Source organism: Podarcis muralis, chromosome 15 (genome assembly GCF_964188315.1).
Source record: "Podarcis muralis chromosome 15, rPodMur119.hap1.1, whole genome shotgun sequence".
Classification (NCBI taxonomy): Eukaryota; Metazoa; Chordata; class Lepidosauria; order Squamata; family Lacertidae; genus Podarcis; species Podarcis muralis.
Window position 1 is genome coordinate 4,726,033 of NC_135669.1, and position 144,179 is coordinate 4,870,211.

Sequence of the window (144,179 nt, forward strand, 5' to 3'; positions counted from 1 at the left end):
GCATATATTAAAAGTAGGAGAATAGATAACAGTATCTCTCTATCTGAAAAAGGAATGTTATTTCGGGCCTCCCCATCTCTTCAGCTACTGCTCCCATGTCTTCTGAATCAGAGTGAGATGTCTTTCCCAGAAGCTTCCCAACTCTTAGATTTTGAGATTGTTGTCTGTTGTGCTTTTTAAAATGTGTCCAGTTCAGTGCATTCTATGAGATGCCATCCATTTCTTCTTTTTTGAAGGGAATTTCACTTCAGACATCCTAAACGAGCTGTTTCGTTAAGCATGAGGAAGAGTGGAGCCATGAAGAAAGGGGGCATTTTCTCAGCTGAGTTTCTTAAGGTTTTCATTCCATCTCTGTTCATATCTCATGTTTTGGCTTTGGGACTAGGGTAAGTACTAGCACATATATTTAGCTTTTATCCGCTTTGGATTTGAAAGTACATTTATATGGGGGAATTTACTCATCAATTGCTTTGGGGTGTTTTAAGGGAAGTGATGCATATAATTTACTATAACTATTTAAATTTATATCTTACCCTTCCTCCCAAAGGAGCCCAGGGTGACAAACACACAAACAATAAAACAAAACGTCTCAGAACAATTCCAATGCAGATGCAAACTGAGTGAATAAACTCTTGGAGATTTGTACACTTTAATTACTTTCAGCAGTTTTGAGGGTAACCCAGTAGAGATCCCATTGTATTTGGAGAAAGAATAAAAATAATTTTACATACCAAGGAGAACCCTGTGAAGCAATACAAGGTGTTCATTTGATCAGCCAGATCAGAAGAGAAGAATGTTATAGAAGTAAACTCAGTGACTGGAAAGCAGGGGGAACCCTGCAGATACTTCACATAACATTCTGTTGTGTGAGTAGCTGCTATCTTTTTGTAAACTGCTTTGAGGTTTTTTTACATTCAAGTGGTGCACAAATTTTATGAAATAAATAAATAACTTAAATCCTGGGAAGAATCAACTATAGATGATAACAATATGCTTTCTTTACAAGATGTGTTCATTCCAGTCTGATGAGTTGTGTGAATTAGTATTAAACTACATTAACGTATTTGTATGATTGGTGGATGTTAGTCTTATTACTTTAGCTGAACAAAACCTTAAGCATAATGAGAATTTCTAATGAAACATACTTTGCTTTGTGCTTCCTTTCAGTATCTACATTGGAAAACGACTGACCACACCTTCAGCTAGCACTTATTGAAAGAAGTGGTGCACAAACCCTGGAAATCCTTGTAATCTGTGAAGGTGTTATTGTCACATTTGTACATCTTGAACTTGAGACAACTTTAAGCATGACCCCTTCCCAGCCTCCACCTTGTTTTTACATATCCAGGTTCCAGTAACTCTTGAAATTCAGTATTGTATTGGAACTCTGTGGAGGTGTCTCAGTAGTCTCTTCCCTTTCCCTAGCCTTCCTCCACATCCTGCAAGACACATCAGAGTTGCCTAACAGAGTTTACAATTGCCTATACGTTGCAAGGGCTTCTTTCAGTGCAAAATGCCACCAGCAAATTATAATTTTATCAGTGATGGTGTTGCCTCCTCTACTACAGCAAGAAATAATCTGCACAGTGCATGCATGATTAAATTGTTGGGTATAAGAACCTCCAGTCTGCAAAAGACTCATAATTAACTGAAGTTGGTTGTAAAAACAAACAAAACCATTGGCAGTTTTGTTCTAAAGTGTATCTTATTTTACAATTCTCTTGCCTAATGTTTTTAGCTTTTGGGAGGCAAAAGCTCACAAAAATCAAAGCAGGATAAAAATTGATTAATCAGCAACTTTTAATACTGAGTAATACTTGTCTTTTCTATGAAGTAGTGAATTAATTTCTGGTAGGAAAAAACCTGTCCAGCATCTAGAAATTGTTTTTTGAAAGAACTGCATTATTTGCATGTGAAGAAGCTTTTAGTATTCCTTAGCATTTTACTTAACAAAAGGTTTCCTTTTAAAAGTAGTTTAACTTGAAGTATTTTTGAAGTATTTAGACTCCATGTAAAAGGAGATTTTACTTGTTTTGGAACCACTTGCAAATTTACAAATAGATGATTGTTTCAGTAGCTACTTGAGGCATACTTCCTGGAAATAGTCTTGCAGTTGTGTAAAACACAATTTATGAAGCTCTGAGCTGTCTTCTGTGGTTGAGTTTCATTACTCCCATTTTCCATGGTTTATTGTTGAATGTCCCTTGGCAATACCTGAAATCCTAAGGTCCTTAGTGATATCTTGTATAGCTAGATGGGAATCTTGCTCGTGGGAACACTCAGCCTTTTCCTCCTTCAGATACACTTTTTTTCCAAAATGTGAAGCTTAGTTCCAAATGGTTTCAACACATGTGGGCAGACAAATGCCCCTAAGTAGATTTGTATTGGATTTTGGAACATGTAGCATGATTCTGAAGGATAGAATGCTTTGTTTTATATCTATATAATATGATATGAATGATGAACTTTAATACTGCATATTTAGGGAACCATTACTAATTTTAAAACTAGTGAAATTCCATTGAAATAGAATGTATTAGATTGACAGCAAAAACGCCCAAAATATAAGTTGGTAAACCTTTGGGAACAGGTACTCTGTTTTTCTCTTGGCATCAGATCTCCAAGCAGGCAGTGTAAGCATGGTGGCCAATGCCAGCAAAAATAGTCATGAAGCAGAGTGAATAAGCATGAAATCCATTTCTAAAGTATATTTGTTTCAGTCTCTGTTTCTGTAACACAACATGCTTATTTTATTTTTATTTTTTACTATTCTGTGGTAACATCTGGGTTTCCCTTTGCCCCCTTAGGCTTTGAATGATAGCACTTGTATTACTTGCAACCGTGTATTTATTTCCTGTGTGGATATGGGGATATTTTTGAAGTGATGAAAACATAGTAAGGAGTTTAAAACAATAACATCAAACTGACAAACCTAGCTAGGGTTAAAATTCTGACAGTACTTTCAACATTGATTATTGTACCCTGTTTTGTAACACAATTGCAACATGGCATAATGTATATTAAATTGGGACCATGTTTGTTTTAAAACAAAATAAAGCTTTGCTCCTTTCCAGATTACATGATAATTAATCTGCAGAACGCTGTGTGATAAATTAGCATATCTATATTTTGGGACTTACTCAAGCAGCTATGAGATTGAAATTGCTGGTGGAGAAATACCATTGATGTTTTAATATCTGATCACTGTTGGGCTGTTGTCATGTAATGATACAAAGCAGTATTTATTGATATGCAACTACAAGCCTGAAAGACCATGACTTTTTGTTGTTCTATGGAATGGACCAGATTATTATTAATTTGAAAAGGGGTAGTAACTATAAAGCTTTGTTAATTTAAATATTGTTAAATAGCTTTATGCCTGTTTACAGTTGGGGGGAACTGCAGGCCTTGTTATTCAAATGATCAGTGAGAAAACCAGGCTTGAAATATTTGTACATAGGATCAAGCAGAAATGCATAAACTCGCACATTAAAGAAAATGCAGTGGGCTGAACTGCAACACTAATAAAACAATACACCTATTTACTGTTCCTTTTTTAAAGTGAAAACTTAAACTTTGGAAATAACTTTTTTAAAAAAAGACACATCACTGAAATAATTGGAGTTAACTGAGCCAAAGTAATGCATTCTTCATATTTAGTTAGCACTTTGTAACATTATTATACAGTTTACAGTACATGTATAAGTTGTAGCTATAAGCATTTTGTGCCATTAAAGCTGTCACAAAACTGAGTTTCTGCTGGTTGCCTTTTATCAATTATTTCCACCCCCCATAAGAATTTTTGGATAACTGATCATTGTGCATGTTGGACGCATTCTTGGGACCATGTTATACTATATATTTTTAGGTGTGCATCCACTTTAGGTACATCTAAACATGTAAAGGATTAATGTGACAAGAACATGACGGTAAACATGTATTATGTAACTATGCTAGGTGATGAGCTGGAATTGGCTCCATCACTTAGAGCATACATGGTTTGCTTGTCCGTATTGTGTGAAACTGCCCCAGTGCGTATTCTGACTTGAGGCATTTTACCATGAACTGTTTGTTTCAGAACAAATACTCTCTTATTGCTTCATTTTATATTCACCTGACAAAGAGCTCCCAGAACTTCTCAAAACCAACTTTCACATGTGGTTGAAGTGACTTTGCATCCTCATTCAAAGTTTTGCTCAGTGCTTAGAGCTTGCATGCCTATCAATTTCAATCCAAAATGTTCACAAAATCCTTTAATTATGCTGATAAAAGCAAAGTGAAATGGTTTCATAGAATCATATAATCATAGAGTTGGAATAGACCACAAGGGCCATCGAGTCCAACCCCCTGCCAAGCAGGAAACAGCATCAGAGCACTCCTGACATATGGTTGTCAAGCCTCTGCTTAAAGACCTCCAAAGAAGGAGACTCCACCACACTCCTTGGCAGCAAATTCCACTGTCGAACAGCTCTTACTGTCAGGAAGTTCTTCCTAATGTTTAGGTGGAATCTTCTTTCTTTTAGTTTGGATCCAAGAACACACACACAAAAATACTGGTAATGTTTAAATCTCCTTTATTTTCCCCTGTGATTATTTCCTCATATATTGACTTGAAAGTGACATTTTTCAGATTTCAGATTATTTTCATCATTGCAATGATTTCCTAAAATTTCATCTAGGAGAAGTATGGAAACTGGACTGATCACTCTGAGACGGAATTAGTGGTGTTGCTAAGGTATGGCAGAATAAAGGTAAAGGTACACCTGACCATTAGGTCCAGTCACGGACGACACTCGGGTTGTGGCTCTCATCTCACTCTATAGGTCAAGGGAGCCGGCGTTTGTCCACAGACAACTTCCGGGTCATGTGGCCAGCATGACTAAGCCTCTTCTGGCGAACCAGAGCAGCGCGCGGAAGCGCCGTTTACCTTCCCGCTGGAGCAGTACCTATTTATCTACTTGCACTTTGATGTGCTTTCGAACTGCTTAGGTGGGCAGGAGCTGGGGTGCAGCAAGTTTCTTTACTTCATTCTGGAAGTGAGTCTGAATTGAATTGTTCCTTCACAGCTTGACAATGTCATTGGCATGAAATCAGGACGCAGATGTTGTGATCAAGACAAAGTTGTTGAACAGATTGTTAGTCCAGGACTCTTCAGACTTCTCTGTAATAAGCATTTCAGCATATCTGAACGCACACATGTGCAAAGTGCATATAATTTCATTTCTATAACTTTGATGGTAGCACAAAGTGTCCTCCTCACCCACCCCCATTTTGGCACTAACTGTTGAGGTCAAAGGTTGTGGGAACATACTTTCCTGCTCATTTTTTATCATAGCAGAATGGGGAGCTTTGGTGTTTCTCTTGAGATCTGGAAGCACCTAAAAAAAAATAGGGTTGTATCCACCTAATTCGTTGCACATGTAGAATGACTTTTACAACAGTGAAGGAACTTGCTCCACACACACACACACACACACCCCTGGTGCTTTTACCACCAAATCTGCTCCAGAATGGAACCACCTGGAGCAGATTTAGGGAGTCCTATGGCTCCCTCGGCCAGTTAAGCGAGATGAGCGCCGCAACCCCGGAGTCATCTGTGACTGGACTTAACTGTCAGGGGTCCTTTACCTTTACCTTTTTACAGTTATCAATGGTTAAAATCACTGTTTGTTCAGGAGAGGAATAATTTATTCTGGTCTGGCTTTACATGATACATGGAGACCTCACTAAGAAATATGCTTGGTATGGAGGAAAGATTGCTCAGTTCAACATGAACATACGAAACTGAGCACTGGAGTCTTTGGCATTATCTTTGTATGAGCAGTGCTTGAGCAGAAACACTTCCCATCACCTGCAATCCTTAACATTAGATACCTAAAACCATGTTACTTCACATGGTTGGAGTTATAATGTTGGCAGTTGCCTAAGATGTTTCCTTGACTCAAATGCAACTGGAGAAGGCACTTGTTCCTCATCTTCAGTATTAATCAGCAGCTTCCAATGTATACCAGTAAACTGCTCGAGGTGTCTCACAAAGCAGTCAGCTAAAGCACAAACCCCTTTCCACAAGTGTAGAAGGAGCTACTATACTGCTGGTGTCCACAGCCCTGTAATTGCTTATATGCTGATTTGCAGGTTTATCTGCTTCCATTTACAAGATCCTGGCACACAGTTCTATGTCCTGCAAGATTAGAGCTAAAAATACACTAACCAGGAAGGTCCCATGAAAAGTGTTCCTAGCATCCTATTAGTTCTTGATTAGTCAGCCATGGGACATGTAAAGGATGCTGAGTAATTTCCTCTTGGACTATCTAACTTCCTTATTGACACCAGAGTGAGTGACGTGAGATGTTAGGTGACACTTTTAATACTACAAAACTAGATTACGATTGGGATTGTGAAAAAGCATATCCTTCCTTTTAGGAGATATTATTTCCAGGCTTTGTAGAGGCAGCTCTTGTTCCTGCAGATTGATGCTGGGGCTCCTTAATTCGTTGCAAGATGCTGCAGCCCATAGAACCCAATTCTGTGAAAGGAAGTAATTATGGCCACTTGTTTTGCTGAACCAAATGTGACTTGCTGGGTTCACTATTTTTGAGAAAGTAAATGCATGAGCTACAGTTCACTTTCTGTATGCGTTTTGTGACAATTTATCAGACGTGGGAAGGATTTGCCTTTTTCTCCGCTTGCAACAACTGATTTTTGTCAGCCTCTTTTATTTCACAGAAAACACAAAATGCTGCAGTGAACACCAATGGCAGCTGCCAGTATTTCCCTTAGATCAGATGTGGGGGGAACCTTTGCCCCCCCCCCCGGATATTTCTTGAACTACAATTCCCATCAGCCTTAGCAAGCATAGCCAATGGCAGGGGTGGTGGTAGTTCTAGTTTAGCAACATCTGGAGGGCTAAAGGTTCCCCACACCTGTGCTAGAATGGAACATTCTGGGAAAATAAAATTACTGTTGCCAACTCTCTCTGTGTATTTTATTGATTGGGGGGGGGCAATCTGTGTATGATATTTATTTCATTTCTATCCCGTTTAATATATAAAAATATTTCTTAGTGTGCAGAAAATGGAAAAACAACAGAAGTTACAAAATTCACAATAAAACCTATAAGGATAACACTATTATTCCAATGCAGCTCCTCACTTTGCCCCCCTGAAGCTCCTAGCGCTCACCCAAAATGCCACCCATCTTGATCTCACCCAGCTCACAGATAACCCCCAAACACTCACAAGCAAAGAAGATTCCCGGAACATGCTGACATCAGCCTAGTCTCTCGCTCTAGGCTTGCTTCGATGGGCAGCCACAAAGGTCAATGGATGGGTGTAGCCAAGTGGAGGGAGGGAGGGGCAGCTGCCCCCCAATCAATAAAAATAAAAATGCATAGCAAATTGAGATTCTGCCCCTTCTCCCCAAACAAATCCTGACTGTGCCCGTGGAGCTGCCCAGAGCTGTCTCCCACTCAGCACTCACCTAGCTGCACTGCATGCACCCAGTTCCAGGCTCAGCTGGTTTGGTGAGTTTCCCAGGGGTGCCAAGGTGGGCAGATAGGACACCCTTCCACTCAGGGCATTCTCGTGGTTTTTGCATGCGTTTCCTCCAAGAGAAACAGAAGCAAATGTAATGAAGGGCTATAAATGGTGGAGCACATACCAGGTTCAATCTCTGGCATATTAAACTAAAGGTAAAGGGGACCCCTGACCATTAGGTCCAGTCGTGGCCGACTCTGGGGTTGCAGCGCTCATCTCGCTTTATTGGCTGAGGGAGCCGGCGTACAGCTTCCGGGTCATGTGGCCAGCATGACTAAGCCGCTTCTGGAGAACCAGAGCAGCGCATGGAAACGCTGTTTACCTTCCCGCCAGAGTGGTTCCTATTTATCTACTTGCACTTTGACGTGCTTTCAAACTGCTAGGTTGGCAGGAGTAGGGACCGAGCAACAGGAGCTCACCCCGTCACAGGGATTCGAACCGCTGACCTTCTGATCGGCAAGTCCTAGGCTCTGTGGTTTAACCCACAGTGCCACCTGTGTCCCTGGCATATTGAGGTAGGGCTGTGGAAAAGACCTGTCTGAAACAACAAAGAGCAGCTGCCAGCCAGTGTTGGCAATACTGTGCTAGAGAGCGCCATGGTCACACTTGGAACATCAAAAGCACCCTTATACCAAAGTTGCTACAAAACATGTGAACTGAAGAATGAAACAAATTAAGAGGTTAAATAATGGAAATAATGCGGGGGAAAGTAATAATGAAAATAATTGAAATCTCTTGCCCGCCTTTTGCAGAGCTCTAATTTTTTTTGCGGGGGGGGGGGGAGATTAGATGTAGGTTGATAAATTACTTCTTGTAAAATAAACTGCTGACATGTTAATTCATAGTTTTATCACCTGCAGCACGGTTCCTAGGTAGGAAGGTTTATAAAATCTGGTTCTCCTTGTTCCAGTGGGTTGGACGAGCAGGAAATGCTCGTCATGCTCCTTTTAATTTCGTGCAATGTGGTAGAGCCTGCCCTTGTGTCCACCAGGATCTTCCGCACAAATGGCTGCTGACATTGGGGGGGGGGGGGTGGGCAGGGAGAGGAAACGGCTTAGGAGAACTGAGAGGTTTCCGCTTCCCTGTGGAATTTCTTGCTGGATTTCCTGGCGTGAGGGTTGGCAGGCACAAAAGCTTTCGCCATTGGGTGGGATTGCAGTGGGCTGACTAGTGATGTCACTCAGGAGGCCTTGCTTGTTCCTGAGCTTTTCCAGGCTGGGATCTGACATCCTTTGATTGAAAGAGACAAGAAGGGCTTGGTGCTGAAAGGTAATCAGCCCCCTTCCCAACGCTAATCTTGCAGAGAACAGGACCACTTCAGAGCTTAAGCCAGAACACAGCAGGAATAAAATGAAGAATGACTGGCTGGGAAACCCAGGGGGGAGATCTGGTTGCAGGATTTCCTGACTTGACAGCACAGCTGCTCCCCACAGAATTTTTCCTTGCAGTTTGTCTCTGGTTTGAACAAAGGTTTCCCCATTGTTCAGGCTATACAACTATGTTCTGCACATTCTCTAGATCCTCATTCCTCTTTGTCTTCCCTGATCAGCCGATACTATCTTGGTCACATGCAGAATATCCCGCCCAAAATGAGGACAAAGATTTGCATAAAATTCACATATGCTAATTTATATTTATATATGCAGATTTAGAAATAATCACTACAATTTAAATAAAAGCATAATGCTATAGAGGGGAAGACTGTGACCAACTGACACATGCGCATGCTAAGTTTGCTGTCCAGGTGCTTTGTTGCTGTTTAGTCATTTAGTCGTGTCCGACTCTTCGTGACCCCATGGACCAGAGCACGCCAGGTGCTAACAATGAAATAAATAATGTCAAATCCAAGGTCTCTGTTCTTCCTTATGGTTCTTTATCTTTAAACTAGACTTGGACCACACAGCCCTTGCAAACAGAGGACTGCCCTCTGAAAGCTCTTGAAATACCAGGCTGCCCTTTGTAAAATAGGACACATAACCATCCTAGTGTGTGGAACTTTATACAGTCAAATAGCACCAGTAACATGCAATAAGGGTTGTTGTTGTTTTTTGCAGAAGTGCCAGAACCCAAAAGCAAACCCCCCTAAAGTGGGGAATCTAAAAGGGGGAGTAGCAACAGCTGAATGAGAACTGCCCCTGTGGTCACATAGAAAAGCAGAAAATGAGTGTCATGGGCAGAGGATGTAAGATGGTGTGGCTGGCTGACTAGCTGGAATGCTGAACAGAAGCACACCATACTGCAACATTTTGTTGCAGAGCCCACTTCTGATTGAATATTTTCAGTTCTGAAAAAATAAATATGCACATTGTAAACTGGCATGTTAGGGAGAAGGGTTCTAATTTAGTTTTCTACATGCCTAGGGCTTTTGGGGATGGGTGAATAATGTAATCACGTGAGCTCCCCCTGCAGTCTGGAATCGTGTGGTTCAATCACAGGTTTACTGTGTCACAGATAATTAGGCCTAAGTCTCAGCACATTCACTAGAACTTAGTTCCCAATAAGTATGTTCAGAACTAGGTTCTAAGGAGTGCTACTTACACACTTGTTTCTAGGCAGCATACTAATGTGGAAATAAATACCCATCAGAACTACTGGATAGCACTGATCCTGGAACTGGGTGTAGTGTAGTTTATCACACTGGAAGTAATCACTCCCAAGCAAAGAGGGATTCTTTTTTTCAAAGGATGATGCAGGGATCCCTAATCTTAAAACAAGGAAATCTCTGGCGATTATTGACAGCATCCTGTGACCTATGGCGAGTGATGAAAACACGGTTGGTATGTCACACATGACTGATATTTAATGTAGGCAGGCAGTGATCCAAAAAACTGTAATGATGGTCTCTGGAGGCCATGCTGTGAAATCAGAATGCTGTGCAGACAAATAATGCATGATTCTAACTGGGGCCTCTCTTAAGAGCTTCCAGAGATTTCAAGCTGCACCACAGTCTGGCATCAGCATTAACATCCTCTCCCAAGGATCAAGTTGCCACAGGGCAGAACTAGCGCCAAATGGCTTAAATGGTAAATTGGTAGATTTTGATTGAACACTAGGAGAGCAATTTGACAATGGAACCAGTTACCAAGAGGGGTGGCAAGTTCTCCTTCACTGGAGATCTTGCCTACCACCTCAAGTGTGTGGTCACCAGTGCTGATGCACAGAGTGCTGGTGACGTCCTGAGCCAAGGTGTTGGCCTTGGTTAGGCTGGTGATAAGGCCAAACTCCCCACAGGCACGGGCAAAATGATTGATGAGTCTCTGTGGAGTTTCCTGGGAGTGTGTTGTCAAGGCTGTGGTTTGTTTAAACTATAGTTAATGAAGAAAGGTCAGGTTCATCATAAACAGTATATAAAATATTGTTTTAAAAAACCCACAGTTCAGATGTTGGGTGGAACCATGGTTTGTTTTAAAGTGAAAATGGAAGCTCTCGGTTTGAAAGAGAGGGAGAGGAGTGGGACACTGCACAAGTTCAAGGCTTGTTGCAGCTCACTTTCATAAAAGGACGCCTTGGTTTCTCATTACACCTCAAGTGGGCCTGTTACTTCAGATGCAACTACAGCGGGACATAGGCAGAAAACTAAGCCAATCAGTAAAGAACTAGAAGGAACACAAGGAGTGGGAAGTGATCAGTTGGTAAGAAGCATGCAAGCTCAGGCAAAAGACTCCAGGTTGCTGTGGAACCAGGGTACCTAACCTGTGACCCTTCAGTTATTATGGGCCTTGTGTTCCCATCAGCCCCAGCCACATGGCTAATGGCCAAGGACAAATGGGAGCTGGAGTCCATGTCTTCTTTTGGGGGGGTCAACATGCCCATCCGGGCAGATTTTTACATTTTAAAGGAAATGTCTGGGTTTGGGGGTTCTTGTGTGCTCAGGCTGCTCTGCACAATGCAGTTGCTGCCAGCCTAAGCTGGAGATAGCTGCATGGTGGCAGACCCGTGCACCTGTGTCTGGACGCCTCTTTTCCTGGCTTGGGCCGGCAGTAGCTCAGGCTGTCCTCTTTTTTGTTCTTCAAGATAAGATATGGCAACCCTACTCAGGAATCAAGAAGACAAGAAATTCAGAAATGTTTCTTATGTATATACAAAAGCACTGTAAACAGGTCAAAACATTAGCAGGATTTTAAATACACTTGTATTGTAACAGAAAGTACAGATAATCTAGAAATATGAAAAATTGGAGAAGTATTGATATGCAGTTGAAAATAGAATTAATAGGACCTATGGGATGGGAGGGAAGTCATGAGATTCAGAGTAATCACAACATGTGGAATTTTTATGGTACTGTATTATGATGTAACACTGTTTTTTCTTTCTTTCTCCTTTTTTTAAAATTATTTTATTTTCATTTTTGAAAATCAATAAAAATCATTTTTAAAAAGATATGGCAACTCTAGGTGGTCAGTTACCTTCCTCACAGGTGGAGCCGTGCAAAGTGATCAAAGCCCCCTGTTGGATCAAAGATGTTTCCTTACTGTAAAGGTTCAAGCCTTAGTAGGTACTAAACAAGTGCTTATAGGGTTGTCATATTTTGAAGGGCAAAAAAGATGACACATAGAATTGTAAAGTTATAAGGGACTCCAAGGGTCATCTAGTCCAACCCGCCACAAACTTCCTTGCGAGGAAGCAGGTCTGCCATCCTCGCCCAAGCGCAACGGCGGGGGGGGGGCGGATTTGCGCCCGTGGGAACTCCAGACCTCCTCGCATTGGCGCGAGGGGGGAATGTAGGGGGGGGCAATTCCCATGACCAACCCCCCCAAAGACCTCCCCTCCAAAGATGAACACCCCAAGATCACCCCCATCACAACTCCCATGACCAACCTCCCCAAAGACGCATCACCCCACAGAACGACTCCCTCCGAGACCCCCCCTCAACGCCTCCCCCCCAGCCCCTCTTAAGTGGGGTGCCTCCTTCCTCTGTCTTTGCCCCCCCCCCCGGCCCATGAGAAACAACCTATGTACCCCAGGATGCAGGAGGAGGGAGGCCCCCTCCCTCTCCCCCTCCCCCTCCAACTTGTGGCTCCCTCCCTTCCAGCAGAGAGGGGAAAGGAGGAGGCACCCTAGAGGTAAGGCAAAATACTTTCACAAGCACTTCCGGATTCCACTCGAAGCAAAGCGGGGCAGGGGGGGCTGGAGAAGGGACGGGAGGGGGGGGAGGCCAAGCGGCGCTCTGAGCAGCAGGCAGCTGGCCGCGCAACAAAGGGGTGTTCGCTTGGGAACCGGAAGCGCCCGCTTGTAGCAACTGTGCTGGCCGCAGGGAGGAAGGTTTAAAAGGAAGGAGGGGAGCGGGAGGAAGACAAAAAAAACCCAACCCCAGACATTTTGTCATATTTTAAAAATCCCCCCCAGACAGAAATTTTCACCATGGAAAAGAGGGCGGGTCTGGGGAAATCCGGGTGCATGGCGACCTTAGCTTTTTGCTTTTTAATAAAAAACCCCTTCCTTATCGAAACCTTTTGAAATAGAAAAAGAATAGATTAAACGGTAGTGATTAGACGTGCATGAAAAACAAGCCTAGCGGTAAGAATGTGCACTTAACTTGGCTGGCAAAAATAATAATAAATATGCCATGTGAGGGAGCAAGCATGAAGAGGGACAGATAATTTTCCAGACAATAATAATTTTAGATAATTTTAGAGAATAGTGGATCATTGGAAGTAAATGACACCCTTGTTTGAAAGGAAATAATAGAGAAGCTGGCTTGAAATTGTGTTCTGCTGGCGATGTTGTTAATCACAGGGTGCTGGAACCGCGGGGTGCTGGTTAAGGCGGCTTCTCTGCTAGAGCCAAGGCAGAGATTAGCCAAATGCGATAGGTTAGAAGGAGGAAAAAGGGAACAAAGTGGACTCCATTTAGCAAAAGCAGTATGTATGAAATTGGCCAACTATACCCTCCAGGGTAATTGATTAATTACTCTCATTGTATTAACTAGCATATTAAGTAAGGTTCAGTGCACTAAAAACTCATTAAGCAAAGGCAACTGAGGACAAGTACAGTGTCCCAATTCAGCTGGTCTTCATGAAGGATGCCAGCAAAGGTGCCTTGGCTGGACGGTCCCAAGTCACCTGGCCTGCACTGCAGTTGGATCTACAAGAAGTGGCCTCCTGTGAGCCATTGTGCTTCTTGTTGAAGTGCCCTGACCCTAACCCAGCTGAAACTAAGGCCCCATTGTTTTGCTGTATTCAGCGCAGGGGAGAATCCTGCCCTGACATCATTAGTGCATTGTTCAAGCCATTAATAAATAACAAGAGGCTGTTTAGTTAGTTGTCCCAATGTCCCTTTGGCTTGGCTGCCTTACTGGCTCGCAGACCCATGGCTTCCACAGCAGATCTTGAGCCAAACGTTCCCCCCCCCCCCATTTTATGTTATGGTGGATTTAAGCAAAATGTTGACACTGAAACCAGCTAATAGAGATTGAAACATATATGTCCCCTGGAAGAAGAATTCTAGCTAAGTGGTAGGACATCTGGTTTGCTTACAGGTCCCATTTTCAACTTCTCCAAGTAAGGCTGGGGATGTCCCAGTCTAAAATGGTGAAGAGCTGCTGCTGATCACTGTATTCTGTCTGAGCTAGATGTATTAAATGTATGTACTGTAAGCAAGATCACTTAAGTAATGCAGATGGAATCGAGAGAGAAAGCTTCTGATCATGCTTTACTGAACAAAAACAGTGTATAATTTGGGGAGAAAGGAACAGAGAGGTCTTGGTTTTCTCACTTCAGGCCTTGTACAGAGCAGAAAGACATTCAACCAGACATACAAATGAAAACTCCTGAACTACTCAGCCAATCAGAGCACATGCTACCTCGGTAAACATCATGCCACCCTGCCTAGTTGCTAAGCAACACCTCTACTCACCCTCTTGGTTAGTTCACTTTAACACTAACAGAATGTACTCTAAAGTTATACACAGAGTGATCTCTGCTGCTGCACTTCCAACAGATATAAGCGTCCAATGTTAGTCATACAGTTCTACAGAATGACATTTCTAGAAACCTTTCAGGGCTGGTGTCAGGTCCTTGTCAGGGGCACACATCCCAGCAGGGTCCCACTGCTGACCCTGAAAACTAGAGAGACCATGAAATTGAAAGGGCAATATCAACAGCGAGGAGGAAGAAATGGAGCTTCTGAGAGTGGGGCTTACCTTGATGACAACTAGCCCAATGCCCCCACCTAAAAACCCAGAGCCAGATGAAATATTAAGAAGGCATCTGGAAGGGACAAAATAGAGATGGAGATTTACCAGATGCAGCTCATAGTAAACTGAGTATTAGAGCATAGATAAGAGGTTTGAACACTTTTGTTTGATGGTTTGATTCCATATACTGTACATATTGTGAGTATTGGGATGTGATGGCCCCATTCTGGGTCACCTATCAGAAGTCTTCTTGTTGTTTCCCACCCAGGACTGCTTGGATGAAATTCAAAGCCAGGCAGGGCATTTCAAATTGACATTAATTACACATAATTAATTTCTAATGCTGGGAGCATAATCCATAATGAATTATGCATGCAAGATCTGTAGCTACTCTTATGTTTGGGAACTGATCCTCTCTCTGTGTATGTGCCTGTGTATTCTCAAGTTAACTCCTAGTTCCTAACCTGCTTTAGAAGCCTGTGATTTGTGCAGAGGGACTGTTGCTTTCTTGTTATTTTTTTTAACTGGGAGGAGGTTGCATCTCAGTCGTAGTGCACCTGCTTTTTAAAAGTTGAAATAGAAGGCACAGCTGCTTTATATGTTAGCCTTCCTTGATAAAATCTGGCATGATCAGAAAGACCAGAATGCAAGTCTACCTTCTTTGCAAGTAGTGGAATGAGGTTGGTTCTTTGTGTCCCTGTGCATAAGTACACAGGAAAAGCCTGGCTTCTGGATCCGGCTAAAGGTCCATCTCATTCGTCATCATGTTCTCTTTGTGGCCAATCAGAAGCCTGCAAGGAGCCTACAAGCTGGACTTGACCATAACTGCACTTTCCACACTTGTGATTCCCAACCACTGACATTCAGAAGTCTACTGCCTCCAACAGTGGAGGTAGAACATAGGCATTGAAGCACAATGGCATAATTTTCAATATTTGCAAGATGAATAAAGAGATATGTGTATGTATATTCTACATTATTTGAAGGCAGAAATTCCTCATAGTGGAGTAAACATGCAAGTGACAGAATCAACCATGTTTCTATGGAAACAGCTCGTGAGTATTCAGTAAATCTTAACTTGCATATCTATTTGGAAGTAAATTCCATTGATTTTGGAGGGGTTGCTTTTAAATAAGAGTGCATAGTGTTTCCTAGAGATTCCTACTGTTCTCACACCAAAGAGAATGTGTTTCTTTTTTCCCCCAAGGAAAGGGAATTATTATCATATAAAGACATACTCCCAATGTGTCGAATTCCGCCTCCCATTTTTTCCAGCCGCACATTATCTGCTTTCCAACTGCACCAAACTTTCCCCAAAACAACTGGTCCTTATTTCCATATTAGCAAAGGAACAGGGTCCTCTAAGGGCAGCACGGTAGCTGTGAGGGTGCAGGATAGTCAGATGGTGCATACAGCTATTCTCCTGAGAAGGGTAGAGCCAAGGGGCTCAGGAGGAGTAGCTGGGGGCAGGCGCTGCTATCACTGCTGGAGGCAGTTGCCCACTTTGCTGAATGCTGAAGCCGCCTCTGGCAGGAGACGCACTCGAGGAGGGGCCCCCACTGTGGGAAACTTGCCTGCAAAACCAGGTGTGGCACAGATGTCAACCCCCATCCTGGTGACATTTTAAGAGGCCTTTCCCTATATCTCAGAGCTGTGCGACGCCTGTCAGGCCTTCTGAACTACTCACATCTGAAAGAGCTTGTTCATTTCTTCACCGAACTGGCTGGTCTGCCTGGGAGGCAAGACCCTTTCGCTACGGAGAAGAAGAGGACAAAAATGAGAGGAAGGCTCAGCTTGACAGATACTGCAAAGGCCTTGGCTTGATGACTGGTTACCAAGGCAACCAGGCTTTCCTTGGAATAATTGCTGGCTACGCAGACAACACCTGCCCCTCCCCCCCCATTTTGTGTAGAAAGCTGCCCTGTTTCATTAGAAGATGCATAATATGCCACATATAAAAATCTCTGCACCACACGTATGCAAGGCTACACGACTGGTCCTCTTAGCAAAGCATTAGGTGGAGGGATCTATTCATATACAGTGGTACCTTTACTTACGTTCACCTCCAGTTATGTATCCTTCAGGATATGTACGCAGCAAACCTGGAAGTATTTTCCCGGGTTTCGCCGCATGCACATGCACAGAAGTGGCACCTCCAGTTGCGAATTCCTCAGGATCTGACCAGAGCTCTGGAACAGATCCTGTTCGCAACTGGAGGTACCACTGTACATTCATGACACCTAGTTCAAGATTGTCCCATAGATCTGGGACGAATGAAAAGAAAATTTCTTTTTTTGTTTTTCTTACTAATGCAAAACATGTATGACAATTTCCTGCCCTATATGAGCCCCGTACAAAAGACCTCAAGTGGCCCACCATCATATCAAAACATAATAAAATGTAAGAAAGTAGAAAATGGTACAGTGGCAAAATTAAACTTGATAGGCTATGTGTGAGGTTCTGAAATTAGAGGGTGGAGTGTCCCTATTTTCCAGGGACAGTTCCGGATTTACAGATGCTGTCAAGGTTTCTGATCTGATCCCGGAATGTCCTGCTTTTCCTTAGGACATCCCTATTTTCAACTGAGAAATTTTGGAGGGTATGGAGTTATCAGACCCCAAGCCATCTGAAGGCAGCCCTGTATAGGGAAGTTTTTTTAATGTTTAATATTTAATTGTGTTATTATAGATGTTGGCAGCTGCCCAGAGTGGCTGGGGCAACCCAGGTTATAAACAGTAAAAAATTTATTATGGAATACAGTAGGATGTTGGAGGCTATGTGGTGTCTTTCTATTTGTGCAACGGGACTTCTGGTTTCTAATTCTTCCTCTCCAGACCCCACAAAGCACCCAAAATCTGTTTCCTTCAGAGCGGACCTAGGTGTTATGAAAGCAGCTGTGGCTGGGTGGGTGGGGGGGGGGAGACGGGACAGGAAGGAGAAGCCCCTTTGCCTCAGAGGATACCCACTTGCACTATGCTGCCTGTCACCCATAGCATACTTACTGCATTAAAATAAAAACCCTTTGACATCTATTTTGCAATTTATTTAGAAGAAAAGGAAATGATAGTAGTAAAACTGCAATTATCTGTGGAGGATTTTGGTCCAAGAGAGGCTATCGAGGACGCCTCTCCCCCCTTCCCAACAACACTTTAAAAAGCTGCCACTATATCTAATATAGGTCTTGGATGAGTATTTCGTTGGACATTCTCTTATAAAGGAATCCCAATTCCTACGGGGTGTCCAAGACGCCTGTGAAAGAACCTTCATCTCAAGGGCAATTTAAAATTTATTGGCTGCATTTACCTGAGAGTAAGCACCCTCGAACATAATGGGGCTTTTCTTAGTAGACATGTCTAGGATTACACACAGTGGCAGTTAGGGTTGTCATGTGTTTTGGGGAACTTCCAGACTGTTTCTATTTTTGGATAGGATTCAATCGCATCCCGGCAAATTCAGACTGTGCAGTTATAGTTGGTTGGGAGGCTTCATGTAACAAGCCCCCTTCCCACAAAGATCAGAATTTTTGAAATAAGGAAAGTAATGGGAAAATGCACTGGGAAATCACTTGCTTTAAGGGTGTCCAAATTCAGACTTCAGAGTAAAGCTCCTCCAAATGTTTCCTTTAAGAAGAAGGGAATTTCATTTCCTCCCAGGCACATTCTGCAGCTATTGCTATAGTAACTTCTTACACTCCTGGGTTCATTATGAATGGCAGTGGGGGAAGCGGCCCCCCCTCCCTGCACAGAAGCTCTATTCACACCCCACTGGCTGAAACATGCTTGGAGGGCTGTTTTTCTTTTTAACCATGGAAAGAACATTGTTTTGTGGCTGGGGGCCTCGCTGTGGGAACTCCCTCCTGGGGGCTCATGCATGTTATCAACAGTTGGAGAAGGAGGAGAAAGGGCAATCTTGGATCCGTTTCTGCAGTACAAGGGATGCCTCAATGCCCTGTGTTCTGTGGAGTTTTACAGGGCTGAAGAAACCAGTTACATAGGACTGATTCTCCTTGACTCTCATTTTAGTGTTTAAAGAGCCTGTTGCCTGCCACCAAAAGAGATGACTTATTATCTGATATTTGTGACTGGGAAATCGCTGTCTTTTGGGGACCCCTTGACAAATTTTGTGGAAAAGCATCCCTACCAATATATGACAAGCACCCACTATTTGTAGTTTCCAGAAACTATTGAAGACAAGCTTCTCTAGCTGGGTGAGGGGAGGTGGAAATTAGGTCTGTGCCTTGGGTATTTATTTGGATTGTTTTAAAGCCATATTTAGTCATTTTAATGAATGATTGTACATTACATTGAAAATATATATGAAAAGGCCTTTAGCTGACTGATCCTTTTTCTGGCTTAGTTTAGTCCAGGTCCAACCCCCAAGCCGTCTGAAGGCAATTCTATATAGGGAAGGGTTTTTTTTTAAAAAAAATGTTTAATGCTTTATTATTTTTGTTTATATGTTGGAAGCTACCCAGAGTGCTGGGGCAACCCAATAAGATGTGTGGGGTATAAGTAGTAAAACTATCGTCATAGAATGGGACGTCCCTATTTTCATCGGAGAAATGTTGGAGGGTATGGGAATCTCAGACCAGTGGGGGAAATGTCTCTTCTCAGCCACAACCCCTCTCAGCAGGACAGAGGCACCTCAGGATGTCAAGCTGGGGCGGAACTGAACATGGTGGCTGTAGGGCTTCAATGCCCAGCAGCTCCTCCTCTGCCTCCTCCTGAAACCACCAATGGTGGGAGGCTGCTTCCACCCACCTTCCCCTCCTTGGCAGCAGCAGCAGCAGGAGGAGGAGGAGCTGGCCACTGGAGCTGTGCTGCGTTTGTTCTGCTCTGCCCTCAGCTCTGAAAAAGAAGAGTTTGGATTTGATATCCTGCTTTACCACTACCCTAAGGAGTCTCAAAGCTGCTAACAATCTCCTTTCCCTTCCTCCCCCACAACAAACACTCTGTGAGGTGAGTGAGGCTGAGAGACTTCAGAGAAGTGTGACTGCCCCAAGGTCACCCAGCAGCTGCAGGTGGAAGAGCGGGGACGCGAACCCAGTTCACCAGATTACGAGTCCACTGCTCTTAACCACTACACCACACTTGCTCTCACTGGCTCTGTGCTCAGCCTCCTCAACATTTGGTGGGTGGTCCCCTGCCAAAAGATATTGAAGGGGCCCCAAACAGCTCAGCCCCCAGGAGCTGGTGTCCCTGCCCCAGGACACACTCCTCACTGGCCCTGCTATGCTTCCTCTTTGCCTGGATAGAGGGTAAAGTGTGCATGAGTGTGTAGAAATGGGCCCACTGTACAAAGGTACAGTGGCCCCTACAAAAGATGCCCCCATAGAAATGTGGCCCTCGATCTGAAAAAGTCTCCCCACCCATATACCAGGCAGTTGTGGAAAGCAATACGGAATTGGAGGTGCAAAGGTATGCTCTCTGCTGTAGCTTCCAGCAGAGCTGAATGCAGTCAATGTGTTCCTTGAAACATTGGTTGAATTAAAGTCACAGCAGCAGCAGAAAGCAGACTGGACTGCAAGTGGATGCAGTCAAATCATTTAAGCATTCTGCTACGTGCAGAAACCCATGTTTTTCATAGTGCCAGGTTGCATCAAAAGCTAGATGTGCTTCAAATGGATTTTTTTAAGAATAAATCGTTGAGCCACGGTGATCATCAGCTAGTTTGCTCCCTGAACTTTTCTTCAAAACTCTTTGATTTTTCATTCTGGTCTTGCTTGGTAGTGAGTACTGTATGGGATTCGGTGGGACAGGATGATAACATTATTTGAAAATTAGCCTTTAAAGTTTTATACAACAGCCTTTTCTTTTGTTTGTGCTGCCATCCTTGGATTTCTCTCTTTGACATTGATGACTTTTTATATGCAAAGGAATTCAGTCCTGCATCTGACCAGATTGCATGTTTACTCATTAGCAGAGCAAATAAGAAAATTGCAGAACATATGTTTGACATTAATCCAACTCATCTGCTTCTGAGACAAAAATGGCAAACAATTTAGTCCTTTTTTCCTCTCACCCCCATCTCTTACTTACAAGCTGTTGGTTGGAAACTATGAAATGTTATACAGTGCTCCTTTTTTAAGATAAAATGGTAGTTGAGATTTCTGAGCTAAAACCCCACCATGTGTTCATTCATTTCCATGTGGAAAAACCTTCTAACCCTGTTAAGAATGAGAAAATTTCTCAATTTCTGGTGTGTATGTGTGTCTTCAGGCCTTTCTATATGGCCCAAAAGATTTTGCATACTGACATTCCTTGAACAACACCAAAGTGAACTGAAGAGCAGTATGCTATTATTTGCTTGGATATCAGAAGGGGCTGCTACTGATTTATTTCCATAGCCACAATATGTGATTTGGGTAGCATAACCACCATAAACCTCATGTAGTCTTTGCCAGCTGCTGAAGCAATTAAGACCCTATAGTTAATTCAGCTACAATGGCAGGCCTTTGCATTGGATAGCTGTAATGTTTGCTCAAATAACCACCTTGGTCAGGCGTGGTCACTATGCAAGGAAAAAGAGGTTCTTTGGATCTTAGTGGATGGAGGTCTGGCAGACCATTAGGAGAAGAAAGCCCTGTTTAGGGAAGTTTTTAATGTTTGAAGTTTTATTCTGTTTTCATTGTTCTGTTGGGAGCTGCCCAGAGTGGCTGGGGGAACGCCCCAGATGGGTGGGGTATAAATAATACAATTATTATTATTATTATTATTTGGCAAGTGTTAGCAAAGAGGCATATTAACATTATAGAATAGAATCTAATAACTAACATAAACTATAAAGCCAATAATAACTAATATGAAATATAAAACTAATAACATAGGCAATAAGCAAAGCAATAACAGAGATATACCGGTAATCACAGAATAGTTTCAGCTGCATGTCTTCCCTAGCCATTGGAGATCCCTGGTGCTTCAGGTGGGCAGACAATTTTTCACTTGGGCTCACAACCTATGTTTACATTACGGACTTCATATCAATATCTCAATGTCTTATCAAACTGCTGTCTCTTATATAGTTTATAGAGGGGGTCCTGTGCCAAGCCGATAGCAGGTGGTTTGTGCTGTAATCATTTCGCCATACTTTGAAGTCGGCACCTGAGTGGGCACAGGGCAAGGTCAGCCTTTGCTTGCCTTCCTTCTTTATCTCTGCAGCTGGTCCAGAGCAAGGTCACTTCCTGCTTTCTAATACGGACAGGTGTTTGATAGCTGGCCAAGCCAGGATGTTGCAGCAGATGTAAATAATAAAAGCTACAGTTACATTGAAAACACGAGCACCACCTACTGGCTGTTTCCCTGGCAACACAATAGCTCAGTTGGCTACAGCGTGGTTCTGATAACACCAAGGTTGCAGGTTCGATCCCCGTATGGGACAGCTGCGTATTCCTGCATTGCAGGGGGTTGGACTAGATGATCCTCAGGGTCCCTTCCACCTCTCCAATTCTATGATTCTATGTTCTTCTTTGGAACTGAAACAAAGATCAATTGCTAAAGTGTCATTTCAGAATCAGCAGAACATCAGTGCGCACCATAAAGCACATTTGAAGAACACTCCCCCCCCCCCCAGGAATGCTGTGAACTGTTGTTTGTTAAGGGTGCTGGAAATTGCAGTTCTGTGAAGGGTAAGCTGCAGTTCCCAGGATTCTTTGGGGAGGGGATTGTGCTTTAAATGCATGTTGTGTACAGAGGCGTACCTGGGGTTGGCGAAACCAGCGCCCATCGTAGGTGTACGACGTAGATGTATGTGGCGATGTGACACTGCTGATGCGGTGAGATAAAACATGGGAGAAGCTTGCCATCCTTCTCACACTGCAGCACAAAGGTGTGTGGTCTTTTTTCACCCCTCCTACACCCCCCCCCCCCGGATGCTTCAAGTACTTTGGTCACGTTAAATATAGTAATTTCCAATGTGGCTATTGTAATAAAGTGATTTTTCTTTGGGTTGCGTATGTGCACAGGCTGATACAGCTCCTTTCCAAGGGTGCAACAGACCCTAGCTATATACACAGCAGCACTGATATTTGCTGCTTGGGGGGAAAACCTGGATAGAATTGATCCAGTCTCTATCACAAGTTTGACTAAAATAAGCATGAATGATACCACTAAATACTTTTATCTGAAAATTATAGTGATAAACATTCCATACAAAGGCCACTGATTCTTTCCCCCTTTTTCAAGCAATGAATTGCTAGTAAATCTTTGTTCTGCTTACAGCCAATGGAATCCTAGAGGGGTGGTACCATCTTTTTATTATTATTATAAAAAAAAACCTTCTTTTCTCCGCTAATAAGATGCAGTTTTGTTCTCAGCACGGCATGCAACTCCTTTAGAGAAGAATGAATGTCAGGCATCTAAGAATGTGTCAGAGAAGCTGGGATTGCTAAAACGGCAGGGCTAATGAGGATTTAACTACTCCTGACACCTTCTTTCTTGGAGCAAGGGGAGACAATAGAGCAAGCTACAGGGTGAACAAAGGGTTTCATCCAACATGGATCCAAGTTAGGCTGCATGCACATATGACTTCTCCCAAAGATTCCTGGGAACTGTGGTTTGTTAAGGGTGCTGTTACTCTGTGAGGGGGAAACTACAGTTGCCAGGATCCTTTGGGGGAAATAAACGTTTTTGTTTAGGCAAGCGTCTCCAGATATGTAGAATGTTGGCATGTGTTTTAATCCAGTTTTTAGGTGATCATTGATGATAAACGTTTTTGAATGTTTTAAATAGTTGCTTTTAACCGATTTGACTGTTAATTTTATTGTTCTATTCTTTTTGTAAACTGCTTTTGGGTATATAAATATTGTAAAATAAATAAATGGTGTGTGCACAGCCTGAGTCATTTCCAGTAGGAAGCTACTTTGTACTGAGTCAGACAGTTTGGTCCATCTAGCTCAGTAGCTCTACAGGATTTCAGACAGGTGTCTCTCCCAGAACTAACCTTGAGATGGAGGGAATGGAGTCCAGGACCTTTCACTTGCAACGTAGGTGCTCTGCTACCCCCAAACTACTGTCCTCTCCTGTTGATTTCAATGGACCTACCCTGAATGGAACTCCATTGGATGCAAGCCATGATATTGGACAAAACAATCCAATGGGATCTGGAGACAGTTGAATTTACCTCTAGGCACTCCCCCCTGAAAACACTGACAGTGAAGTACTGTCGAAAAGGAAAACAGCAAATATTTATTTAATTGTTTGTGGCTTTTTGACCTTTAGCCAAAAAGGCTTACAAAAAATTAATGTCAAGGTGCTCTGTGCCTCTACACTCATGATCTAAAAAGGCATGACACAAAAAAATTGCAATATGTACTGGCAAAAGAGCATTTCGGTTTGCTGGACATCTCCTACACTTTGAGATATAATTTTTTTTACAGTTGGAGACTCTATGCTGGCACAATCTCCCCTTCACCCCTCTTGTGCTTCAGGAACAAGATCACCGGAGGAGTAGCTATAAACAGCCTTGGGAACAGACATTTTCAGGGCCAGCTCAAGACATTTTTGCTGCCTAAGGCAACGGACAACACAGTTCAAAAACTTCAGCTGGTGCAGAAGTCAGTGGCCAAGTTGCTCACTGGGGCAAGACAGTTTGAACACATAACACCAATTCTGGCCCGACTGCACTAGCAAGCAATTAGTTTAAGGGCCCAATCCAAAGTACTGTTTTTGACCTGTTGTTGTTGTTGTTTAGTCGTTTAGTCGTGTCCGACTCTTCGTGACCCCATGGACCAGAGCACGCCAGGCACCCCTGTCTTCCACCGCCTCCCGCAGTTTGGTCAGACTCATGTTTGTAGCTTCGAGGACACTATCCAACCATCTCATCCTCTGTCGTCCCCTTCTCCTTGTGCCCTCCATCTTTCCCAACATCAGGGTCTTTTCCAGGGAGTCTTCTCTTCTCATGAGGTGGCCAAAGTACTGGAGCCTCAACTTCACGATCTGTCCTTCCAGTGACCACTCAGGTCTGATTTCCTTAAGAATGGATGCGTTTGATCTTCTTGCAGTCCATGGGACTCTCAAGAGTCTCCTCCAGCACCATAATTCAAAAGCATCAATTCTTTTTTGACCTATAAAGCCTTAAATGGCTCAGGACCACAATATCTCAAGAACCACCTCTCCCCATATGATCTGTGATCATCATCTGAGGTGCTTCTGCATGAGCACCCTCCACAAAATGTTATAAAAACAAAATTATGAAACGTGAATTCGGGACTTTTAAACAGAGCTTGCATGGCAAACTGTCCGGGATTCTTTAGCCCTGATTTTTGCACTGCGGGGGGTTGGATTAGATGACCCTTGTGGGGGGCGGGTTGCTTCTACTTCTGCAATGATTCTGATTCATTAGAATCCTGCGTCAGATTGCTTGTTCCCATTATTTAATAGATGATGCCTTCTCTTTCCCCTATAATTAAAATTCTTGCAATCACCAGTATATTTGCCATCATAGTTGTCTTTTTAAACTACTGTCCCCTCAGTCTTATTTATTTTTAAAAATATTTCTATACCACTGTTTCAGGGTGGTGTACAGAAATAAGGCATTGTTGAAAATAGAACAAAGCGATCATTACAATCATGGGCCAGCCAAAAAAGCATAAAACAGAGAGGGCTGTCGGCATAAAAGATTATTCAAGAGATGCCTGAACATCCAAAGCAAGGATGCCAAATTGCATCCCCACTCTTCCCAGCAGAATTTTCTCAGTAGACTAGCCATGGGGTGTAATTCCAATATATAACTTGGCATTTCATCAATCTTCTGAATTCATTCTTGTGGGATTATGATTATTATTATTACTTTCATTACTAAAGCGTTTTATATTTTTAAGGAAAAAAATCAGTGACTTACAACCTACGTTAAAACACCCAGTGAAACAATCCAGAACAAAACATTACTGAAGAAAGTCCAATATAAAGTATACTTTCAAAGAAACAGAATTAACCAGAAACTAAAATATTCTCGTAAAGATTTCAAAAGAAAACATTGCAGAGGAGGTCAGCTACAGAATACACATTTGGTGCAGCAAAGATAACAACAACAACAAAATATTATGCATTTTGAAAGAAAACGTTGCTAAAGAGTTGTTGCCAATCAAGGATAGACAGTAGACTGTATTAAAGAGGGCCAATGGTTTGACTTAAACTAAGGCCGTTGCACAGCCTGAGATTTTCAGGAACCCAAGCGGAAAGTGCTTCAGCTGCAATCCAAACCTTCTTTGTGTGTGTGTTGGGTAGCAGTGTCCCACTGCTTGGACCCGCTGCCCTTTGCCCAAGCAGTGACAATTACCCATTGTTCACAATAACGATAATTTCTTTTCAAAAGAGAGAGAGAAAGAAAGAAGCATTCCAGAGGGTACCTGGTGTGGTGCTCCCTGTACCTCCTCCCAGGGCAGGATCCTTGCTAGCCATAGCCCATGGCAAGCCCCCAAATGAGACATTACAGGGACAGTGAGTGTCCGAGTTGTCCTGGGATCTACCAGGTCTTAAGCTGGTTCCGCTGCCATCACTTGATGGCATTGGACCTAACTGTTGCATCAGTTCCAGGCTGGCACAGCAACATGCCGGCCCCTGCAGCTTCTGACCCAGCTGCCATACGCAATGGGGCTGAAGATACAGTGGTGCCTCTGATGGTGGGGTTTCAATTGTCCAGCCCTTGTATTGCTACACCACATGCAGAAACTGCCTTCTTGACCACTGGACCCGCTATTGGTCTCGTCTGCTCAGTCTGCTGGAGCCTGTCTTAACATGCATGGGAAGTCCCTAAGTCACATAGAGTTTGAGACCCTTTGGCTACCCTCACCTAGTTTAGCCAGCCAGTTGAAGCCATTCCCAGAGTGTGGCCGCTGTTGCATGCTGACAGCTTCTAGGAGCCACAGGTGAGAGCTGAGTGCAGGCTGGGAACCAAAGGTGGACAAACTACCCCAGAAGGAGTGCAATGTCTCCACCATCAGAGGTACTACACCTTCCCTAACACCCCAACACCCCAGCTGATATTAAATACTGAGGCAATTAAAAAGATAGCTCCTTTCATCTCTGACCACTGATCATGCTGGCTGGGGCTGATGGGAGTTGGAATCCAACAACATCTGGAGGGCCACAAGTTCTCCAGCCCTGCTCAAGATTCATTGTTGCAAAATTAATACACAATGCATATGTGTGCTGAAGGTGAGGCTGTGGCTCAGAGGTAGGGTATCTGGTTTGCCAGGCTCAATCCCTGACTTCTCCAAGCAGGGCTGAGAGAAGCTTCTGCATGAAATTCTGCAGAACGGCTGCCAGTCAGTGAAAACAGTAATGGTCTGACAATTCTGACCAAGAGTCTGACTTGGTATAAGGCAGTTTCCTATTTTCCTACATATGTGTTTGTAGTGCTTTTACAATCATTCCTGGATCAACTGGTGTGTTATACAAGTCTGTGTGGAAGACACCTACTGAATTTGGCTGTGGCCTGAAGGTATATATGGGGCCAGTATCTTGTTGAAGCTAAGCAGGTCTGTGTCTCACCAGTGATTGGATAGGATACATCTTTGGGACTGCCTTGGATGGGATATATAAGGAACATTTTGGATATGTTCTTCAATTACTGGTACCTCATGCCAATCAGTTCTGTTGTGTATCATCTATTACAGTGGTACCTTGGGTTAAGTACTTAATTCATTCCGGAGGTCCGTTCTTAACCTGAAACTGTTCTTAACCTGAAGCACCACTTTAGCTAATGGGGCCTCCCACTGCCGCCGTGCCGCCAGAGCATGATTTCTGTTCTCATCCTGAAGCAAAGTTCTTAACCCGAGGTACTATTTATGGGTTAGCGGAGTCTGTAACCTGAAGCGTATGTAACCTGAAGCATATGTAACCTGAGGTACCACTGTATTGCAATGGATTGCATTAATAATTACATCAATTGAAGAACTACATGTCAGTTAAATGAATGCATTTTAAAATTACCACAGTTCCAATATAGTTTGGAATATGGCAATAGTTGAGTTCAGCCATTCTGTCATAGCTGAAATCAGAACCTAGATCTTCATAGACTGGGGTTGGGGAAAACCAAATGGGGCCCCCAGGTCTCTCTAGCCCAAGAGGGAAGATTTTGCATCTTGGGAAACCACCACATATATTAGATTAAGTCTGATAAATTGGTCAGACAATGAAATACTTGTGGGTTCCTTTAGAAATTTCAGTACAAAAATAATAAAAAAGCAAGGAGGATAAATTTCAGACAGTGGGGGGGGGGAGACCTACACACACACACACACACACACACACACACACACACACTGTACCGGAGATGTAACTATAGCTGAGGTCACCCACTCCCCTTAACATAAATGCAGCCATTAAGGAAGCACACCAAGGCCATTCAAATAGGCTCATTCAAATGGAGCTGATTTGTTCAGCAATCCAGAATAATTTCTATCAGGAGTGCAACAGTGGTGTCAGAAATGGCTTTTGCTGTTGTTGAAACATTTTGAATGTTGTGACTTTCTATTCTGGATTCAGGGCCACATCAGGTGAGCAGCTTTAGAAGTGTCCCATTTTGACCTTGTCATAAGGACCATCCGTGGAGCTTTTGGATGCATTTCATGTCACACCCCAAGCTTTGTTTCTGGCTGCCTATGAAAATCACGTTGTAAATTGCAGCCAGCGTTGTTATTATTATTGCAGCCTCTTGAACACCCTGCTCTTGAAGGCTCTGGCAATGGCCTGCATTGATTAATTGTTCATCAGCAAGTCTGCTATTAATATTTATAAACCTTAAGTAATGCATAGATTTACTTACCTGATAGACCATATGCTGCCCTTTGTCCTGTCAAGGCACCTGAACAGGAGAGGGGATTGTAGCTCTGTGTCAAATTTCTTAGTATGATCTTGAGAGAGGTGGAGGGAATGGAGGTGGGGCAGAGATTCCCCATGAGGACCTACATCTCGTCTTCCTCATTAGTCCCCAATGCACATCTTGGGTTTTCTACAACCTAAAGCTCAGGGATTATTTCCTTCCTTCAGAAATGTCTTTTTGTTTGTTTGTTTAAAACCATTAGGTTGTGTTATATTTGTCTGCTTATTTTTTACAAAATATTTTGCCCTTCCTTGTGACTTTGACCGATTATGGTTGCAACCCTAAATACACTTTCTAGGGAATAAGTCCCACTGAACACAATGGGTCTTCTGAGTAAGGCTGCATACCATTGCTCTCTTAGAAATCCTGGTGACAAGGAATGTGTGTATGTGTGTGTTTTAAAAAAGACTTGTATTTCCTAAGGGTGAGTATCTATGCTGGGATTGGGGGCAGGAAGTGCACAGATGACTGTAAATTAACATTTAATGCTATGCATCTGAATGAATGAATGAATAATGCATAGCAATAAATGGCTTGGGGAAACTATTTGGACTGGGAATATACTGAATATTGATTAAAAATGATAATATTCCTGAACAGCATTTTGATTTACTTTATTAGACGGGTGTGTCCAAAGCTTGGTCAGATTTGTCTGCATGAGGCTTGTCTTTCTTTTTGGTTTAGAAATGTCTCTGTACTAATCCACTCACATGCACTTGTCATATTTTATTGCAATTGCTCAGTGGGTAATTATTGGAATTGTTTGAAAATTTGAAGGCATTAGTCCATAATGAAAAACCACAAGATAATAATATACTGAAAAATGGCTAACCTTCCTTTGTTTGACAGTGGAATGGTCTCTCTTGGGAGGCTGTGGTCCTTTCCAACTCTACAATTTTATGATTCTATGGCTGAGGCAAAGCTATATTATGTGGATGGCATGAATGTTATGCATAGTCCCTTAAGAAGAAATCTGCTGGATCAGATCAAAGGGATATCTCCAGTCCAACAACCTGTATCCCACAGTGACCATCTTGATGCATCTGGAAGCTCACAAGAAAGTTATGAATGCAAAAGCCCTCCCCCATGGTTTTCTCCCAAGCAAGAGTCATTTAGGGATAAACCGCCCCTAAACCTAGAGGTTCTATTAAGTTATCATAGCTAATAGTCATTGACAGGATGGTTTCATCCATGATTTCATCTAATTCTTTTTCTGTTCTTCTGCTGTTGTGGTGCCCAAGCTTTCTGTGGCAGTTATGGTGTGTGTGTGTGTGTGAATGAATTGTAAATGCTCATATGAGAATGTCAAGGTTTTGTATAATAATAATAATAATAGAATGTACTATTATTTATATGTTAACCATATGAAATTTTAATGGTATAATGTATTTATGTTTTGAAATGTAAGTTGCTTGGACACCTTGGTAACAAGCTAGTAATAAATCTAATAAATTACTATCATTGATATTATTCACGTATTTTCTTACAATATATCCTGTCTTTCATCCATTCTGGAACACGTGGTTCCCAGCCAGTCACTCATCCAGGCCCTGTCCAGATTCAGACGTGCTTAGCTTCAGCAAGCTGGTGGTTTCCTGTGCTTTCAGACCATTCCTATTGTATACCCAAGAAGTTTGCTCTGCTTATCCTTTTAAAGCTTGTTTTAACCTTGCTTTAAAGCGTTTTAACCTTTCTCGTGATTTAACAATGTCAAGTCAAACTCTAATTTCCTTAAATAAATTCTCCTCCCCACCCACCTTACATATATTATTTATTCTCGGGCAATCAGCTAGCTAATGGTTTGAGGTGCCTTCCGATCATACCCTGAAGGTACATCTAAGCCAGTCGACGTCACCTCGTTAATAAAGGGGATGTTTTATTTTCTAAGATCAACATGCCCAGGGCCCAATCTTCTTTCGTGCCTGCTTCGGCGGTGGCTCTGGTTTCCTCACACTAGGAGCAAAGCGGCGTGGTGCTGAACGGACAGCGCCACCGGCGCGAGGCGAATAGAAGAGACCATCTCGCTCAACAAGAAGATCCCGTTGCTCACCAAGGTTGGTACTTTGTAGGTAGAGCTTGAGGCTGGTTCCCTACCCACTAACGGAGGGAATATCGGTTATCCTGAACAGGAGATCAGGAGCAAGGACTTTTCCAAAGTATCCATCGAAAACGCAAACTCCTGCTCAATGATAAGCACACTTTTCCATGCAGGGGTCCTAGGTTCAGTCTCCCCCAGCACCCTCCGGAGTAAAGGGTCTCAGTTACCGAAGACCTTGAAGAGCTGCTGCCAGTCGGAGCAGGACAGGGATGGAGAACCTGTGCCCCTCATGTGGCTGGACCCTAACTCCCATCAACCTCAACCAGCATGACTAATGGTCAGGGATACTGGGAGTTGTAGTTCAACAGCATTTGGAGGGCCACAGATTCCCCATCTATGGAGCAGGCAATACTGTACTGGATTCTTCAATGACCCTCTCCCTTTGCCTTAAGCGCCCCTCCTCCCCTACACCACTTCACCATTCCCACAAGGACCGCAGCCTTGCCAAGGTCAAACCCTTATGGTCTGAATACTGCCTCTGCTTCTTTCCCTCCCCTTGGGGGGGAAAAATCCAGCCTCACCAATGCCAGCTGTCTCTCGCCCCTACCCTCCCATCTCTTTTCAGGCCCCAGGAGAGGAGGGTGAGGAGAGAGAAAGAACACTTCGACTCACATCAGGGGCTCCGCATATCTCTGACTCAGCATCCTCCCCCCACTGCCCAGATCAACCCCCCTCCCCAAATCCCCCCTCTTCTGTATACACGCTTAGCCTTGAAAGCGGAGTGTGTGTGTGAAGAGGAAGAAGCCGGCAGCGTGCTAGCAGGAGACGCGAGGTGGGTGTGGCTGAGAGGAGCAAGCCTTCAGCCTCCCGACGCAGCCCCTCTTGCCAAAGTGGCGTGGTGGACGTTGAACACCTCCCCGCCCCCCCCCCTCACACAGACACACCTTCCAGCTTCCTCCCCGCCACTTGTGGAAGCTGCAGTGCACCCAGGGATCCACTCCCCCTTTCCCACCAGCTGATCCAGTCCATTTGCCAATTTCGTTTGTCACATCACTTCCGGATCAATTCCCAGTTTCTGCTGCAGAGTGAGTGAGGCTTTTTTAAATTTAAAAAAAAAACCCTCTCTCTGCTTTGCCTGTCCCCTCCCCCTTCACATCATCCTCATCGTCATTTGGATGCTGCTGAGAACTTAAGCCCACCCCTCCCGGCTGCACTGCTACTGACAGTCTCCCCCCCCCCCCTCGCCTCCTTCCCTCCCCTGATCGCCTCTCAACTTTGCATCGCCTTCAGCCTTCCAGCTGCTGCCCTCCACCTCGCCCCACCAGCAGCCCGCCCTCCTCTCTATGAAGGCGGCCAGCAGTACAAAGGCTCGGCTTCCCCACCGCCCAGGCGTCCAGCTCTTCCTCGCCTCCGCAAGCCGCTAGCGCCAGCCGCCGCCGCTTCCCCTGCCTCCAGGGCCAGAGCCGGAGCTCCGATCGGGAAGAGCTTTGCCTTTCGCAGCGAGACCCGACCCGGGGAGAGAGCGAGCGAGGGAGCCATGGCCGAGAAGAGGCAGTCGGGCAAGCCCAGCGAGGACGAGGAGGAAGTTCCAGCCTTCTTCAAGAACCTGGGCTCCGGAAGCCCCAAGCCCCGGCAGAAATTCTGTGGCATGTTCTGCCCGGTGGAAGGCTCCTTGGAGAACAAAACCATCGACTTCGATTCCCTCTCGGTAGGACGCGGTTCCTTCTCCTCCTCCTCGGGCGGCAGGATCGTGGCCAAGCAGAAGGACGTGGCCCACCTCGGACCGGATGCTCAGTCCCATTATTCCTGGCAGAGCAGGAAGGGAGGGGAACCATCTGTTGATTTCGGGAGGAAGGTGGAGATCCGGAGATCCACTGGCAAAGAGGCTTTGCAGAACCTGAACGACAAGGTGAGGGGTCTTTTTTGGTGCGGGGAGCGGGGGAGGGATCTGAGACCCAGTTGATCTTGGGCTCGCTTTTTCACCGGGGGCAGACAAAGTAAACGGGGAGGGGATCCGTGCTCAGACTGTCCCCATCGACAGATCGTCAGGGAGGTGATTCTGCTCTTTAGGGTGTGAGTGTGGCACGTGTGAGGCTGCAGCAACCTTCCATCCCAGCCCCGCCACCCGTTTCTTTCAAGCTGGCAGACTTTTTCCTCTTTTTCTGCCTCAGGCATTTTCCGAGCAGTGGTATAATAAGGAAGCCCCACCCATCTGATGCAGGTTCCAAGGCTGTAGGGAGTCAATTGCCAGACAAAGATGCTCACTGGCAAGCAAAACAAAACAAAAGCAAAACGAAACGAAACGAAAACAGCTACATTTGCAGATTGTGTGGACCAGGATCTTCTGCCTGCTTTGGAGCTCTCCCAGACTCAGGTCATTTTGAAGGCTTTGCCTTTAAACAGGGATTGGGAGAGTCAGGGCCAAATTGGTCTCTGTCTGGCCCTTGGAACACTCCCCAAGCCACACCCCTCAGGAGCCATGCTACACACCCTCCTTGGGTGTTTTTGCTTGTTTGGAATGTCCCTTAGAAGTCTGATAATGACTTTTGTTTGCCCTGATGGAGAATGGAGAGGGGTGAGAATAGTGTGTTGAAACTAGTGCATTGTACAAAGGTAACATTAAATTAATTGCTCCACCCTCTGGCCCTGGAAGGCTGCCCAGAACGGAATGTGGTCCATGGACTGGAAAAAAAATCCCCCATCCCTGCTTTAAGAACTTGAGTTGAACTTGAGTTAGTTCAGAGAAAACCTTTCTTTGGGTGCACTTGGAGCAGTCAGTCTGTTAGGTAAATGGGATATTTGCTCCAAATCACAAATTACAGTACTGTTCTAATTCTGAGCCAGTGCTGGTCTGTCTGGTCTGACTACCTGTAGGCCTGGTCCCAAAGGGAAAGTTGTACTTTGGAAGCTGTCATATTGAATCAGACCCCTTATCCAACCTGCTCAGTACTGTCAACACTGACAGGCAGCAGCTCTTCGGGATTTTCAGCAGATGTATTTTCCAACAATGCTTTAATCATTAGCTTTAAAGGCAATGCCTTATTATTATTATAATAGTAGTAGTAGTAGTAGTAGTAGTAGTAGTAATAATAAAATTATTTATACCCCACCCATCTGACTGGGTTTACCCAGCCACTCTGGGCGGCTCCCAACAGAATATTAAAAATACAATAAAACAGCAAACATTAAAAACTTCCCTAAACAGGGCTGCCTTCAGATGTCTTCTAAAAGTCAGGTAGTTGTTTATTTCCTTGACATCTGATGGAAGGGCGTTCCACAGGGTGGGTGCCTCTGCCTGGTTCCCTGTAATCTCACTTCTCGCAGTGAGGGAACCGCCAGAAGGCCCTTGGAGCTGGACCTCAGTGTCTGGGCTGAACAATGGGGGTGGAGACACTCCTTCAGGTATACTGGGCCGAGGCCATTTAGGGCTTTAAAGGTCAGCACCAACACTTTGAATTGAGCTTGGAAATGTACGGGTCACCTTCAAAGGTAGCCCCACATAGAGTGCATTGCAGTAGTCCAAGTGGGAGATAACTAGAGCATGGACCACTCTGGCGAGAGAGTCTGCGGGCAGGTAGGGTCTCAGCCTGCGTACCAGGTGGAGCTGGTAAACAGCTGCCCTGGACCCAGAGTTAACCTGCGCCTCCATGGACAGCTGTGAGTCCAAAATGACTCCCAGGCTGCACACCTGGTCCTTCAGGGTCACAAGTCACCCCATTCAGGACCAGGGAGTCCTCCATACCCACTCGCCCCCTGTCCCCCCTAAACAGTACTTCTGTATTGTCAGGATTCACCCTCAATCTCTTAGTCACCATCCATCCTCCAGCTGCCTCAAGACACTCACATAGGACCTTAACCGCCCTCACTGGTTCTGATTTAAAAGAGAGGTAGAGCTGGGTATCATCTGCATATTGATGGACACCCAGCCCAAACCCCCTGATGATCTCTCCCAGCGGCTTCATATAGATGTTAAAAAGCATGGGGGGGAGGACAGAGACCTGAGTCACCCCACTTGAGAGGTAGGGTAGAATTGGGGAGCAGAAGTACAGGGCCCCCCTCAGCAGAGGCAGCATGGAGGGACTAAGGGCATAGGAGAGCCGACTTACTACATTTTGAAGTGAGTGAAGTACTCACCATAGGAAGATGAGCCACCCAGACCATTTGGCCCAGAGCCTAAAATTTCCTGACTGCATTACTGATTGATGCAGTAATGAAACTCACTCCATGCAAAACAGGCATCTGAGGCTGAGAGACAGCCCTTCCCTTACAAAAACCCAGTTCCCCTGCAGCTGGCCCTAGAGCAAAAGACATTGGACATTGTTCTATTGATTTCAACAGGGAATGAGTGGGTAGCAGTTTCAGTCTGAGGCCCACATACCCCCATGGACAACCCCCAGCGGGCCACATGCTTCAGGTGGGCGTGACCAGAGACAAAAGTGGGTGGAGCAAAGGATGAAATACTTAGCTTTGCACAGTAAGCTACATTCCACCCATGCAAAATATGTCATGTTTCCACACACACATAGTTCTTCATCCAGGCATGCTAGAGTCTTTGACACCAACAGTTAAACACTTAAAGAGTGGGTGGAACAGGACCAATGAGGGGAGTGGCATGGGGAAATGTTGTGGTCCAGCGAGAGTCCTGAGGGCCAGATACAGATGCCCAGAGAGGTACATTTGGCCCCCAGCCCTGAGGATCCCCTCCTGCTATAGGATTTAGGGTTCTTATCTTATACAAGCACATGGCTTGATAGAATAGATTGTGGGATGTGAATGATGGTCTCAATAATGAGAGAGGGGATGTAGAGCCATCTCAGTACCTTAGGTGAAAAAAATCTGTCCACCTTCACTTGCAAACCTTCAAAGGTGTCATACATAAAGACCAGGGAAATATAATATATGATGATGTACAAAAAATGTTGTGTGTTTCTTAGCACCTCTTGGTCAATCCAAGCCCTGAATGGCTGCCTCCATGAGAAAGAAGTGCATCCCCTGCCTAGGTAGGGGAGAAGAAGAGAAGGTGGAGAAAATGGAGAGAAAGATTTCTCCTCTACAATAACACTCAGGGGTATCCAGTAGATCTGGGACATAGAAAAAGGAGGAGTCATTTCACACAATGTACAAGTAACTTCCAGAATTCATTCCCGTAAGACATGGGGATGACCACTTGCTAGGATCTCTTTAAAAGTGGATTAGGCAAACTTAAAGATGAACTATTTATATCAACAATTATTAGTCAAGACAGTGATGTAGAACCTCAATGACCAGAGGCAGTGTATCTCCAACAGTTGCTGGGAAGAAGATCTCTGTTAGCTCAGCCAATAAACAACCATCCTGTCCAGAATCCCAATTCTCACAGTGGCCAACTAGATTTCTATGGGAAGCCTGAAAGCAGAACATGAGCACAACAGCACTGTCCCAATTTGTGATTTACAATAACTGGCGTTCAGCCTCCATATCCTAACTGGAGGCTCCCATGAAGAATCTGGCTGGCTTCTGTGGGAAGTAGGATGGACCTTTGGTCCTATCTGGCAAGGGTCGCTGGTTATGGTTTGAGCAAGCCATTTTTAAGGGGCTCCCAAAATGGGGTGGGGAGGGGGTGGGAATTAATAACTCCTTATTTAATAATCACTCAACTGTCAGAAAAACTGCCTATTGCAAGTAGAGGCAGCCAAGGCATATGTTGACCACTATGTTTATCCCTTTTTCTGTACCATTTCATTTTCTTTTTATGGCAACGGTTATAAAAAGAAGCAGGTCTTTCCTTTTTGCAAACACATATTTGAGGCACAGTTCTGGCTGGCTGTGAACAGTTGCTTTCTAAGAGCAATATATAAGCAACTTCAAACAAGCTTCTCCGGGATGTCAGCCAAGGGATACTGCCACACTCTGCATTTTCCTTTGCCATTAAAGAGCTCACGTTTGCAGCTTTGAAGATCAGAAGCAGCTAAGTCTACCCAGCAACTAACAGACTTTCTGTTTCAAAGCAGAAAGTGGCTTTTTGTGTACTTCTGCTTGCACAGCAGCTACAATCTCTTTATCTAGGTAGCATCTAAGGAACGTGGCTGATGCACCACTTTGTTAGATATTACACAATTGCAGCTCCCCTAAGTGCTTGAATTATCAGGAGTCACCAGCTCAGCTTATCACCTCAGAGAAAACCCCTATCCTCTCTGTGGAAACCAAATGACAAGTTCACAAACTCTATTTTTAAAGCACACACCCCAAAAATTTGTGTGTGAATGAGGGCCATACTAAATTTGACACCGTTCATGCAAGTAGTATGATTAAAAAAAAAAGTGGTGAGGATCTGCCCAGGGGTCAGATCCAGGACTGGCCCACCCTCCTACCTGTCAATCACCTGATATTATATGGTGATTCAAATTTTATACTGGTAGTAGGCACAGGTTCATATCTGATCTTAGCGCTGTAGACCCACAGTGCTAAGACTGGACATGAGTCATTGCTTGCTTTTTAAAAGACAGCCCATGGGGGAAGGAGCTTTAACTCTAACCACCCTACTGTGGTCCAAACGTGGACTGGCTCCGCATTTGTATGAATGGGCAGCAGTGCCATCAGGGCAGGTACAAAGTCCCCCAAACATAGTAAGGTTGGCTTAGCACATTTTGAATTAAGTGAATAATAATGCCCATTGTCAACTAAAGAGCCCTCCGCATAAGACCATTAAGTTTCGGGCATCAATACCATTAAGCCCAGAGTCTAAAATGTACTACCTGCAGGGGGACAAAGTGTCAACCCCCCCCCCCAAAGTCCTAATATAGACCAAGCCTCATCTAACTGTTATTTACATGTAAAGAGCCATTCACACTATTGCTAATTGTGTGAATGGCATCACATTTAATTTATTCCAAGACAAAGCTGCCTATCCTGTCAGACCATTGATCTGTCTATGTCATGACTGTCTACACTGACTGGCATTGACTCTCTGGGGTTTCACATGATGGAGATGTTGGGAATTGAACTTGGGATATTCTGCATTAACCAGAGACCCAGGATTGGCTGCAGGTCCCTATCAATTGTGTACTTGGCCATTAACTTAGATTTTCTGCCACAAAATCTGGATGTCAATTGTACTTGGAGCCTTGTACCTGTGTGGAGCCTGTTTCCAATCCTACGACAGTTTTGCACTGATAAACTTAGCTCCTTCTCCGTCCAGGTGCAACATTAAAGTGGAATGCTGAAACACCAGCAGAGAAATATTCATCACTACGGCTGAGCACACTTTTCTAGTGTGGGGACAGGCCTGGGGGCCAAATGTGGCCCTCCAGGCTTTTTTATCCAGCCCTTGGGACTCTCCCCAGGCTAAACCCTTTATTGGCCCTAGTTTGCGCCCTCCTCGATTGTATTTGCCTGGCTAGAATGTGTCCATGGACTCTGATCGTGCTTTTTGCTTGCCCGGGCAAAATATAGAAGGTGTATGCAAGTGTGTGTCAAAACTATCTTACAGGTAAAATGTGCATGCTCTGCTCTGCTCACTGTTGTCTATGACCTCCTGCCCACCACTAGCAATATATAACCCAATATAACCCAATGCTGCCCAGAAGATAATGCTGCCCTTGAGCTGCTCTAGGGTGATTCTAGGATAAGGCTGATTCTGCCTCTGATAAATGCTTCCAAGCCCAGGCATAACTCCTTTTTAGCTGAGTGTCATTCACTTGGCTTTGGGCTCATAGAGAATTTCTTTGCTCCCTTACTGCCGGCCTTCTCTAGCAGTCATGCCCCATTCCTTGATCTTTCAGCATTGGGTTATATTTTACTCACAGTGGCAACCTCACTTATGCTCCCTCCTCTCCACCATGCAACTAAATGAGTGCATGCCACAGAACAGGGTGGGAAATGAGTGCATGCCACAGAACAGGGTGGGAAAGCTGTGATAATCCAGATGTTGCTAGACAATGGTAAGGGATTATGGAAGTCACAGTCTAGCAACATCTGGAAGGGCCTAAGGCTTCCCCTCCATCACCACATGAGGTCTTACATATGCAGCCAGTGGGACACTCCTCCCACTCGGGTGTTGGTGGTGGACAAAGATAACACAAAGCACAAATCAAAGCACCAAGCACACATGCCTCTGCATGCTGTATCTTATGTGGCACATACTTTTAAGTGCCTGACAAGTGCCTGTACACTTCTCGCTCAAATGAGTGAGGTTGCCACTGTGGCTAATGTATGTACTAAGACTCTTGATTGCCAAGCTGTTGACCCCTACTGCTACAAGGGTTGTATGAATATTCAGATGTAGGATTTATTGTGTGAATTTCATCTGTTGCAATGCTAGCACTTCTGCCCCAATTTCTAACATTCCTTTTACACTAGAGTACCTGTTGCATTATGGAACTATGACTTTTTGACTAATGTACTGCAATGTCATGCTAATTTTTAAACAGTGGGGAAGAACTGGGATACCACCCCAATTTTCATCATGTGAAATTACAACACAAAATGCCCGTGATTTTCCAAGTTTACAGGGTTGCATGTGGACTTTTTTTGGAAACAATTTAACACAGAAATGAGCACTATTTCCATGAGATTTCACTAGATTTCTAAAAGTGGCTTTTACACCATGTGTGAAAAAAAAAGTGAAAATTTACAGGCAAGGAAAAGTTGCAAAGACTGAATAAAGTGCGGTCTGAATGCAGGCTTCAGCAATTTCAGTTTCTCTTTCTCATTTTTTCCAATATCAAATTCAGTTCTCTAAATTTCCACATCAGATTGAGAATTTTTTGTGGGCGTTGGGATCCTCATGAAAATTCATAAGCATTTTGGTGTGAATTTCTTCAAATACACACATTTTTGCAAAACAATTTCCCCTAATATAATGCATTTTAATACATTATTTTACCAATACATGCATCTATATGCACACTTTAAATCCTGGGATCCTGGACCAGCACCCCTTGCAATTTGCACATGCTTTAAAGTTCGTAGATAACCATATGGATGGTTAGGGAAATACATCTGTAGCTTAAAAAACAGGACAGGTTTCCACATTTTTCCCGTGAGCAGGAGATATTTAAATTCATATTTTCAGTCCATTTGTAGCACACCATCTACACTTCCAAATGTAATATTTTATACTGGGAGAAATCAGGACGGCCAAAGCTTCAAGTATATTAAAAATCAAACATACTCTGCCTGCAGTTGTAATGTTGCAAGGTGGTTGATGTAAAAGAGTTTGTTGCAAAAGAGGGTGAAGAACTCAGAATTCATTAGCAACTTGTGGAATGGTGGGAGATTGAGCAATGATTAGGGGTTGTACTACCACTACCAACGAACAATAAATATCTAGTCGAGTCTACATTATGTTCAGTTTTAATGTGCACACATTTTTTATGTGAATTGTTTAATGTTCTTGTAAATGCTTAGATATTGAATCCTGATTTAGTACTTCATCCCCTCCCCACTCCGGCTTTCTCATGAGTTGTCATCTTGTTAATGGTTCAGGTATTTAGTGATAGCAAATCAGTGTATTAGTATTAGTAGAAGGAATAATAATATTTCCCCTTTAAGAAAAGGTAGCGCCTTTCCCTTATCCAGACCTCATGGCAGGCTGGGAAATGAAGGCACAGTAATATCCTAGTTTCTGTTGGCTCTGCCCAGAGCGGGGGGGAAACTCCCTCTCTCCTTCGCAACCTAGTTCAGTTTATTTATTTATTTTATTTATTGAATTTATATACAGTGGTACCTCGGGTTAAGTACTTAATTCATTCCGGAGGTCCGTTCTTAACCTGAAACTGTTCTTAACCTGAAGCATCACTTTAGCTAATGAGGCCTCCTGCTGCTGCCGCCGTGCCGCCAGAGCACGATTTCTGTTCTCATCCTGAAGCAAAGTTCTTAACCTGAAGCACTATTTCTGGGGTAGCAGAGTCTGTAACCTGAAGCATATGTAACCTGAAGCGTATGTAACCTGAGGTACCACTGTACTACCCTATATCCGGAGGTCTCAGGGTAGTTCACAGAAAAGATCACAATATATAAAATCAAAATAAGAACAGTAACCCAATAACACCGCCCCCCCCCCCCCCGCCTGAGTCAAATGTTAAAAGGGTATAGGATGTCCATCAGGTCAACCAAAGGCCTGGTTAAAAAGGAACATTTTTGCCTGGCACCTAAATGTGTAGAATGAAGGCATCTGGTGAACCTCCACAAATGGGGAGCCACTGCAGAGAAGGCCCATTCTTGTGTTGCCACCCTCTGGACTTTTTGAGGAAGAGGCACACGAAGGAGGGCTTCAGAAGATGATCTCAGGGTCCGGGTAGTTTAGTTCTTGCAAGCCCAGGAAGAGGAATAAGCTCACTCGTTCTCCACCAAGGACTCCATAGAGAACTGTATAGAGAACTTCATAAAGAGCTCTCTAACCACATTCATTCAGAGCCAAAAGAACAGCCTACTGGAATGTGAGTAAATACCTCTACATGTGCCCTGTGAGCTTCAATAAAATAAATGTCTGAGAGTTTTGTGGACTTTTGTTTATATTATCCAGACTGAGAGAAGTCTCAGGATGGAGCATTAACCATTTCTCCTCCATTATTCATATTCTGATTACCTTCACAGTCCACTTCAGACGTTTATTGCTGCAATAAACCAGCTTTCATATCATTTAACCACTCTGGATCCCTTTCCCCCTTTTATGATACAGATTTTCAGGCCCAGGGTCCAAATGCAGCCATCCAGGTTTCTCTATCTCCGCCATGGGACCATCCACTCCACCTCCCCAGCCACACCTGCTTTGTTTCAAACCCGGCTTTACTGTTTTTGCATTTTGGAATGTGTCTCAGAAGTTTGAGAACTGCTTTTGTTTACTTGGATGGAGAATAGAGAAGAGTGTGAGGGTGTGAGTCACTTTGAAAGGTGAGAAAGATTTGTCTTCAAGCCCATCCGAAAAGGAAAAATGTTCCTTTGCTCACATGGTTCAACTGCAAACTGGGTGGGCAAAAGAAGTGAGGATGTAGATATACTGCTGGTCAGCTATGGCTGCAAATACTGCTTCCTTGGCTCTTGTGATTTTGCCTGCATTGAGAATATTTGCTACATGGCAAATATTCAATAATGTGGCACTGAAGAGGGCAACCCTGCTGCATCATAACAACCAGGCAGATGGATAAGGGAGGAGGCATTCCGTCAAGTAAGTAGACCTTTCCAAGGATTTTGCATGTCACAACAAGCATCTTTAACTTGGCTCAGCAAATTGAGAGCCAATGCCACACCTTCAAAACTGGTGCAATATGTTTTTGCAAAGTTGTCCTGATTAATAACCTAGTAGGAGATGATATAAGGGACGTGGGTGGTGCTGTGGGTTAAACCACAGAGCCTAGGGCTTGCTGATCAGAAGGTTGTTGGTTCAAATCCCCGCAATGGGGTGAGCTCCCGTTGCTCGGTCCCTGCTCCTGCCAACCTAGCAGTTCGAATGCACGAAGTGCTAGTAGATATATAGGTACCACTCCGGTGGGAAGGTAAATGGTGTTTCCGTGCGCTGCTCTGGTTCGCCGAAGTGGCTTAGTCATGCTGGCCACATGACCTGGAAGCTGTACGCCGGCTCCCTTGGCCAATAAAGCAAGATGAGCGCCACAACCCCAGAGTCGTGTGCGACTGGACCTAATGGTCAGGAGTCCCTTTACATTACCTTTAGGAGGTGATACAGAAAATAGAGGGGGTGGCTTTTGCTGCCTAATTCCCCAAGGGACTGAGTCCCCTAAGTCCATGATTAGTCAGAGATGAATGGATGGAGGCAGTATGCAGTGAAAGCAAGGCAAATCTTTATTTTTCTGTTGCAACAGAGTTCCCTCCCCTCCTTGCAAGGAGGTAAGGGAGACCCAGAACAAAAGTGTGCAAACCCCTTTAAAGACTTTTGAAATCACCCACCCCTTTGCCAAAGACCATCGTACTGCCAAAAAGCATCGTACATACATCACAGAAGGAGATGGTCTTCCACAGATATTTGAGTGTTGCTTTTCTCCTGTCTATCAGGATACCTAATAATGGTCACTGATTACCTGTGCCGCCTGACCATTCCATTGAGATGGTAAATACTTTAGTTCCTGAATTTCTTATTTACAAACTTATACCTATTGACAGTTACGGTACCTTAGCTTAGCAGAAACTTGCCAGACTGGATTTGCAGGGAGGAGTAAACCCCCTAGATTCCAGGCAGTTTTGTTAATAGGATTTGCAACTCAAATGACAATTGGAAAGTTTCCCCATTTGTTTCCTCCTACTGCAGAGGAATATTTGAGGTCATTTTGGGACCAAATCACACAGAACACATAGCAGTAGTCTAGTAGGAGGAGGTGGCAGAACCTGGCGGGGGGTAGCTCCCTATGATTTGTTTGCAGAGCATTTTGAGGATAATATCGCTTGCATCTACTGGGATTTTGACTCGGTTGTTACAGAATCTGAAGGGGTGTCCAGAGCACTGTCTAGGCTCGTTATGTTGGATGAGTTTCAGTTGGTAAGGCTTGAGGATGTAGATAAGGTGCTCGGATCAGTCAGGATGACCCTGATAAAAACTAGCAGGAAGAGAACAATTGGCTAGGCCAGGGGGTGGTCCTTACCTGCTTGAATGAGGCAGTGGTAAGAAGCTCACCCTAGATTTGGAAAATCTTAATTAACTACTGGTCAGTTGCCAATCTCCTGTTCTTGGGCATGGTTCTTGAGTGGGTGATTGTAGACCAAATCCAGGCACTCTAGGAGAAAACTGGTTTTCTAGATCCATTTCATTTGGGGGTTTAGCCAAGTTTTAGCACAGAAATGGCTTTGGTCGTCCTGTATGATGACCTATGTCAGGAGAGAGACAGGAGCAATTCTTCTTGACCTCTCAGCAGATTTTGATACTATCAACAATGGTAATCATCCTTCTGGACTGGCTGTCTAAGTTGCAGGTGGGTGGCACTGCTTTGCGATGGTTCTGGTCCTACTTGGATAGTCGTTCCCAGAGGGTGATGCTTGGGAAGTGCCCTTTGGCCCAATGGAGCCTTCAATGCAGTGTTTCTCAGGTTTTTATCTCCTGTGCTGCTTCACATCTACATGAAACAGCCCAGGAGGGGTCATCCAGAGTTTTGGGGTACATTGTCAGCAATATGCTGATGATGCACAGCCCTGCTACTTTTTATCTGCAGGTGTGGAAGTGGATGTGCTGGACTGTTGTTTTGCCTTGGTAATGGACTGGATGAGTGCCAACAAACTGAAGCTCAATTCAGATAAGACTGAGGCACTGACACTGGGCAGTTCCCTGGACTGGATGGATGAGAGGTTGCCTGCTCTTGATCTGAAGGAGCAGGTAAGTGGCTTGAGAGTACTTCTACATTGATTGTTGTCACGTGAGCTTCCGTTGGTCTTCCATCAGCTTTGGCTGGTGGTCCAGCTGCATCTCTATGGAGCTTCTGTTCTCTATGCTCTGGTAACCTCTAAGTTAGATTGCTGCAACATATTATACATGGGGCTGACTCTGAAGATCATTTGGAAACTTCAACTGATGCAGAATTTGGTGGCCAGCTTGCTCACCGGGGCTAGACAGTTTGAGCATATCACACCTATCTAGGCCCAACTGCACTGGCTGCCAATTACTTTCTGGGCCCAGTTCAAAGTACTAGTTATGACCTATAAAGCCTTAAATAGCTCAGAACCACAATACATCAAGGACCGCCTCTCTCCATATGAACCTACCTGGATCCTGAGATCATCATCTGAGGCCCTTCTTCATGTGCCTCCTCCACGAGAGGTCCGGAGAGTAGCAACAGGAGAACAGGCCTTTTCTGCAGTGGCTCCCTGTTTGTGGAATGCTTTCCCCAGGGAGGTTCACCAGGTGCCTTCATTACATATATTTAGGCACCTGGTGAAAATGTTTCTTTATTACCAGGCCTTTAGTTGATTAAACCATAGATAGCTTTTTAAATGTTGGTGAGAAGGGGGTTATTGGCTTGTTTTTCTTTTTATTATGTATTTTGTTCTCTCATTTTGTATTTTTGTGTTGTAAAATGCCCTGTGAACTTACAATGAAGGGTGGCATACCAAGCAAACAAGCAAGCAAGCAAGCAAGCAAGCAAGCAAACAAACAAACAAACAAACAAACAAACAAACAGGTTGCAGCAACTTCTCTATGGAAACAAAGTTAACACATTTGGGGCTTTTTAGTTTGGAGGAAAGTTCATGACTACAGAGGGAAATGATAGGCATATATAAAATAAGAGGGATGGGTAGTCCCTCTGGTGGCAGACACATTGTGCTCCTTCTGGGTTAGATTGTCCACTTTTGGTACCCACCCTGCACTCAGTTCTCACCTATGACTCCTAGAAGCTGTCAGCATGCGAGCCAGTGGATCTCAAACTCTATGTGAGTTAGGGAGGTCCCCTGCGTGTGGACAATGGCTTTGGCAGATTGAGCAGACGAGACCAATAGTGGGCCCAACTGTTAAGAAGGCAGTTTCTGCATGTGCTGTTGAGGGAAATGAGGGGCAGATGGGGCTTGTCAGGCTGGGAAGGTAGCCCAACTAGGAGAAGGGAAACTCTGATCCTCACCCTCTGCTGTCATTGGTTCCATACCCTCCAACATTTCTCATATGATAATAGGGACGTCCCATTCCATAATGATAATTTTACTATTTATACCTCACACATCTTAATGTGTAATGGAGAGAGCTTCCCTCTTCTGCATTGGAATCACTGCAAGGAATATGATTAGCATCAGTCTGTGTTGAAGTTGTCAGCAGGTCTATGCATCTAACGTTTTACAGTCAAATGCTACCACTGTTCAGGGGCGCCAACTTGCCCCCCACATTGAGGAGGCAAGGTCATGTGATGTGTTAAAGGTAAAGGTAAAGGTACCCCTGCCCGTACGGGCCAGTCTTGACAGACTCTAGGGTTGTGCGCTCATCTCACTCTATAGGCCGGGAGCCAGCGCTGTCCGAAGACACTTCCGGGTCACGTGGCCAGCGTGACAAGCTGCATCTGGCGAGCCAGCGCAGCACACGGAACGCCGTTTACCTTCCCGCTGGTAAGCGGTCCCTATTTATCTACTTACACCCGGAGGTGCTTTCGAACTGCTAGGTTGGCAGGCGCTGGGACCGAACGACGGGAGCGCACTCCGCCGCGGGGATTCGAACTGCCGACCATGCAATCGGCAAGCCCTAGGCGCTGAGGTTTTACCCACAGCGCCACCCGCGTCCCCTAACACATGTGATGTGTTAGGTTACACATTTATGCCCTCCAGGCCCAGAAAAGAATAAAAGAATGCAACATAGACCCCTGGGGTTGGCAGACAGTGTACAACCTCTGGATTTGCTATGGCTGCAATCCTGTAGACAACGGAGTCTGCATTGTAAGTCTGGTATAATATTGGAAACTTTTCCTTTTTTTGTTTTGGAAAAAAAAATACAAATGCAAACGGAAGATTTGAAGAATCACAATTTTAAAAAATTAAGATCTAGTTTTTAAAAAACAAATAAATAGTATTATGCATTTAACTTTGACCAAATTTAACTAAATTAACCAAAGTTGAAGAAGGAGAAGAAGACAAAAACAGCATAATCATTGACAACAGGAAAAAATACAATAAAACAATTCTGGGATCCTTTGTCCCTTTTCTAGGGAACACAGCATGGTAACAACAGTGCTCAAGCGATGCCAGTTTGCAAACACACACAGTTTTCAGGTCTTTTTGGCCTGGCCCTGACATATGAGCTGCAATTTAAAAGATAATTATCTAGATCAATGTTACAGGATGGAACAGGTGTCTTAAGTGCTTCACTGCACTTTCCAAATGTTTGAAAATGAAATCAAAAAGCTGCCAAGTTTTGGCATGATGAACTAGCACCAAGGCTGATCCGCATTGCTGGGCACTTGCTGAGGCCCCAGGAGGTCCCACTGCCAATTTCCGGAGCTTCCTGGACATGAACCTCCTCCTTCTCCTCCTCCTCCTCCTCCTCCTCCCCCCCCACTCCTCCTCCTTGTCGTTTCTGGCTGATGTCCTGACAGTTCTAAGTGGAGAGAAGGAGCAATAGCCACTTCTCTCTCTCTCTCTCCCCCCCCTCTGGTGGGTGAAGAGATTTTGCTTACATAAGAGGTGGGGAAACTTTGGCCCTCCAGATGTTGTTGAACAACTCCCATCAGCTGCTGCAAGCATGTTCAGTGGGTAGGGATGATGGGTGTTATTGTTCAGCAACATCTGGAGAGCCTAAGGTTCCCCACACCTGGCTTAGAGCGAGAAGCGAAAGATTGGTCAGTGGCAACAGCAAGGAGGTGGCCCAGACAAGGAATGCAGTGGAACTTACTTCTGTGTAGACAAGTTGTAAGAGGCTGGAACTCGTTCACACATACATCACTTTGGGTCTCATCATCACTTGGTTACTCCACAAACAGTACCACACTTATCTGAATCTATGAACGAACGCCACAGAAGAGCATTGTGTTTCAATCAACATCAGTGATTGTAGTGATTTAGAGATACTTTCTTACAAGAAACTTTGAGGCGGGAGCTTGGAGAACAGAGGTGCCAGAGGTTTGAGGGAGCCTGATGAGACTTCGCGCGCATGGCGTTGTGAGGAGCCAGGGGGTGGAGCTGAACTCCCTCTGAAAATTGAGTGGGCCTGGCCCCCTCAAAAAATACATTCAGGGAGCCAAAACTGCCTCGGCCCTAGGAATCGGCACCTGTGTTGGAGAATGGTGTGAAGGGATCATGCCTGACTGGCTGAAGGAGCTCCAACACAAAATTAGTTCATGTAACTGCTTGTTAATAAAATAAACTCTTGCTTCAAGGTACTGAACCCAAACTGTGGTGTCAGAAGTGGAGGTCCTTGGGTTAAGTGGTACCTTGGGTTAAGTACTTAATTCGTTCCGGAGGTCCGCTCTTAACCTGAAACTGTTCTTAACCTGGAGCACCACTTTAGCTAATGGGGCCTCCTGCTGCCGCCACGCCGCAGGAGCACGATTTCTGTTCTCATCCTGAAGCAAAGTTCTTAATTTGAGGTAATATTTCTGGGTTAGCGGAGTCTATAACCTGAAGCGTATGTAATCTGAAGCATATGTAACCCGAGGTACCGCTGTAGTTTCAAGCACTACTACAGGTTCCACAGAATATCTGTACTGCCTTGTTTACTGCGACAGCACCTGCACCTTGGGACTCCCCGCCTATTGCAACAAAGCACGTGCCTTTGCTAGACTCTTTTCGGGCACTTGCTAAAGGCATTCTTCTTTAGGCAGGCTTACCCAGATGCTTAGGAAGTTGAAGTAATTTTAATCTTAATATTTTAGCTTTTGTATGTTTTAAAGTAGGATTGTTAATTTTTCTTGATTTTACTGCTGTGGTGTTTTTTTTTGTTTGTTTGTTTTGGTAAACCACTTTGCAGGTTTTTTTAAATAAATAAACAATAAGTATGAATAAAATATCACAAGCCAAAACACAATCCATCCTGTAGATTTAAGTATCTGTCCATAGTCGCCTACTTGTTCTCAGAGGCCCAGAATCCACATTTCTTTGTAAGAAAATATGAAATAACGTAAAACCATTTAAAAGTCAAAAATATAAATAAATGGGGGGGGGGGGTGTGACAAGAAATTTTTCGCACCGGGACAAAACCTCAAAGGGGGCCTCAGATTTAGTCACTTCTTAATATTTTTGGTATTTGATTCTTCTCTCAACTTGTTTCCACCTGCAGCAAACCAAAATGTGACTCCCACTCTCAGCTTAGAGCTGCAAACAAGCAAATGAGAGATGTGATTTGGTAAAAGACATGGTTCTTTTTTGTTCGCAGAGATTTCATCATATTTAATTACATCTCACTTCTTTGGTGTGTGGCGCTATTTTGTTTTGTGTTCCATCATTTTTAATTTTTTATTCTGCCTAAAGCTGGAAGTGGCCTAGGTCTCTCTGGACCACTGAAACCGGGTGTCCCTGATCATTGTTCTTGCTGGCCAGGGCTGGGAGCAGCACACAGGCACTCAAAGGCTTGGCCAGTATTCTCTGTAAAACGGACTGCAAACACACACACACAGACACACACACACACACACACACACACACCCGAAGCATGCCCCAGAACCTTTTGCGATTTGCAGTGTTTCTGAAGAAAATTCAAAAAGCACCATAGACAGTAGAGTTTGCAGCGAAATAAGCACTCCAGCATAAGTTTGCAATGAGATAACATTCTTTTTATTGTTAAAAGAGATATAGCATAAATATCTACAGGTAAATGTAACAGTTTTATACTTTTCATTTATTCCCCCTATTTATCGTTAATCCTATGTTGTAAGCATCCCAGAAGCATTCAGTTAAAACAACAACAACAGAATATGCATAAGAAAATAACTATACACAACGTCCCCTGCTTCAATTTAAAAAAAGCCAGTCACAGGATGGGAACCATTCGTTAGCCATATTGCTAGTGAGCCTGGCATGGTTTCCGTTTTAATATGACTTTGATATCACCACCAAATAGTGGGTTTTTCTTCTTCACATTCAAGTGTCACAGAAGAGTAGTCCTGTCTGCATTTCATCCTCAGCTTTGGGTTTTCAGTGTCTGTAACACTTTCTGGGTCATTTACAAATTTTTGCTTGGAACTGTTTATTTCACTCATCTTCCAAAAAGATTTTTCACCCAGAACCAGAGTTCCGCTTAAAAGCTGCGAAGCTGCAGCAAGAAACCCAATATAGATGGCCATTCCAGCACGTTGTTCTGTGGGAATTCGAGGCACTCCCAAAACCTCCGGAAGCGGAATTGCTTCGTTTCTCAATATAGAATGAAGATTCCATGAAATGGGAATCAGTACACAAGTACCTGCTGCCAACTCTATCCTTCCTCCAATTGAAAAGAAGGTATCGATGAAATTTTCATCTTTTCCTGGCTCAAAGATGTTGCAAAGAGCAAAGGCCATCCAAAGAACGGTCACTGCATTGGCCACTGAGGCCATTGGCATCAAGTCCTGGGCCACGATGATTTCTGCTGGTAGGGACTCCTCATCATTGAATGGTATACATATCATGTTGGTTTTCTTCATAGTAACTCTTCTGACAGAACAGGCACCCCAGATGCCAATGCCCACAATGCCCTGCTGGTTGCTGCCCATGATTTTGTCTACTTGCCACACTCTCCAGTCAAGGTTGGCAGATGTGGAGCAGATGCTCATTAGGCAGCCCAGGACAGCCAGGAGAAAGGCAGCTAGTTGCACGCAGGACACCCTGCACAGCAGGCGGACTGGGAAGGACCCATCATGCGCCTGGGGTGGAAGTTCCGCTTTAGTGCTGGGAAGGCTGGCGATAGAAGGCATGCTGGAGAAAAAGACAGACAAAAGATAACCGTTAGATACTTAGGCACAGTATCATATGGACATCTCCTAAAGTTTGAGCAAATAGTGATGTGCAGCTAAAACAATGCCATCATTCTAGGGCAAATTCTGCATTTCCCACCTTGAGACGTAGGAATGGAAAAGTCTGCTGTACCTGCAATCATAAGTGCCAGGAATCAGACTTCCCCAGGGGTGAAGAAATTGCACAACCGCACAACCCCTTTTGTTCTAGGGACCCCCTCCATGCAGATAATTGGGCTCTTGTCTAGTCCACTCCTCCTCTGCATTCCTATGCTCCCCTCCCTTCCCTCTCCATTGGTAAAATGTCAGGCATGATCCCACCAAAGTTATGCATTCTACCCTTGAAAGAAAGTTGGTGCAACAGACCAATACAGCTCCTGTTCAGGAAAGAATCCTTTCTGGCTTTAGTCCTCCTTCTCTCTCTCTCTCTCTCTTTCACACACACACACTGTGAAAAGCCTACCAAGTGGCTCTCAGACAGGACAAAAGGAAATAAAAGTCAGTTTGTTCCTATCTGAGAAAGCACTGCTCTGTTGGTGGGGAACTGAGGAGCGCTGCATATATGCACCTGTGTGAATCAGTTCTTCAACCAGTCTTTTTCCAGAGCGAGGGCTTTTTCCAGGTCTATCTCTTCCAGCATCTGACCTAAGACAAGACCTGAAAAGAGTGAAGCTGGTCTGAGCACCGTAGCAACTGCTCCTTGGAGTTCTGAGGCAGTTAGAATGCAGCTTGCTTTGAACGCTCAGAAGAACACAAATCATAACTCCAGGGTACTGGTCGTTTGGAACAGTTGGCAACTGCCTGGAGGCAGTATGCATTTGAATACCAGTGTGACTCTGCAACTTTTAAAAGACACTTTTTTGTTAGATGTAAGCTTATGCAAAGATTGGATGCAAAATGTGGAAATAAACACCCCAGCTGCCAGTTCCAAAGGAATGAGCGAGCAAGAGTTGAAATAAACCAGGGGTCAGCAACCTTTTTTAGCCGTGGGCCAGTCCACCGTCCCTCAGACCATGTGGTGGGCCGGAGTATATTTTGGAAAAAAATATATGAATGAATTCCTATGCCCCAGAAATAACCCAGAAATGCATTTTAAATAAAAGGACATATTCTACTCATGTAAAAACACGCTAATTCCCGGACCGTCCGTGGGTCAGATTGAGAAGGCGATTGGGCCCCCGGGCCTTAGGTTGCCTACCCCTGGTGTAGGCGGTCACAGAGGGCAGAGGGGCAGTTCCCACTTCATGGCACACACCACCTCTGGTCTGATATAAATGTGGCAAGCACAACCACCTTGCACACTATTGCAGGTCACTATTTCTGAAACTCCAGGTTGATACGAAACAGTTTTATATGGGTGTAGTAGAATTTGAAGGGGACGCGGGTGGCGCTGTGGGTAAAAGCCTCAGCGCCTAGGGCTTGCCGATCGAAAGGTCGGCGGTTCGAATCCCCGTGGCGGGGTGTGCTCCCATTGCTCGGTCCCAGCGCCTGCCAACCTAGCAGTTCGAAAGCACCCCCGGGTGCAAGTAGATAAATAGGGACCGCTTACTGGCGGGAAGGTAAACGGCGTTTCCGTGTGCGGCTCTGGCTCGCCAGAGCAGCGATGTCACGCTGGCCACGTGACCCAGAAGTGTCTCCGGACAGCGCTGGCCCCCGGCCTCTTGAGTGAGATGGGCGCTCAACCCTAGAGTCTGTCAAGACTGGCCCGCATGGGCAGGGGTACCTTTACCTTTACCTTTACCTTTACCTTAGTAGAATTGGGCAGGGAGTATGGCTGGAAGGACTGGAATCAGCTAGTGGAAATACAAGGAACAATGTCAGCCTTTAAGCTAGACATGGGTGCTCAGGTTAATATGTTGTCTGACGATTATGAAAGACTCCAATTTAGGTGAAAAACACTTTCAACAAGTATTTAACTAATGGACTATTACCAGTAAAGGGAAACCATATTGGCAGCATCAGATACAAAGACACTGAATATAGCTTGCCATTTATTATAATTCCTAAACAGCTGACTCCAGTTCTGGGTTTGGCAGTGCATGACAAACTTAGCATGATTAAATGGGAACTGGCCATGCAAGACAATGGGAAACAGGAATATAACACACGGATTTTGAGTTATCAAAATATATTTAAAGGACTTGGCTACTTACCAGGTGAACATACTATCCAAATAAATATACAAACTACCATATTTTTCCGTGTATAAGACAATGCTTTGTCCTTTAAAAATGTAGTCCAAAATTAGGAGTCATCTTATACATTGGTGAATCTCAGGTGTTGGTGGGGCCCACTCCGTTGCTACGCTGGTTCTGGTGCTTTGAATAGTTAATAAAATACCAAAGTTGTTCTGTTTGATGTTTAAAATATCAATTTCTTAATTTGGGGTTCAAAAAAAATAGGGGTCATCTTATAGACGGGGGCATCTTATACACAGAAAAATACGGTAATGTCCTCACAGATCCATTCATGCAGAAATGTGCATTTTGCACTTTGTGACAAACTCAGAGAGAAGTTCTCAAGAATGGGTTTTTTTACAGGTCATAAAGAAGATTGAGGAACCCACAGAATGGGTGATCCCAGAACCCTTAAGGCCATCAAGATTATTTCAAACTCCCCACTAGAGAGAAAATCATGGCACAATTTGCAAATGCTCACAGAGGACAACCCAAACACTTAACAGTCAATACCCCTTTGAGAGGTATTACTTTCTGTGACACCTATTTGATGTTGCTTCAGCACCTGACATGTACTATAGCAGTGTTTCCCAACCTTTTTTGGGCAAAGGCACACTTGTTTCATGAAAAAAATCTCGAGGCACACCACCATTACAGCCCCGTGACGTCAGCGCGCAGCGTCACGCCGGGAGGGACGTACGAAAGTGTAAGTTTCAATTTTTTCCCCTCCCCCTTGCCTTCCTTCTGTGCCAACCGCCAAAATGCCAAGAAAAAAGCCAAGACTTTAGGGCAGCAGGTCGACACGGAAGAAGCTCCTACCTAAGGACAGGTGCGACGGCCGTGTCCTCTTCTGCCACACTTGGCAGCCCTTCCTCACGGTCGTGACTCCCACCCTGATTTCTCCCTGCAGGTCGAGCGGCACAGGCAGCCCAATGTGTCCAGCCCAGACACAAGCCCCGCTTCCCCACTCTAGATCCTGAATGCGACCAAGTGCTCTGGACTCCCGAGCAGGGTGGGAAAGAGGATTCGCATCTGGTAGCCTCCGGGCTCCTCGCCTGCTCGAGGGATGGCATTGCAGGCAAGCTGCCGGCCGTCGCCATCGCCGCCCCCTCATGCGAGTGGACCTGCCCGGAGTGGTGGGCCGGGGGAGGCTCGCTCTCTGTGGGGATGTGGCCCGCACGCGTGGCCCCGCTTCCTCCTGCCCAGGGCTGAGCTCCTTACCCGCGATCTCGGTCTCGCGCACGCGGATCCCACTTATTCCGAAGCTCGCGCCACTAGCCAGGGCTCTCACACCGTGCCAGGGCGAGGCGGCGCGGCCCACTGACGTCATCGCGGCTCGCCGCCGCCCTCGACTTCCCTGTTCCCTCCCCTCCCTCGGGTCGCCGTGGTTACCGAGGACTGCAAGCTGCTCGGGCGAGCATGGGGCATTAAGTGGGAGAAGGAAAATTAAAATTAAAACTCGCCTGAAGGCCGCCTCTCCGGATATCTTTCGAATTTTTTAATTTTTCCCGCGGCACACCAGGCAACGTCTCGCGGCACACTAGTGTGCCGCGGAACACCGGTTGGGAAACACTGTACTATAGAACCATACACATGATATATGAGCACACCGATGGAATTGACACTTCAATAGATGATATTGTGCGGTACCCTGTCAAAGGTGAACATGATCTAACATTTGGGAAGGTCTTAGATTCAGCAGGAAATTAAACTAAATAAAGAACATTGTGTTTATGGGATCACTGAACAGACATTTTGGGGAGATGTTATCTCTACTAATGGGGTAAAATCTGACATAGAGAAGTTTGAGGCTACTGGAAATATACCATGACCCTAGTCCAAGAAGGATGTGGAATGGCTTCTGAGGTAGTTAGCTAACTAGTTCTTGTCTCAAGACATTGAACCTAAAATTATTACATTATGGTCTAGGGCAGGACTTCAGGTTGGCTCCAGGTATGAAGGGGTCCTTGGCAGTGTGCCTTCTGTGTCCCATCCTATGTTGGTAACTTGGCCTGGCTGTGGGTTTTACTCGGCTGCTGAGCTGCCAATTCCCAGCGCAGGCAGTAGCCCAGGGCTCAACCATCTTTTGGGGCCTGTGGGCACATTTTTGAGAAAGGGCTGTAGGGGCTAGTTAGAAAATGTCTGCTATGGGTGTGTGGCATGACACAAAATGCCTGCTGTGAGGGTGTGGCAAAACACAAAATGTCTGCCACATCTAAAAGAGCAGGAAAAAATGCCAGGATGACTTAGTAGTGCACACTTCCCCCTCCGCAAATCAGCAGGGGAAAGGTACCTCCATCCTAGAGTTGCCATATTCTGAAGAGCAAAAAAGAGGACAAATTTGCTGGAGCAGGGTGAGTGGGTGCAGGAGCAGGAGCGGGTGCCAGGGTCATAGCTGTCAATGTTTCCCTTTTTAAAAAAGGGAAATTCCCTTATTCTGAATAGGATTCCTTGCAAGAAAAGGGAGAAGTTGACAGCTATGGCCAGGGTGTGTGCCAGGGCATGCCATGGGCAGGGTGCGCATTGGAGGGTGCTGGGGAGGGATGCAGCAAAATTCATGTATGCAAATTGTGGAGGAGAGAAAGAGAGCCGGACACCACACACACACACACACACTGCCACCCCCTGTGCGTGCTTTCCCCTCCTCGCTACCTTGGACAACACTCTCACACAGGCACACACTCCCTCACAGTTAAACACACAGACACTGCACACACTGCCACCCCCCACATGCTTCCCCCTTCTTGCTATCTAGGGCAGCTTTGCAGCTGGGCCGCCCCAGTTGGAGGGCACCGGGGAGGGGTGCTGCTGGCATAAGCCAAAGCAAACAGGAACTGAGCAGAGAGAGCAAACGGTCTCTCCCGTGTTTTTGAGGTGATAATTACTGAGATCACTTGTGGGTGTTATGGGGAGGTACTGGTAGGCACTTTGTTGCCCATGTGGTGACCCAATGGTGACCGATGTATTAGCTGTTGGGCTTTGCTGGAGTGCTGGGTCTCCAGCAGTTCCCCAAAGGCCCAATGGGAGCATTGGGCCTTTAAGTGGGAGGGCCCAGATCGTGGAACCCCCTACTTTACGAGTCCTGGTTGGCCTTGTCTTTAATGGGTCTTCAGTTTTTTGTTAAACAAGCATTGGGGGTTAATATACGGTATGTTCCCCCATGCTACTCACAGGAATTCTGTTTTAACCTGATCTTGAGTTTTAATGGTATTTTATTTCCCCCCAATTATCTTGTGACTGAGCTGCCCGGTGTAGTGCCTAATGGCAGGGTAAAAAACAAATTTGCAAATAAATAAACGAGAAACTTCTGTTTGTGATGTGGTGAATACGTAATGGCTCTGCCTGTAATGCTAAGCCATAGAATCAGCAAGCGTGCAGGTACGCAAGACAAAAATCGCAGCTGCTTTGCTGCTGCTGCTGCTGTGGTACCCGAGATTAAGCCATAGTTTGACTTAGTTGTGTCCGAACTCAGGCTAATGGTTTGCCTTGTTCCAAAGAGACCATAAGCTGTAACCACGGTTTTGTGTGTGTGTCCTACTGCTTGTTTTTTTTAAATTGTGCACTCATAAAGATATCGGAGTAGCTATATGTAATCCCACTTTCAATACTTTTTGTGCCTGCAACACTTTCAGAACGAACATATTACTTTGCTTTCGGTCAGTGTATGTCCCACTGTTGCCTGCTGAAATCCTGCAATTTTTACACCACAAATGTTCTGGTTAATTATTTTGTCCTGTTTTTGTGGGCGTGCCCCTCCAGATGGCAATAATGTGGTATCAGTCAATGTCACAGAACAACTAATAAACCAGAATTACCGTATTTTTCGCCCTATAGGACGCACTTTTCCACCTTCAAAAATGAAGGGGAAATGTGTGTGCTTCCTATGGGGCGAATGCAGGCTTTCGCTGAAGCTTGGAGAGCGAGAGGGGTCGGTGCGCACCGACCCCTCTCTCTCTCCAGGCTTCAGGAAGCTATCCGCAAGCCTGGGGAGTTTCCGCAGGGCTCCCTAGGCTGCGGATAGCAGCCTGCTGCCCGGAGCACGGGGCGCACTGAAGCAGAGCGCCCAGTGCTTCGGGAAGCTACCCGCAGCCTAGGGAGCCCTGCGGGAGTTCCCGCGGCTGGGGGGGGGTGTAATTTTTTTTCTTTATTCCCTCCCCCCAAAAAACTAGGTGCGTTCTATGGGCCGGTGCGTCCTATAGGGCGAAAAATACGGTATGTGCAGAAGCTCCAGAATAAATGTACCACTCAGTGGCAGAGCTTCATGTTCTGGCACTGGGGGGGGGGGCAGAGAGCAGGTGGGGGCAGGGCTGGTGTGCATCCCGGGGGCGTGGCACATCACCTGTGGGGGCGTGGCACCCAGCGCAGGTGAGGGGCGGGGCAGCCGCGATGGCACCCCACCAGGATCGCGCTGCTGGGGGCAGTGCGCTCCCCCCACACTCTTCTTCCTCCACCAGTGGTACCACTATGTTGCAGAATCTTGCAAGCAAAAACAAAACCACTAGTATGGAGGACCCTGTTTTAAAATCATTATGATGATGATGATGATAATTTGCAGGCTTTCTACAGGCATCTGGTGGGCCACTGTGAGAACCAGGTCTGTTCTTGGCACTAGTAGGGAGTGGGTGGCACTGTGGTCTAAACCACTGAGCTTCTTATGCTTGCTGATCAGAAGGTCGGCTGTTTGAGTCCATGCTCCTGCCAACCTGGCAGTTTGAAAGCATACCAGCACAAGTAGATAAATAGGTACTGCTGCGGTGGGAAAGTAAACGGTGTTTCCTTGCGCTCTGGCACTCATAAGTGTCCCATTGCACCATAGCAGTTTAGTCATGCTGACCACATGACCTAGAAAGCTGTCTGTGGACAAACGCCAGCTCCCTCAGCCTGAAGCCAGATGAGGTCAAGTTTGACTGGACTTAACCGTCCAGGGGTCCTAAACCTTTACCTAGATAGTAAATTTTCCTAGGTTTACTCAATGTACTAGCCAAAACTTGTTCATCAAAGGACAATTAACATACACGTGGGAACTGACCAGCCCAGATTCAAATTCGTAAGACACACTTTATTAAAAACAATGCCTCGGCAGTGCATGAAACTGAAAGCAGTTTGAAAGCATGTTAATGGATAATTGTATGCCGTTTCACAATAACCTGCAATTTCTATTTTCGAAGAGGCACAAACGTACGTTTTGGAGGGATGGGAGAAAGTGTTAAAATTAAAAATTAAATGCACCAGTAAAGCTAGTATCAATCAAGGGAAAGAAATCTAGTCTAGCTCCTTTTAACATCCTCCATCATGGCCAATGTCTTTCATGGGTGGATGCCATTTCCTGCTTCACAGAAAAAGCCAAACAATACCTTTGCAACCCTCCCCTCAAACTAACTGATCCAGCAGTTAGCAGCTGCGAATCCAAATGCAGCCAAGCGAATGCAGAAGCCGCTTCTCTCCTCCCCACGACAGCAAGGGATCAAAAGCGTATACGCATTAGCCCTCTCTCTGTCTATGTCTGGCTGGCAGAGAACAGGGCGTGGGCAGCAGCAGCAGCAGCAGCAGCAAGACTGCGGATATTCTCTCTCCTTCCTGCTGCACCAGGATGCAACTGAAACCAGCACTGGAGCAACCCTTTGAAGGGTACAGACGGAAATAAAACTGGCTCCCTTTGCAGCATTTTTAATTTTATCTAAAAAGCCATCACCCGAAGGACAGGGATTTGGATGCATCCGTGCAAAGGAGATAAAGAGAAGCCCCGCCCCCGCCCCGCCCCTTCCTTATTGGCACTGCAGCCCGAAGGACGGCAGTGGCGGCGGCGTCCAGCCCGCTCCCTCGCTAGCGCGCCCTGCCTTCCAGGTCGCGGCGAGCCCGCCGAGGCTGCAGCCTGCTGCCGGTTGGCTCCTCCACTGCGCCACTTTGCATGTTGCCGCTCTGCTCGCTCCCCATTGCACGGCGGCTGGGCGGTATTTGCATGCGGCGACGCCTGCGGCCAATCAGGGCCCCGCAGCCGGCCGGCCCCTCTCGTCTGTGGAGGACAGGGCGTGGCGCGGCGCGCAGGCGCGGCAGCACCTTCCTTGTGCTCGGGCTTTGATTGCTGCCGGAGAGGGCTTCTCTCTCTCTCTCTCTCTCTCTCTCTCTCCCGCCTCCTCCTCCTCCTCCTCGAGACTGGGCTGGGTTTGGAGCAGAGGGAAGAAAAGGCGTCGCACGGGGGGATCGCGGATCCTTTCTCATCCTTGCGATTTTTTTTTGGGGTGGGCGGGTGTGCAACGACACCGCTGCACGGTTGCTTTTCATATATATATATATATGCTGCATCTGTACTTTTAAATATTATTTCTTGCAAGGAAGACAAGCGCAGCACTGTTTACGTGCCCTTTTCAAAAATACGAATAACACTGTTGCAATTTTTAAAGCAAACGAGCGCTTTTTTTTTTGGTGCACGAACAGAATCTGCAGAAAGTAGGGGTTTTATTTATTACTATTTTTTTTTTAAGAAAGGTTGCGTGGGACTTTGTTTCCCCGAGATGTCTTACCAAGGGAAGAAAAACATTCCACGCATCACGGTGAGTTGCAGGCTGTGGCGACGAGGGTGGCGCGTGGGAGGGCGATGTGGATCAAGCCCTTTGTGTGTGCATTAAGGGGGGAAAGGCAGAGAGGCTTTTGCAGGCAGCGCGCTCAAGAAAGCCTTGGATGCCGCCGTCGAGATATAGATAATGATAATAATAATGAAGATGATGGGGAGGGAAGGAGGGGGAACCTGGTGCAAGCGGGGGAACAATGGTTGCCTTGAAGTTGCGTAGCGGATGCAAACGTGAAGAGCTTCCCTCCCCCCCCCCCCTCCGAGCTCTGTTATTTGTGGCCGCCAGAAAGATGCTTTTATCTTGCCATCCCCGGATAGTCACAAGCCGATTGCAGATTTTTCAGTGTACATGCCTGAAATAATAAAACTGGACACAGAAAGGGCAAGAGAGAGAGAGAGAGAGAGTTGTCCTGTGACTGCACGTTGTTTCATAAGCCCATGATGAATAGCTGCCCTTAGCGGTCTTGAAGATCTGTTTTGTTCTTCCTTTAAAATACAGTTTTACGCATTCATTCTGCTTTGTTGGATGGTGGTGGAGAAATGGGGTCCGATGGGGTGACCCTCTTGGCAGCCAGGGTGGGCAGTTGGGTGGTCGACCTGAAGGTGTAGCCTCTGGTCGTGGTTGTGGCAGGAGAGCCAGTGGGTGTATTTTAAAAATTATAATGTCTTTTTAATTTTACTATTTGAAGCGAAGATTGAGAAGAACGTGGTTGCGATGCTGGGAGCTTTGGCAAGTCTGCCCCACCCGCTGCCTTTTTGGGTGCTGGTGAAGGGAATGGTTGAGTGGTGGGCTTGGCTGGTGTCTTACATTTCTCTTCTCCACCCTCCCTTTCCTGATCTCCCCCCAATTTCGCCCTCTTTATTCATACAAAGGAGGCAAATGGGAGCGGGTAGGGGCAGGGTTGGAAGACAAACCCAGGTCTTTTCGCTCCCACCCCACCCCTTGCAGGAAGTAATGGCGGTGATGGCTTGGGTGATTTGAGCAGAAAGGGGCTGGCCGCTTGGCTGTTCATCTTTGCTGTCCCTCCCCAGCAAGGAAAAATTGGGAGTGGGCGAGGAAGTGAATAAATGGTTGGTATAGGAGACCCTCGCCCTCTGCAGCATGCTTCCATTCTCCCATCCACCCACCTTTCCCCATCTTTATCCAAGATGAAATAGGAGTCATTTGTCTTCTGGAAGGATTTCTCCCCACTTTGTCAGCCAGAATCTCCCCATGTTCATTCCTGCAGGGAATCCGAAGGGGGGCGGGCAGAAGAGAACAGTTACATAATAAAGTCCTAGTGTTCGTTATTGCAGGACCTAATTGCCATGCATGGATTTGTAGATGCAGAGGCACGAAACATGTACACAGCACAGTTGGATGCGATTGCAGTATATATATTAGTAGGAGATGCAGCTCACTTCTTAAATTAATACTATAATGTGCTCTAAGAAGCGAGAGGCTTAATTTCCTTCTCTTTCCTGTAACTTAAGTGACAACTAGACAGGACTGGGACACATCTCATCATGCCAAACCTTTTTTCTTTGAGTATTAAAACTGAGAGTTGTGAAGAAATTTTTAAGAATCCGAACAAAATGTTGGGTTGGACAGCAGTCTCTCCCTCCCTCCCTCTCTCTTTACGTAACGTGGCTCATGTCAAAGAATCTTTTCAGTGAATTGGTATTTTCTCACCAACTCCTAAAATCTAAAGCCTTAAAAATATATATGTTGGAGCGACATTAAGGTTATACTCTAGCATGAGGCTGATAACAATTCAGGCCTTCAGCTGTTTGGTACACTTGTCTTTTTCTGCAATGACAGCAGTGCTCTAAGATAAACGGGTGAAATGTATAAAGACTCCGATCTAGTTTGTTTCAGTGTGTAAACCTAGAATAACTGCAGGGTTAATGGAGTGACAACAATGGAAAAGCACTGACCACGTGACTGCACAGAAGTGGATTTTGCCAGGAGCAACACTTCTGCATCCAACAGTTAATAGAAGGGTGGAATTATTAGGCCTGGATGGGGTTTGAAATTCATTTTGACTAGTGTCCTTCAACCTTCCAACTCTGCGATTCATTTTGTAACTCTTAACTTGCAATATGGGTACTGATTTTATGTATTTATTTTTATCTTGTTCTTCCACATTCTTTCTCTGCTCTTTCTCCGGTCTTCTATGCTCCTCTTTACAAAATGTAGTTGTGACACGCTTGGTGCAATCTACTTAATCTAAAATCATGGCTCAGTTATCGGTTGCAACTCTCTGGTTGAAGGCCAGTGACCCAACCCCTTGAAAAAAGACAAGTTTCAGTTAACCCAATATCCTTTAGAGACTAGGGTCACATCCACAGTATACATTTACAGACCTCACAGAGCTACAATTCCTGGCACTCTTAACAAATGACAGTTCCCAGAATTCTCCATCACTGTTAAGCTGGTCTAAGAGTTCTTTAAATGTATGGTATGGATGTGACTTAGCTCACGTATTCCACACTGTAGAGGGATCATAGGACTTCTTCAGAAGTGTGCATGCACACACGAAAGCTCATACCAATAACAAACTTAGTTGGTCTCTAAGGTGCTACTGGAAGGAGTAATTGCTTGATTTATCCTGAAGAAGAGCAGATTTAGCTCAAACACCTGAAGGGCTTTCACATAGAAGAGTGCCCCAGAAGGTAGGACAAACAATATGGGCCTATATGACGTGAGATTTCAGTTTAACATTTTGGAGGAAAGGTAAATCATTTATGGAGTGGGGAGGTGACTGTCCCTCCCAGAAGGCCTTCAAGCAGAAACTGGGCAATTTGCTATGCTCTAGGTTTGGACTGCCTGTTAATGGCCTACCAGGCCCTCTTCTCCAAATGCCAAAGAAGGCCCCCTCCAATTCCTGTGATTCTCAGTCATAAGAACATAAGAAGAGTCAATCTTGGTGAGTTTCATAGGCACCTGTTTGTGGGTCAGTGTGCCTTAGAAAACCAGATCTAGATTATTCCAGGGAGTGAACGTCTCATGCTGCTTAGCAGTGATGACGACAGGTCTTTTTGGCAAAAGAGTTGGGAATCCAAATTTTATGTATAAGAGGTTGCCACCACAGAACATTTCAGATGTCTACTTTGACTTGCGGACACATTTTGCGCTTAAAGATTCTCCATTTGCGAGCACTTCCAAAAGTCTGGGTGCCATTTTTTTGCACCTGGGTGACACTCAAGAATTACTAAAATGTATGTGCTTTGAAACCATGAAGTATATGTTAAGGATAGACAATATGTTAAGGAATTTTAACAATGAAGAGTAGAGTAAAGGTAAAGGGACCCCTGACCATTGGGTCCAGTCGCAGCCGACTCTGGGGTTGCGGCGCTCATCTCGCTTTATTGGCCGAGGGAGCCGGCGTACAGCTTCCGGGTCATGTGGCTAGCATGACTGAAAACTGAAGTATGGTACCAATATTTTTATTGTAAACACCAAATTAAGCATGAATTAAGAATTTCTGCTAAAAATTTGATATTAGCAATGTTTCACTTATGTGAAATGTGTATTAATTCGTGCTTATCAAATTAATAAATAAAAAGTGTTGCCAGCCCCTCCCCCCGGTGGTGACTAGACATTCTGTTTTGGCGCCCACAACCCAGGTCCCAGAAGCCATTTGGCTCCTAGCTTTTCTACCTCAGTTTCTAACACTGCTTTCAGAGCAAGTTACAGTGCAAAGTTGAAGATGGATTCAAATGTGTGTGTCTGAGGCCCTATCTGCGCTGTAATAGGGGCTGAGGTGGTGCTTGAATATGTGTTCCCTACTCCCCTGACAAAGCTACAGTTCTGAGAGTGGTTTAACAATCCCTCTTCCCAGGTAACTGGGAATTGTAGCTCTGTGTGGGGAATAGGGATCTCCTAACAACTCTCAACACCCTTAATAAACTACAGTTCTCAGGATTCTTGTGGGGAAACCATGATGGTTTAAAGTGGTGAGATACTGCCTTAAATGCCTAGTGCGGGTGGGGCCTGAATCTCTGCTGAAAAGAGACCTATGGCCTCCTGCATTTTCCACCTGCTCCATAGACTGACAACCCATCTACAGGAAGAGTGAGTAACCTGTGTCCCTCCAGATGATGCTCTATGGTGTTCTTGTCAAATACAGCCCACTATCTACAGTGGTGAGGGATGCGGGTGGCGCTGTGGGTTTAAAGCCTCAGCGCCTAGGACTTGCCGATCGCATGGTCGGCAGTTTGAATCCCCGCGGCGGGGTGCGCTCCCGTCACTCGGTCCCAGCGCCTGCCAACCTAGCAGTTCGAAAGCACCCTTGGGTGCAAGTAGATAAATAGGGACCGCTTACCAGCGGGAAGGTAAACGGCGTTTCTGTGTGTGCTGTGCTGGCTCGCCAGAGCAGCTTTGTCACGCTGGCCACGTGACCCGGAAGTGTCTCCGGACAGCGCTGGCCCCTGGCCTCTTGAGTGAGATGGGTGCACAACCCTAGAGTCTGGCAAGACTGGCCCAAACGGGCAGGGGTACCTTTACCTTTTATCTACAGTGGTGGTCCCCAGATGTGGTACTCCCTCCCTCTGAATATTGCGTGTGTCTCCTAACACGAGTGTCTTTTCAGGGCCAGTTAAAGGCTTGCTTCCGCCCCTCCCCCAGGCCTTTGGCACATAGTGTTAATGATACCCACAAAGTTCTGCCTGTGGCATTTTTATGGTTTTAACAATGATTTCAGATTGTTTTGCTGTTGTGGAATGATGACTGAAGGTCAAGAAATAAGAAAAATGATTGGATAATTACATAAGATGGACAGTCGCTAGTCATGTGACTCTTGACCACAAGATCGCCATTGTGCTGAGAGGATGGAGGAAGAGGTCCCAGTTTGATTGGAATAAGGCATGTGATTTCTTGCTCTTGTGACTGGTTGTGAAAACTTGCTTTAAAGTAGAGTAAGGTTTTTACAGCCTCTGGCGTATCAATTTTTATGTTGTTGTTCCTAGCCTAAAACCATAGGCTGGGAGGTAGGATTAGGCCAATGCCAAGGAATTGGGTTTACTCCTTGTAGTTGATCCTACCACTCTGGCTCCCGATTGCAGCAGATCCCACCTAAATATTCTCTATATAACCACCATGGGTTATCTTTTGGTTTTCGTGTGAGAGTAAACCTAGATCCTTGGAGACTCAGGCAGAAGTTGAGCAAATAATAAAATATTTATTTTACAGAATTTTTTTTTTATAAAATACAGGATGTGTCAGCTGATAAAGTTCTTTCAGGAAACAGTTAACTTATTTATCATTATACTAAACTTAGTAGGTGTTACTGGCTTCTAAACAAGGTAGTAAACACACAGTTGCTTAATTCAGTTATTACTCCTCATTTAGATGTTACAGGTTTCTAGACTAGATGGTAAATGCTCAGCTTATTTCCAGTTATTTTGCTTCAGTTTTTAACTTAGTTGTTGTGTAGCTGTTACGGCTTAATACATTGGTTCTTAAACAAGGTGGAACTTTCTGTCAGTTTCCAACCTTTTCTCAATCCCACTCCTGAGGTACTTCCAACAGTATAACAGACTCAGTGGATCTGTCTACACTGGTTTGGGAGTCTTTTCTTTCTAGAAGATCTCTTTCCTCCTGACTGACCAAGGAGACGGTATCCTCACAGCTTCTACTTCTCTAACTCAGTCCTCCAGTTAACTCCTGTCTAAATACTCTCCCAAGACCGTATTTTTGTATCTATGGTCAGAGGCTTCCTTCTCTGGCTACAGATAATTTCCTCAGAGTGGATGTTGCACGCATAGATCCGAACCAAGTCTCCTTCTCTTCCTCTCTCTTCAGCCTACCCTATCTGAACCCTCCCTCAGAAACGGCTCCTTTTATTTTCTCTCCCAAAGTGCTGGTCCACCTCCCTCTGACCAGCTGTCTTGGCAGCAATCGGAGAGATGCTCCAGCCTCTGGTGGAATTCTAAGTCACTGCATCACCAGACTCTGGTCTGGCTCAGCTGTCTGTCACACTCCTCTTCTAATATCTCTTGGAAGCATAGCTCATTGTCAGGCGGCCAGCTTCCATGGTTTCTCTGTTAGGGATAGACAGTTTCTTTGGTAAGACTAAAGATTGGACATGGAGGGGGCGTCTGAGAACTGAAGAAGAGCCTGCTGGATCCAGCCAGGGGCCCATCTAGGCCAGCATCCTGCTCCCACAGTGGCCAGCCAGGTGGCTATGGGAAGCCCACCATCAGGACGTGAGCACAACAACACTCTCCCCCCTTGTGATTCCAGCGACTGGTATTGAGAGGCCTGCTGCCTCCAACAGTGGAGCTAGAACATCTGCAAAAACCTTGCATTCTCTCAAAGCTGCAATTCCACGTGTGCTTCTTGAGCCTAAGCCTTTAAAACTGAAGTGGAAAAATGTTTTATTTTATGTACTTATTCAACAAAATGTATATACCACTTTACTGTAAAAAGAAACAAAGCAAACCTTTAGAACGACAGCACAACTTCCCAGTAAACATGCATAGGTTCGGATTGTAATAGTTGCTTGAACCTTGCAGATGAGCATTTATTTTAACCAGCCTGCTTTGTGTTGCTGTTCGCTTGATCTCCTGTTGTGCAGCTATTAGTTTCTCAGCAAAGACAATTAATCTGCATGGTTGCTTCTCTCTTCCTTTAAAAGCAGTTGCGTGTAGTCTCTTCATTTTTAAGATGCTGGGAGCAATTAATGGCCACAACGTTTGTTGCACATTAGTATGCTGTTTTGTTTTGGGGATCCATTATTAGAGATGCTAGATCAAAGGGACTGGATCACACTTTCCCAGCCTGGTGCTCACCAGTTGTTTTAGACTGCAGCTGCTATCATCCTTGATGGGGTTTTTAAATAATAATTTTTAATTAGATTTTAATTACAGTCTAATAATAGCCTCATTATAACAATACCAACTTATAATACAATTATTAATACCAACCATTCAAGTAGCAAATTATATAATTTAGTTAAAGTGGCCCCCCGTGTGCTAGATTTGATGATTTCATAATTTTCTTTCTTTTTGCATTCCAAAATCTTATTTGTTTCAAGTACATTCCAGTCATAATAATCCGTTATACAGCAACTGCAATATTAATAACTTCCATTCCTGCTGACACATTAAATGATTTATAAAACTTTAAGTGAGGAACTCAAACTATATCCTTGTTCTTCCTGTGTGTGGCAATTATTCTGTCCATGGTGTTTCGTCCTGTCCTTGTAAGATGTTATGTCTTTCTTTCCCCCAAATGTTGCTATTATCCATCATCTCATTGTTATTCCAGAAATTTCTCCATCGCTTTGTCTCCTGCTTCATTGTTTTGCACTGAGAACTTTAACAACAGCTGCAAAAGTCGCTCTGTCCCAGTAAATAAACTGTTGCCACCATTTCCCCCCTCAGTCTGGGAAGAAGAGTGGTCTATCAGACTGCAGATGACTCAATAAAGAACCTTATCAGTTCCTTGGCAGCTCACAGACTCCTTTCATCCTTCCTTCCAGCTGAAGATATATCTTTCCAATTAAATTAAATTCCAAGTCCTCTTAGCATTACTGTTCACTTCGTAGATAATAAAAGATGGGGAAGAGTCAGCTCTAAGTTTCCATCACACACCTTTTGTAAAATAGAGCTTCCCTCCCAAAATAGAGAAACCGTAGGCTCCCCTCCCCCTCCCACCGTCTTTTGCACCGAATGAAGTCTTATCTCAAATTGAAACTTTGAAGTCCTTGCAGTTGGTTTGTTCCGCAGTTTGTGATCTCATCTCTTCCAGTACTTTATTCCAATGAAGCTCTAATTAACTGGAGAACCTTGGCTTCTTAATGGCGGCATTGGAGGGTTTTTGTTAGGCGAAGTGCTTTTAAATTCAGTGCCTCCCTGCCCCCCACATTCCATGCAGGAGCGAGAGCCAGGTACCCAGAGGAACTGTGAGCGAAGCCAGTTCCCCCCATCCCTGGAGGGAATTTGCAAGGATGATTTACCCTCAATCATCCTTGTTTTTCTTTTGCCTACGATCTCCTGCTGTTGTGGGGCTGCCTCCATTAAGGCAGAGCGGAACCGGATGGTTGGCTGTGGTGACTGGTAGGGATGGGTGACGTATTGATAAAACGTCCAAAATTGTTTGGAAGTCCACACCATGACAATGGTTTCATAATATTTGACATGGTGATATATCGCAAATCACAATGTGTGTGTGTGTATGCGTGCTATGCAGCTTTTACTGTCCCTGGCCATTGGCCATGCTAGCTGGGGCTGATAAGAGTTGGGAGTCCAGCAAGGGTGGAGGAATTAGAAGTTTTGACAGCCGGGCAGGGAAGGTGACCCATTTCTGCATGCACTGTTTGAAATTGTGGCCAGCTGATTGCCAGTCCCTGCAAACTCTTTTATTTGGTTTCCCTGATTGGGTTTCCCTGAGAAATTTGATTCCGTTCACATTTAAAGGTGAATCTACCTAATTTGCACTTTCTGAAACAATGCGAACTCTGAAACATAGTCATCCATCAAAATTGGCATTTCCCCACATTCATGCAATTCAAGTTTCTAGCCCAGGAATGAGTACAAAAATGCATACACTGGGGGAAAGTCTGCATAAAAATGCATATTTTTTGAGTGTAGAAAAGTGCATCCTATTATGGGAAATTGCTTTGCAAAAATGTCTGTATTAGGCAAAATTGCATAAAAAATGTGTCTGTCTAGCTAAAATAGCACTACAATGCTGATGAGTTTTCATGGATATTCTTTTTATTAGAAAAACTGTAAACTGACATGGAAATGTGGTGAATTGCACTTAAGACTGACTGAAAAAAGGAGAAATAAAGGTGGAATCTACACACATATAAAAACCGTTCTGAAAACGCTTTTTAAAAGCGTTTTTAAAAACACATTGAATTTTCCATAAGGCTCACCATTGCCACCTAGTGTCACATTGTATATTGCACTTAAAACACACTTTAAATGGTTTATTTGCAGCTGTATAGTCCTCAGAAAAATCAAAACTGACAGGTTCCACCATTCCTACTCACACTTGAAATAGATGGGCGTGACTTGAGCGAAACAGCCTCAAAAGACATAAGGGGAGGCCTGTGAACCGGTGGTTCACTGCCACAGATCTGGAGGGTTACATGCTCGCCATCTACAGTGGACAGGATGCAAATAAACATGTCTTCCTTAACACACTGGTTTCAGTGTGGCGTGTGCTGGCTTCAATACTAGTGCAGGATAAATGCTTCTGTTTCTACTATTAAAACATTTTTATCTGGTTGAAATGTAGTCTCTCTGGCTTTCTGCTTCCCTGTCCCTCCCTTCTCCTGCTTAACTTGTGACTGTAGATGTGTTTTCATTGGACTTTACAGTAGCTGCATAAGAGGGGAGAAAATATCTCCTGAATTGAAACCTTTCTAGCCCTGAGCTGAAAGGACTTGTTTGTGTTGGAAATCCCATGGCAACAGACTTTTGGTCAGTTTCCTTACTTGCCGTTGACTCAGTACAAACCCAAGTGAAGTAACCTCTATGGTGTCTTTAGGCAGCTAAGCTTGCAGCTAAATTAAAAATAAGGCTTTTTGGAAAGTCGTTAATATGCCTCATCTAAAGCATGTTGCTCTGCAGTAGCCAAATCTTGGAAAGACTTTAATTGGTGGTGGATGCTGCTTAATAAACAGATATACAAACTCTGTCTGCGTAACCTAATTTTTACTGTTTTTCAGTTGTCACATTGACGAAAGGTTCTGTGGCTCTGAAGCATCATTTCATCTTTCCAGTTGAAAGTCTTGTAGCTGACTTGTTTATATGAAACAGCCTTTGAATAATTCAAAGAGAGATTCTACCGCAGCTTTTTAATCTGGCACAGTACACTTGTCTTCCCATAATTAAGTATTGTTTGATGTCTCTTTGTTTCAGAGTGATCGTCTTTTGATCAAGGGTGGTAAAATTGTTAATGATGACCAGTCTTTCTATGCAGACATTTACATGGAAGATGGCTTGATAAAGTAAGTACCCAGTAATATTTTTTTGGGAGTGGGGTTGCATATCAGAAATGTAAAATCTCATAAAAGAAATCGCAGAGGACAACTCAGCAAGGCTTTTGTGTTTTTGTTTTTAAAACCTTAGCTGATGATCGTAGGGTCCGGGTAGGTTTATGTTGGGAGAGTCATTTGTTAGATATTGGGTTCTGAACCATATAATGCTTTAAAGGTCAAAACTGGCAGCTTTCTGGGGTTGTCTAAAAACTGGGCATAGGGTTCCATTCTCATAAGAAGCTACCTAAGAACCGCCTTGCCTTTAGGGAAGAGGAGAGAGAGAAAAGGCACAACACCTTGGAGAGCTGCCCAGTATCTGACTCTTGGTGTTCTAGCTGAGGTGGCCTCTCTCCCAACATTTCTCTCTCATTTGAGGACTCATTTCTTACTTTGTTTTTTTTTTTATCATATTCTTGAATGGTGACCCACCTTGGATTAAACTGTAGCCTGGTGGTAGGTCCCGATCCATCAGCTGAAGATCAGAGCTCTAGAGCAGCCTTCATTCAACCTTGAGTTGTTGGGATACAACCCCATTGTCCTCAGCCAGCATGTGCAAAGGTTGGGGGTAGTGGAGTCTGCAGTTCACTGGAGTCTGTTTTTTTTTTTTTTTAATAAATTTTTTATTACAGTTCACTGGAGTCTGGGGACCAGGGGTTGGGGAAGGTTTCTTTAGGATCTTGGGCAGAGCGTTCCCCATCACTTGTTCCCAGAACTCCTTTAATTTGTCCTTCTCCAACCTGGTGCCAGAGAGTGTGGTTGTTCTGTCTGGGGCTGATGGGAATTGTTGTTCTCAACATATGTGGAGGCACCAAGTTGCAGGAAGGCTTCTTTAACTGGAGATGCTAGCAACTGAATCTGAAAGCCTTTGTGTGGGAAGCATTTGCTGTGCCACTCTGATCCCTTCCTACTAATCAGAGTGTGCTTCCTACTAATCAGAGTGTGCCTAAGCATGTTTGGCTTCTGTGTCCACCTAATAATAATAATAATAATAATAATAATAATAATTTTGTTCTCTAGTGTTATCTGCAAGCTCATCCCCTAATCGACAGTAGCTTTGCCTACTTTAGTTTCTGAGCTATAGGTTGTCAGTGGAACAAGCTTTTTAGGCTACAATCTGGTGCACACTTACATTAAGCTCAGTGGGACTTCCTTGTGAGTAAGCATGCATAGGATGGCAGTGTTGCAGTAGGGCTGGGAGCCCTATCTCAAATCCATTGGATCCAGTAGGGTGATTCTGACAATGTTGGATCCAGGTTTTAAGAGAGTTTCTTCCAGCACATACTTTTTGACATAATAAAAACATCTTCCAGACTTCCTTGGAATAAAATTTTCTTTGCGTAGGAGAAAGGAGGAAACATGGATACACATCTTGGCTACATGTTCAACACATCTGTTCTTTTACTCAGAATTTAAAGTAAGAGTAGTGAGTGACAGACATGTAATTATATTATCTCTCTCTCACACACAAACAACAAGAACTTTAAAATATGAGCAGGTTTAATATGCTTCTTGGATGAAGAGACCTGAAAGGTTTCAAGTCAGTTTCAGAAAGTTCTAAGTTTCTCCTATATCCGGGGTCCTGGGGGCCACATGACATCCTAGGGAACCTTTCAGGGACCACATGACAGTGGTGGGTTGGGCCAGAGGAAAAAGTGGGTGGGGCAGTGAATGTGATTGTTATATTTGTACAGTAGGCTACATTCTAACTACAGTATGCTAAGTGAGAGGCTCCCTCGCACACACATTTCTCTGATCTCAACCAAAGCAAACAAAACACATTATTCAACTGCAACAATGATTATTTCTTAGATTTATTAGTCACTTGTTACCAAGGCCTTCATGTGGCTTACTTTTTTTGTCCTATTGAGGAACAGATGTGTATTAAACTTGGTTTTTCTAGAATTTAGATCCCACAGAGCTTCAATAATACTGTATACCATGTTGCAACTCCTATCGTTTATAGAAAAGCAAGCACAACCTCTCTTGGTTTTGTGTAGCCACGAATGCAAACATTCCTGTTGGGCGATGAGAATGATGGCAAAGCAGAGGTGGAAAAAAAAGAATCTGATTATATACCACATTTTTCTGTGGAGATGAAGTTGATGTCTCAAGTCTGCTCCTGTTCATGTTACAGCACAGAAGTTGCATTGCTGGAAAGTTCTCAAAATATGATTGGAGGGACACCTGGTGAAAATTTATTAGTTATTGAATTTATTGAATACCACCCTATACCTGGAGGTCTAAAGGCAGCATATGCTTGACTCTGTCCATGTGGTTATGACATTTTGTATGACTCTGCACAAATGGTCTCTTCTCAGACAAATTGGAGAGAACCTGATTGTGCCAGGGGGAGTGAAAACCATTGAGGCTCATGGACGGATGGTGATCCCTGGAGGAATTGATGTCCACACTCGCTTCCAGATGCCTGAGCAGGGGATGACCTCTTCTGATGACTTCTTCCAAGGAACAAAAGCAGCCCTGGCTGGAGGCACCACTATGATCAGTAAGATCTTGCTCTCTATCAAATATAAATGTAATAGGCTTAACACCAATACTTGTACAGTGGTACCTCGGGTTACAGATGCATCAGGTTACAGATGCTTCAGGTTACAGACTCCGCTAACCCAGAAATACAGTCATATCTCGGGTTACAGCTGCTTCAGATTTCGGACGGCCAAAACCATGAAGTACTAGAACAGGTTACTTCCGTGTTTCGGCGGTCGCGCATGCGCAGAAGCTCTAAATCGTGCTTTGCGTATGCACAGAAGCACTTAATCGCCAGACGCAGGTTGCGAACACTGTGGGTTGCGAATGTGCATCCCACACTGATCACGTTCGCAACCCAAGTGTCCACTGTAGTACCTCGGGTTAAGGACTTTGCTTCAGGATGAGAACAGAAATCATGTGGCGGCGGCAGGAGGCCCCATTAGCTAAAGTGGTACCTCAGGTTAAGAACAGTTTCAGCTCAAGAACAGCCCTCCAGAACGAATTAAGTTTTAACCCGAGGTACCACTGTAAGAAGAGAGAGAGAACACAAGCTGGTTCCAGGACAAATGAGGAAAAGGCTCTGTTTGAAACAAACTACAAATATCAATAAAGGGGTGTGACCAATGGAAACTGGGCATGAAATTGATTTTATAGTGTAAAAAAGGTTACCAACAGAAAATACTCCAAGACACTGCTCAAGTTCACATTGAGCTTGATAGCCCTCATGGCCAGTGGCCAGGGATTGTATTTATATTGTGATTTTATGTTGTAACCGCCCTGAGACCTGATGATGATGATGATGATGATGATAAAAGGAGTTCTAGTCCTACAGCCCTACAGCAACTGGCGAGTGACAGTTTCTCTTGCGCATTTTACTGGGAAGTCATCAGAGAACTTTATTTGCAGATTCAGGTTGTGTTTGCAGTCACTTTCACTTAGGGGGAAGATTACAGCCCATCCATTAAAGAAGAGGCAGCTCTGTCATTTGCAGAACTTCCTTATGGGAAACCTATGATTTTGCTGAGCAGAGAACAGCCACGCTTAGGGCAGACTTTACAAACCTTTCAAGTCAAGTAAAAATTTATTGGTTAACCCAATGCATGTTATAGCCAAACATTTCAAGTCAGACTGATATTATTCACTGTTCCTAAGCCGCCTTCCATGGCCCTTCAACTCCAGGTCTATAAAAAGTTCCAAGGAATGCCCAGGAAGGGGCAGAAGTAACACTACGCTCCCTCCAACCTTGCCACGGATTATTTCCCTAACTTCAAAGGGGGTCACTGGCTGTCAGTGCCAGACCCAAGACACTATGCAGCTAACTGGGAAATAAATGTTCACCCACCGACTCTGCTGCCATAGGTATGAATGGAAAGAGCTTGAGTTGAAAGTGACTGTACCAATGTGAGCAGCTGTTCCAGTGCATATTTACACTGGAAGATGAGACATTGAGAAGAGTGAGACTGCTGTTCATGACCCCAGATATCAAAGTACCCACTAGCCACACCGCTAGCAGCTGCTAATTCAGCGTTAATTGGAAGGCATTAATTAGAAAGGGCTGTATGTGCATGACCTCTTCCTCACAAACAGGACCTCGGTTTGACCCAGATGTACTGATTTGCTGCATCCTCTTGCCTTTGCAATTAGACTAGCAGAGCCTATACATTTTGTTTTGTATCTCTGGTTCTACAGAATACTAGAACGTTATTCATTTGAAATGAAAATTTGGGGGTAATAGTTTCGGGGTTGGCGGTGGGGTCTGGCACCCTTGTACACCCCCTCCCCCCCGATGCCCATGTGTCCCACTTATTAATTTAGAAACAATCTAAAATACTCTCAATAGTAACACAGATAAAATCATCACAAAATTTAAAATAACTATACATAACTAAATTATATGTCTGGGTAGACTTGCTGGGGGAAAGGTTTTGTACTCCCCCCACCCCATACACATTTGCTGTGTCAAGAAGGGAAAGGCAGCTGGGGTGGGTGTGTGGCTCAGTCATGTGAGCCTCACTGTAGTCAGACGTCGTACATACTGGGTAGAGTCAATATGGTGCCCTTCAGATGTTGCTCAACTGCAACTGCCAACATCCCTGATCATTGACCATGATTGCTGGGGTAGATGGAGGTTGTAGTCCAGCGACACCACATTGCATACCCCTGGCCTATAAAGAGACCCCTCCAGGTTCCTAGGTCTTCAGCCTGATATATATGAGTCTTTACTCATATTTTCATGCTTTTCCTCCAGACCTGAAATGGGCATCAACCAGTTGGTGCACTGACAACTGAGCAACTGTTTGCCCACCATGATCAGCTTTTAGCTTGGAGATGGCCAATGCGGTGTCTTCTGCCCGTCGCTGAACTACGGCTCCTATCAACCCTGAACAATGCTTGCTGTGGCTGATGGGATTTGTAGTCCAAGCGCTGCAGGGCGAGACCCCTGTTTTGGCTGCTGGCTTTTGATGCCTTAATAGGAACACAGGAGACCTCCTTGCACCAGGCCTGACTCCTTGCCCATTTACTGTAGGTTCCTTTTAGTCCCTGATGTTACTATTTGTGGGCTTCCAGGCACCTGCGCCTCTGGACACTATATAGGGGGGGGGGGGAAATGTAATGTGAGACAGAAGCTGGTAGACAGTTGAATTTCTCTAGCAGATTCAGAGGTGTGATCCATAAGTTGACACTTTGCACGTGGTGATACTTATGCCTTCCAGGTACAAAGAGATTCAAAAGACTCCACCTTTGAAAAATCTGGGGAAACAAAATCAATTGTGTTTCCTTTGGTTACTTGCAAAATATCATAAGATATGTATTTCTGCAGAGTTTGGAATGAATCAGGGATACTGGGCAAACAGACACAGATTTGCAGATTTCCCTTCCCTTTTCTATTTTATACTTTGCTCCATCACAGTACATAAAATATAGCTCTGTTTTAATGAATCTTAAAATTGTTACAATCCTAATTTAATTCCAGTGTTAAATAAAAATGTATTTAGTTTACATTATTTGAGGGGTGTGTGTATATATAGGCATGAATTAGAATCTTTTATTTTTCCTGTGGAAACTTAAATCTGACTTCCCAATACATAATAATTTAATTGATTGTAATAAGACCTATAAAGTTTTACAAGGAATATTAAAATTATCACTAAAACCAATTAAGAACAATTAAAGATAATTTTAATTATTAATAAAAAGGATTAAAACATGTCAACATTTATGTGTCTGCAGAGGCTAGCCTGAACAAAAATGTTTTAAGAAGGTGCTGAAAAGAGTGCTTCCCCCTTATCCCCATTTCAGCAGCTCAGGGGAGGCTTTGGAGCAGCCGGCGGCCACGCTCCTGGGCTGCTTCCGTGGGGGAGCTGCGCTACTTTGCCAGCGGCGTATGGTCCTGAATATAAGCCTTACTTTAACTTTTCACGTTCAGAATTTGGAAAAAAAACCCGTGGCTTATATTCGGGCCAATATAGTAAATGCTATGTTTGATGCTGATCCTGGCCTTATTTTTTCTTTTTTCTTTTTGGATTTCGGTCAATTTTTTGGTGTCCTATGGACATTGTCTTGAGTTAGTTGCTTTTCTACAAAATTCATAATAACCGCATGTTGTTCAAATGGGAAAGAATTGAAACTGGATACTCTTTTCACCTCTGGCACCAAAGTATTTTTTTGGTCTGCCCTGACACACTTTAAAACATTAATTATTTAACTTAATTTGAATTACATTTGTATGTGTGTTATATAACCACATTTATTTTTTATTACCTGAGGGATGAAAACACTTTAATAATTGCATTTTTACTTATCTGAACTTGCAGAAGCATTTGTTTGCCAAAACTACGTGGAATAATAATAAAAAAAAAAATCTGGCAGATGGATTGCATGCAGAGATATACTCCCTGCCCCACACCTTTTAGTATTGCTTTCTGGTAACTACCGTATTTTTCGCACCATAGGGCGCACCGGACCATAGGGCGCATCCAGTTTTTAGGGGGGGGGAATCAAGGAAAAAAATCTCCCCCCCCCAGCCCCAAAGAGCAGCGTACAGGCTGCGCACAACCTCTCCCTGCCAGAGGGGTTGCGCGCAGCTATGGCACAAGCCAAGGCAGCTAGTGGGATGGATCCCGCTCGCTGCTTTGGCTTCCCCTTTAGCCCCGTGCAGCCTCTCCCTCCCGGGAGACGCTGCGCAGGGCTTTCCTGGCTTTACTGGGAGGTGGGGCGATTCCCTCACCTCTCCCAAAAGCCCGCAGAAGCCGCGCAACCCCTTTAAAGAGATTGCGGCTTCTCCTGGCTTTTCTGGGAGGTGGGGGAATTCCCCCACCTCCCGCAAAACCGGCAGAAGCCGTGCACACTTTAAAAGGGCTGCACAGCTTCTCCTGGCTTTCCTGGGAGGTGGGAGAAGGGACTGATGCGGCCAGTCAGCCCCTTCTCCCTCCTGTGGAAAAGCCCACAAGGGCGCACAGAGCTTGTGTGCGGCTCTTGGGGGCTTTTCCCGCCTGCCTCCCCACTGCATTCGCTCCATAGGACACACACACATTTCCCCTTGCTTTTTAGAAGGGAAAAAGTGCGTCCTATGGTGCGAAAAATACGGTATATATTAAAAGGTAAAGGATTCCTGGATGGCTAAGTCCAGTCAAATTCGACTCATCTTGCTTTTCAGGCCGAGGGAGCCAGTGTTTTTCCGAAGACAGCTTTCTGGGTCATGCGGCCAGCATGACTAAACCGCTTCTGGCACAACAAAGCACCATGACCGAACAACGGGAGCTCACCCTCTCACACGAATTCTTACCTTTCCCATATATTGAAAAGCATGACTCAAGCCCTTAAGTTTAACATTGTCAAGAGGACTGGAAACAATTACAAATGAACAAAAAATAATTTATTAAACCCTGCTTCCAACATAATTTATTCATATGAACATATTAAGCCAACCTTGTAAATAAGCCCACAAATTCCTAGCCTGATTTCTTCTTTTTAACTACTCAGCTAAGAAACTACGGCTTCTACCAGCCTGTTCAGTAGAAGACAAAGAAGGAGCACAGGAATCTGTCTTATACTAAGTCACACCATTGCTTCAACTAGTTTGGTCTTGTCTACACAGTGGGTGGCTCAGTGGTTTAGATCACAGAGCCTCTTGGGCTTGCCGATCAGAAGGTTGGCAGTTCGAATCTGCCTGACAGGGTGAGCTCCTGTTGCTCTGTCCCAGCTCCTGCCAACCTAGCTTTTCGAAAGCATACCAGCACGAGTAGATAAATAGGTACTGCTGCGGTATTTCCGTCTGCTCTGGTTTCCGTCACGGTGTCTCATTGCGCCAGAAGCAGTTTAGTTCTGCTGGCTGCATGACCTGGAAAGCTGTGGACAAACTCCAGCTCCCTCACCTGAAGCGAGATGAGTGCCACATCCCATAGTCGCCTTTGACTGGACTTAATCGTCCAGGGGTCCTTTACCTTTTATCTGTCTACACTTACTGGTAGCAGCCTTCCAGATTTTAGACGGGACATTCCCAGTTTCATCTGCAGATTCCAGGAATTGAACCTGAGACCATCTGCATGCAAAGCAGGTTCTCTGCTACTGAGCTTGGCTCCTTCCCTCAGGGGTGTACCTAGGGGTTGGTTAGGTAGGCCCCCGCCAAGGGCGCAGTCCCTGGAGGGTGCAAAAATCACCCCTCTCCATTCTGGTTCAGAGTGGCTAGGGGGGGGCGACACCAATACATCTTGTCAACTCTGCCTTCCCTAAAGGATCATAAGAGGCAGAGCTGAGATGTGGGCTTCCCTTTCAGAAAACAGCATAAAACAGTGAGCTGTTGGAAGAGGAATGTCCCTCTTTTGCCAGTCCACTCACTTGCATGTTATTTTGCATACTCACCTCCGTGGGATTCCTGCTCCTCTAAATCTACCAGATGTACTGCTGAGTCAAATTATTGGTCCAGTTTTGCAGTGCCCCCTACTCTGATTGGCAGAGTCTCCCCACAGTCTCTGGTCATGGCTCTTTCCGAATCTCACTTGAGATGCTTTTAGCTAGAAATGCTGGCAACTAAACATGGGGCCTTCTAGATGCAAAGCATGTTCTGCGCACGCCCTTCTCCCCCCCCCCAACCGAGCTGACGCAAGTTTGTTCTGTCTGACTTCACAATAAGAATATATTGTATACCCTGTCATCTGCCATCATAATGAATGGAAATTATTGCTTTTATGGGATTAAGTCATGCAAATTAGCTGTGACATTCTTGCTCATGGTAGTGTTCATTCATTGGAGATACATTTGTCAAAGTGGCTTATGCCGTAAGTGACCTGCTGATTTTAAGGTGTCGCAAAGATCTTTGGGTGCTGTTACACAGCAGTTTATTGTGGACTTGATGCTGCCCATGCATGCAGGTTTTGTGCGTTGTCCACACAACATCATCACATATTATTTTCCTGTTTTATTGGTATTCATCATTTCCATGGAAAAAGTGTGCAGAGCAAAAATGTGTGGATTCTTTTCTTTCCGCAGTGGGCTAGTTTCTCCACCTGCTTTCCCTTTCTAGTGTCCAGTCAAGCAGGAGGCATTGCAGTTCAAGGTCACCATCCAGCCAGGCAAAAAATACTCAAAGAGGGTGCAAAGTGGGACCAGTGAGGGATGTAGTTTGGGAGGCATGGGTGTGGCTGGCAAAGGTGTCTGGTCTAGTGAGATTCTTGAGGGCCAGAGCGAGAGAGGCCTGGTGGCCCCTGGGCCTCAGCTTCCATATCCGTGTTGCAGTGTTAAAGGCACATATTGTATGTGTACTGTTACATGCCCAATAGCCTTGTCTGAATCCTGAATAACTCCTCAGATATTCCTGCCACTTGCTGAAGAGTGTAGCCCCCATCTGTTTCCCCATCCCCTTCTTACTCCATGACTCTTAAGTGCATTGTGGTAACACAACCAACATGAAGCCTGGTTGTGCGTTGTCTGCAGATGTGTGTGTGTGCTCCTGTAGCTGAAATGCCTCTTAAAAACCTTTCCAGTGCTATTTTCCTAGCTAAAGTAATTTTATGGCTTGCTTTAATGTCGGGATTCTGCTGGGGCCCCTCCCCAGATGAAAGTGCTGCTCAGCTGAGCCTGTGGGGTGGCTTGCCAATTAGCACAGAAGGAAACAGCTGCTTATGCTTTCACGTTGCATCAAGCTTTTTGCATCTGGTCATGTTGATAGGATTTATTATGCCTTCTTGCTTCTGTCCAGAAAGAAAGATTACTGAGGGTGGAAGCCTCTTTTTGAAAGGGGGATGGTATAAACAAAGATTATGGTGTCATGTCAGGCCAGATAAGGCACTGCGTCGTCTTTCAACAGGTCCAAAACAGAATCTTGAGCTTGTTTGTCTTGCAGGATATTGTAGCAGGAGCAGAATCCCATGGATTTTGCAGTCCATTGCCGAATCCAGTAACAGCTGGCATGGCAGGATAGGAAGGGCATTGGAAAATATATTCCCTCTGGCCAACAGGAGGTGGTACCACTGAGATTTGCTTCTAAATTAAATTGAGGCCCGAACTTCAACAGTAGAAGTCATTTTGAAAAGAGGGCTGCAGCTAGCTTGGTGTGTGGGGGGAGAGGGAGTTAAACTACTGTATTTTATGCAGCAGAACAAGAAATCGGTGCAAGAAAAATCCTTCATTCTGTCACTGAAAACCTTTGGATGTTATCTTCAGCCCCCGATGCAAAACTGTCACACTGTCTTCCTTGCCTCTCTTCTCCCCCACTTCCAATTTCTCACATGTTCAGCCCTTAGCGGTTTCTGTGTCTGTCTAGAATATAAAAGTTTAAAAACTGCTCTGAGTTGAGGGTGTCTTGTGTGGGCTTTTTGATGGGTACCAGAGCTGACTAGAGCTACGCAAAATCCTTTTCTGCCCTAACCTGGAAGAACTGGGTTATCCTTAAGCCTGACCCAGGGGAGAAGACGGTGGCTGTGTTTACATTTCATACTAAGCCAAAGCCTGGCTTAGTGTGAACATGCCAGTTCCCAAGGAGGAACTTTTTAGATCAGCACAGCAGCTAAGCCAAGTAATCATAGTACAGACTTGGGCTATAGATTGCAGTAAAGGAGCAGAGAACTTAACCATGATCCTGGGTTCAGATGAGACACTGATTGAAACCTTGGCTTCACTGCCTAAGAAGCCATGGGAGGAGCAAAGTCAGTAAGCCATACTCTGGTTTATCATAACATAGGGATGGTGGAAAAATAGGAATCAATTCACGTTTAAGTGTGAACCAACCCACTTCTCAGTTTCCAAAACAATACACAAACTGAAACACAACCATACCTTGAAATTTTTCTCCTGGTTTTGCAGTGTTATTTTCTAGTCAAGGGTCATTCAACAAGTGTTCAAAATATTAAGAAAATTGGATGACATGAGGTAAAAAAAGTTTGATCACTTGATATGGAACAACCCTCATGTATTGTGTACAAACATGTCTATAGCGGTGAGGTGTTCACAACACAACACAACACAGTGCAGCTTAGGAAAAGTAGTATTACAATAAAGTGTATATTAGGAAAAATTGCATACAAATGTGTAACTCAGGAAAAAATGCACTAAAATGCTAATGAATTTTCATGAGCACCTTCTTGAAGAAATAGTACAAACTGAATAAATAGTACAGTTGTACAAACTGGAACACTGATGTGGAAAAAATGAGAGAGAAACTGAAACTGACAGATTCATCCAGCTTTACTAGGATGTGTGCACCATGTCTGCCGCAAACGCTGTGAATATCCTTCCACAGCAGGCTTGCTGTTGAAATTATGTATAGCTACGTTTGTAGTCTGTGCCTCTCTTACACTGGAGGCCTTGGTGCAGATTCACTCTGGCCATTAAAAGAGATGAGTGTGATGTTGATGATGGTATGACAGGTTGAACCCTCTCTTGGCTCATGGTACATTAAAAGGAACAAAGTGGGAACACGGTTGCCTTTTATTCTAGTTACACTGGCTTCCTTACTGTCACTTAAGAGAGTGTGTGTGTGTGTGTGTGTGAGAGAGAGAGAGAGAGAGAGAGAGAATGTAGTTTTCCCTGTAGGTCCCCTTCTCCCAATCCTCCCGAACAGTGGAATTTGCAGATAGGGAAGGGAGAGAAGGAACATTTCAAGATCTGAACCAGTGATAGGCAACACGGTTCCCTTCAGATGTTGTTGAACTATAGTTTCTACCAACCCCACCCAACGTAGCTAATGGTCAGGGAAGATGGGAGTTGTAGCCTTGCAGCACCAGAAAGATAAAAATGGGGTAGGGCCATAGCTCAGTGAGTAGTGTTTAGGATGCAGAAAGTCTCACGTTCAGTTCCTGGCATCCTCAGGTGCGGCTGGGAATGTCTGCTGCCTGAAACCCAAAAAAGCAACTGCCAGCTTTCAGTGTTCCTAATGAGGCACCTGAATTTTAAAGAAGAAAAGCACACCCATAAAATTGTATTTAATTGTGTGACTTGATTTCATAAGCAACTGCATTTGCCACGTTCATTATTCAAGCTACTGTATGGTCATTAACAGGGGCTAACAGGCTTGAGTGAAATTGCCTTATGGGATGGCGAATTCTTTGCTTAGCTGAAGACTACAGAGTGCTAAAATGGCATTATTGCCAGCCTCTTTGCAACAGACGTATGTTGGATGGCTGACCTAGATATTTCTCTCTTCCTTCTCCCCCTCCCCACATACGCTGAATATGACAAGAAGGATTTGGCATCTTTTCTAGGGAAGCAACCACTGTTAAGTGCTCTGTGCAATCACATTTTAATCTCAAACTGCCACAAAATGGCCCAGATCAATGCAAGCTTCTTTCATGCTGTAGGGTAAACAACATTCTGATGGACTTGATTCATCCTCTTCCCCTTTTGCCTTTAGGTTAGTATTGCTCTGTTCAAACTCACAACATTTATGTCTCTTTCTGGATGACCTCTGTACTTAGTCTGTAATAACAAAAGTGTGAGGATATAAGGTTGCCTGGAAATAATTTATCCTGGCATGCATATTACCATATTTTTCACTGTATAAGACACACTTTTCCCCCTGCAAAAATTAAGGGGAAATGTGTGTGCATCTTATGGAGCGAATGCAGGCTCCACAGCTTCGTGTTGCTTTCACTGAAGCCTGGAGAGCGAGAGGGGTCAGTGCGCAGAGAGGGAGAGCTGCGCAGTGCCCCTTCAGCGAAGCGGGAGGAGAAAAGGAGCCCCTTCCGTTTCTCCTCCCGCTTTGCTTGTTCTCCTCCTCTAAAACTAGGTGCGTCTTATGGTTGGGTGCGTCTTATACAGCGAAAAATACGGAAATTGGGAGTGCTGTGGACTGAACCTGGGACCTTCTGCATGCAAAGCGTATACTCTGCTGTTGTGTTATGGTCCCTCCCTAGAGGGATAAGCGTTGTGTTAGTTCAAGAACAAAATGGCAGAATTTGGAAGATCTACACAGATGGAACACAACTTCTGGAAATAAGAAAGTTGAGCTTTCCCAGGGGCAACACTGGGGCTTTGGAAAAATGTAATGAAAGAGTGCCCTTCAGAAAATGAATGGTTGTTGCCTAGAGGCAATGGTTCTTGGCAAAGGTTCTTTCCAGTGCCTTTTGGGTCAACACAGCAGTGGTTGGTGAGCACACACTGTGGTTGCTAGGCACCCACAAAACACCCCCCAAACCATCAGAATAGGTGTTTAGGAGTTGCTCAGGGCTGCTCACTCACTACCCTCTTAGAAGTGTCTGTGTGCCTGAACACCATAGCATGAAAGCCAATTCTTGCTCCTTGTTTCCTTCAAGCATACTCATTCTTAAATTGGCTTAACTTTGATTCAGGGTTTAGTTGCCAGTTCATAGGAACATAGGAAGCTGCCTTAGACCACACCAGACCATCACCCAGGGTTGTCCACACTTGGTCAGCTGTGGCTCTCTAGGGCTTCAGAGCAGGGTCTCTTCCAATCAATACTTCCAGTGTAGGCAGCAAGAATGAATCTGTGTTTTCTCTGTATTCTGGCTATTTTTATCATTTCTGGGCATTTGGACAGATTAACTAATGGTTTCATTTTGGATGTACACTCTCCTATTGTTTAATGCTTTTGGATCCAGATCTTTTTATTCATTTTTTTATTTTGGAATTGATGTGGCAAATGAAATGTCAGTGGCTCTGTGCACAGCAGTTGTTTATATCCTAGTGATCACCATTCTTAGACTAGCATGCATCATCTGGCTCCCCGCTCACTTTCCTTTAAGCTCATCCATTTCGTTTTGGAAAGAGAGACTTATTCATTGGATCTAGCAGACAGAAAACAACATATAACATCATTTGTCTCCTTGGATTCATTTAGAATCAGGAAGTAAACAAGACATTGTTGCATTTGCAGTTGGTTTAGCAGTTGTCTCCGAGTGGAATATCCCTCTTTTCCTAATCTGCATCTATTCCAAGTCAGTTACTTAAATATTTGATCTGCAAAGGATTTGTGAAACAGAAGGGAAGCTTTTGTTTTATTCTTAGCTTGGAAAGGAATTTTAGTTGCAAATGATTCCCAGGCTACGCACACACTTCCTTTTTTCTCTTCTTTTTTGTGGGTCAGTGGCGACAGAACGTTGGAGATCTTTTAACCATAGAAGTGGTGCTGTATCCATAGAAGTCATGCATGCTTCCTGCTCCAAGCCTCCCCATCACATATTTCCCTTTGCAAACCTTCATCACAGTAAAGCATTACGTTGATTACCATCAAGGGAAGATTCCCAGCTGGGTATAATTGCTGTTTACAACTCAGCACTTTGTTCTGGCATCGTCAATCTCATTTCCTTCCTTTCCTCTTTCCCTCCATACTTCTTCCCTTGTGTGTTGTGTCACCGAAGCTAGCCATGGTTAATGCTAATTGGACTGTTTTAAAGCAGGACTTGAGGCTGGTTAGCAAACCCTGGTTAAGAGGGAAGCTGGTTAGTAGGAACCACAGCAACTTATGATTGTGCTTTCTTCTGTTAGCCTGATTAAGCTAAGTGGCCTGGTTAACACATCAGTGGTAAGCCATGGTTTATGTAGCTTAACTGATTGGTTTGTATAGCCAACTAATTATGGTTTGTTTATGGTCTATGAACCAGAAGATGAAAACATTGTTTTAATTTGGCAAATGATTCTTTGCTTGAGTAAACAATGGTTTCTTGTTACCTATGACAACATTATCCTCATTTGTTTTGGTGCCGTATCCCTACATGCTTACCAGGCTACAGAGAAGAGAGGCAAGAAGAGTTAGAAAATGAAACCAACACTGAGCAAATAAATAAATAGTGCTGTGGCTACTCACCTGTGAGACTGATTTCTGGTGTATTATTGTTTGTGAATTCAGCCACCATGTGTGCTCCATTTCTCAGCCTGGCCCTGATAGCCATTGTTAAGAGAATTCCAATGTTATATCTGTATTGTCACTATGAAACTCAGAAGAGGTTTCCCAGGACTTGGGCAATACTTTGCCTTCCAGTATTTGCCAGGTGCAAATAAAGTGTTCCTTCTATTTTATGAAAAGCAGCAGTGTATTTTAATAAAACAGTTAAACAAGCCACAGTAAGGAACCCATTGGGTGGGATGTCTCACTAAAGGATTCCTCGCCTCTTGAAAAATGCATGACTTTTGCATTATTATTATTATTATTATTATTATTATTATTATTATTATTATTATTATAATTTATATACTGCCCTTCATCTGAATATCTCAGGGCGGTGTACAACATTAAAAACATAATTTACATAACATAATAAAAAGCAATAAAACAATTACAGAAAATAATAATAGTAATAATACAGTCCTCCATATTTAAAGGGCATTGATTGTTTAATGGCCAAAGGCCTGGGTGAAGAGGAATGTGTTCCCCCAGTGCCTAAAGACATGTAATGATGTCGCCAGGTGAGCCTCTCTGGAGAGACCATTCCACAGACGGGGAGCCACTACAGAAAAGGTCTGTTCTCATGTTGTCACCCTCTGGACCTCTCATTGGGGAGGCACATGAAGAGGGGCCTCAGATGACAAGCGCAGGGTTTGGGCCAGTCCGTATGGGGAGAGGCTGTCCTTAAGGTATTGAGGTCCTGAGCCATGTAAGGTATAGCAGATCCCACTGCTAACACCAAAATGTTGCAGATCCCCCTGCTCTGGTTACTGAATACGGCAGATCCCACCTATGTATACATTATATAACCACCCTGGGTTATCTTTGGGTTTTTATGTGGAGGTAAACTTTTTAAATTGATATTTTATTGAAAAAAATTAAATTATAAAGCAATAAAGTGATACAAATAGATTTAAAAAAAAACTGTGTAAAGAAAACAAAACTGTGTAAGGGGGAAAAACATATGAATATTAACAAAAATACCCTAACCCATACATTCTTTTATAAATTTGATATTATTATACTAATACTAATGTAAATATTAATGGCCTACTACATTTTGTATAAATTCATTCCAAAATTGTCATATTTATCCAAGCAGTTGCAAGTGTTCTCATATTATCAATCCACTGATTAAAGGAGATAATGTCTTTATTTTTCCAGTTCATCAATATCGTTCTCTTGGCTACCATTAGAGTGCATAAAATCCATTTTTGTTGTCCTGTTGTTAACTTCCATATAGTAGAAGAAGCAGCTTATACTCTTCCCTTGTCCCTCACTGGAAACTTCCTAAATCAGTGGTGTCAAGTGTGAGATGTGGTTTTAATAAAAGTCCCATCCCACAAAGTTTGCTGAACACTGAGTATGCATATTCTGTAACAGCAACTCTGAATTCATGTGTAGGGAGGAAGCTGGCCAGCTCCCACTGCTAACTCGTAATTACATTCTTAAATGAAATGGCTTGCAAGAGGAAATTCACTTGGTAGAGTTCCCACAATTTCATCACATGCAGGCAGACCTAATGCTGTTGAGGTTAAGTCACACTACTCAGATGTATTAGAACATACAAATGTTATTTAATATTTCACTTGGGAGGCAAAGATGTCCACTAAGAGTTTTTTGTGTATCCTTTTTTTAAGGATTTCTGTGTTATAAATGACTTTTGACTTATGATCAGCTCTTGCTCATTTGATTTTGTGTGCATAAAACAGTAAGCGTTTTTATAGTGTGCGGAAAGTTTGATGCAACCTTTAAGCAAAGTTTCTAATTAAAACTAACACCCGTTAACATGAAACAGTTTTCCTGCTGTTAAGTGTTGTTCCCTAACTCAAACAATGAAGGAAATTTCCTATATGCTTTTAATGATTAGCCAGACCTTTGTGTGTGTGAGCATAAAGTTTAGGGGAGCAGGGAAGAGAGAGCGTTCCCTATGTGCAGATAATTGTTATAGTGTCTATTAATAGTTATGCCAGGAAAAAGTGGCCGAATAAAGCACACACTGTTCATTTGCACAGCCAGGATGTTTTGTACACACACATGTGCACAAAGATGGCAGTGCAGTATAATAGCAGGAAACGATAAAATGCTTCTTCCTTGCCTATTCCCTGCTCCCCAACTGTCCACAATGGATTTCACTTTTTTATGCATGCAGAGCTTTTACTATCAAAGGGGAGGTTTTTGCTGCATAGGATGTTCTCGTACTCTTTATTTATTCACTTCATATAATTTATGCACTGCTTGATTGTAAAAACAAACCTCAAAGCAGTGTGCAAAAGGAATAAAAAATGAAATTGTCAGTTAAAACAGTTCAAAACAATGATTTTTTTTAAAAAAGTTAAAATGGGTGATACACTTGAAAAAAGATTAACATACTGGTCAACATTCTGCATGTCTGTGTAGGCTTGTCTAGCAAAAAATGTTTTTAACAGGGTCCGAAAAGAGTACAACGAAGGTGTTTGCCTGATAAATGGATAAAGAAAACAATGCCCGACCTGAAGAATTTGGAGCAAATGATTCAGCAGAGGAAACACAGCCCAGAATAACTAAGGAGATAGTACAAGAATACTTGGCTAGTCTAGATGTATTCAAGTCTCCAGGGCCAGATGAACTGCATCCAAGAGTATTAAAAGATGTGATCTCAGAACCACTGGCAGTCATCTTTGAGAATTCCTGGAGAACAGGCGAAGTCCCGGCAGACTGGAGGAGGGCAAATGTTGTCCCTATTTTCAAAAAGGGGAAAAGAGAGGACCCAAAGAATTATCGCCCAGTCAGTCTGACATCAATACCAGGGAAGATTCTGGAGCAGATCATTAAGCAAACAGTCTGTGAGCACCTAGAAAGGAATGCTGTGATCACCAATAGTCAGCATGGATTTCTGAAAAATAAGTCATGTCAGACTAACCTGATCTCGTTTTTTGACAGAATTACAAGCCTGGTAGATGAAGGGAACGCAGTGGATGTAGCCTACCTTGATTTCAGCAAGGCATTCGACAAGGTGCCCCATGATATTCTTGTAAAGAAGCTGGTAAAATGCGGTCTTGACTATGCTACAACTCAGTGGATTTGTAACTGACTGACTGACCGAACCCAAAGGGTGCTCATCAATGGTTCCTCTTCATCCTGGAGAAGAGTGACTAGTGGGGTGCCACAGGGTTCTGTCTTGGGCCCGGTCTTATTCAACATCTTTATCAACGACTTGGATGATGGACTCAAGGGCATCCTGATCAAATTTGCAGATGACACCAAACTGGGAGGGGTGGCTAACACCCCAGAGGACAGGATCACACTTCAAAACGACCTTGACAGATTAGAGAACTGGGCCAAAACAAACAAGATGAACTTTAACAGGGAGAAATGTAAAGTATTGCACTTGGGCAAAAAAAATGAGAGGCACAAATACAAGATGGGGGACACCTGGCTTGAGAGCAGTACATGTGAAAAGGATCTAGGAGTCTTGGTGGACCACAAACTTGACATGAGCCAACAGTGTGACGCGGCAGCTAAAAAAGCCAATGCAATTCTGGGCTGCATCAATAGGAGTATAGCATCTAGATCAAGGGAAGTAATAGTGCCACTGTATTCTGCTCTGCTCAGACCTCACCTGGAGTACTGTGTCCAGTTCTGGGCACCACAGTTCAAGAAGGACACTCACAAACTGGAACATGTCCAGAGGAGGGCAACCAAAATGGTCAAAGGCCTGGAAATGATGCCTTATGAGGAACGGCTAAGGGAGCTGGGCATGTTTAGCCTGGAGAAGAGGAGGTTAAGGGGTGATATGATAGCCATGTTCAAATATATAAAAGGATGTCACATAGAGGAGGGAGAAAGGTTGTTTTCTGCTGCTCCAGAGAAGCGGACACGGAGCAATGGATCCAAACTACAAGAAAGAAGATTCCACCTAAACATTAGGAAGAACTTCCTGACAGTAAGAGCTGTTCGACAGTGGAATTTGCTGCCAAGGAGTGTGGTGGAGTCTCCTTCTTTGGAGGTCTTTAAGCAGAGGCTTGACAACCATATGTCAGGAGTGCTCTGATGGTGTTTCCTGCTTGGCAGGGGGTTGGACTCTATGGCCCTTGTGGTCTCTTCCAACTCTATGATTCTATGATGTCAGCAGGCAGCAAGTTCAAAAGTATAGGTGCTGCCACACTAAAAAGATCAGTTTCTTATGAATGCAGAATGGGCATTATATGGCATTTGTAACAGTGCCAGTTGTGCAGATCAAAGCGGTCAAGTGGGCATATGTTACCTGAGGCAATATCTCAGGTACACCCCCAGACTATAGATAATAGTAATTATCTATCTATCTATCTATCTATCTATCTATGGATGACTTTCCCGTTACACAATCCTGATGGAGCCCCATTCAAATAAAATAACTCCAATAGAGTGTCATTGTCCTGGGACCCACCAGGCGACTAAGCTTGGCTTCATCCAGGTCAGCTTGATTCCCTCTGTGCCAGGAGCAGATTGAGCCAATTCTAGCCAGTTGGTGTTGCAAATACACTAGAGTTGTTTGTCTTGATTGAGGGACTGCTAAACATTTTCTTTCAATGAGTGGCTTGATACTGGGGCACCCTTCACTTTTGACTGGCTCCTGCAGAACACGGTCCATCAGTAGAGTTGTCTGTCAGAGTATTCACTATTTTGCACCTCAGAAATACCAGTGGCTATAACCCTGATTTTGGTGGAAAACATGTGTGATGCATGAGATCTGTATGTTCTTCTTGTGTGCCCTATGCCTAAGAGACATCTTGTTCTTTTGCTCTGTAAGGCCCCTACGTGCACTACACATTTATAGCTGTATCATACTGCTTTAAACAGCCACGACTTCCTGCAAAAATCCTGGGAACTCTAGCTAGTTAACGGTGCTGAGAGTTGTTAAAACATCCCCTTTTCTGCTCAGAGAGCTACAATTCCCAGAGTGTCCTGCCTCACAGGGAATTCTGGGATTTTTAGCTGGCAACGGCTGTAACATGGAAGATGGGTCAGGCTTGTTTTATGCTGCTCCAGTGGGTAGTAACTAAACCACTGGATTCAAATAATAAGAGAGGAGATTCCAGCTAAATATTAGGAAGAACTTTCAGAGGGTAAGAGCTGTTTGACGGTGGAAGGTGTCATTGGAGGTTGGTTGGCTAGCAGAGATCTGTATTTCAGGGGCTTGGACTAGATGACCATGGGGAGCCTTCCAGCTCTACAATTCTGTGGTTGTAGTTAGGTGCTGTATAAATGGTTAAAATCAGAGGTTTTCAACCTTTTTGAGTCCACAGCTCCCTTAACCAACTACATTCTTTCTGTGGCACCCCTGTGAGGCTCAGGAGCCCAGTTATATCACCTCTTGCCTGCAGAGCTGGCAGCCTCTCACCCTTTTTCGAACACCCTCCATTGTGGAGTGTTCCCTCAGCCTCCTCTCCTCTCCCCTCACCTTAGGAGTCCTATAAGCTGCCCCCCCCCCGCCTCAAAGAGAGATGCCTCCTCACACTGTCCCACAGGGGCCTAGGAAGCATCAATTGGCCAGCTCCAGAGGTACCAGGGTTGCTGCAACAGAGAGGCAGAGATGCAAGAGGGCATCCAAGGAGGGGGGGAAGGAAAGAGGGACAGAGGCTAGTGTTTTCTGCAGCATCCCAGGGTACCATGGCACACTGGTTGAAAACCACTGGATTAAATAAAAAAAAATTAGAAGAACATAAATGTTTTGAGGAACATCCTTCAGCTCCTCCATGAGAATATGACAGCAACAATCGCAGATAACAATGGCTCTCAAAGTGAACCATTCACAGTGGGATCTGGTATCAAACAGGTTTGTGTTATTGCCCCAACTCTACTCATTATTTTCATTGCCATGATCCTACACTTTGTTGAAGGGAAACCCCCCACCGGAGTAGAAATAATATATCAAACAGATGGAAAGCTCTTCAGTCTGAGCAGGCGGAAAGCAAAGAGTAAGGATTCTGTAACTTCCATCATAGAGCTTGAGTATGCTGATGACAACATAGTGTGCGCACACTCAGAGGATGACCTCCAAGCCATCCTTTGTAGAAGCTTACAAGAAGCTTGGCCTATCACTTCTCCTACCTAGGCAGTTGTCTTTCCACAAGGGCCAACTTTGATGCCAAAATCCAGCATCGCCTGAGCTCTGCAAGTGTGGCTTTCTCCTGATTGAAGTGCAGAGTGTTTGAGGACCGGGACATTCGCAGGGAAACCAAAATGCTTGTTTACACAGCTATTGTACTACCAACCTTACTATATGCTTGAGAAACATTGACCACTTATAAACGCCATCTCCAACTCCTTGAAAGATTCCATCAACGGTGTCTCTGAAAAATTTTACACATCACTTGGGAAGACAGGCGAACTGGAAGAAGCAAAGATTACCAGTGTTGAAGAATGATTCTTTAACATCAACTTCGTTGGACTGGTCATGTTGTGTGGATGCCTGATGATCGTCTTCCAAAGCAACTACTCTATTCCGAACTTAAAAGTGGAAAGTGTAATGCTGATGGTTAACAAAAGAGGTTTAAAGACTGTCACAAGGCAAATCTAAAAAAATGTAGTATAAGCACTGACAACTGGGAAACACTGGCCTGCAAGCGCTCCAGTGGGAGAACAGCCTTTACCAAAGGCGTCATGGGCTTTAAAGACACTCAAACTCAGCACACAAGGGAGAAATGTGCTAAGAGGAAGGCACACTTGGCAAATCCACACCGTGATCAACTCCCACCAGGAAACCAATGTCCCCTCTGTGGAAGGACGTGTGGGTCCAGAATTGGCCTCCACAGTCACTTGCGGACTCATTGTTAAAACCGTGTTTATGGAAGACAATCTTTCTCGGCTATGAGTGATCGCCAAAGAAGAAGAAGCAGCAGCCTTATGAAATATTTCTTTCAACTCTGCTATTTTTGTTTGGTATTTGGGAGTTTTTAGAGTGGAGGGGCTGAAATAAATCTGATAGTGCGGAGTCTTTTGCAGTTCCCTGTCGGATACATTAATGGTGCTTATCTCCCCCAACCAGTTTATTTTTTTTAAAAAAGAAGGCACATAATGTTTTCAGTGTGGCTTGGTGCATAAAACCTCACTGATAAGCAAACAGTGGTTAGCCTTGTTGTCTAGCTTTGGCTTATTGTCTGTTTGTTTTTATTTTGAGCTGATTAATTTGCTCGGGGGAGAAGGAGGGCGGTGGGAAAGGGGAACAGTAGAGACAAAGGCAGCAATCAAGAAACAAGCCAGGGTTGGGAGGAAGAATGCGGGAGATTGTAATTGGAGGTTTGCTTTGGGAGTTTGGGTCGAAAGTTACATGTGTCTGTGTGTGGGGGAGGAATGAAAATGGTTAAGGGAATCCACATTCTGCTGTGAGATGGCGAGAAGTCATTGGACACATTTGTGTCTGGAGCTGACCATACATGAATGGAATAACACCTTGGATAGTCATGTATATCCAGTAAACTGCTCTGAGATCTGCAAGTATGGGGCAGTATACAAATTAAATAAATAATAAATAATTTAATAAATGTATTGAATTAATTATTCAACAACAACAACAACAACAACAACAAGCTGCTTTATGCATGGGCTCGATACAGTCCACACTGGCTGGTATCAGTTCTCTAGCCATCCCAACTTGGGAGATGCTGAGGATCTTTTGCTTGTGAAGCATGTATAGTATGCCTCCACTGTGTGAAGTCTTTAAGTAACTCAAGATTGTGTTCTGAGGTGACATGGGTGTGGGCCGGACTCAGTGGAGACCCATTTGTCTCCTGAGTAGGGCTGGGCGATAACTGGTTTTTGGCATTGTGATGTATCACCAGCCAAATATCACAATACTATACTGAGATATCACAATGTCTGAAATAAGGATGGAGCTATGTAGAGGCATTGGCTGGCTTCATGGTTTTCCCCACATTGTGATTTTTGCATAGCACATGCACACACACATCATGATTTGCAATACAGTGGTACCTCAGGTTAAGTACTTAATTCGTTCCAGAGGTCCGTACTTAACCTGAAACTGTTCTTAACCTGAAGCACCACTTTAGTTAATGGGGCCTCCTCCTGCCGCTGCACTGCTGGAGCACGATTTCTGTTCTCATCCTGAAGCAAAGTTCTTTGGAGAGCCAGTGTGGTGTAGTGGTTAAGAGCGGTAGTCTCGTAATCTGGTGAACCGGGTTCGCGTCTCCGCTCCCCCACATGCAGCTGCTGGGTGACCTTGGGCCAGTCACACTTCTCTGAAGTCTCTCAGCCCCACTCACTTCACAGAGTGTTTGTTGTGGGGGAGGAAGGGAAAGGAGAATGTTAGCCGCTTTGAGACTCCTTAAAGGGAGTGAAAGGCGGGATATCAAATCCAAACTCTTCTTCTTCTTCTTCTTCTTAATCTGAAGCACTATTTCTGGGTTAGCAGAGTCTGTAACCTGAAGTGTATGTAACCTGAGGTACCACTGTATATTGTCAGGTCAAAAGTTATGAAACCGATATCACAATATGGATTTCAAACCATTTTGGACGATATATTGATATATTGCCCAGCCCTATTCCTGAGTTCAGGATACAAGGTAGGAGAAGAGTGGGGCCTGCAAAGAGCAGAGGCATGACCACCATGGATCAGGGCCATCCACAACAGTTGGTTCTGGGACCTACTGACAATATTTGCTGGATCCATTTAGACGGGGTTTTTTCAGCTGGAACTCGCAGGAGCTCACCTCTCAGGTGGGTGCCATTGCCATTCTGAGAGAACGAGGGAGGCATTCATAGTGAGATCTGGCACCTCTTTTTTTCTAGAAAAATAGCACTGCATTTCGTGGTTCTGAATGCCATTTTGCTATAATTTGGCTGCTTTTTTTTTTTTTAATAATCTTTTATTCAAAGTTTTAAACATTTATCACCCAATACATATAATCCTGTCCCCAACAATACAATAAACGAACAGAAAAAGAAAAGAACCTAAAAAAGACATACAAAAAAAGAAAGAAAGAAAAAGAAAAAAAGAAAGAATATAGCATCAAATCCAAATTCTTAGTAATCATACTTTCCTCACTTTTTGGACTTCCTCACATCTTTCGTTCCTGCATTCCAAATTTATAAACTTCTAAACAGCAAATTATCACCTTGTTTCAATTTCTTATTTGTATTTTTCCCATATTATGTCTCTAAATTTAAGTTTGTTTTCCAAAGTCATGAATACTTAAATAGACATAATATCAACCAAAAAATTAACTTTTCCTCAAAAATCCATCTATTCTCAAATTCTTATCAACTAACTTACTGATGCCGCATTTATTCTTACTCTTGCATCATCTTAACATTCATACAATTTACAATGTTTTTGTAGGTAGTCCTTAAATTTCTTCCAGTCCTCTTCCACTGCTTCTTCTCCCAGGTCGCGGATTCTGCCAGTCATTTCTGCTAATTCCATATATTCTATCAGTTGCATCTGCCATTCTTCCAGCGTGGGCAAGTCTTGAGTTTTCCAATATTTAGCTATAAGTATCCTTGCTGCTGTTGTTGCATACATAAAAAATGTACAATCCTTCTTTAGCACCCTCTGGCCGACAATGCCCAAAAGCAAGGCCTCTGGTTTCTTAGGGAAGGTATACTTAAATACCTTTTTCAGTTCATTGTATATCATTTCCCAGAAAGCCTTAACCCTAGGGCAAGTCCACCAGAGGTGAAAGAACGTTCCTTCAGTTTCTTTGCATTTCCAACATTTGTTATCAGGCAAATGGTATATTTTTGCAAGCTTGACTGGGGTCATGTACCACCTGTAAATCATTTTCATAATGTTTTCTTTTATATAATTTGGCTGCTTTTGTACATGTGAAATACTTGGTGGGCCTTGGTGGCTGCTGTTTCCAGAACTGTAGTGTTTGATTTGCATAATACCCTGAGCTGTTTTGCAAATAGTGTATTATTTATCACGAACAGCTGCCAGCTTACAGATGAGAATTAATAAGTGGTGCCAGTCTTGGCTTAGTGCAGCCTTGAACTGTCAAAGTGCTGAAAGGGAATTGCAGAAAATGGGGTGACAGTGTTGCTTTCATGTGCCATGTTCCTAATCCTGAAGCAGACTTCCTTTGCCATTTGTACCACAACCACTTCTGCTTTCTTAAGCCTGCTGTGACGCATTGGTGGGCATTTGGAGCAGCGAGTGAACCCTAGCTGCTTTCACCAGTGATTGCGGAGAATGTGTCTTTTGTTTTTGCTTTTAGTTTTGGACTTGAAATTTGGGAAGGAACCATTTTGATTGCAATGAGTTTCCAGGAACATGATGCTTGCAATTTGGCCCAATTCATTTCAAGTTTTGTGGCTATCTTCGGGGGGTAACTCTTTTAATATACAGTGGTACCTCGCAAGACGAATGCCTCGCAAGACAAAAAACTCGCAAGACGAAAGGGTTTTTTGTTTTTTAAGCTGCTTCGCAAGACGATTTTCCCTATGGGCTTGCTTCGCAAGACTGAAACGTCTTGCAAGTTTGTTTCCTTTTTCTTAACACTGTTAATACAGTTGCGACTTGACTTTGAGGAGCAACTCATAGAAGGCGGTGTGGTAGCCTTTTTTGAGGTTTTTGAAGACTTTGGTGATTTTTGAAGCTTTTCCAAAACTTTTCCGACACCGTGCTTTGCAAGACGAAAAAAATCGCAAGACGACAAAACTCGCGGAACGAATTAATTTCGTCTTGCGAGGCACCACTGTATTCAAAGCAGAACTGAGGAATCCTTTGGCGTTCCAAAAGTTGTTGGACTACAATTCCCATCATCCCTCAGCATTGGCTTTGCTGACTGGTCCAGATGCGAGCTGAAGTCCAACAACACCTGGAGGGTCCCACTTCTGATTCAAAGTATGTCTAGAGCCCCTTTCAGAACCATCTCCAAACAGTGTGGTGGTGGGAGCGGGACTGCACCTACTACTTGTCAAATTGTCACAAGCACTGTCTGCTCCACTGACCCTGCTCTCAACTTTTGCATGTCAAACCAGATGTCTGAAAAGCAGCCCCCCATTTCTGATCTGTGGCACTGTACACAGAGAGTGGCAATATTACGTTCAAAACAGTGTTTTATGCATTGCATGTGGTGAAGGTCTGGAAGGCACTTAAAGCAGCCTCCTATACTTTCTCAAAGTAATGTTGCTGCAAGCCTTGAAATGTTTTGGAGAGGTCAGCAAAATAATTTGCAGCGCACCTTTTGGGGTTTCTTCTCTCTCACCACCCCAACAGCATGTCAAATATAACAGAAAAATAGATTTAAAAAACACAAAAAACCCTCCACTTTATAGTGATGAGACTCCAGACACAAATGACAATATATTTTTCAAGATTTTGGTTATATCACTGAAGGATTTTCAAACCTACATGTGTGAAGGGGATTTTCCTGTACTGTCCGCATCTCTCCCATCTCTGCACACCTTGCAGTGTGCAGGGGAAGGTCTGGTTCTGGTTCATTTCCAAGGCAATTCATAAGCAAGGGTTCACAAATGCCCTTTCCAGCTTGCCACTGGCGAGTGAATCTTTTGCTGTTAAGCATTTGTTTCTAGATTGTTGTTGTTGATAAACTTATAAAATGTTTTAAGCTGCTTTGAGCATTAGTGATGAAAGAATTAAAAGACAAACCCATGAGCATGCATTCGTTTTTGCCAACGTTTGTATTTTTTATTTTATTTCTTCAGTTGATCACGTTGTTCCTGAGCCAGGCACCAGTTTGCTCTCTGCATTTGACCAGTGGCGAGAGTGGGCAGACAGCAAATCCTGCTGCGATTACTCTTTGCATGTGGACATCACGGAGTGGCATAAAGGAGTTCAGGAGGAGATGGAAGCCTTGGTTAAGGATCATGGTAAGCCTGAGGAGTCTTTATTTAGTGCTTGCTCAGTTCTTTAGTTTCTGAGGCAAACACAAAGGCACAAAAACATCTGCATCCTAGCTGCAACTTTGACTTCTGCTTTCCACTCAGAAGTCATACCTGGTCTTGCTGTACAGGGCATAGAGAGGATTTATTTAAATAATGTATCTGTCATTTCCCCCATGCTCAGTGTGGCTTATGTAAATATCCCAACCATAAGGCGCACCAATGAGAGCAATAGCAACAGCCTGTCAACATACTACACAATTAATTTTGAAAAAACTCCAATTGAGTCAGCAGCCAAATGTCATCCAGAATGAATCAGGAAGCTGATTTATGCCAGGGCAGACCTGTGGCACACCTAGCTCAGTATGGTCAACAGTGACTGGCAGTGGCTCTCCAGGGTGGAAGGCAGGAGTTTTTCCCAGCCTTGACCCTTGGTGCTTGTACATGCAGAGCATGTGCTCTACCACTGCTGTGGCCCTTCCATTTTGAATGGGCTTTCCATTCTGTCCAGAGAGGGAATAGCAGCTCCTGGCCTCGCCACAAAGTCACCATTTTCATACTCTATGTTATAACTGCTCTCGTGGTGCGCGTGGGATCGTGTTCCTGCAATCATAAGTAATGAGAACGTGCAAATAGGCAAATCTGATCTGCATTTGTTTGTTTGTTTAAAAACTTTCCCTGTGGCTCTTCAAGCAATAGGGTTTCCAGAGTGGCTTACAGATAAATTGAAAAGGAAAAGGGAAGAAAAGACAGCCCCTCCAAATGGATTTTCCATCTAAAAACACAACAAAGAATAAAGGAAGGAGGGAGGAGCAAAAAAAGCAAACTTTTAGCACCAGGTCTTAAAGCCAGGGTTACATAACTGGCTTGTCATGTGGTGTTTGGGTTTGAGAAGTTTTTGCCCTTTGTATGGTACATTGGGGCTTCACACAGGTATGACCCAGTGTGGTTGCCCATATGTTTACAACTAAATGGAATTCTGATGGATTTTAAATTTCCTTCCCTCTCTTGCTTCTGATAGGAGTGAATTCTTTCTTGGTGTATATGGCTTTCAAGGATCACTTCCAACTCTCAGATTCTCAGGTATGGTACCTTCTTGGTTTGCATTATAGCTGATCCAAAATATTTGGCCCAGATTTTTTGGACATTCCTTGGGTGCAGGGGAAAAATACCCTTACAGTTTTTCAAGGAAATAAGGATTTGAGGTAGGGTGGGGGTTAAGACCTTTTGGTGGGAGGTTCTTACCTTAATTCAAGGTGGCTGAGTGTGTTCCCCCACTCTGTTTTCAAAAACCAGGAGTGGGGAACTTGTGACCCTCCAGATGTTGGGAGTTCAAACTCCCATCGGCCCCAGCTAGCATGCCAGTGGGTGACAGTGACCATGGGAGCTGTAAACTGGAAACATACATACATTTAAATCTCTTCTAGATTTTCAAACTCTGTACACCAGCAAGGGGGGTGGGCGGGCTCTTGGTTTCAGGCCCTGCCTGTAGGTTTCCCAGAGGCGTATTATTTGGTCACTATGTGAAGCTCATATGGTTAGAGGACAAGGTTCAAATCCTTGCTCATCTGTTGCTCTTTCTGGGCAGCCTTGGGGTAGCTTAACCCACCCTGAAGTGTTGTCAGATGAGGATAAACTGACATAATCCTCATCTATGCTGGAGGGAGATGTAGAAACGAGATAGATAGCTGCTCAGTTGTTATGGCTGTACGGAATCCTTTTGTGTTAACTTCTCAGAATTCCATGGATGGGTTGAGGTAGCTGGAAAACTCATTCCCTGAGTCCTGGAATGGGAGGGTGAGTTTTAGAGATGTTGGAAACGTAATTTAGGAAAGCCAGCACCCTTTCTTTCTTGTCTGCCTAGATATACGAGGTCCTGAGTGTGATCCGTGACATTGGGGCCATAGCCCAAGTTCATGCTGAAAATGGAGACATCATTGCTGAGGTAAGCAGAGTTTCCCGATCACGAGAAGTAATGAACTCTCTTCAGGCGTTCTGAAAGGGAGTTTGCTCAGCAATAGTGATGGCTTTTTCCCATTGGGACTGGGGCCAGAGCCGACAATAAGTGGAGCCAACTTAATTCTACTTTTGTCCCCATCCTCCTCCCCACTGAATTATATAAGGGCAAGACTGAGACTATGGAGGAGGAAGATGGCAGAGACTGGTACCCCCTAGACTGGTTGTTAGTAAGATGGGGATGGGGCTGTATCCCATTTTCTCAAATGGACCAGGTTCCACTGTCAATGGGCAAGATGGCAGGTTGGGGGAGAGACCATGGAGACAAGCAAATTAGCTTCAGCACTTTGGAAGAAGTCCTTGACACATGTTAGTAAAAGACATTTAATCTTTTCTCCTTTCCATTTTGCTTTAGGAACAGCAGAGGATCCTGGAACTAGGCATCACCGGCCCCGAGGGGCATGTTCTGAGCAGGCCTGAAGAGGTGATGGATAATTTTGGCCTACTCCTTTTTCCTGAATTGCGTTTCATGACGCCAATAGCAATAACACAGAATACTGCATCCCACATTGAGGAGTTTGCATTCTACACATGGTAGCCACATGTACGGCAGATGTGGTCAGATGGGACAGAGGCCCCAGTGGGGTAGGGCTTAGTTCACAGAATCATAGAGTTGGAAGGGACCCTGAGGATCATCTAGTCCAACCCCCACAAAACAGGAATATGCCGCTGTCCCTTACGGGGATCGAACCTGCAACCTTGGCGTTATCAGCACCACTCTCTAACCAACTGAGCTATCCATCTCTTCAATTGAAAGGCAGTTGTAGATCTTGTTAGCCTGGATGAAGAGAGAGGTGTGTGTGTTTTAGAAACTAGTCCACTGTACAGAGGAAACATTTATGTTTGTTGCTCCGCCTCCGTTTGCCTGTGGCCCTGCCCATTCCTGGCACGAGGCACCCAGAACGGAATGCCGCCTTCAGGCAAAACACGGTTCCCCAAGCCTGTTGTAGGAGGTGGTTAGCTAGGCATCTGGGTCAGCGAGCCTGCCAAAAGGTATATTGGTGTCAGAAAAGCAAGTTGCTGGAGAAGGAAAACCAAGCATCAAGATCTCATCAGGAAACAGAGGGGGGTGGGTGCAGAGGGGCACCAGCAGAATTTTGGCTCAGATTTCCAGTCTGTGCTACTTGGACCCATTGCGAGTGGGGGGAGGGGGAGGTGAAGAAACCTCTAAAGGAGAAGGCAGCAACAATGGCAGTGATGGGAAGAAGGGAAGCCACATTTCTGCAAGGGTAGGGAGTTGAAAGCTGCAGGAGCGTTGCTGATTTCTTCCAAGGAGCAGGGGAACACAAGATGGGAAGGTTGGGGAGGCAGCATGCAGTGGTGAGGTAAGGGGAGATCAGGTCCACTCCCCCCCCCCCGCCCCCGAATGATTGCAGGATTCCCCTTACTTTCCTACATGCCTTCCAAATCCATTTCATGGGACAGATGGAGTTTTATATCTGCATCACAGGAAATGAGGAACTTGAACTGTGCTGTTGAACAGAATGGTCCAGGCACAGGGAATGTTACTCAGCTTAAAAGCCACATTCCCATCTGGGCAATCTTCTTTTTTGGGGTGGGGGTGGGGAGGGGGGCACATGCTAGTACTGGGTGAGACCGGGGGTCAAAATGTGTGGAAAATGAAAGCAAATTTGTACAGTAGGCTAGTTTCTACTCACCCCCTTTCTGCCATCCTCTGCCATCCTCCATCCAAGCAAGCAAGAGGCGTGATCAAGGCTCACGGACCCATTCCATGCAGGTGAAAAGCATCCAAGGCGAGGATATGAAGTAGGACTGTTGAGGGGTGTTGCCTGGGGACAGGCCTGGAGGTTCCTCGGGTTCTTCACCCCTGGTGAAATGCTCAATGCATTTGCAAAGCTTTGTCCACATAAGTTGCTATCTGTCTACCTATCTAATTTCTAAACAGCACTTTCATATAAAATATCATAGCGCAGTATACAACTTGAAAAACACAGTAAAAACAATAATAATTGGCATCCGCCGGTCTTGAGGGACGATTGAGTGCGCCTCTGGGAATGAAGTCAAACCACTGGAGAATCACTGTGGCTGCAGAGACTGGCAACTTGTATTGCTGCCTGAAGTGGTCTCTCTGGGATGCAAGCCTGGGCAGAGTTAGAACTTCTCCCTGCAAACAAACAAACAAATATACATACATGCCTGCATGCATGCATGCATATGGGCATATGGGTAAAAGTTGGTTGGCAAAAGAACTCAGGAAATTCCCCTCTGAATGAGACAGTTTTTAGAAGAAGTCTGAAAACGAGCAGGGCTGATTCCTGCCAAACCTCTGTTGGCAAAGAGGTCCACACCAAAGGCTCAGCGTCTGGTAAAAAGCCCATCCAAACTTCGGGGGCATGTGGGACCACTGAAAGTGCCCCATCAGAAGACTTCACTGGTTGAGGTGGAGGATAAGGAATTAGACAGTCCTAAAGGTACTTTGGGCCCATTAACACCATGGCCAGTGGTCAGGGTTGATGGGAGTTGTCGTTTAGCAACCACCTGTGGACTGCAGTTTCCCCATTACAGCTTCATAGTTTTGCTTGGAAAGAGCAGGAGGAAAAGGACTGCAGAATAGTCAGCAAGGAACACAGAAGTGCAAAGTGGGTTAAGATGTTTGGCAGTGATCTGTGTGACTATATTCATCCAGGCGGAAAGCACAACTTGCATTGCCCAGGGATTTGAAAGGTGACATTTTGCAGCCGTGGCCTCCCCACCCACACGGAAAAGGCCACAGTGAGGTTTTAATGTGGCTTTTAGTAATGGTTTGTTTGCCTCCAGCAGTGAGCCAGAAATACTTGCAGCTGCCTGAGAGGCTTCCTAAAATTTTGGAGGGGAGGAGGTAAAGGCAAACGAAGGGGGGCTTTGTAAAATTATGCATGGTTAGGAGAAAGTGGATAGAGCACAGCCCCCCCCCCCCCGGCTGCATAATATTAGACCAAGATCATCCGGCAAAGCTGAATAGTAGGAGATTTGGACAAGCAGAAGGAAGTCATTATTCACAGCACATCATTAAACTATGGAATTTGCTTCCAGAAGATGTGGCAATAGCCATCGACCAGAGGCGTACCGTGGGGGAGGCCAGGGAGAACCTGGGAGACTCCCAACTCTCATCAGCCACAGCCAGCAGGGATTATGGGAGTTGTAGCCCAACATGCATTGACACAACAGTCTTAACAACTACAATTCCCAAGGTTCTTTGGAAACACCACAAAATTTAATCCAATTTGTAGTCTCCATATGCCACTTGTTTTGGGTCATTAATTTATTATGTTTAGGGTTTTATTTTCCAAAGGGAAATAATAATGGAAGCCTTGGCAGGGGGTGGCTTATTACTAAGAAAGATCTGTGTGTCTTCCCCTCCCCTCCGTAGGTGGAGGCTGAAGCTGTGAACCGGGCTATAACCATTGCTAACCAAACCAACTGCCCCTTATATGTCAGCAAGGTGATGAGCAAAAGTGCAGCTGAAGTTATTGCCCAGGCCAGGAAAAAGGGTAAGTGCTGGATGGAAAATTCCTGTTGATGCTTCCACTCTTTTGTTTTCTTGGCAGTGTTGTATGGATACATTTGCATTCTCTGTCCAATCTGGATTTTAACTTCCCGGGCATTTAGTTTTTTTCTGATGAGCTTGTTCTACAGGCCAAATAGCTTGTTTGGGACTGGGGCTTTCTAATCCAACTTTCCTCCTTTTGTTTTGTTCCACCACTTGCAAAGTTGCCTTGGTAATGCAAGTTTTGCAAGTATGAAAAGCATGATCTCTTTAACCATGTCCTAGACCTTTGACCACCAGCTCTTTTGACAAGAGACAGTGTGGATTAGTGGTTCGAGTGTTGGAGTAGGACCTGGGAGACCAGGGTTCAAATCCCCACACAACTATGAAGCTCTCTGTTTGGCTTAGAGCAAGTCACTCTCTCTCAGCCTACAGACTCCACTAACCCAGAAATAGTACCTCGGGTTAAGAACTTTCCTTCAGGATGAGAACAGAAATCGTGCTCCGGCGGCAGCAGGAGGCCCCATTAGCTTAAGTGGTGCTTCAGGTTAAGAACAGTTTCAGGTTAAGAACGGACCTCCAGAACTAATTAAGGACTTAACCCAAGGTACCACTGTAATTGCCTGATGTTTTTAGGCATACACTTTAAACAAGTGCAATGTGCAAAGGAGCCTTAAGGCTGGCCTTGGCTTCTGCTAGCTGTCCCGTTCATTGGGACGGAGGCATCTTGTTAGACAGCAACAGAGCATTCTTTTTACTTCAAATTCTTTCTCTGCATTCTAGCCTTCAGGGAATTGCTGTTCAAATGGCGTCAATAGCTCCCATTTCCCCTCTCCCCCCTCTCTTTTATTGCTAAAGCCTTATTAGTTTCTATTTAAAGCATCTGAGATGTGGGTTGTTTTTTTAAAGATACAGTGGTGCCTCGCAAGACGAAATTAATTCGTTCCGCAAGTTTTTTCTTCTTGCGAGTTTTTTGTCTTGCGAAGCACGGTTTCCCATAGGAATGCATTGAAAATCAATCAATGTGTTCCTATGGAAACCGCCTTCAGACCAGGTCCGGGAACAGTCTGTCCCCCGACCTCTTCTGAAGGCTGGGGGGGGGGGCAAGGGCTTTTCTTCCCACCGCCAGCCTTCAGAAGGCTGTTCTGAAGGCTGGCGGTGGGAAGAAAAGCCCTTCTCCCCACCTCCCGCCCCGCAAGCTCCGGGGACAGGAGGGCTTTGCTGCCGACCGCTAGCATTTTAAAAGCCCCCGGGACAGCGGAGACTTCTCCGCTGTCCCGGGGGCTTTTAAAATGCTGGGGGACGGCAGCGAAGGGTTCGCTGCCACCCGCCAGCATTTTAAGATCGGCCGGGATAGCGGAGAAACGCGCTGCACTTCTCCGCTATCCCGGGAAGGCAGGCGGTCGGGAGCAAAGACTTTTGCCCCCCACCGGCCTTCAGAAGAGGTCCAGGACCTCTTCTGAAGGCCGGCGGTGGGCGAAAGTCTTTGCTCCCGACCGCCAGCATTTTAAAAGAGGTCCCCGGAGATTTCCCTATGGGCTTTCTTCTTGCGAAGCAAGCCCATAGGGAAATTCGTCTGGCGAAGCACCTCGAAAAATGGAAAACCCTTTCGTCTTGCGAGTTTTCCGTCTTGCGAGGCATTCGTCTTGCGAGGTACCACTGTACCCGCCTTTCTTTGTAAGCCTGAGAATGTTTATTCACATCTCAGCAGAGCTCGAGCTCAAATGTAAATCAGGTTACACTGCCAGAAGGACACCCCCTTACACCCCCACAGACAACAGCTTACTTCAAAAACCAGTTGCATGGCGCTTGCACTCTGTGCATGCTTAAATTCATTCTTTTGTTACTCCAAATGCTCCCAATTCTAAGCTGAATTCCACTATAAACAGGTTGGAAGACTAATCTCTGTCGCTGTGGGTTTTGGTTTTTTTATTAAAAAAAACGGGTGGGGGAGAGGGAAATGCCTGTTCCCTTTCGAAAGACCTGCTTTCATGCGGACTAGAAACCTGGGCAAACCTTCCTGAGTGCGAGCTACTAGCCCATCTTAATCCCTGCCTGGCTATTCCTGCGCTTTCAAGTTCTATTTCAAGCAGCGGCGCTCGTGTTTACTCGTCTCCAGATCGAGAGATCAAGCGAGAATCCTGTTTTGCCCACCAGATTCCGATTCAGAGTCCTCCTCCTCCTTGTCACCCATCCCTGGCTGCCAAGCCTTGCCAAAGGCTGCGGGGATTTTGTGCTCCCCACCCGCCTGCACCCCGGGGGGGGGGTCCTTCCTCACCACCCCCTAGTTATGGCCCTGACCGAAAGAAGAAACAAATGCCTTTACTAGCCAGTGGGAAATGGTTAGAAAGGGATGCCCAAATGAATAACTAAAACAAATAACTAAGACAGAAGACAGGAGTGCCTGGCATGCTCTGGTCCATGGGGTCACGAAGAGTCGGACACGACTAAACAACAACAACAATAGCTTGCCTTTTGCACCCACGGAGCTCAAATCAGCATGCATCATGTCCTCCCCGTTCCCTGGTTTTTCCTCACAACAACCCTGTGGAGTTGGTCCGGCTGTGAGATTGTGTGCGACTGACCCAAGGTAACCCAGCGGAGTGTCTGGCTGTGTCGTGGGTCCCATGGCTGTGTGGTGATTTGTACCTGGCTCCCCTGTCGTATTTCAACACTCTTAACTGCTACACCAGGCTGGCTCTCCCAGCAAGGATGTTAAGTCAGTAGGCAGATAGATATGAGAGGACGAGGCCTTTTAGGTATATTTAGAAACAGATTATTTTCAAACCACGTTAAACAGTGTTAACAAGAGCCATGACCTGTACAAAGGAAAGCAATGAAGAGAAGCAGAGAGAGGGAGAATGAAAGCTGTGAGGGAGATCAGAGCTGGGGGGACCTCAACTTTGACCTCCAGGTGTCGAAAGGTGCAGCTGTTGCTTTGAAGCAAGGAGCTTTTCTTTAGCTTAGATTCCCTGGGGTTACAGTTCTTGAAACACGGGAGAGTTGTTCACAGAGTGTTTTTAACAGTTCCCAGGTTTCTTTGGAGAAAACCTTGATGGTATAATACTGTGTTAAGCGTAAGGTGCCTCCTCACGGGCAGCAGATTCAACATGGAGGAAAGAAAACCCATTTTTCTCATAGCATGATTACTTTATGAGAGGAGAGGAGCCTGTGGCCCTCCAGCCATTGGTCCCAGCAGCTTGGGCTATAGTCAGGGAAGATGGGAATTGTAGTCCAACAACACCTCTGGAAGGCCACAAGGGCCTCACTCTTGGTCGGTGGGACTCACTGCCACAGGATATGGTGATGTGAAAAAAGCCTGAAAAGCTGCTGACAGCCAGATTAGACAATACCAGGCTAGATGGAGCAATGGTATGGCTCGGTGTGACTGCATCGTATATTCCCAAACTTCCAGACATTTCTTCCTTAGAACATCTGCAGAAAATATGCATAGTATCATATGTTCTGCAACGGTTACATCTATCCTGTTTCTGTCACCCTTCTCTGCAGGCACTGTGGTCTATGGTGAGCCCATAACAGCGAGTTTGGGCACTGATGGGTCACACTACTGGAGTAAAAACTGGGCCAAAGCAGCTGCTTTTGTCACCTCTCCACCCCTGAGCCCTGACCCAACTACTCCAGACTTTCTCAATTCTCTGCTGTCTTGGTAAGTAGAGGGAAAGTTCCTGAGATGGGTGTATTTAAAAAGAGAAATTCTGTGCTATCTGAATTCTGTGACCTGTATAAATTAGGACTGAACCAAAACTTTGTGTTCTACGAAAACTCTCACCACAACCTTCCACTTTTGACAATAATTCAAGGAAAGTAGAAACATTTGCCCGTTCTTTGTGAAGGCAGAAAGCATTGCTCTCATTCTGGTTTGTCTTTACAACATTATTATATAGCCAGATTTGGTTGGCTAACTTGCCACTGTGATGCTCTCCCACAGGCTGCATGATTCCTGACAGGCTAGTTCACACAAGAGGAAGAATAATACTGTTTCTAAAAAGAGAAGAAGGCACTGCCCAAGAGGAAGCAAAAAAGTGCAAAAACACACAAGATTTTGATTGTCATTCAGACAGTTTTGCGATTCCTCCTCACCTCCCTTTTTGTGCAGAAAAGGTTTATCCACTAATATCTTGCAGAGCCCTACAAATTATTCAAAAGTTCCTATATTTTTTCATTATGTCTTCATGGGAGCCAGCATGATGTTGATGATTGTTGTAGGGGGACTCCCTGGTCCTGAATGGGGTAACTGTGCCCCTGAAGGACCAGGTGCGCAGCCTGGGAGTCATTCTGGACTCACAGCTATCCATGGAGGTGCAGGTCAACTCTGTGTCCAGGGCAGCTGTCTACCAGCTCCATCTGGTACGCAGGCTGAGATCCCACCTGCCAGCAGACTGTCTCGCCAGATTGGTGCATGCTCTGGTTATCTCCCGCTTGGACTACTGCAATGCGCTCTACGTGGGGCTACCTTTGAAGGTGACCCGGAAACTGCAATTAATCCAGAATGCGGCAGCTAGACTGGTGACTGGGAGTGGCCGCCGGGACCACATAACACCGGTCCTGAGAGATCTGCATTGGCTCCCAGTACGTTTCCGAGCACAATTCAAAGTGTTGGTGCTGATCTTTAAAGCCCTAAACAGCCCCGGTCCTGTATACCCGAAGGAGCGTCTCCACCCCCATCATTCTACCCGGACACTGAGGTCCAGCGCCGGGGGCCTTCTGGCAGTTCCGTCATTGTGAGAAGTGAGGTTAAAGGGAACCAGACAGAGGGCTTTCTCGGTAGTGGTGTCTACCCTGTGGAACGCCCTCCCTTCAGATGTGAAGGAAATAAGCAGCTATCTTCTCTTTAAAAGACATCTGAAGGCAGCCCGGTTTAGGGAAGTTTTTAATATTTAATGCTGTATTGTTTTTTACACTCGATTGGGAGCTGCCCAGAGTGGCTGGGGAAACTCAGCCAGATGGGCGGGGTATAAATAAATTATTATTATTATTATTATTATTATTATTATTAGTCCAACAACATTCGGAATCCAAGGTTGGGGGAGGCTACTGTAGAGTGTTTTCCCTTCCAGGATTTAATTAAACTTCTGTTCAAACAGGTTATACAATTATCATCAGCTCCACCCCATTAGGCAACCTGTGGCCATTTTTCCCCTCTTTTAACCGCCCGCGTTCACACAGGGATTGCTCACCCATTACCTCTGGGTGGTTCCCCTCCCCCTTTCTCCTGGTTTTTGATGTCTTCCTTTTCTGGAGCATGGAGCGTTGGTAGAGAAAGCATGATGTGAAGGCAGATAAGACCATTACAGTGTTAGCTTCTGGGCAGGGCCTGCCTTTGATCTTCTTCCTTGCACAGTGTGGACTGGAAAGTACTTTAGAAGTAATGAGTAGCATAAAAACATGAGAACAGTGTGTCTTGGCTGAAAACAGCGATCCAGTTGCTGCTATGAAGGAAGCTGATAATGGGTAACAATTCTCCCCAGATATTTTTTTTTCATTCTGTACCAACTGCCCCCAATTTCCCATTGTAACATTTTCTTTGTTTTGAGGGGATGTTGAGGATGAGTCCAAGACTTGCTGTGGCTCCTCTTTGCCCCCCTACACTAACCACACTAAACAGACTTTTCCAGCCTGGTGACCTCAAGAAGTTTTGGATTAGGTTCTTATAATACAGAATAAGTATACAGAATAAGGGAGGGCAAATTGAGGGAGGGGGTGATTTTGAATACAGTATGGGCATTCATTCCCCCCCCTCCCCGCTTTCTGGGCCTGTGAAAGGAGATTGGAAGGTAAGGATGAGAGGCAGCCGGCATTGGTGAGGCTCGGTGTTTCCAAGGGAGTGAGAAAACGAGAGGTAACATTCAGGCCATAAGCCTGGCAAGTAAATAAGTGTGTGTGTGTGTGTGTGTGTGTGTGTGTGTGTGTGTTCTTAAAGTAAAAGATCAGCTGTGAGGGGAGGTTAAATATAAAAGTGCTTTAAGGATAATGTGGCCAGTGTGGTGTAGTGGTTAAGAGCAGTAGTCACGTAATCTGGTGAACCGGGTTCGCTTCCCTGCTCCTCCACATGCAGCTGCTGGGTGACCTTGGGCCAGTCACACTTCTCTGAAGTCTCTCAGCCCCACTCACCTCACAGAGTGTTTGTTGTGGGGGAGGAAGGGAAAGGAGAATGTTGCCGCTTTGAGACTCCTTAGGTTAGTGATAATGTGGGATATCAAATCCAAACTCTTCTTCTTTAGTTGCTGTTGGGCTGCAACTCACATCATCCCTGACTAGGCTGGTTGAAGATGATGGGAGCTGCAGTCCAACCACACCTGGAGATTCAAGGCTGAAGATCTAGGGGGCACCCCCAGCCTTCCTTGAAGGTGCCAGGAGCTGAACTAGGGAGCTTCTGCATGCAACACCCATGTTCTACCACTAAGACCTTCCGCAGTGCTTACAGGGTTTTGCTTCATGTCCGTGGTGATAGTAGTGTTGATTCCACTGACTCCACATCCTTCCCTCCCCTCCCTTCCAACACAGCTGGGTGCAGCTGATGGGATTTGGTATCTCAAACATCTGGAAGGCCTCAGGTTCAAGAAGCTTGGTTTAGTATGATGTCTGAAGTAGGCTGTTGTGGTCGTCCTTTTCATGGCTGGCAATTGAGTCAACATGAAAGCCAAATGAGAAGTGAGATTCGAATCTCCCCAGCTGTGTCCTGCCCTAAACTTGATCAGTGTTGTCCTTCACCAGAAGTATATGTCTGAGTGCAGACTCAAACAGAATTGGTGGTTTTTTCAAACCTTAGTAACTTTCAAAAAATAAAAATAGTAACATAAAAAAATCTCTGACTCTTCTCCCCAGAGAAAATATTCTCTCCTTCCCCCACTCCCCCAAACCTTCCCATGAGCATAATTGGCATTCTTGTGGGAGGGAAAAAAGAATGAAAATAGCAGATTTAAGCATTTTCAAAGAGGACACAATGTTGCAGAAGGGCTGATGTAACTGCACCATTTTTTCAGTTGAAAATGTCTAATTCCCCCTCCTTTTTTTTCTTTAAAAAAAAGTTAAATATGTATTCTGCTAAAGCAGAATTGTAATAAATAAAACAAATGTTTAAAAAGCGGTCTCATTTGAGCAAGTTAGCAAGGTTGTGCCAGAAAACTCTCTTCTTTGGTTATTTAGGTGAATGCTAGTAAGCCATGGGTAAATAGAAAGGTTTCTTGGATATTAAGAGATGGGAAGGACACTAGAGGTCTTCTAGTCCAAATCACCTGATCGCTGCCAGAACTACAACACACAGCGCAACTGCAGCAGGGCTAGGCAGCATGGTACCCCTCAGAAGTTGTTGGATTTCAGCTTCCATACCCCCTGGTCATACTGGCTGGAGCTGATGGGAATTAGAGTCCAACATCCTCTGGAGGTTCTCAGATTGTCGTCTACTGAACTACTCCATCCCTTAATGGCCATCTAGCCTCTCCCCAGCAGAGGAGAGACCATTACCTTCCAAGGGAGACCATTAGGAAGTTACGTCTTTTGTCTAGATGAAATGGGTTCCATTGTTTTCCATTCAGCCCTGACCCCTGAAGTCTGTTTTGATCTTTGCAATGGTAGCGTCTTGCTCTGGATGTAACTCCTGTTGATGACACACCTCTTGTCTTTGGTTTTAGTGGAGATCTCCAAGTCACTGGCAGTGGCCACTGTACCTTCAACACTGCCCAGAAAGCTGTTGGGAAGGACAACTTTACTCTGATCCCTGAAGGAACCAATGGAACTGAGGAAAGGATGTCCATCATCTGGGATAAAGCTGTGGTGTGTTGCTTTGATGGGGCAGGAGAGGCCTTGGTTCACCCAGGCAATCTCTTGCTGATGTTACTTGAGATCCTAGGCCAGTTCTGCGGCCTTTTGAGCATTGTTGTAATGGACAGAGCACAATGAATCCACAATGTTGGAAGACTCTCATATCAGTCTTCGAGTTTTGGTATTGAAACATTGGGTGAGGGGTGGGGAGTTCCCTTCCTTGCATGGACAGAATCACCTGAGCTCAAGCTGCATCTTAGCCTATCCATGGGATCATAGAAAGCTGCCTTGTACCAAGTCAGACTCTGGGTCAATGTATTGTCTAAACTCTCCAGGGTTTGTAACAGGATGCTCCCACCTCCAACCTGGAGATACAGGAGATTGAACCTGGAACTTCCTGCATTCAAAGCATGTGGTCTACCACTGAGCCACACCATTCCTTCTTGTACCTTCTCTCTCCTATGATTATTTTGAATACTTCTGGTAGGGAACTGTGATAGCAGTGGACACTGGTTTGCTGCTGGTTAGCTGCTCATTTGAGCTGGCCTAGACTGTATGCGCTTCACTTTTAGAAGTGTTGGGGGAAGGAATAAATATTTTGACCATTTAGCAAAAGTTCTAAATATATTCAAAATGCTCAAGTTACCGTATTTTTCGCCCCATAGGGCGCACCTAGTTTTTTGGGGGGAAATGAAGGGGAAAAAAATTATTTTCCCCAGAACAGGCTGCTATCCGCAAGCCATGGGAGAGCTGCACGACTTCGTGCAGCTCTCCCACGGCTAGCGGAGAGCTGCACGAAGCCTGGGGCATGCTGAGCTCAGCACGCCCCAAGCTTCTGGGTGCAGGCAAGCTCTCCGCTAGCGGAGAGCTTCCTGAAGCCTGGAGAGCGAGAGGGGTGGGTGCTCACCGACCCCTCTCGCTCTCCAGGCTTCAGCGAAAGCCTGCATTCGCCCCATAGGACGCACACACATTTCCCCTTCATTTTTGGAGGGGAAAAAGTGTGTCCTATAGGGCGAAAAATACGGTAAATGTTTTGTTGGTGGGGTATACCCCAAACGTGATAAACAGGTAACCTAATATATTCAAAGTATCACAGCTGACTCCAGTGGTCTCAAGTACAATAAACAGGAGGCAAATTTATGTCCCAGCATGGATGTCAAAAGAAACCATGCTTTTCTGCTACACGAACAACCAGGTACACTTGCTTCTTCCCATTTCTCCTCTTTTGCACAGCAAAGGAGATCAGAAGTTTTTGTTTCTAATTTTGTTTCCAACCATAGTTCTTCATTAGGCCCAAACTTGGGTAACCAAGTTTTGATTAAACTATGGTTAGTGAAAATGAATCAGGTTCAAACTGTACCTATCATACATCTTATAAGATATATAACAGCAAATAAAGATGTTCTATATAGGTGACATGCTTATCCTGATTTGAAAAAGCAACCTGATAAAAAATATAAAAATTTGGGAAAGGATTCCACCAATTGGTCAGTTTCATCAAAATGGACCGAAGTTTCAACTAGTATTTCGATTAGCAGGATTGCCCCTATTTCAGCACTGTATGAATTTTGAGTTACTGTGTTTGCTTTTAAGGATTTCTTTATTATTGCCTCTGTTCCTCTGATGGGACTGCTACCTTTTTACGGTTAGGTTACTGGTAAGATGGATGAGAACCAGTTTGTAGCTGTGACCAGCACCAACGCAGCCAAGATCTTCAATCTCTATCCCAGGAAGGGACGTATAGCTGTGGGCTCGGATGCTGACCTGGTGATCTGGGACCCAGACAGCGTCAAGACAATCTCAGCCAAGACTCACAACATAGTAAGTGGTTTCTGCACTTCCCCCCACTCCCTGTCCAAGCACAAACCTCCACTGCATTGTTTGTGTGGGTGACAGAAATACACAAGGATTATGCAAGAACATGCAAGCTCTGAGTTTCAAAGAGCCCATATTTCAGTCCATTGCACATCTGGACTGAAGGGTTTCCCCCAAACTTCTGATGGCTTAGGCACAATTGCTGTCTGAATTAAACTTGCTTTCTGAATTTGAAACTGGAAGCACACATCACTCCTGGCACCCAAAAATATCACTTGGCACCAGAGGGAGCCTTTTTAATATGCCTAGCTGTAGGGCGTGGGTGGAAACTGTCATCAGGGAGTTAACAGTGTGCTATGAGAACATTAAATAAGATTTAGACTGGGGCTAACTCTTCAATTCCCTCCTAGGCTGTGGAGTACAATATCTTTGAGGGTATGGAGTGCCGTGGGTCACCGCTGGTGGTCATCAGCCAGGGGAAGATCGTGCTGGAGGACAGCAACCTCCATGTGACTGAGGGCTCTGGGCGATACGTTGCCAGGAAGCCCTTCCCTGACTTTGTTTACAAGCGCATCAAGGCCAGGAGCAGGGTGAGTATGCTGGGTGAACGTGTGTCCTTTGAAAGCTCAGTAAATTGGATAGCAGGATTTTAATCATTCAGGTTCACCTAGTTGCAACAGTTAGATGTTGAATTCCATTGAGGTAGCCATTGCCCTACCAATCTCAGTCTGCACTTAACCAGCCTCCATCGGCATGCCTTGATTCTTACAATTGTCAGCCTGTGCCTTTGGTTGACTGGCTCCAGCTACTGTTGGTCTCCCCTGTCTTCTTGCCCCACCAGTCCCAATGAACACCAGCCACCACTGCCAAAAGACATCCGGTTGGCAATTGTGGGAAACAGCATGGAAAAATAGATGGTCCTTGGGTCTGATTCAGGAGGGTCCTTGGGTCTGATTTCTTACATCATTAGGGCAGTGAGCCCCCTGCTGCAACATGGGTTTTGACTGGTACCCAGCAATGCCAGATCTCTGATACTTGCTCCAGTGAACAAATGCACATTAATGGAGAACCAGTGTTGTGTAATGGTTAGAGTGTTGGACTGGGACCTGGGAGACCAGGGTTTGAATCCCCATTCAGCCATGAAGCTCACAAAAGTTACTAGCAAGAGACCAAAAGTTTAAAACATCCCTTGATTTTCTTCTTTTAGAGCCAAATCCAGTTGTAAGTCAACATAGCTACACTGGAGTTAAGCCTAGCTCACTGGCCTGATTGTAATTGTTATCTAGCTCTCTTCAGGAGATCTAGGAAGAGAAGCTTGCCTTTGCCATCCTGGTGGCTTCTGGATGTTTTGGATTACGGCTGAGTTGTCTGGGGATAATGGGAGTTGTAGTTGAAAACATCCAGATGGTGTCCAGGTTGGTGAAGTTTGCTATAAGAAAAATGAATCTATTTCAAATACTGCCCTCTGCTGGATGAAAGCATTCTGTTTGGTTTGAGTTTAAGCAGTGGGAAAGAGTTGGCTTGGGCAGGATGACTCCTCCATTAAGAACATTTGATCCACAGGGCTAACTCTTTGTCAGCTTGAAGTTTCAGTTCTAAACACACTTACAAGGGAGCAAGCCTCACTGACTGAACAGAAGTGGGGCCTTCTGAATAAGCGTGTATAGGTTTGGCCCTGCAGATGTTGCTGAACTACAAATCCCATCAGCCCCAGCAAGCATGGCCAGGAGCAATGGGAGTTGTAGTTCAACAACATCTGGAAGGCCAATGGTCCCTTCAGATGTTGGACTACAACTCCCATCATCCTTCACCATTGACCATGCTGTCTGGGGCTGATGGTGGTTGGAGTCCAATGGCAGCTAGAGGGTCACAGATTTCTCATTCCTGCATGTTGAGAACTGGAACACTGATAGTTAAAGCTGAATGTGTCCATAATCGGGACTGCTTCTCAGTGCTTTTTTTCTCCTGCATTTCCCCTTCTTTCCCCTAGTTGGCTGAGCTGAGGGGTGTTCCTCGTGGCCTGTATGACGGCCCAGTCTGTGAAGTATCAGTGACACCGAAAACTGTCACACCGGCCTCCTCAGCCAAGACGTCTCCAGCGAAGCAGCAAGCCCCGCCTGTCAGGAACCTGCACCAGTCTGGATTTAGCTTGTCTGGTACATACCTATGTGAGGCTAAATTATTATGGTGAAATCTTATTTCTGTTTTATTTCTTGAAGGCCCTGGGTCCTCTTCCTTCCCATGCACAAAACAGGAATTCCACTCCAGAGGGGCCATTATCAAAAAGGCCCTGATTCTTGTCAGCGGCAACCAAAACTCCCCAATGAATGGAACTTTGAGCAGGACCTGATGAACAAATTAGTAGTATTGCAGGGGGAGATGAGTTGATACGGAAGGTGCTTTCCTGTTTGTTGTGAAGAGAAGTCCTCAGAGTGTGCCGGATTGAGAGCATTGTGGACTTGGGAGCACATTTTATTGTTCGTTTAAGTTACTTACGGCATTTATATGCTGTTCAGTTATTAGCATTTCTAAGTGGTGTGCATTAAAATAGACCCTGTAGAGAATAAAACCAGACACACACTACCTTAAAGTGGCTGCTGGAGTAAGACAATGTTATGCACCTGAAGTTCAGCAAGGAGGGTGGGCACCTGGGAGGCAGTTCTTGGGCCCACAACACGGAGCACACAGTTTCTAGTTACAAGCTGCACATCTAGAGTCATGGGGTGGGGGTGGGACACAATCAGAGACCTCCAAAAAAAGGTATCCATGATCCAGTACAGATATAAGGGATCAAGTGGTCCTTAAGATATCCTGGACCCAAAAGGGCCTTGCAAATTAACACAAGGACCTTGAACCTGGCCTGGTTACTGGTGGAGGAACGGGGGTGCGGAGGGAGCGGACCGCCCCCGGCACCACTATTCTGGTAGGGTGCCATCGCAGCGCCCCCCCCCCCGGCAAGTGCTGAGCACCCCCCGGACACCACGCCCCCAGAACGTGGCATGCCATGCCCCTGGGGTGCACGCCACGCCCCCCCCCAGGGGTATGTGCCACACCCGCCTGCTCTCCGCCTCTGGTAGTGGAGCATGCAGCTTTGCCACTGGGCCTGGTAACCTATGGGCAGCCAGTACAAGCTTTTAAGCACTGGTGTGCTGTGCTGATGGCAGTCTGTCCCCATCCAGTGTCTCTCTGCATCATTTTGCGCCAGCCAGAGCCGGACATTGAAGTCACCATTAACTTGACGTCTCTATGTATTTATGTATATATGCTCAGTTTTCCACTATGCTTATGCACCTCTCCTTCTCTGTCCCTTTCCTTCTAGGTGCACAGATTGACGATAATATTCCACGCCGCACTACGCAGCGCATAGTGGCGCCTCCTGGTGGCCGTGCCAATATCACCAGCTTGGGTTAAAAAAAGAGCAATGAAAGGGGGAAAACACATGACCGCTTAGCGGATCATGGGCGAGGGTGGGGCACTTGAAGACCCTTTTTTTGATTATTTTAGAGCCTGTGATGGTTACTGCGGGCAGCCAATGGGTAAGGCCTAGTTATGGCTGCAGTTCCCCAGCCCCTTTGTTGTCAATCTTCCCCCCCCCCCGCCATCTTCACAGAACCTATTCGTTCCTCCCCCTCCTTATACATTTGGGAAACCCCCCTCCCCCTCCCCCATTTTGACACGTGGGGGATGCAGAAAAAAGGAGTAAATCATTGAAGAGTAGAACTTGTGACTTATATCACCATTAACACCATTTTATCTTTTTGTTTTTCTTTTAAAAAAGGAAGGAAAAAGTGAATTTCCCAGAAGCTGCTTTATATTTTACTTTTTATATAAATGAAGGTTCATGTTTAACTATTGGAAAGAGGAATAGGAAAAAAAAAGAGGTTTTAAACTGGATGTTTCAGAAACTGGACTTGCAGCCCTACATCTTAAAAAATGTGGGAGTCATGATTTCCCTAGGACCAAATCTGTATCCACCCCACTTTCCAATTAGAGGAAGGTAGAAGTTGTGCTGCTAAGGTTTCAGGTATTACGTTGCTGGGAGGATGTAGCCCGTGTTGTTCTTGGGTTTTAATGCGCTAATCCCATCTCGGAATTGAAGGATCATTTGTTCATCCATTTCCTTGTTTTAATAGATGGTGTGTGTGTGTGTGTGTGTGTGTGTGTGAGAGAGAGAGAGAGAGAGAAAGAGAGAGAGAGAGGACATGTGTGCTTGCTTCATTGATGTGTTATGCTTTGAGATGCCTTATTTTGAAATTAAGCTCATCCTTGTCTTTCTGAGCCGCATGAGGTCCAAGGTCCTTCTAACAACTTATGGCCATCCTGCCACAGGTATCTGTATGTCAGATAATTCACTTGATTCTTGGGCCGGCTCCACCTTGATTTGTTGGGTGTCCAAGCAGTATCGTTAACTGGTTTTCCATTCTCCTTTTCGTAAGCGTGTCAGATTCTGCATAGAGTAAGTCACCTTTTATTGGCGCCATTGCATGACCATCCATTGGAGAACTTTCTAAACACCAGCTCTTTATCAGTTGGGTTCAGAACTAAAATCAGGAGATCTAGCTAGGAATCATGCTGCCAAATGACCCATTCCCTTAAAAAGCAAAAACCAGCATCTCCTGACTTCAGTAGAACTTGGAGGGAAAGGGAATCTCTTTTAAAACAGTCTAGTCCAGTGGTTTCCAAACTTCTTTCTCTGGGGCACACTTTCAGAATAAAAATTTGTTTGTGCCACACCAATTTCTTTATTGATAAGAAATGCATTGGACAACAAAAAGAAACAACTAGCAGCGCTTGATTCATAACGTAGAACACAACTACTTTATAATATGATCATTGAACACCCAGAAAGTATAAAACAACGCAGCTACATAAGAACATGAACCATCCCCAAAATATAATGATAAATAAGCCTCATACATATGTATCTGAAGTATGTATGCTTACACATCAGTGAGTGGTGTGAACTTGCTTTTTGCCTGGTAATCTCATATATATTAGGTCTGATTTGAGACAAACTCTTATCTTATCAACATAAAGAAGCCTTTCTCTTTTCTGACCTTCCATATATGTCAGAGTTGAAAATCCCTGTTCACAACATGCGGAGAAGTGTAGAAGAATAGCCAATGCTCTTGAAGAGAAGCATGGATACAGTTTCTGGTGTATATCCATTCTACACTGAAATGTTTAAATAGTTCTTTGATTGTCCTTGAATCTTCCTGCCACACCTGTGTGGCGTGCCACACCCTTTGAGAACCACTGGTCTAGTCTTATCATGGATGCACCACCAGAGGCATAACTGTGCTTGGATTCCTCACCTCCTCATGTGCAAACACTGTGCCAGTCTCTTCCACCACCCCTCCTCTGTTACCCATCAACCCCCTTTGGCCCATGCCCACCTCCTATGCCTCCACCCACCCTTGCCTCTCCACAGTCAAGGCTTGCAGTCTTATGGGTGGGGTTGCTTGAGTAGATGAGAGACTGAGCAGGTACATGGACTGCACATAAGACTTTTGGTTCCTTGGGCTGCCTTGGAACATTGCCCCTGCACACGAGAGCCTGTGTTATACCATATGGCAACCGTCCTGCCTTTGTGCTTGCAGCAGGACTGGGTTAGCCTGGAGCTGAATCTAATGTGCAGTGTCTGTGTACTGACCCTTAAATCGCTTGTGCCAATTTAGGTCACTGCATTCTACGAAGTTGATAATGTGCTAAGCTGTACTTAAATCATTCCTCCTTTTTTTGGTGCACCGCTGTGTAGAGGCATTTCATTAGACCTATAGGGAATCTGAAGTAAGCCTGACACCCTTTAAATGTGGATTGAGCTGCATAGGATCTGTGTACATGGAAGCAGATTACACATTGTGGGGCCAATAGCATGTCCCCCCCACCCCCTTATTAGAAAAGGTTTTCCCAAGTACAGCCCAGATTCTTGTCCCTGAGTGTCCATGTGGAGGTGCCACACGATCAGCCCTAGTAAAGAACATATGGAAATGCTGCATAGAACCTTACAATAAATTCTTAATTGTGAAGGCAGCTTAACCTCATTTTCTTCGTTCACTCATTTCAATTGATTTTAAATTGATACTTTTTCACACATTTCCCCTCTTTTTTTAAAAAAGCAACAATACAAACTACTTTAAAAAATCCTAACATCTGTATATTTGCTGATTCTTTGAAAGGAAAAGTAGAATATAGCCAGGTCAATGTGTTTTGTCTTTTAAAGTCCAACAAGTGATGGAGTTGTGATCTACAAAAGTGGCCCCACAGCCCGTTCCTCAAAACACATCTGCCACACTAAAGCCAATTTCTTTGAGTGATGTGAAAAAGGGAAGCAGCAGCCTCCTTGGAATCTGGGAGGGGGCTATGAGATTGCAGAGGTGGCCATCCCTACAGACTGAACTCACTCATCTCCCACCACTGTAGTTAACACCTACATAATGCATTTGCCCCATGCTGATCCTTTCTGGAGCCACACACCCAGTACAGAGGGGGTGTGGATCTCTAGTGCTGCCTGGTGTACCCTACTGCACTGGGCATTTGGGGGGGGGGGGTGAGCCTTGAGTCCTGTGCATTGGTCCCCAAGCAGTGGGCCTGCTAGGCCTATGCTTGACACCACACGCCTCACCCCCTGTATATTTGCCAGGATATATACAGCTCTGAAGACACAAGGCATTATTGCTAGGGACAATGGGCACATTCACATTCCTCCCTCCTTCACATGTTGAGCTTACATGCAAGGGGTGTTCACATGTTCTATGATCTGTGCACACAAAATACATTACCCTGAAGACAGATGCAAAGTGTTATGCAAGTGTTTGCTTGAATGAATGAATGTATGCTTGATTGTGCGTTGAATGCTACTCATGAATAACGAGTGCACAGCTCAACTATTTGTATACAGAGACCACACATTATATTCAGTGAGTGCACCAACACCCCTTTCTAGTGGAGCTGTGCTCTTCTGTAGATTTTCATAGGTGTGTTGTCAACAAGTGTGTAGTTTGCACAGTCAGCCAGCAACAGATGCACCCACCCGCACACAGCTTGTACCTGCGTTTAGTGTAATGTGTGAACAAGTCTAAGGTAATAGCTCAACTGGACTTTAGTGTAGGACGCTTTCTGTATTCCAGGCTGTGCACTGTGCAACTCAGCCGGGAGTAGTAAAAACCTGCCAGTCAGATGCTGAAAGGCAGTCGAGGCTTGAACTGAATTCCCCCTTTCTCACCCTTTCACCCATAACTGATGGCTGTTCATCATTCCAGACAGTTTCATTTGTGTTTTGGTTCTGTTTTGTTTGCTTCAGAGATTGCACTTTTTATTAAATAATTAAAAAAATATTTAGTTAAGGGTAATATATATATTTGCAGCTTTTTAATTTTTCTCTCTCTCCTCGCCACTTAAGCTTTGATGAATTTAAGCAAAGTTCTGTTTTGGGAAGGGGGAGGGGGGAAGTGACCATGGGTTGTATCCAATGTTAGTCCTGATCAGAGTAGACTCATTGAAATTAATAGACATGGCTAACTTAGATCCATTAGGTTCAATGAGTGTGCCTTGAGTAGAGGTTAGTTGGGGTACAACCCCATGTTTCAGTTATACGAAACATGCGCAGCTCTTTGTGATTCACTTGAGTCTTCCTTTTCCCCCTCGTGTTCATTATTTTGTTCTTGGACCATTGTGTGTGTTTTTTTAAGGGGGGGAGGGAATAAAGGATTTGTTAAAAAATGAAACTTTGCAGGCTATGTAAGCATGTTTTTTTCCTGTGGGAGCTTGCTCGCTTTGTGTGTCTGTTTCTTGAATGTCATATGTAAATGCTTAAAGGAAATGACATTGAACTTGGAATTAATTTGCCGCAGTGACTTGATGCTCTAAAGAAAAAGGAAAATAATGATAATAATTTTAAAAAAATTAAACCATGTAGAATTTACTACTAGATGGATTTTAACCCTTGGATTTGTGCTTGTGAACATGAGTGAAGGAGCTGTAAGTGAATAAGCTGATCATGTGTGTAGACAAAAGGAGTACTGATAAAATTTGACCATTCTCTCAATGGCATAAAATGAGTCTTGTGTTTTTTCTTCCTTACGAACTCTGTGTTATATTACCATGGGAACTCCTAATAAAGACAAAACGTTGTTGTTTCAGTCGGCATCTCTTCTTTTGTCTTGGTGGTCTTATGTTTGGTTCTTCTGTGTTTGTGCAAGTTGCAATCTAGTGAGGTCCATGTTGGTTCATATGACAACTTGGATGGCTTTAAAGCACAAGGACTGTAGTTCAGGTAGTAGGAGCACCTGCTTTGCATGCAGAAGGTCCTAGGTTCCATCCCTGGCATGTCCAAGTAAGACCAGGAGAGACTCCTTTCTGAAACACTGGAGAGCCGCTATAAGTCTCTGTAGACAGCAATGAGCTAGAAGGACCAATGGGATGACTTACTGCTATTTTTCTAGAAAAAAAGGGCTGTAAATCACAGTGAACTCTCTTGTTCTCTTAGAATGGCAATGGCGCCCACCTGAGATGTGCTGGAATTAAGTTCTGTTGAGTTCCAGCTTGTGTGACTACAGTTAAGCTTCCTGTTCTCTGCTTTCCTAAATTCATGTAGTATAACACTGAATTTCGCCTCCAGTGTTGAGGGCAGCATGCCACAGAATACTAGTTTTAAATTATGTTGCTTACTAAACATGCATAAACATTGCATTTGGTGCATACATCTTTCAGAATATACATTTTAATGAGTGCAACACACACACAATGCCTGGTAACATCTTAAAGGCAAACACATTTTTGACCTCACATGTTCATATAAACATCCCCATGGGTGTGGATTGGGAAACCTATTGCAAGTGTTGTAGCTCTTCCGCAGAATGAACATGAAAGCTGAGTGATACTGAGTAGTCATACCCCACATGTCATGTGCTGGCCAGCCTCACCCTGGTGTCCACAGATAGCTAGGGTTGTCACATTTCAATAAGTAAAAGCCAGGACACCCTGAAACATCAATTGAAATCCCGGTGATATCCAGGAAAATCTGGATGTATGGCAGCCCGTAAAGGTAAAGGGACCTGACTGTTAGGTCCAGTTGCGGATGACTCTGGAGTTGTGGCGCTCATCTCACTTTACTGGCCAAGAGCAGGCGTTTGTCCGCAGACAGTTTTTCCGGGTCATGTGGCCAACATGACTAAGCTGCTTCTGGCGAAACCAGAGCAGTGCACGGAAACGCCGTTTACCTTCCCGCCAAAGCGGGACCTATTTATCTACTTGCACTTTGACCTGCTTTCGAACTGCGAGGTTGGCAGGAGCAGGGACCGAGCAACGGGAACTCACCCCGTGGCAGGGATTCGAACCGCCGACCTTCTGATCGGCAAGCCCTAGGCTCTGTGGTTTAAACCACAGTGCCACCCATAGCAAAAGACTTGCAGGAATAGGAGCCTCTGCTCAAAGGGCTCTCATTGACCTGGAACCCTGCACAACCAGGTCATGGGGGTGCCTTCCATGATACTGCTGTATGAGCAAAGCCCCCCTCCCTGAAGGGTTTTCACTGCATGTGTGAACATGGGGGTGTGGCTATTCCAGGTGGCCCTTCTCCGAGGGTTTTGTTTAATTATACAATCAAGCTGTAAATAAATTTCATGAAATACCTCTGTTGCTCTACACAGGAGAGAACGTATCTGGATACAATGGTGTGTGAACATGTCATAATGGACTTGCTCAGATGGTGGTGCTCAAGCTCTTTGAGAAGTCTCTTTTTGTCACTCCAAAGCCAGGATGGGCTATGAACCTCATGATCCCTCTCAACTCTATAAGTCTATGTTTCCCGTCCCGTCCCCCCTTGTTCTTTGCATGTGATCATTTTAACTAATGTCGCATCTGCACTATACAATTAAAGCATGTGACTTCTTCAAAGAATCATGGGAACGGAAGGTTGGCAAGGATGCTGGGAATTGTAGTTCAGTGAGGGATGAACTACAGTTCCTTGGATTATTTTTGGGAAGTCCTGTACATTAAATATTATGTGGATTAACCTGAGACAGTTCCCCTTTTCAAAGTGACAGTTCAGATCTAGTAAACAGTGGAGAAAACTCAGCTTCAACATTTGAGAACACACGGTGGTAGCAAGACACAGAACAGAAAAGCTAGAATCATCTTTGCTACGCTTTCCGGCTTTCAAAAAGAGCTCCCAACGTGGCTTAATACTAATAATAAACAAGAGTCACAGAGAGATTTATTTCTCTATATAGATTTCTAAAGTGCATAACCTCATTGACTTTCAATAGCGAACAGGTTGAGAGTTAAACGCTTGGCAAAATAAGGGCTTTGCCATTCAATTAATGGAAATATAACTCATAGTTCTAGAATCTGGGGGCATCTAAAAACACTGAATATTAGAAGAAGCTCAAGAGAGTACATATTCATACAGATGTCTAGAATAAGGTTGCTGTTTCCAAAAGGAAGAGATGAAATGCATCACCAAGAGAAGATACAGATCTGCATAAATCTGCATATGCTACTTTATACGCATACATGCATTGCTTTATAAATAACTATCACAGACCCGGGTGGCGCTGTGGTGTAAACCACTGAGCCTTGGGCTTGCTGATCGGAAGTTCGGCGGTTCGAATCCCTGCGACGGGGTGAGCTCCGGTTGTTTGGTCCCAGCTCCTGCTAACCTAGCAGTTCAAAAGCACGTCAAAGTGCAAGTAGATAAATAGGTACTGCTCCGGCGGGAAGGTAAACAGCTTTTCTGTGTGCTGCTCTGGTTTACCAGAAGTGGCTTAGTCATGCTGGCCACATGACCTGGAAAAACTGGACAAATGCCGGCTCCCTCGGCCAGTAAAGTGAGATGAGTGCCACAACCCCAGAGTCGTTCGTGACTGGACTTAACTCTCAGGGGTCCTTTACCTATACCTTTTTATCATTTAAACAGAAATGCAATACACTCCACTGCTGTGGAGAGGACTGGCCAGTTGACCTCAGCTTACTATTCCGGGCAGTTTCAAGGCCCTCACTTTCCCTCTTTAAGGTTTTTTAAACCAGATGGTCCTTCAAATAGACTGCTGTCCCCTGTAAAGTAGAAACGTGGCCACACAGCTGCTTCTAGACCTGCCTGTAAGATGAATTAGGTTGACAGGCATTTGACACTGGGTCTTTTTGCTTGTGGCTACTCCCTTCCATAGGACGCGTATGGCGCCGTGATCCAAACCACAGAGCCTAGGGCTTGCCGATCAGAAGGTCGGCGGTTCGAATCCCTGCAATGGGGTGAGCTCCCGTTGCTCGGTCCCAGCTCCTTTCAACCTAACAGTTTGAAAGCACGTCAAAGTGCAAGTAGATAAATAGGTACTGCTCCGGCGGGAAGGTAAACAGCGTTTCCGTGCGCTGCTCTGGTTTGCCAGAAGCGGCTTAGTCATGCTGGCCACATGACCCAGAAGCTGTCTGTGGACAAATACCGGCTCCCTTGGCCTATAGAGCAAGAAGAGCGCCGCAACCCCAGTCGTCCACAACTGGACCTAATGCTCAGGGGTACCTTTACCTTTACCTTTACTCCCTTCCAAGTGAACAATTTCCCAAATAACTATTGTTCCCAGAAATGATTTTCATCAGTATTGTAGCATAAGGCCTATTCACCATGGTCCTGATCTTCACTCCCAAGCTGTTATCCAGAACAGGGAAAGACAATTATTTAGAAGAGGGCAAAGCATCATCCCAGACCACTGATCATGTTGTATGGGGCTGAAGGGTGCTGGGAGCCAAGCAAGCTCTGGAGAGCATCACATTGACTATCCCTGATTTAGAAGAATTAAACCAAGGCATGTTAAATGCAGTGACTTTGGCTGCAACCTTAAGAACACTTGTTGAGGAGTAAGCACCATTGAAGCAGAACAAGGCCTTATTTTTGAGTACACATACAAAAGATTGCACTGTTTCAGTGCACCTGTGGAACCATAGAACCATAGAAGGGAGTTCTATTGTTCAACCATAGTGTTAGACGCAACCATGAGGACCACCTAGTCCAACCCCCTGCAATGCAGGAATCTTTCACACGTAGGGATTGAACCCACCCACGCCCCTGAGATTAAGAGTCTCATGCTCTGCTGGCTGAGGAATCCCAGGTATTTCAATGAATATAGCAGGATGTTATAAGGGTGATCTCTTCCACTACCAAGGGGACATGCAGAAGGTTTCAGGTTCAGTCCCTGCCATCTCCAGGCATGGCCAGGATAGACCGCTGCCTGAAAGCCTGGAGAGCTGCTGACAGTGTCCACACTACTGAGAGATTGGATCAGTATAAGGCAACTTCCTGTGTACCCACTGGTCATCTAGGTTCTGACAGCCAATGAACATTACTGATTGGAACAGGAGAGCTGAGTGAATTGGCGTTTGAACCAAAATTGCATAGAATATTTATGAGTGTCATGAGCTGAGGTGGTCCAGGGAGGAACTCTTGTCTTGACTGACAACCCACCATTCCTCTTGTTGAATTATGTGAATGCCAGGAGTGATGGATGAGCTGAATCCCAACTGAGACGGCGAGAAGGCACAAAGCTGGGGTCTGACAGGCTTCCAAGCTAATAATTCACCAGCAGCTCTCTTGGACTGTCAGACTTGGCAGAGTAAATGTTAAAGCACCAACGAGGGGCTAGGTATTGTTCAAATACAGCCCATCCCAAGGTATGAAAAAGAAAGTGGCCCAGGTTGTTCTTTGGAAGAGTAATTATCTGAACATTTTCAGTGGATTGTTTCATGCATCACATAATCAAATTCTGGAATTCACAAAGAGGTAGTGACGGCTTGGACGGCTTTCAAATTGGTTAAGACAAATACACGGATGATGAGGAGGCTATCAGCACTATGAGCTGTGATGAACAAAACCTCCCTTCACTGTCAGATACCAGTTGCAGTGAATCACAGGTGGAGAGGCTGCTGTTGCACTCAGATGTTCCTTGAGGATTTCCCCTTTGGGCATCTGGTTGGTCTCTGTGAGGACAGAGTGCTGGACTTAGAATCACAGAACTGTAGAGTTGGAGGAGATCCCAAGGGGGTGTCTAGTCCAACTTCCTGCAATGCAGAAATTAAAGCTAAAGAATCCCTGACAGATGTCATCCAACCTCTGTTTAAAATGCTCTAGTGAAGTTCACCACCTTCTGATGGAATCCCTTCCACTGTCAAACAGCTCTTACTGCCAGAAATTTATTCCTAATGTTTAGTTGGAATCTCCTTATAATTTGAAGTCATTGGTTTGGGTCCTACTCTCTGGAGCAGCAGAAACCAAGCTTGCTCCATCTTCTATGTGACAGCTCTTCCGATACTGGAAGATGGATATCATATCACCGCTCAGTTTTCTCTTCTCCAGGCTAAACATCACCAACTCCCTCATCTATTCCTCATAAGGCTTGGCCATAAGGATTGGCTTGAGCCAACTGGACTCTTCTTATGGCTGCAAATCAAGGTTTATTCCAAGCTTCCATCTCCCCCAATATTCTAGCTTAACTCCTCTCCCAACACCTCTCCCAGTCTATGAGTATGATCTGCCCCACTCTAGCCCTGGAACCTTTTTAAATTAAAAGAACACAAAAGGGAAGAGAGAGCATGAGAATAGACATAAAAATGGAAATGAAAAGGCCAGAGAAAAGAAGAAGGGAGGTACTTTGCAAGGAATACTGTAGCAGGGTCAGGGAAACCGCTAATATACAGTACTATTAGTATAAAGCCTTCCAGGTGTTGCTATACTCTAGCTGCTATCACGATCCCCCTTTCTGGGGATTCGGGTCAAAGTTGTTGAGCTTTGGGAGGAAGGCCCATTTGGGGGGGGGGGTGTTTCGGGTCAAAGACCAAAGGCCCATCTAGTTCAGCATTCTGTTCTTACAATGGCCAACCAGAATGCTTGTAAGAAGTTTACTTTTTCAGGAGGTGCTTCTCTGAATAGGCTTCATTTGCCCTCACATTCCTGATTTGCTAGCATCATATGACTAGTCCAGGAAGGTTTGTGTTCACTCTAAGTAAGCTTTATTTGCCTTCAGTGATCTGGCTCTGATTTTAACATGGACTTGGATGGAAGGATGTATTATTACCCTATACGGAGGAATGGTGGTGGGAATTAATGGAGGTAAAGTTAATTACCAATAATAATAAAAAAATGAGAATCCCTCTTGCACTTTTCATGGGGAAAATAAATGAATGATTCTGAGACACTTTGACTTAAAAGAAATATTGTTTATAACAGAAAGTGGAGAATATGGATATTAACATGGACTGGCTGTCTTAAATAATCTTTTTTTTATGTAACTGGCAGATTGAAAATCAGTAGCCCCTTTTCTCAGTCTCTGTTTCTTTTCCCTTCGTATTTTATTCTTTTTTCTTTTCTTTTCTTGTTCTCTCTCTCTCTTCCCTTTTTTCTTCGTTTCTTAAGGCTTAAGGCGGCCGTGTCCAGGGTATTAACTGTGCCTGATTTAAACAAAGAAGAAATCTCAGTAACATTATGCTGGCATTGTTGGAGGAAAGCTAAGGTGGAGAGAGGCAGGGATCTTGCCGAAGGCCAGCTAACGATTTGATGGCAGCAATGAGTTTTGAACTGTGCATCTTCTTATTCAAAGCTCAGTATCTTAGCCCCTGATATCTGGCTTCCTCTCCTGCCCCCTTATGGGCCATGCTGAACACTATCAGACTATCTATGGTATCTGGGAAATCATTTTTAGGCCAATAACTTCTGATGGACGCCTTTTAGGAAATAATGTCAATTATAACCTTGTAGGACTTCGTTATTTCAGTCTATTACCTGCAATGAGTTATTCTCAAACAAGGAGTTCAAATTGATAAAAGGCAAAGGAAAATCAATACTTGAGATTGTTGAGATTAATTGGGACTTTATAATGGATTTCTTTCCCCCTTCTCTTTCCATTGGGACTTCCAATAGCTCCAGCAGGCGGCCCATCCTGAATGTGGATTTAGTGCTGCCAAATATGTGAAGTCAAAACTTGAAGAGATTCATATTTTTCTGCATTAAGATGATGAATATTTCAAAACTGCAGACCTGCCAAGATAAATGGGGCCCAATATGCACACTCACCTGCACACACACTGAGCTTTCTTTACCAATAAAAGAAAAATCAGTAGCTATTCTTCTCACTGGGGGGGGGGGGGAATCTAGTGTTCAGGTCATTGTTAAAAGTGTGTTTATTTTTCTTGCAGAAAGTGCTGTAAGCCCTCATAAATTGCTTTCTGAAGAGTAAGAAATTAGAGAAACTTGGGAGGCTCCAGTGTAACCTCAATTGGCAGCCATTCAATAAGTTGTCAGAGAAGCTTCAGGAAGAAGATAGCAAGCAGCTCTCCTGGACAGTTTTGTTTCCTTGCATTCCATCTTGTCATCTGATCTCAGACATCTCAAGTTGGGGAATCTGGCAATTTTCTCTATAGAAGAATGCTGAGTTTTAGTTGCTCCCCTGTGGATGGCCAGATGCGGCAGTGCTTAGAACCAGGCAATTTGAAAAGCACCATAGACAGTAGAGTCTGCAGCGAAATAAGCACTCCAGCATAAGTTTGCAGTAACATTCTTTTTATTGCTAAAAGAGATATAGCATAAATATCTAAAGGTAAATATAACAGTTTTATACTTTTAATTTATTCCCCCCATTTATAGTTAACCCTATGTTGTAAGTATCCCAGAAGCATTCATTTAAAAAAAACCCAACAGAATATGCATAAGAAAATAAATATACACAACGTCCCCTGCTTCCAGTTAAAAAAAGCCAGTCACAGGACGGGAACCATTCGTTAGCCATATTGCTAGTGAGCCTGGCATGGTTTCCGTTTTAATATGACTTTGAGATCTTTGCCAGATAGAGGGGTTTTCTTCTTCACATTCAAGTGTCACAGAAGAGAAGTACTGTCTGCATTTCATCCTCAGCTTTGGGTTTTCGGTGTCTGTAACACTTTCTGGGTCATTTACAAATTTTTGCTTGGAACTGTTTATTTCACTCCTCTTCCAAAAATATTTTTCACCCAGAGCCAGAGTTCCGCTTAAAAGCTGCAAAGCTGCAGCAAGAAACCCAATATAGATGGCCATTCCAGCACGTTGTTCTGTGGGAATCGGAGGAACTCCCAAAACCTCCAGAAGCGGAATTCCTTTGTTTGTTAATACAGAATAAAGATTCCATGCAATGGGAATCAGTACACAAGTACCCGCTGCCAACTCTATCCTTGCTCCAATTGAAAAGAAGCTATCGATGAAATTTTCGTCTTTTCCCGGCTCAAAGATGTTGCATAGAGCAAAGGCCATCCAAAGAACGGTCACCGCATTGGCCACTGAGGCCATTGGCATCAAGTCCTGGGCCACAATGATTTCAGCTGGTAGGGACTCCTCCTCATTGAATGGTATACATATCATGTAGGTTTTCTTCATAGTAACTCTTCTTACGGAACAGGCACCCCAGATGCCAATGCCCGCAATGCCCTGCTGGTTGCTGCCCATGATTTTGTCCACTTGCCACACTCTCCAGTCAAGGTTGGCAGATGTGGAGCAGATGCTCATTAGGCAGCCCAGGACAGCCAGGAGAAAGGCAGCTAGTTGCACGCAGGACACCCTGCACAACAGGCGGACTGGGAAGGACCCATCATGCGCCTGGGGTGGAAGTTCCGCTTTAGTGCTGGGAAGGCTGGCGATAGAAGGCATGCTGGAGAAAAAGACAGACAAAAGATAACCGTTAGATACTTCGGCACAGTATCATATGGACATCTCCTAAAGTTTGAGCAAATAGTGATGTGCAGCTAAAACAATGCCATCATTCTAGGGCAAATTCTGCATTTCCCACCTTGAGACGTAGGAATGGAAAAGTCTGCTGTACCTGCAATCATAAGTGCCAGGAATCAGAGTTCCCCAGGGGTGAAGAAATTGCACAACCGCACAACCCCTTTTGTTCTAGGGACCCCCTCCATGCAGATAATTGGGCTCTTGTCTAGTCCACTCCTCCTCTGCATTCCTATGCTCCCCTCCCTTCCCTCTCCATTGGTAAAATGTCAGGCATGATCCCACCAAAGTTATGCATTCTACCCTTGAAAGAAGAAAGTTGGTGCAACAGACCAATACAGCTACTGTTCAGGAAAGAATCTTTTCCGGCTTAGGTCCTCATTTTCTCTCTCTCTCTCTCTCTCTCTCTCTCTCTCTCTCTCTCTCTCACACACACACACACACACACACACACACACACACATATTGTGAAAAGCCTAACAAGTGGCTCTCAGACAGGACAAAAGGCAATAAAAGTCAATTTGTTCCTATCTGAGAAAACTCTGCTCTGTTGGTGGGGAACTGAGGAGCGCTGCATATATGCACCTGCGTGAATCAGTTCTTCAACCAGTCTTTTTCCAGAGCGAGGGCTTTTTCCAGGTCTTTCTCTTCCAGCGTCTGATCTAGGACAAGACCTGAAAAGAGTGGAGCTGGTCTGAGCACCGTAGCAACTGCTCCTTGGAGTTCTGAGGCAGTTAGAATGCAGCTTGCTTTGAACGCTCGGAAGAACACAAATCATAACTCCAGGGTACTGGTCGTTTGGAACATTTGGCAACTGCTTGGAGGCAGTATGCATTTGAATACCAGTGTGATTCTGCAACTTTTAAAAGACACTTTTTTGTTAGATGTAAGCTTATGCAAAGATTGGATACAGAATGTGGAAATAAACACCCCAGCTGCCAGTTCCAAAGGAATGAGCGAGCAAGATTTGAAATAAACCAGGGGTCAGCAACCTTTTTTAGCCATGGGCCGGTCCACCATCCCTCAGACCATGTGGTTGGCCGGACCATACTTTGAAAAGAAACAAAAATGAATGAATTCCTATGCCCCAGAAATAACCCAGAGATACATTTTACATAAAAGCACACATTCTACTCATGTAAAAACACCAGGCAGGCCCCACAAATAACCCAGAGATGCATTTTAAATAAAAGGATACATTCTACTCATGTAAAAACACGCTGATTCCCGGACCGTCCGCAGTCTGGATTGAGAGGCGATTGGGCCACATCCGGCTCCCGGGCCTTAGGTTGCCTACCCCCGGTTAAGGTCATATTGAATCCCTTCAGGCCTTCAAAGATGGCGATCATATTATCAGTTGGAGAGTTGACAGGGTTTTTTGTTTTGTTGGACCCACTTTTTCTATTGAATTGATATTACCACGCTCCATTTGGGAGGGTTTTGCTTGTGATGCAGTTTTAATGGTTTTGTCTTTTTTTCATAATTACGTGTTTTATTGCTGTAACACTTATGGTGGGACCTTATAATGAAGACTGGGCAAGAAACCTTATAGGTAGATGGATCAATAGTCTAGCAAAACCAAATGTGTGTTTGCATGGGGAACATAATGGATAAGAGCAATCCAAACTATAGGAAGCTGCTGTAATATATGACGGGGTAAATGATGCTGCTGTAACTTACCTCTGTTTCAAACTCCATTGAGGAATGGGGCTACTGCTGGATGGGCCAACTTGAGCCTGACGGAGAGAAAACAACCATTACACCACTCATTTTGTGAGTGTATCTTCCAATGGGTTACCAGGTCATGTGCCTGAGCTGAGCAGAGTTTGGAATAGGGGCAAGTTCCCCCCTCCCCATTTTCACCTTCACTTTCCCAGAGCACCTCTTTTGGGGGACTTACCCAAGCCTTAGTCTTATGCCACATGAATGTGTTTCATCCCCTTTCAAAGACAACTAAGAGGATGGCCACCAAAAGCAGTTTCTGACATCCATGTAGTTATCCCAGCCCGTTCCTCATCTTTAAAATTGGGCTATTGATCATGAATAAGATGAAAGTCGCCCAAGGATTAAGAACTTCTGGGAGATGATTTATAATGAAATGAAAAAGGTGTTTAAATATACCTTCCTGAAGAAACCAGAGGCCTTTCTACTGGGCATGGTCGGCCAATTGGTGCCAAAGAAGGATAGAACTTTTTTTATGTATGCTACAACAGCAGCAAGAATACTTATCGCAAAGCATTGGAAGACACAAGATCTACCCACCCGGGAAGAATGGCAGATGAAGCTGATGGACTACATGGAATTGGCGGAAATGACTGGCAGAATCCGAGACCAGGGAGAAGAGTCGGTGGAAGAAGATTGGAAAAAATGTAAAGTATATTTACAAAAATATTGTAAAATTAATGAATGTTAGAAGGATGCTGGAATGAAGTTATATGGCTTTAGCAGAAATGTTATAAAGAATTAAGTAAAAATAGACTGTTAATGGACCAAAGTGGAAAATTTAAGGTTAGACTGTCTTAAGATAAATTTTAGAACGAAAATTGAGAAAGATGGAAAGGACTTGCTGAAATAGCTAATTGAACTAGAATACAAAAAAAGGGAGGTGTGAGGAGGTCGATGAAACAAGTATATGAAAGGTAAAGATATGGAAAGGTTGGATGTGTTTTTAAATGTTTTTGGTGTGTTTTTTTCCTTTTTTCGTTGTTCTACTGTATTGTTTTTTGTTTTTTCTCTATTTTTTTGATGTATTGTAAGGTATTGTTTTGTTTTGTTTAATTTTCTATTGTTCTTTTTTCTTTTTCTGTAACTTTCAAACCCCTAATAAATATCATTTTTTAAAAAAAAGAGTAAGATGAAAGTCTTCTAAAGTATCTAGTACAATGAAAACTGCTACTTAAATGATTTTGAGGATATGTTGCACTCCAGAGTCACTAGCTAGATCAGAAACTTCACATTTCTCAGGAACTTTGGGACAGATGCAGTCTTGATGCAGCACCTTCTTAATCTATTAGTTTCCGCTAAAGCTGCCAGCATAGACTCTTCAGGTTGAATCAGTTGATCAGATTTATCACCTCAGAGGACAAATCAGATAAGGGGCTGTCTCTCTAAGGACCTCTTCAGTGGAGATTGATGCAAACAGTTCATTTAGTTCTTCTCCAAAATCATTATCCTTCTCAATTGATCCTGTTCCCATTCTGCGTTTTGGAGGGACTCAACGGATTCTTTGGCCCACTCCCCACTTCCAGCACATTCATTCCCATTATTATCAGCTTTCCAGTCTTGAGCCACACAGGCACTTTCACTTCATCCTGATCTTGCCTTGCTACCACTTAACATTAAACTCCCTCCACAATTGCTGGTGTAATCCAGCCAGGCAGTTTTTAGATTCTTATAATGTTTAGATTTTCCTAAGATTCTGCAAGAGAAGATACACTTTCCTGGCATTTTGTTGTTGCAAATGAGAGCTATTGCTGACCTTCTCCTGAGTCAGTTTTGGGTGTAATTGGGAGAATCATAGTAATAGAATCATGGCGTTACCCTTATCATTGCATTCTGATTGTTTTCATTTCCTCTATATACATACATATGTCAATGATAATTTATTGTTTTGATGCACTTACATTCTTAATCTAAGCATATTAGCATGTCTTTTTTTCGAGCAATATTTTGTCATATAATCATCAAAGCATTGCCATTTTAGTTTTTGATTTGACTGCTGTCGTATGGATGCTGTTAATTTAGCCAATTTTAAATATTCATTTAATTTGAGAATCCATTCCTCCTTGGTAGGTAGTTCTTTAGCTTTCCATTTAGATGCGATTACTATCCTAGCTGTGGTGGTCGCATATAAGGAAATTCTCTTTTAAAAAAAAAAGAAAAAGAGAATTTTGCTTGTCTGTTTTCAACACCACAGTAGACATGCTTCCCCACAGGATGCTCCTGTGAAAGCCAGCACTTTGATCTGTATTCCATTCTGGTTCTGCACTTCTCCCTAGAAGCGGGGACCACAGCAGACTGAAAAACAGCACACTTCCGACTGTACGTGGGGTGCTGTCCACCATTCCCAATTCCCCTGCAAAAAAGTGCTGTCTAGGTGCCTGTGTTGAACAAACAAATAGAAGTTTATATAAGCCATTGGAAATTTAGACCAATATTATATCAAGGGTGAGTTATAGAGTTTCCACACAAGAGGGCTCCAGAGGCACATTGTTTAATGAACACTTTGTGCTTTATTGGAAGTTGGAGACATAAATTGTAAACCTCTTGCTTCAACCGGCTAAGAAGAATTCAGGGCCAAGCTAGATAAGCAGCAGCAAAACATTCACACACCGCGCATACTCATCTGTCTAAAAGCAACTGTGAATTTGATCAGAGTAACTGTTGGGGACAGCCATTTTTTCCTGATGTGGCAGCTGCTTCCCTGCTCACCACCCTGCTAGATTCCTTAAAACATCATATTATATTTGAATACAGGAGTTGGGAGCTGGGGGCACTGTTACGCAGCAGTTCCACTCCTTCCTCCTGGGTCAGGTCCAGAAAGTGGTGTTGGGAGGTGAGTGTTCGGAACCCGGGACGCTCACTTCTGGGGTGTCTCAAGGTTCTGTCCTCTCCCCCATGGTTTTTAATATCTATATGAAGCTTATGGGAGAGATCATCAGGAGCTTTGTGCTGGGTGTTCACCAGTATGCGGATGATATCCAGCTCTACCTCTCATTTAAATCGGAACCAAAGAAGGCGGCGAATGGGCGGGGTATAAATGATAAATTATTATTATAATGGAGCCAGTTGGATGATGGATGGCAGTTAATTGGTTGAGGTTGAATCCGAACAAGATAGAAGTACTGTTCTTGGGGGAAAGGGTGTGGGTAGGTGTGGGGTCCTGAATGGGGTAACTGTGCCCCTGAAAGTCCAGGTGCGCAGCCTGGGAGTCATTCTGGACTCACAGCTGTCCATGGAGGTGCAGGTCAATTCTGTGAGCAGGGCAGCTGTCTACCAGCTCCATATGGTATGCAGGCTGAGACCCTACCTACCTGCAGACTGTCTTGCCAGAGTGGTGCATGCTCTAGTTATCACCCGCTTGGAGTACTGCAATGTGCTCTACGTGGGGCTACCTTTGAAGGTAATAATAATAATAATAATAATGATAATAATAATAATAAATACCCCGCCCATCTGGGTTTCCCCAGCCACTCTGCGTGGCTCCCAACAGAATATTAAAAACACAATAAAAGATCAACTATTAAAAACTTCCCTAAACAGGGCTGCCTTCAGATGTCTTCTAAAAGTCAGATAGTTGTTTATCTCCTTGACATCTGATGGTAGGGTGTTCCACAGGGTGGGCACCACTACCAAGAAAACCCTCTGCCTGGTTCCCTGTAACCTCACTTCTTGCAGGGAGGGAACCGCCAGAAGGCCCTTGGCACTGGACCTCAGTGTCTGGGCAGAACAATGGGGGTGGAGAAGCTCCTTCAGGTCTAATGGCCCGAGGCTGTTTAGGGCTTTAAAGGTCTGCACCAACACTTTGAATTGTGCTCAGAAACATACTGGGAACCAATGTAGGTCTTTCAGGATCGGTGTTATATGGTCTCGGCGGCCACTCCAGTCACCAGGGATTGGCTTTAAAGCACGTGAATTCCCACAAAGAATCTTGAGAACTGTAGCTGACTCTTTACAGAGCAACGATTCCCATCACCATTGACAAACAACAGTTTCTAAGATTCTTTGAGGGAAGCCAGGACTGGTAAAGCGGACAGAGTGCTTTCAATCTATGGCATAGATGAGGCCACAGTTTCAGAGCAGCCAAACAGGGCTAATGTAAGTGGAATAATGTGGTGGCTATTATTCTCTCACCATTTGAGATGAATTTTATGAAAGATGGATTGTTTAATGTCGAAAAGGTTGTTGGTTGGCATTCTGGGTAATTCCTCTGACATATTTATGGACATATTATTTATAGAGATCTATACAGGGTTTGTATTGTTCCTTGGTTCTAGATATTATTGGGCAATTTAGCAGTCTGGGGAGAAGGGAAACACTCTTGATTGATGACATTGAAAGTTAAGGATGTCAGCAAGTCCTTCAAGAAATGGTCCCCAAGCACCTGTTCACTGTAACGTATGTCTTCAGCACACAGCACTTTGATTAAAACCTCTCATCACAGTAAATCAATTGCATCTCAAAGAAAGATGGGAAACTCCTTCCCAAACTAGAGGGACAAATCAATTATTCTTCCTTTTTGCATATTCAGATTCCATCTACATATACACAGCAATATTATTCTGTGGAGATAATTAAAATACTGAAGGTAGTGGGAGCCGGGTGGCCGCTTATGCATCACTAAAAGAGGGAAGATGCATCATTAAATAAGAGGGCACAGATTCTTGCATCTACAGTTTAAAAAGAAAGAGATGCAAATTAATAAATAATTAACTGGATTCAGAAAATCTGAGTTACTACCAGTCAGTTGCTAATCTCTCCTTCCTGCCAAGTTGGGATTCAAGGTGGCTTACAACATTTAAAAATATCAGTTATAAAATAATAACTAACAAAAACAAACTACTTAAAAACAATACTTTAAATACATCACAGTATATCTAAAACCAGCAATTAAAATAGTATTTGTACTGAAAGCAGCCCAGTCGTCAGCATCATTTGCATCTTCGTTTCCCAATGCAAATATTCTCCATATATTTGACACAGTCAGGCTGAAAGCGAGTAGGGGGCTCAAAGTCACCTTTGCACAAAAACTAAAAGGGGGAGCAGAAAGAGTCAAAAATATAAACAGAAAGGGCCAAAAATACAAACAGTCCAATCCTGTATGCTTATACTGCAAAGACTTGTTGAGTTCAATGGTTTACTCTCAAGTAAGCATGCAAAAGATCTGGAATGCAGCCATCAAGCCCAGCCCTGTACATTTGCCTGTGAGCAAAACCTTATCTCCAGAGTGAGTTACTTCAATGTAAATCTGCATATGTGATTGGGGATGGGCTTTAACAACCAAATAAATGGTGGTGGATGAGAAATAAAAACAAAATATAAACATCAATTTGTTTAAGTGTGTGCTTGCGCAAACAAGCACCCTTGGGAACTGTGGTGGTGATAGAGGAGGCATAGCAAGAATTCCTGGTGGAATCAAAGAGAAAAAAGAAGTAGCAGTGGCACAGTTGAAGTTGAAGTCACTGATGATGATGCTTCTTGAAGGTTTCCTGGTGAGGGTGCCTTTTAAGCCAGGAAGGGAAGGAATAGCACAGAGCCGGAGGATCTTTCTACAGAAGTGTAAGCTGAGAGGGGGGGGGGGCTTGCCTGGCTTGGGGCAGGAGGGCTCTGCAGGGTCCTAGGCTTTGAGAAGGAACCCTCACATCTTCCCAGATGCCACTGCTGCAGCCCCCACAATCCAGGCGCCCAGGATGAAGACAGAACCCTGCGGTGCCTGTAGAGAAAGAAGGACTGCCATGGCCAAAAAAGTCCCCCACCCCCTGCCAAGGCAGTTTTCTATTCCTGTGGTCTTTTTAGACTCTTAAAGTTTACAAACTTGTCCCCCCCCCCCCCCCAAAAAAAAAGTGCTCCTAAAGTACATGCTCCTGAGGCAATCTCCCTGGCTGTACCCCCCACAACACTCTCCTGGTGCTAAAAAGTTTGGTCAGTAACCAGCCCTGCATTATTTCTCTCCCAGTCTATCTATCCTTGATGGATGATGTGGTGGCCTTGTATCAAGTGAGACCACTGGTAGGTCCAGCTTAGCATAGCCCACCCTGACTGGAAGCAGATTTCCAAGGCTGAGATGTGGGACATTCCTAGCCCTCCCCGGGGATGCTGAGGACTGAACCTGGGACATTCTGCATGCAAATAGATGTGGCACCACTGAGCTTGTGGCTGCTTCTTGGGGAGTCCTTGGGTTTTCATAGAACTTTGAATGTTTCCAAGGAGTGGATTGGTGAAGGGCAAGAAGAGAAGGTGGGCTTCTGGCTTTAGTTTGGCTACAGTGATATGGACTGCTATAACGATATAGGTCCTAAGAAGTTGAGAGCCACACAACCCTGAATTGACTCCTCCATCTACTTTTGAGCTTTCTGCATTGCAGCTCCCTGCATGTTTCCATTTTCCCCTCAAGACCCTTGAGGACTAGATGCTTGCTTTGTCTTTTAAAGAAAAGACAGTTGAATTTCTACGGTGATTAGATTCTGCATTGTACAGCAGCGTACACACGGTCCTGGGTGTTGTGTGAGTCACCAAAGAGATGATGAGCATTTTGACTGCACAGTTTTTAACACCCCCTGCTGTCTCTCATTAAACCTCTGTAGACATAACAAATTTGCACTCTGACTCAGCCTAGCAATGCCTTGCTCCCTTTATGATAAAGTGGTGCTCTACCTTCTGCTGGGAACTTACGTGCATCCTCTTTGTGCACACCTGTCCTCGTGAGTGAGTCTCTTGACTTGCCACGCTGAATGCTAATGACAGCTGTGCCTTGGTAAAAAGGGGGCCTCTTCATTACTGCATGCTGTCAGTGCTTTGTTGGTAGCTATGGAAATGGCGCCTTCTGCTCCTCCATTCGTTCCCTTTCATAGTTGAGCACTGGAAATAGAACCATGGGGGTAAACACAGCTGATGAACAGACATGTCGCTGAAGATGCAGACTGCAATATTTCTTCAGCCTCCTGCAAGGAGGAAATGCTGCGGCTGCCATTCGCAGGTGGAGAATTCTGAAGTGGTGGGGAAGGGGAAATGAGGAGGACCATGGGCCGCAGCTTGGCAGACGAGCTCATGCTTTGCACATATACAGTGCCAGGTCAGCTAGAGTGGGTCCTAAAATATGTATGTCTCACACTTAGTGAGTAGTCTGATTCAGGAGGGCAGCTTCCATGTGTTGCAGTGAATGTTAGTTTTACATATTTGTGTAATTATTTCATGTGTTTATATTTACTTATGAAAGTAGAATGGGGTATTGGGTTGTTTTTGTATTTGTTTTGATTGTGCATTTCATGTTTTTATGTTGTGATTTTATCCTGTGAACTGCCCTGAGACCTGTGGGTATAGGGAGGTATACAAATTTAATAAACAGTAATAATAACGTAAACCCCCCCCCCCAAAGGGTCTCCGGCACCACTTCCCCCATTAAAGCCAGTTGAGGAGATGAAAGGTATTCATTTTATTGAGAGATGCATCAATCAAAACACAGGGTGATTTTCACAAAGCCTGTGTGCCAAGCGTTGGGGGAAGCAGATACTTCTACACATTGCAAAAATACCTGGGCTTGTGCCCGATCCCTATAAAGGTAAAGGTAAAGGTACCCCTGCCCGTACGGGCCAGTCTTGCCAGACTCTGGGGTTGTGCGCCCATCTCACTCAAGAGGCCGGGGGCCAGCGCTGTCCGGAGACACTTCCGGGTCACGTGGCCAGCGTGACAAAGCTGCATCTGGCGAGCCAGCGCAGCACACGGAAATGCCGTTTACCTTCCCGCCAGTAAGCGGTCCCTATTTATCTACTTGCACCCGAAGGTGCTTTCGAACTGCTAGGTTGGCAGGCGCTGGGACCGAGCAGCGGGAGCGCACCCCGCCGCGGGGATTCGAACCGCCGACCTTTCGATCGGCAAGCCCTAGGCGCTGAGGCTTTTACCCACAGCGCCACACGCGTCCCCCGATCCCTATAAGCCTCCCTAATTGGTTAGAGTCCTGCATGGACAAACATGCTAAGCTCTCAATAGTCTTCTCCCCATTTTGTGGAGATTCTTGTGCTTTTTCCTTCCTTGTATTTGCAGTTTCATATATGATTTTGGCAAGCGCTCTAGCTTCCTGTTATACCTTGTAGTTTACATTACCTAAGTGCTTTCCAGACCCTAAAGGTCACATTTGCAGTATTTTGCTAAGCTGGTACATTCTTCTCTCTATTACTGGAGCTATCTGCTAATTAATGCAAGCATAGCAAGGCTTCTGTTATACCGTAAGGGAAGGGGGCAGTTACAGAACTTCGTAATAGAAACATCCTGGTGATAATGATTGTCCACTCATGTCCACCTAGCCCTGAATCCGTTGTGGGCTGGCTATCATTAACAATAAAGATTTATATACTGTCAACTCTTTCAATATAACAAGGATATATACAGTAATATATACAATAAAACATAAAGCACCATGAGAATGGTACAAAATGATCTTTAAAATGGCTGATCAAAAAGCTTAAAGGGTTGCAGAGGGCCTGCTAAAGTTATTCAGGCCTAACTTTTAAGTGTTGAGTCACTCTGACGTGTGACTTAGCAGCCATTTTCTGTGTGTTCTCTGCAAGATTTCAATCAGAGTCAGGCTGCCTCAGTTGTGAGCAGTATATAATCTCAGTCAAACTGTGTGGAACCATGTTGTTTATGAAGAAGTTTATTTTAACTCAGTAAAGCGCTTATTCTTTAAAATTCTGCATTATTAATTTTCGCTGCGCGTAAGACTGTTGATGGAGACAATTGCCCGCTCATAATTCCAGCGCTCAAAAGCCTGCAGTGGTTGTCCATATGCTGCCAGGCCAGAGTCAAGGTGCTTGCATTAATTTGCAAGGCCCTTAACAACTTGGGTGCAGGATATCTCAGGGACCATCTGATCCCTTATACTGAAGAAAGACAGTCAGTTAGGATTACCCCCAAAACCCCAAAAACTGTTTTGTGACCCCCCCCCCCAGCCAGGCCTCAAAGCCTCGCCTCAAGCATTTTTAAAAGTGCATTTCCTCTAAGACAAAAAGCATTAGCTAAGCATTCCTCTTGCTGTAACTAAAAGACTGCAACAAAGGCAGGGAACAGAGTCCATTGTTTTCTCAGAGCCTTTGGCCTTGCTTAAAAACCAGATTGCAGCTTACTTTCTGTCCAGCAGCCATGCCAAAGCACGAGAACGAAACATAACTGGAACACTCTGAAACCCCCTTGGTTTCTCAGCCCCTTTCCTGGGAAGAGTCCAAAAATGGTCCCAAGACAGGAGCTTTCTGTTCATGCTCAGAGGAACTAATGGGCAGGACTCTTGAAGAAGGAGGAGAAAGGGGGAGGGAACTGGAAGGGGATGGCTGTGAACTTCGTGCTTGTTTTGTGACTCTATCACACTTGCTCCTCTGACCCCCCCCCCCCCCATGGCAGAATAAAAGCTCTTTCTCTGGATTTAACCCCTTGGTGTCGTTTGGCTCCTTTCGTCCCTGCTCGGGTGCAACATTTTCCTACCCATTTTAAAGGGCCTAGAAAGGCTACAATATCCCTCCTTGATCACGAAGGTCTTCCAGGGAGCCACTGTTAGCAGCGGCGTAGCGTGGGTTGTCAGCACCCAGGGCAAGGCAAGTAATTTGCGCCCCCTAACCCGTGGATTTGCGCCCCCTAACCCGTGGATTTGCGCCCCCTAACCTGTGGATTTGCGCCCCCTAACCCGTGGATTTGCCCTAACCCCAGATGTTGTGCCCGGTGCGGCCGGCCCCCCCTGCACCCCCCACGCTACGCCACTGACTGTTAGTGGTCCCCCAGGGCTCGGGTGGATGGCTCTGACCCACCAGGAGCTAGCTGTTCATTCAGCATTGCAGGCCTAATTTTGTGTAACTCCCTTTCAGTTGGGATCAAATAGGCCCTCTCTCTGTTGAACTTCCAGCACTTATTGAGGACTGTTTTTTTAAAAAAAAACAAACAGAAGGTTTTAAATATTGAGTTCTGATTTTACATTTTAAATTCATTTTTACCCTTATTGCATTGGGTTTCCTGTACACCAGTGCTTCGTAAGCTATCTGATGTGGTATGCTGTCAACCCCCCTCTAATGTGCCAGGAACTGGTAGAGCCATTGGGGACCAGTGGTCAATGGCTTGTGGACTGCCACTGGTCCATGGACCACCACTTTGAGTAGCTGTTGCAGCCCACTGGGAGATGGCCTTGATTAAGCTGTATACAAACTGTTGAAACATACAAACAAAATAAATAAAAAACTTCCTCATTTTGACTGTATAGCTTTTAATTGAGAAACTGGCTGAGTTACTAGCATGAATCTCAGTTTGGGCCAAAACACCATTTCCCCCAAACCACCCCCACCTGCCTCACAACTGGTGGGAAATAACCCAATGAATATAAGCAAGCCTATCCAGACATGTAAATTTGATGTATATTTTAGTATGTGGGTGTACCTTATTTAAAAGCAACATTCCTGCTGTATATTATTTATAGTTTGAATTTTTAATGGCAGACTTAAGGTATATTTTATATTTTATGTAAGCTGCTGAGAGGTCAGGTGTGGGATACGTGGAAATACGGCTGCCAACTAACTGGCACTGCTGGTGCAACACTCTTCTTTAGCGGCAATCAGAGCACTTGTTTAAATATTGAATTATCTGTTCAGCAGCTTACCACACAGTCAATTATCTCTCGTTATAGGCCTTTTGTTTTCAGCCATCATTGTTTGGCTCTTCTTTAATTTCTCTCTGGAGCAATTAGACACTCAGTGTTTTCGAGTTCTGTGGCTGCTGGATTCTTGCCCATCCTGCTTTCTGCAGTGGCCCACGAACATTTAATTGGGCAAGACGTTCACTTCCGCAGATTCCATTGTGCTCCTGATGGCTTTGGAAGGCCACTTGTCCCTTAAGAGCTGGCTCACTTGTTCATGCCTTGGTCAAAGGAGAGGCCATTTGGTCAGAAAACTTCATATTCCATCCAAATGCACACTATCCAACCAGTGCTATTTTTCTAGAAAAGAGATGCCAGAATTCACCATGAATGCCTCCCTTCTTCTCTTATAATAGCAATGGCATCCACCTGAGAGGAGCCAGAACTGAGTTCCAATGAGCGTCCAAATCAGCCACAAGTTTCCAAATTATCTTCAAGGGCAGCCCCACAGAGCACATTGCAGTAAGGTAGTCAGTTAGTCAAATAAATTGAACCCCATAACATTTTTGACTCTAGATCACTGGTTGGGAACTTCAAGCCTGGGGTCTTACTGTGCCCCTCTAGGACTCTCTGTCTAGGCCTTGGGGTTTTCTGTAGACCTTGCCCCTTTCTAGGCCACACCCCACCCTGACAGTATTCCATGCCCTCTTCAAATGCCTTTGCCTTGGTTGAAATATGTCACTGAATTGTCATAATGCCTCTTGATTCCTTCATTGCTTCATTGGGAATCTGGGACAGAGAGACATAGGTACAGGAACCACTGGCTTGGCATGGCTGGAATGTAGCCTACTGCACAAAGGTAATTCCCTATAAACAGAAAATGGCTGCCCACCTTTTCTCTAATCTAGATAATATAGCCCTCATGATAAATATTTTTGTATGCAGTTTTGACTAATATGCTAATTTTGGCAAGCAATTTCCCAAAATGCGATGTTTTTTGCATGTTATTTTATATAATACAGTACTACCTCAGGTTACATACGCTTCAGGTTACATCCACTTCAGGTTACAGACTCCGCTAACCCAGAAATAGTGCTTCAAGTTAAGAAATTTGCTTCAGGATGAGAACAGAAATCAGGCTCTGGCGGCGCAGCAGCAGCGGGAGGCCCCATTAGCCAAAGTGGTGCTTCAGGTTAAGAACAGTTTCAGGTTAAGAACGGACCTCCGGAACGAATTAAATACTTAACCTGAGGTACCACTGTACAAGCTTTTACATGCACATGTTATACTAGTATATACTTTTTTTTTGGTACAGATGACTGCACTGCAAGATTTAGAGAAATGTGAATCTTAAATCATATTTGTGTTTTGGTTTGCATATTTTTTTTGAAGTGTGAATTAGGTAGGTTCACCTTTAAATGAGAACCAAATCAAATTTCTCCCCTGTCCCTATCTGGAAGGCATTCCTGCTTCCTATCATTTTCCTAACCTCCCCGTGCAATAATATAACTTTGAGGTGATCCAAGACTCCACAATGCTGTTTAAAGTTCAGAGCTGTTTATACTCTATGCATTCCCAAGAGCATCACCTCCTTCTAGATCTCTCAGCAGGGGCCTGTTCTTCACAGACATGATGAATATTCAGCATTCGTTCCAAATAATGGTTGCTATACCTTTAAGCCTGGCAATGGCACTCTCAGAATTTCAAATGACACATCAATAGGAAGTAGCTGATTAGAATTCTAAGGATGTGGGCTTCTTTGAAGAGGTAGTTTGGTATTGTAGTGGCTGTCATGTGAATGGGGGAAAGGAGATGGAATAGATGTGTTATCCTACACCACTCCCTGAACCACTGAATGTTTCATCAATAGGGTACCATGCAGGTGCCCTACTGGATTACCAAATAGGCAGAGTTGGCATCAACCTATGGGCCTTTTAGGGGACTCGCGACAATGGATCAAAATAATATTGATTTGATCTTGAAACAAAATTACAAAAGCCCATTAGGAGATAATTTGCAAGCTGCCTAGGGGCCTCCACAGGGTTTAATCTGGCAGAGGTCCATGGGAAGTCAAGGGGGATAGTTGCTCCCCTAAATGAACCATAATTCTCAGGATCACAGATTTCATTTTTAAAAAGCAGACGTTTCTAGCATTTGTAGAATGTGAGACAAAATGGAACAGCAGAGGGGAGAGCAGCATTGAGCCAAGGTGAATGCTCTACGACAGAGGTTGGCATGGTTTACCTCGCCTGGGCCGGTTCACCCCAGCGGAGATCTCTCCGTGGGTCGGATTGCGCTCACACAGGAATGCTCCTGCAATTTCTGGTGTCCGCGCAGACGCGATTTCTGGCATCCACGCAGACACAATTTCCGGCATCTGTTCTGTGCATGCGCAGACGCGATTTCCAGTACCATGGAAGTGAGTTCCTGCACCACGCTTTGCCGGTTTAGCATAGCTCGCGGGGGCTCATTGAGCGGGTGGCTCGGTTCGGGGGTGGCTCAGGGACCTTAGGTTGCCTACCCCTGTCCTTCGATATTTAGGCACATCCAGATTGCTTAGATACTCCATAAGCGTTGAGAGATACCTGCTGCATTCGTTGACAATAAAAGACGGGGACGTATCCAGATCCATTTGGCGTTCTGTGTCTGTGAGACACTGTTTGATGGCTGACTTAGCCTGCTCAAACCCCATTCTGAGCAATTCTTCAAGGGAAAACCCCAGAGCTAGAATTTAGGTCATAACTGCCTGTTACCATGCAGATTCTTCCTTGAGAACAAGGGGAGCAAGCCCAGTAGGAAAAAATGAGAATCTTCGCCAATAGTTGAATATAGACATCCATATTCTGGCCTCTATGCTCAAGAGACTTGCCTCCAGCCTCAAGATGACATTGGTGACACATTTAGGGACCTGAAAGATTGATCTTAGAAATTTAGATTGGATGCACTCCAGCAATGTCAAATTTGGAAAGGGACCTAGCTGGGCACCATATAAGAGTTGGGCAACAGACTTTACTTCAAATAATCTCAATGCTGCCGGTATATAATGGCCTCCTTTAGATCTGAAGAATTTTTGTTTATCCATTGAGCTCCTCTGAGCACTGCTAGTAGCATAGTCTCCATGCGCTTTCCTGCTTCCTGAGGCATGAAAGACTATACCCAGGTATTTGAAGCAGGAGACCTGATCTACTTTGTTGTTTTGTTGTTGTTGTTTAGTCCAGTGTTTCCCAACCTTTTTTGGGCAAAGGCACACTTGTTTCATGAAAAAAATCTCGAGGCACACCACCATGCCAGATGGGGAAAGGTCACTTTTTACTTATGTAAAAAAAAATAAAAAAATAGTAACAGCATAGAAGGTAATGGTTAGGCTAGCATCCCTCTTCCAAATATGCTAGGTTTTTATTTGCAGGGACTGTTCTACATGGGAAAGCATTCAGCACTGTCATTCTCCCATCTGCCATCTGAATTGGTACTATTCTGGGTCAACTTACTCTGCTGCATGTGTAGATGAAAATGGCACCAAGTGTGGGGGAGGGGGCAGAACAGGTTTCAGATACAGGATATTAAGCATACACGTACTTCAGATTGAACTGGTTGCTTGCTTTGCAAGTTTTCATTTCCCAAATGACTGCCTTGGCAAGCGCAATACCTACCAGGCTCAACGCCGGTCTCGCGCTGCCGCTTCCCACGCTCTCAAGGACCCGGGAGGAGGAAGGCGTGAAGGGAATCCCGAAGGCGCGAAAACCTCGCGCATGCGCAGGCCTTCCGCCTGCGACAGCCCAGTAGGCCGGCCGAAGCGAGCGGCGATGGGATGTGGGAGGGAGCTCGCTCGCCGCCCCGCGTGTGCCTATGTGGGGCACGTTACAGCCCCGTGACGTCAGCGCCACGCAGGCAGCCAGGCAGGCAGACGGCGAGAGCCCCGCGCTGGGCGGCCTCTCCTCGCCGCCGCCGCCCCGCCTCTCGCCGCCCGACTCGCCCGCCTCCCTCCAGGCAACATCTCGCGGCACACCAGGCAACGTCTCGCGGCACACTAGTGTGCCGCGGAACACCGGTTGGGAAACACTGGTTTAGTCGTGTCCGACTCTTAGTGACCCCATGGACCAGAGCACGCCAGGCACTTCTGTCTTCCACTGCCTCTCACAGTTTGGTCAAACATACTTTATACTTTATGTCCATCTATAGTCCAGCAGTGTCCCCTGGGTTGTTGTTTTTTAAAACCCATGTCATAATTTTAGTTTTCTGGTGATTGAGCACTTAGATGGTCTTCTTTGCAGAAAAGAGATAAAGCTCTCAGCATTCTTTTAAGGCCAATGGGAGCTCTTGACAGTGTGGAAGCATCAACTGCTTACAGCAGGACAGTGATGTCTCTTCCAGCTAGTTTTGGGGGGTGGAAATTAGTGTTGTGAAGAAAATCCACCATAGAATTGATACAGAAATTGAACAGAAGTGGAGCCAGTATGCAGCCTTGTTTAACTCCCTTTGCAGTTTTGATTGCTCTAGTAAGATGACCCTGAGGAGTATGTATCTTACTTTTAAGAGAAGTCCCTTCACGCAGCATTCAAATTAGGTAGAGAGAGGCCAGTATAGGAGCCCAGAAGTCCAGATTGTTTTTAATAACTTCTGGTGGGATCAAGTCCTCCCTAGGGCGTTCCCATGTTTTAATTGGGCTACAAGTCTATTGATTTCAGACACAGATACGGGCGGCCATGTTAGACGATGGTCTATAAGGAGGCCAGAATCTTTTTTTCCAGAGTTATTTTTCCAAGCATAATCATATTAAAATAATTTATCTGGGCTGCTGGGTTTGA

General features: G+C 44.7%; 2 protein-coding genes and 1 long non-coding RNA gene across 6 annotated transcripts in view; 2 read left to right on the forward strand and 1 right to left on the reverse strand.

Annotated features, from left to right (window-relative positions):
* BNIP3L (BCL2 interacting protein 3 like) overlaps nt 1-3,752 on the forward strand; it is a 13,858-nt gene extending 10,106 nt beyond the window's left edge. The window contains exons 5-6 of the mRNA XM_028708255.2: nt 237-386; nt 1,168-3,752. Of these exons, the coding sequence (XP_028564088.1) occupies nt 237-386; nt 1,168-1,216 (199 nt within the window). The 3' untranslated portion in view covers nt 1,217-3,752. The remainder of the gene's footprint in view (nt 1-236; nt 387-1,167) is intronic.
* Nucleotides 3,753-4,557: 805 nt separating this feature from the next.
* Nucleotides 4,558-9,009, reverse strand: LOC144325681 (uncharacterized). Its single transcript, XR_013390904.1, has 2 exons — nt 8,390-9,009; nt 4,558-7,603 (listed from the first exon to the last, which is right to left on the reverse strand). It is a non-coding gene; the product is annotated as an uncharacterized LOC144325681 (long non-coding RNA).
* A 22,770-nt stretch (nt 9,010-31,779) lies between these two features.
* Nucleotides 31,780-118,458, forward strand: DPYSL2 (dihydropyrimidinase like 2). Of its 4 annotated transcripts, none has more exons than XM_028707653.2 (14): nt 31,780-32,438; nt 68,449-68,537; nt 70,886-71,070; nt 95,041-95,205; nt 96,239-96,300; nt 97,082-97,162; nt 97,589-97,657; nt 100,604-100,724; nt 104,231-104,387; nt 108,373-108,514; nt 110,153-110,323; nt 110,728-110,907; nt 112,308-112,485; nt 113,637-118,458. In XM_028707653.2, exons 1-14 carry the CDS (start codon nt 32,067-32,069, stop codon nt 113,726-113,728), a joined length of 2,064 nt encoding a protein of 687 aa, XP_028563486.2. In that variant the 5' UTR covers nt 31,780-32,066; the 3' UTR covers nt 113,729-118,458. The 4 variants fall into 4 exon arrangements, with proteins under 4 accessions (XP_028563486.2, XP_028563487.2, XP_028563488.1 ...); XM_028707654.2 differs by having other exon boundaries at nt 31,781-32,438; nt 112,308-112,473; XM_028707655.2 differs by lacking the exon at nt 31,780-32,438 and adding an exon at nt 58,132-58,573.
* Nucleotides 118,459-144,179: the final 25,721 nt, after the last annotated feature.

Excerpts from the sequence above, each read along its gene's own strand:
- DPYSL2 (XM_028707653.2), top strand. The coding sequence starts at position 32,067 with ATGGCCGAGAAGAGGCAGTCGGGCAAGCCCAGCGAGGACGAGGAGGAA. Across the intron at positions 100,725-104,230 it reads TGCCCAGGCCAGGAAAAAGG|GCACTGTGGTCTATGGTGAG; the intron begins GTAAGTGCTGGA and ends CCTTCTCTGCAG. Across the intron at positions 112,486-113,636 it reads CTTGTCTGGTACATACCTAT|GTGCACAGATTGACGATAAT; the intron begins GTGAGGCTAAAT and ends CTTTCCTTCTAG.